This window comes from Crocodylus siamensis, chromosome 3, assembly GCF_052110815.1.
Source record: "Crocodylus siamensis isolate JL-2025a chromosome 3, ASM5211081v1, whole genome shotgun sequence".
In the NCBI taxonomy this organism is placed as follows: domain Eukaryota; kingdom Metazoa; phylum Chordata; order Crocodylia; family Crocodylidae; genus Crocodylus; species Crocodylus siamensis.
This window is the reverse complement of record NC_143397.1, coordinates 58,941,292-59,085,470: the sequence shown is the minus strand read 5'-3', so window position 1 is coordinate 59,085,470 and position 144,179 is coordinate 58,941,292. Positions and strand designations below refer to the sequence as shown.

General features: G+C 42.8%; 1 long non-coding RNA gene across 1 annotated transcript; it reads right to left on the bottom strand.

The window, feature by feature from the left end:
• Window positions 1–26,968: 26,968 nt before the first annotated feature.
• On the bottom strand, window positions 26,969–88,579 carry LOC149868304 (uncharacterized). The gene is made up of 3 exons (XR_016440970.1): window positions 88,310–88,579; window positions 73,396–73,595; window positions 26,969–27,176 (listed from the first exon to the last, which is right to left on the bottom strand). It is a non-coding gene; the product is annotated as an uncharacterized LOC149868304 (long non-coding RNA).
• Window positions 88,580–144,179: the final 55,600 nt, after the last annotated feature.

Sequence of the window (144,179 nt, the reverse complement as noted above, 5' to 3'; positions counted from 1 at the left end):
GTACCCATTAAGCAGATTGGCCTTTTCCTGGGTGTCGGTTATCAGTTGTCCTGTTTGGTTCAGCAGGAGTCCAATGTTACCCTTGCTTTTTTTTCTGACTCCCTACGTATCTGAAAAAGGACATTTTGTTATCCTTGACATGTGAAGCCAGATGGAGTTCAGTTGCAGCCCTGGCTTTCCTGATCTGCTCCCTGCAGGTACGGACCAGCACTGAGTATTCCTGTTTGGTGGTAATTCCAGCCTTCCATCCTTTATAAGTCTCTCTTTTTAGGTGCAGGAGTTCCTTGAGTTCCCTACTGATCCAAGGGGGTTGCTATGCCCTTTTGCTACCCTTCCTTCAAGATGGGATGGCCATCCCTTGTGCTGTCAGGATTGCTCCCTTGAGGAGCAACCACTGCTCTTGGACTCCTCTTTCTGTCGAGTTGTGGTCCCTTAGGGCCTTGACAATGAGCCTCCTGAGCTTGTCAAAGTCAGCTTTCCTGAAGTCAAGGACTTCTGTATTGCTGACTGACTTGCCAACTTTGTGATGATAGTAAAGGTGATCAGCTCATGGTCACTATCACCCAGCTTTCCATCACTTCTTAGGTTACTGACTAGGTCATTCCCTTTGGCCAGTACCAGGTCCAGCAAAGCTTTACCTCTTGTTGGCCCACAGACTTCTTGAGTCAGGTACAGCTCATTCATGCACATGAGGAAGCTTTGTGACAGATTGGATTTGGCCAAGTGCTCTTCCCATGAGATGTCCAGGTAGTTAAAGTCTTCTATGACAACCATGCACCAAGAGCATGCAGCCTCAGCCAGTTCCCTGGCGAATTCCTGGTCCAGCTCTTGTTTCTTGTTAGGAGTTCTGTATTAGACTCCTACTACCTAGATGAGACATCTCAATTCAAGGTAGATTGTTGTCCTCCAGCATCCCAGTGTCCTTTGCAGCCTGATACCCTTCCCTTCCAGGGATGTACACTAGCACTTGGCCCATGCTTGGCTGCTCTGGCCAAGTGCCCAACGGGCCCTGCCCCCAAACTGTCTCAGAGCTGAGCTAGCACATCCACTCTCCTCAGCCTTCCCTCCTGCCTCTAGCCATCTGCAGCCAGAGGCAGGCAATGGGGGAAGGGAGGCACCTGTGTCCCCTGCACAAGCCCCAGGACCTGAGTACCAGAGTCCTCAAGCATTGCCTACATACCCCATGAAGCACCCCATGATGTACACTCACACCTGACACTGAGCCCAGAGGAACCCTCATGCTCAAGCACAGCCCCACAGACCCCAACACTGGCTCCCAGAAGCTACACCGCAGAGGCCAGAGCCAGGCACACTGCCACCTGGACCCCAGTGTGGACCCCCCCACACCAGGAGCCAATGTGAGCAGCTTGCCTCTGGTGGGTCAAGGGCAAGCAGCCAGATACCCCTGGAAACTTCAGGAGCAGGTGAGGCATGGCCAGCTGCCTCCATGTTGTAAGTTACAGGACACTGGAAATTTCCAGGCTGGGTCATAGAGTGTTGCCAGAATCACAGGATGTCTGCTGGAAGCCCCTAGAAAGTTTGAGGTTGTAGGGGTGGCCTGACCAATGGAGCCTCAGTCACCCTGGACCAGGGGCCAACCCAGCTGCACTGAGAGGGAGAGCCACATGCCAGGACATGCACCTATGCACATCCACTACTTCTTCCATCTATCCATCTTTCCATCCAACCTTCCAGCCTTCTTTCCATCCACCCCCTCGCAGCTAGAACCTCACCCACTCATGGATGCTGAGACCCCACAGGCACCACTGTAAAATGTGGATCAACCCATCACATCCTCTTCCACTACCCAAACCCAGTCACACGACTGGGACTATAGGGAGAGGAGGAGACCTAACACCAGCTCCACAAAGGGCACCATAACAGGGGTATCTTAAAGTGCATTGCCCAGTGGGTGCAGGCGTAGGGCCACAACAAGAACTAGGTGCAGTGCTTGCCAAAACTAAATGGATGAAGATCCAGTATAAACACATGCCTGATACTAACAAAAAGTCTGCGGTCAGGAGGCAGACCATGCCCTTCTGTGAGAAGGTGTCTCACTTCCTTGCTGCAGACAGCATTGTCAAGACCCCACACACCTACAGTACCGGCAGGGGGCAGAAGGAGTCACTGGCAGGGACCCCACTGGAAGAGAAGGTACAGGGAGGCTCCAGGACGATGGGGCAATCAAGTACTCAGAAGCAGGTCTTTGGGGGCCATAAAGCAAGAGATCAGCTGATAGTGATAACCCCCAGAAGAGTTCTGCTGATGAGTCAGGCACTGCAGCCTAGGATGGTACAGTTTGCCCCTGCTCCATGTAGCTGTGACAGAACCCATAAACTGAGGGAAACATGAAGCCCCCTGGCGGGGAGGGAAGAGAGGTTTCTGTCTTTCCACACTGGGCAGACTAGTCACCCCCTGCACTCCCCCCTTCCCGCCACCCATCCTGGACTGAAAGGAAGGCATTAGGCCTTCTACCCCCAGCCTTGGGCGGTTAGCAGCTCATCTCCCATTTTATGGAAACATAAATGTGCCTCATTCACACCTCCTTGCCCTATCTCTCAGGGCCATGCTCAGCTACTGGGAGAAGCTGAGGCTCCTCCCAACTGGCCGGAGCATTGGTGCTGAAACAGCAACCCTCCCTCCCCCCCTCTCCATCCCCCTTGCCCTCATGGAAAGGCACTAAAAGAGTTCATTGAGCTCTGAAGACGAAGTGAAAAAAACTGGTACAAGTGTAGGTGCTCAGCAGCCCTCCATGATTGGCAGTGCCATGGTCCCAGGTGGCAGAGAAGACACTGAAGTTAGGGACAGAAGATAACATGCAGCTATCTATGAGAATTACGGGAGTTGCAATACAACAGGAACAAGAAAAATTCCCCTTTGCCAACCATCTACTGTCCCTCCCTCCCTCCCAGTGCAAGAAAGGTAGAGATGGACCACTCACCTCTGGTCCAATCCCTGGGGAAAATCCATGGGTGCCAGTGACTTTGAGTTTCATGAAGCACTGTACTGACCCCTCAATGCAACTCATCAAAGCAATTGCAGATCCACCCCAGTTCTGGACCACCTCCCCACCCCAACCCCTGAAAGTAACGCAACTCCTACCCCTACCCTTCTTGGTGCCTTCAAAATATGAGAATGGTGTTGGGAAGCTATGGGAAGTACACAGCAGGACTCTTCTTAGGCAGCCAGTATCTGGGGAACCTCTCCTAGGGTCAGGTCATGGGTTCAGCATTGGCTCAATAGTGGTGGCGATCACAAACTCATCTTCGAGTGTCAGCTTATAGTGAAACCACAAGTAGTATGCAAGGCAGATTCTCACACTGAGTAGAAATCTGGGCTTCTCTGGTATACACGTCCTGCAGCAGGAGCAGGGCATACTGGCTGGTGTTCCCCTGAGAGTTGTGGTAAAACTCTTCCCTCTGGGCCTGGATGACTCACCAAGGGAAATCTCAGAAGCAAAGTATCATTCCTGCATGGACACAGTGCTGAAATGCCTCCCCTGTAAGAGAAGGATGGAGGGAAGGGGCAGTGTAAGAGCTCCACTGACACTCCCCTCAGTGGTCAGTCCCTGCGGCATTTCTTTTGACCGCAACCCACCCCCTCTTCCCTGTCCTAAGTTCCTCTTCCAGGTTATTTTGCCCTTTCATAAACCTCCCCTGCACACCTCCCCACCCCAAAGGTTTACTGGTTTGATGTTAATTGGGAAAAGGAATCAAGTTCTGCCACAAGCAATGTTGAAAATGTATTAAAAATGAGAAAAGTTTGGTGACTTCAAACCTGTAAACTGAGGCATGTCTCTTCCTTGTGCTACATTTTCCTGCATCCCAGTGTGTGTCCCTGGGTGAAGTGTGAGGGGGTAGACGGGAAGGACAACAGTGTCCAGGCAGCCTGGGTTCTGGGCAGCAGTGCCTGGGATGCAGGGCCAGATGAGTCTAGGCCAAGAGATCCATGGCTCAGTGCCATGGCACAGGCACTTGATGCCCTCCAGGCCCTATTCATTTGAGAAGGGCTCCTGGTCATCAAGGATGACTAGGCAGTTGGCCAGGGATTCATGAATTCAGACTGCCTGCCTCTTTGAGGGGTTGACGTCTCTGACATCGGGGTGGGGGAGGGAAGTTCATGCTCTCCCCCGGCACCATATATGCACAACTTGCCATGCCCAGTCCACATGCTGCGCCTCCTCTGCCCAGGCTTTGCAGAAGACCTCCCCCCTGAACTCACAGTTCTTGTAGAGGACATATGAGGTGATAATGAGTTGCACCAGGTTCTCCTTGTCCACCTTAAGGTGCATGCTGAGAGCCTGCAAGCATGTCTTGAGGCAGCCAAAGGTATACTCCACTGTCATTCAGCACCTGCTAAGGCAGTAGTTGAAGTGCTCCTTCAAGTGATCTAGCTGCCTTGTGAACGTTTTCATAAGCTGAGTCTCTGCTGATATGGGGAGGGATGACTGCAGTATCAGTAATGAAATCAGGGACTCCAGGACTGTAATGTCCATTCTCCATCATCTCAGAGAGCAGGGAGTTGCAGAAGATGCAGGATCATGGATGCTGCTCACCTACCTGGCAAAGATGTAGGAGAACTAGGCCCAGTGGTTGATGACACCCTGAAGAATGAAGAAGTAGCACCTTGTCATTGATGAACACCTGGGCATCCTTGGGCAGGCAGAGGATAGGGATTTGGGTGCTATACATGGCTTCCATGCAATTGGAGAAGCCCAAGTGGGAGAGGCCAGTGATCAAGTTTTGTGGGCTGAGGTGGATGTAGCGGCGTCCAGGATGTTCTGGATGACCAGACCCGCCTCTTGGATGGCCTCCCCAGCTGTGGACTTGCTCAACACTGAAGGTAACATAATGAAGAATGCTGGGGGTGGCTAGTTTCATGATGGTGATGGCCACCGACTTCTCTAGAGTGAGGCATGGCCATATGTTGACATCCTGGTGCACAATGTAGGGGAACAGCTGGGCCACCTTCAGTGTCCATTAAAGTGGCTCAGCACATGTGGAAGGTCTGGACCCACTGTTCACTGGCCCAGGTGTCCAGGATGATCCACTCCTACCAGTTGCTGCTGGTGGCATGGGCCCAAAACCAGCTTTTAATGGTTTAAAGGTTGTGCCAGAGCTCCATGCTGTTCTAGGTGGCCTCATCCTTCTAGGTGGCCGTGATGTCTGTTGGCCTCAACTGTTAATTATCCAATGATAAACGATATATCATTATAGGAATACTCTGACCTACCTGTATTCTTCAAAAGTGACTAATGACTTTGCTTTGGGTAACTAACTTGAGACATATTAATGTGTCAAACACATTTGAAAATCAGGCCCGGTTGCACCTGTCTCAAGCTAGGAACTTGAAAATAGAGACACAAAAATTTACTAATCACTTATGAAAACATAGGTCCTTATCAATCAGTATGAGCACTAACCAAGCTTAAAGTTAAGCCCATGCTAAAATCCTTTGCTGAAATGAGGCTGTTGTACCTATGTTTTACTATGTCTTTTCTGTCTCTGACTTCTGTGAAAATATGAAAAAAGAAAAAAAACGCGGCCAGAAATAGAGCCTATGCTGGGGACAGTTTGGAGTTACACTGCCCAGGTAGAGACCAAAGGAAGCCATGCTCATAACGGCCTAATGCCTTTTATTGTCCCCGAGCTAAGACAACCAATGTGCCCTGCATGAAGACAGTGCAGCAGACTTTACTTTCTTTGATTGGTAAGGCCTGTGGGCTGGTGCAGGGCTCTTCTATGGCACTGACTCCTTTTGTTTCTTTTCAGATGGTTTGCCCCAGAATGTTAACAGCTGCTTTCAGAAAAGTTTGGAGAGCATACGGGCATGTGTATACCACATAGAGCTAGCTTAGGCACGGCTGCGTGGGCTACAGTCACAGTTCCTAAATGGTGTACACACAGATCCTGATGGATTGTTTATGGAGTTGCTGCTCAGCCACTGTCTTTCCTAGGCTACACATTCACAAGGGACAGGATAATAAACACATTTTTCATAAGCTAAGAATGGTTATACACATGGCTTCCTTTGACTTTTCCATTAGTAAGTTATATTACTGTCTCATGAATATAAAAAGGGCCTTATTCCATACGGCATATTACACAGAATATAAATGAGTTAAATTTGCCGTTATGCTAATTGCACAAGAATCTGGCCTTTAAAATAACATCATTAATACCTAAAGTAAAAAGCATGTTGCATGATGGAAGCTTCCTCCGATTAAATGGTTTAAGCCTGGGTTTATTTGAGTTAAGGAAAGACTATGTAGTGTTTGTGTCTTTCACCACTTGACATTTTGCACTACTACTTCACTGAATTAATTCTGATTTCACAGGTTATAAACTGGCTCTCTTTTTACCCAGACCTCTTTTTGGTTTATAGTCTCTATATTATCATATTACCTCTCAAAAACCTGTAGATACATAGATTATAATCTGTTCTCAAAATAATGAATTGTGGTTCTTTGGAAAAGGAATGCAAAATTTGACATTTTCTTTGGCAGTTGAGCCTTTTTAAAATACATTAAGTAGGGGTGGGGGATTTGCCTTTCTTTTGGAGAGAAAGGATCAAGAAAAGAGTTTGAATTCAAACAGGACATTCTGAAACAGGCTGTGAATTTCAACTTGGCCAATTCAAAATGAAGCACACCAGTTTCAGAATTGACTTTTTACATACATCCATGGCACTTCAGTATAGTATAGTATAGTATATTGCCAGCCCCCATTATTTGTCAAGATTTCAAACAAGTACCTTTATGCTTTCTCCCATGCTGCTTCTCAGGACTGGGCAATGTTTCCTATGAATATCTGCAAAACGTACTTATTGCTCTCCTTCAAAACTCTCTTTAACCATGATGCCTACAAAAAAAACCTGAGAATGGTTTTGTTCTTGGTATATTAAGGTTGTTGCCTATCTTGTTGACCAATGTTGTCTCACTGTTTACTTGTACTTTGTGATCAGTCTATCTGATCCATCAGTAATAGCATGGCAAACAGGATGACTGTTCCCACTAATTTGAGAGAGGGAGGCCACAAAAAAAACAGCTGCCACTGGTAGCCAGAAGCAGTCCTGTTACATGTCTGTTATCCATTATCTCTTATCTTGCACTCAGATTGTAAACTATTTGTGACAGTTATTGACTCTGTATCTTTTGCTGTCAGCACCTAGAATAATGGGGTTCTGGTCCATGACCAGCACTTCTCAGTCCTATTGGAATACAAATCATAATCTAGGAAAGACAAATTCTATTATAGATGAATTCTGAAAAAAGTTTCCTAGGGTAGAGGAAATAAAGCACCAGATGAGAAAACAGCCAGAGGGAAAAAAAGCTTGCATATCATTTATGGGATGAATTACCTATTATATGGAGGACAGGTTTTTTTTTGTCGGAAAGTATTTCTTTCTGCATATTATTGCCCTTCAGGTGGCCTTTTTGTGCACAAAAATATACTATTAAAACCAGTATTTCTGCTCAATTGATCCTTCTGGAATGGGGGGAAGAGGGGGACCCAACTAAAATACAGCTAGTATATATGCTTCCTCATCTACATCCTATTCTATTTCCATCATCACAAACAGAGACCAAATAGGAAACAGTCCTCTTTGCGCTATACAGATCTGTGCTTCATACAAGCCCCTTAATATAGAAATGCACATAGGAATGGCAAGGCTAGAGTGATGCTGACATATCTTCCAATGTCTGATCCTTCTTTCTTCTCTTGGTTAGGAGAGAGCTGCAAAAGTACCACAAGTTAATATCTACACAAATCAAGACAGCCACTGTAAAGTTAGTCCTACCCACTTGCTCCAAATCCCCAGAAGTGAGGCAGTAAGAATGCTCCAGGGATGCCCCTGCAGTACTTTCAAGATCTCTACATACATACATTCAAATGATCTGGGAGAATGCTTCGGGTTTGTTTTCTTGGTATAAAAAATTACTTGGAGATGCCCAAACACACATTTGAATGATGAGACCCCAAACAGCAAAGAGCTTTCAGTACTGATGCTGCATAACCACAGGGCCCTTGTACACACATCTCAGCATGCTCTGCAGGCTCCCTTAGTCTGCCTGAAGACAGATGGCAGTAGTGCACAGGGTGGCCCTAATTGGCTGACCCAGACTACTCAGGGTCAGCTTTGGCCGCTCTGCAGCACAGTGTGAGGATTGTGACGACAGCTGGTGTACTAGAGTACAGTGAGTGACACATTGTATCTCTGTGGAGTGGCTCTTATCACAGTGAGAAGATTCTCATGCCTTGCCTTCTCTGACAGCAAGTATCCTTAGAACCTGTTTCAGGCCAGGATGTAATCCTGATTCCACTGAGAGCCATGATGCCATATTCATTTCCATGTGAAATGGGTGGAGTCATACTTGTACTTACCAAAGACCAAATTAGTTGTATTTTACAAGTAAATGTGCATGTACTTTTAATGTAATATTCCATTCAGTATTGTTCAAGCTAAAGGTTTATAAAGTGCTATCTGCTGAGCTATGCCTTTCTGCACTTAGACTAGAACATAGCCAGGCACTGATATGTTTCATTACTGCATGTGCCTGTAACATCCTCCATTTTGACTGAAATTAGTATGAGCATGCATAAAATCATTTGGGTATTCCATAATGGGATACTTGAATGTATGCCAAAAGGCACTGAATGGTTCATTTTCCTAAGTACAATTTGAGAATGCCTATCTGGCCAATTCATGTCTTGACCCTTTTGACCACAATGTTTTCCACAATTTCATTGGTTCTTTTGCCCTCAGGCCTTCACTGAACCTGGTTTGTTGTGCAGTTTGTTTTGCTCCAGCAAACATTACTGCCTGTCTCATGGCAAGTCTCTGTGCTTTGAATCTCTGAGGGTGTCAGAGACTGAATTATTCTAAAGAGAACAGTACTTCATTGCTGCTGTAGCTGAAGGAAACTATGCTGTCTATCTGATAAAAATTGACTCTTTTGGACTAAAAGGTCATATAACCCTTTTCATTTCAAATTATGATGAGGGGATCTTTAAAAGGTGTATAATGTAAATAGCAAGAGGAAAATACATGATTCTCCTACTAAATGAGTAGCAACAAAGGGGCCAATAAAAATATTTTCAATAAGGCTTAGAAGGAGAGAGGAGACAGCTCACAGCTGAAGCTCAACCCTGCTTTAAATAATGGTGGCATGCAAACAATGCAAAAATTATATGGGAGAAGCTGCCTATGCCAAGGTTTAAGCCACTGCATCCTAACCTATCAGCAATTCATAAAGTCAGGACAACAGGGAACAGCATAAATGTTCCCTAACTCTAAGAGAAAAATAGGGTCCCACACAATACCCCTCAAACTAAAACACACTTAGATGTTAGGGCTATGCAGAGCTTTGGTCCGTGATTCAATTCGGCAGAGATTTGGCCTGATTCAGTGGGCAACTCTCTGAATCAAATCAGGAGACTCTTTAATCTCTCCAAATTGAATTGGAACCCTCCAAATTGATTCGGAGATTCAGATATAGACATAGCTTTAAACGTTTTTTCTGCATACCTCAAGGTACCAGGTGGCTCATGAATGCTGCAGTGGTAGGGTGGATGGATTGTCCCACAGGAGCACTGGGGGCTCCTCAGTGTGCTCAGCAGCAGATCTGTAAGTGGACCAGAAACACTTCCGGTCCACTTCTGGGTCTGCTGGGGACTGCGGCTCCCCATAAGGCCCCCCAGCTCAGTGATTGGTGCTTCCTGGGTCTGGTGGGGCACCCAGGGTCTCCCTGCAGCTGATTGCTAAGCTGGGGGGGCACAGCGGGCCCCCTTCACACTCGGCAGCGGACCCAGAAGTGGACTGGAAGTACTTCCAGTCCACTTTTGGGTTTGCTGCTGAGCACACGGTGGGGGGGAAGGTGGCACACTCCTGTGGGATGCTCTAGCTGCCCCAGCATTGCAGCATTCATGAGCCGTTCCTGGTACCTCAAGGTATATAGAAAAAACATTTAAAGCTGTGTCTATGGCTGAATCACTGATTCTCTGAATCAGCATTGAATCTTCAGATTCAGATTCAGCCAAATTGAATCAGGGATAGTGATCTGAATCAATAAATCGAATCATTGCCCCCAAAATGGGCCGAATCTGAATCTGAATTGAATACGGCCTGTTTCATACACCCCTATTAGATGTCTCCATTAAAGGTATGGACACCTGGGAAACAAAACTCTTCCTTTTCAATTCTGTCCAGAGATACACATGGTTAAATTTCTGATCTGGCAAATGCACAAGGTTGCCATAATTCAGAACCTTAAGAATCAGGGCCCAAGTTGACATTTTGGATGCTCTTATGGAATTTCTGTGACAAAAACCTTGCTAAAAAGTATGCTTAGTGTTGTGAACAGCATTGCATATGCAGGAAATGCAAACATAGTTATAGGACTGAACAGTTATTTATTATCCCTGTCCAACAAAGCTGAAAATGAGAAGAATAAGCATTTGCTTCTCACATTGGAGTCTATTAATCAGAATATTACTCAAAATGAAATGTGTCAGCTAATAATGGTTTTCAATGTCTAACCATTATTCACTTTTAAAAGTTCGGGGCTTTTAAAATTCTAGCTAGTCTAAAAACCTGCTTATTCATGAAACTACAAAATTTACTTTGTAATTCACTGTAATGATATTAGTATGATAAAGAGACTTTGGGGTTTACAGAGCCTTTTAGATGCCAACTCACGTTTTGTTTCTTGAAAGCATAGTGCAGCTTTTTACTGCTAAACATATAAGGTTGGCTTATTTGTTGTTAGACAACTGATGTAAAGTAATTACATTTTGGTTGGTTAATGAAGTGAGGCAGGGTGTTTTGCCTATGAATTACTCTGGAAATTGTAGCAGTGTTCATTTAGTTACAGAGTAACTTGTCTGTCTTGTTTGTTTGTACTTTGGTTTCCTGAAGTGTGTAGCACTTCTAAGCACACAATGGTCTGCTTAGCCATTTGGTTTGGGTAAAGTTAACAGAAGAACTAATGAGGTTACAACCCCTATAGGGTTCTTGTGTTATTTTGCATGGAATTATTTCACCAAATATCATTTATCATAATGTGATCTTTAAATACTTTTGAATATTGAGGCACAGAGTCCCAAGCCCTTTGTACACAATAGAATGTCTTAATTATTTTTTAAATCTTTTAAAAAACACAGATAACTAGCTTTCCTCATTTACTTCATTGGATATGTTAAAAAGAAGTAGAAATTTGAGGCATGGTTAGAGATTAAAAACTAAAAATGGGCCAGCTCCTTGACTTTTCAGAAAGAACAAGGTATTAAGGTTATAATAAGGCATACTTTTGTTTTTGTTGTTGTTCTTTTAAATACTTTTTCCAGCAAAGTAAGCAATAGTTTAATTTTCTGTGTGTAGAATAATCCACAGTTTGAGTATTAGTTGTTATTGCTGCTGTAAATTATTATTAGAGTTGATTCAAGGAGGTAGATAACCTCTCTCAGGACTTGTCTGGGCTCAGTTCTTATACTGGTTTAGCTATATCAGTTTAGAGGTTGACTTATCTATCTTGGGCTGTGTAGAAACATTAATTTCTAGTGGTGGAAAATCTCTACTGCTAGAAATTATTTTGGGAGAGGGAGTAGTACAGACATTCAGTGTGTCACCCCCCTCCTTTCCCCACTTCTTTTATCTTCCTGAGACTGAGGTGATCCCAGTCTGGGGGAAAAGTGGGCTTCTCCAGTCTTCCTGTTCCTGAGGGGGATTGAAGAAATGGGTTAAATGCCCTCATCTGATTTTTACTCTGGGGGCTATGCTGTGTGAGGAGCTGGCAGAGAGCAGTTCCTCACCTAGCTACTCTTCTCCTAGTTAGGAGGGAGGGGAACAGCTCCCTTGTGACACCTGGGTGATCCCAGTCTTTGGAAGGCATGGGAGTTTTTTCCCATGGCTCCACTCCTCATCTCTGGGAGGAGTTAAGCTGCAGGAAAGTGTGTAGACTTTAATTCTCCCAAGGGAAACTCTCTCAGGAGTGACTTCTACCTAGTTAAAGTCAGGTTATTTTTCTCCCAGCATGGCCATTTTTGCTGCAGAAGAAAAAGCTGGAATGTCTTTTCTACCAAGAGAGTGGTAAGATTCCTGGTAATCGGATCATCTGTACATGGCCTTGGTTTGAAATTATACCAGTATAAAAATGCTTATATCGGTATAGCTAACTCCAGTAAGTTGGCAAAAATAATCTATAATGAGATATGAACTACACTAGAAAGTCACCCTGCTTTAATGATATAAATTTCTAAGAAAAGTATTGCCAACTGGTATGAAAACTTCTGTGCTTTGCAATAGAATGACATTTCCATACCCAGCTGCCAATGTGAGGTACAAGCAGTTTAATTTGAAAATCAATTATTTATTTAAATGCTAACTACTTTAAACCTATTTGTATAAAAGTCTACACATACAGATATCAGGCTGATTTTTATTAAAGAAAACTGAAAAATACTTGTAACACATTGAACCATTCTTATTTTAGATAAAATGAATATATTTATCTCAATCAGAAAGGGTAATAGCAAAAATCCTGGACTAAGAAATTGTGAGGTACCTAACAAAGAAGAGTAGGCTGAGAAGTATGAGAAATGTAGATGTCAACAGAAAGCTAAAACTGCCAGGGTTTTATGGCAGAAAGGTTAAAAGATTTTTGCAGAAGTTTTGAAAAACTTTCTGATAAATGCTGTTTCCTTCTAAGTAAGTCTGAGACCTCTAGAATTGATCTCCTCCCTGTATCACCATGCGCACTCTGCTGCTTAGGTGAAATATATAGAAGCAGACATTTTCACTTTGTTCACAAGGAAATGAACACATTGTAAAATGCAATTTGAGGAGAGCCAAAGATTTCCGTGGGGATAACATCACTTACACATGTTATACTTGATTTCATTTTTTAAATATTCTGCAATTTGTTAGCCCAAAATAATCTTATGGGGGGGGGGGAACGATTGTATCTGAGTGAAAGACTTTTTTAGACCAATTACAAAATAAGAAAAAGTGCATATAAAAAGTTAGTTTTATAGGAGTGTTTGTTGAGGAACACCACTGACGGGTCTATAACTAAGAGCTAGTATACAGTATTGTTTCTCGTATGAAAATGTTTACTCCCTTCTGTGACAGCAGATTTAAAATCTGAAACAGCTGATGATATAAAACCACTCTAGAGGTCATGGAGATCAACTGATTGGTTTGAATGAAGATGGCACAGCAGTTCAGATAGTGTGCAGACTAATGTTGGATAAGATACAATCTCAAAGTGCTGATCTGCCTAGTAGGGCTGTGTGAAGCTCAGTCCCTGATTTGATTTGGCAGAGATTTGGCCCGATTCAGTGGCTGAATCTCCCAATCCAAATCAAGTCAGAGGACCCTTTAATCTCTCTGAATCGAATCAGAACACTCCAAATTGATCCAGAGAGAGTCAGAAAGATTCAGAGATTCAGACATAGAGACACAGCTTTAAATGTTTTTTTCTACATACCTCTAGGTAGTAGGTGTTCATGAATGCTGCAATGCTGGGATGCATGGAGCATCCCACAGCAGGATGCAGGGCTTGCAGCCAACCTGGAAGTGGACCAAAAGCACTTCTGGTCCACTTCCATGTCTGCCAGGGAGCATGCCAGGAGGACCCCCTGTGTCCACCTGGCTCAGCGACTGGTGCCTCCTGGTCAGGGGGGGCACCCAAGGTCCCCCTGTGGCAGACTGCCAAGCCAGGGGGATGCAGGGGAGTGCAGTGGGCAGATCCTGAAGTAGATCGGAAGTACTTCTGGCCCACTTCTGGGTTCACTGCCGAGCACACAGGGGGCCACCCCCATCACTCCTGTGGGATGCTCCATATGCCCCAGCATCACAGCAATCATGAGCCATGCCTGCTATCTCAAGGTACGTAGAAAAAAATATGTGTCTATGTCCAATAGCTGATTCTCCAAATCAGCACTGAATCTTCAAATTCAGCCAAATAGAATTGGGGCCAGTGATCAAAATCAACAAATCGAATCACTGTCCCTGATTCAGGCCGAATCTGAATCCAAATTGAATAGGGCCTGCTTCACACACTCCTACTGCCTAGTAGCAACCATAACCTTTAGCTTGCTGGTCTGGTTCTCCTTCAAATTTGAAGAGATTTCTGGAAGCTCATGGAAGATCACGAAGTCTGGCAGAACTTGGAATGTTTTGTAACGTAGCATTTTACAAATGATTATTTATTATATCTTGAATGAGTTGTGGGACCACTTCTATGGAGGTACAGCAGTTTTACTCCAGCTGGGAATCTGATCCTATCAGTATATCTGAATATTTTCCTTAATCAAATTTACTTTGTTTGTTAATTTTCAAAGTTTTAATGGTTTACAAGTTTTTAAAATGCAATATTCTTGAGTATACATATTTTTCAACTCTAAGGTTGGCCAGCAAAACTTAAGGAAAACATAAAAGTTTTGTCTATCAATCAGAAAAATCCCCCATAATTAAAATATATCTGGAATTAATGAGATTTTAATAATAGCCACCCCCAGCCAATCTAAAATACGAGAAAAGTGAACTGTCATCAACCTCCACCAAATATTCATAAAGAACAAGATTTGATTAAATAAGGTCATATGACTCTTATTCATCACTTCTCTTTGTGGGCTGTGATTTTCCTTATGAAGACCCCATTTCTCTTTTCTGTATAGTAGCAGCCACAAAATCTTCTATGGTAGAGAAACATATTTTCGTTAGTATATTCGTGTACAACTGCAGGAGAAAAAAGTGATGTTTTGGACCTATTAGTTCAGGTAGTATATTACAGACACATCATGAGTAACTAGATTCAAATAGGAATAAGTTTAAAGAGCAGTCCCTGTGTTATACCCAGAAATTGTTTAGGTGCTAAGAGGTAATTGCACAAGCAAAATATGAAACAGTTGTGTGCACAAAACAGTCATTTTAGGCAGCTGCTTATGAGAAGCTGGATCACTCCAGGCAAAGGATGTACCAAAGAGGATGAGGATTATTTAAAAAAAGATTTTATGAATGTCTTGTGGTGATATTACAACAAATGAATAGCAGGGATGCTGCAATGAAAGAAGCAAAAACTTACTGCAGCATACTGCTATATAAAGGAAATCTCCGACTAACCACAGTCCCATAATAACAAAGCAGAGCCAGGGAATAATTGAACCAACAATTAAGGCCAGCACAGACATGCCAATCCTCAGGTCAGGTAATAAGGCCCCAATAAAATTTCCCAGTAGTTGACTGTGTGAGAAATTGCAAATAAAAATTGGAGATGCCTCAGCCACTTATTACTCATTGCTCTTTTTACCCAGGGCTTATTGGCAATGTTCCATGTCTTGCAGCTATTTACCTGCTTCTTCCCACTTTAAGAAAATACTAAAAAGACCTCCCACAATATACTACTGAAGCACTTTTTATTTGGTTATGTCAGGTTTCATCCTTCCATATAATTTAATGTACATTAGCCTAGTACCATGTGTACATTATTCTATTACAGATTTAAGGAGTTACTATCTAACATTTTCAATATAAATAAAATGATTGCAATTGCCAAAAGAATAGAGAGTTGTTTGAAGATCTTCCTTGAAATTAAAAAATAATAGCTCAGCTCATCCCTAGTTTAAAAAGCAATTTTCATGGACTGAGATCCAGCTACAATAATTTAGCAGAGAAGACTGAGGAAATAATTCATAGGCAAAATTCCAGCTGAAACAAGTGTCCAAAACAAGCATTCAGCAACTGAAAGGAAACCTGGCAGCTTAAAAAAACACTGGTTCACTGAGAAGAAACAAAATATAACTATCTCAATTAGAGAGATCGGCAGATGAAACCAAAACACTTATATTAGAAAAATAAACAAACTAATCTGAAAAAAACTAACGCAGCAGCCAGCCAGGAGTTGTGCAAAAACTGATTTACATGGCAAAATAGAGGTGGCAACTACCCTTGGTATTTAAAATAATACAAAACACAATAGGCATGTTTTCAAGATACCTATTCCATTTATATAGCATATTTCATGCAAAAAAATCCCAACCTGATTTAGAAACTCTGGGCCAGATATTTCACTGTGCCACATGACTCTTACAGCTAAGAGAAGGTGCAATGTCATTGGATCCAACTTCCAGAGAATATCCCAGGAGTAAAGGGAATATCTCCTTGACACTGAGCCAATGTAACGGCTCTGTAAACTCTTGATGCAAAAAGCATGGCTTGGGGAGGGAGGCATAGCTGCTGGTATGTCTCTGAGGTCAGGGGTAACAAGGGTAAGGCAGACAAACTGAAGTTTTCCCTAACTTTTGTAGGTGACTGAGCATATTTTTCTGTTAGAAAAAAAAATCTGACAGCCTGTCAGTGCTCTTTTTAAAAATACATGGGAATTCAGTAAAGGAGAGAGTGCCTCACTTTGGCAGCTGCAAATAGAACAAAAAAAAAGAATCATAAAAAATTTAAATTAAAATATAAACTTAGTGACTCTACAGCTTGATTCAAGGAAAGGGATTTTCATTCTTGGCTGCATGGGAAGAGAGCACTTTAGAAAGGGGTACCAGGAGACACTGGTATGAGATCTGAGGACTACTAAGATACAGGGAAGCATTTGCCATATCCTCTGCGTTCTGGCCTCACCCTATACCAGCCTATGCAATTGTCATTGTGTCTCCTTCACTAATGGAAAATCTTTTTACACAGGGGAAGTCCTGCTGTTGCAAGCAATGGTGGCTTTAAAACCATTTTGCACTGGTGGAACAGAACAAGGAGACTGCAATTTGGCTAACGATACAGGCCAACATTTAAATGGAAGGTAGCAGCAGAAAAATAGCTGTACTAATTGCAGTGGGATTTTTTTAATTCATTCTTTTGTTCAATTCAGTAAACAGAAGGATCTGACACTGGAAGTATAATAAAGTCTGCATTTAAATTTCCATCTGCCACAGAGGGCAGCTAATTTACCTCTGGTATGGACTAAGGAGGTTTTTTGATACTTTAAAGAATCCATCCATTTATGACAGGAGAATATTTAAGAGGCACTATGTAGATAAATATGTCAATTCATTAGCATGGTTAAAAGCTTAAGAATGAGAGCATCAGCAGATAGATTTATAAGGAAAATTAACAACATGTACACTTTTAACACTTATCCTTTATTAGAAATTAAAGATTTTATTATTATAAGTGTAGCATCTATAGATGAAGCATCCACAATATGAAAACTATTAATGATACCTTTTTAAATCTGTAGTTAAATATCACCGTGTTACCCACTATGTTGGCGGCAGCTTCAGTTTTGCTAATAAATTGGCATGGATTTCAATAAGACAGTTCAAGCTTGTTAGCAATGTGAATATCAAATTCACTCAACTTCATTTTTTGGTCTCATGTGTGAAGTTAGAGTGGTTTTACATTAGAGAATACTTGTACAGTTGGTTCATACCACAAACATCTGTCAGGTACCTTGGGGATTCAACACTCCAGTTAGCTGAAAATACTGTGGTTGCAAAAATGCACTCAGGTACTATATAAAGCTGCATTTAGAACTGTACATAACCTGCAGTCTATTTTTCTTCGTCTGTTTAAAATGTATGAATAATGCTAGTACAAAATAAAGCAGAAGAAAACTAGCATATAGATTAGCATAGTGGAAACTGCAAAAACTCATTTTAAAATATCAGCTTTCAACACTCTCAGGTGACTCCACTGCTGCTGTTGCTTTGTGTTAGAGGGCTAGTGAATCACAAAGAATATAGTGAACTGGTGGGAATGGCTGTTTTCTTGAAAGTCATTTTGTAAAATGGAGGGCAGTATTTTTTTCCCCTTTCACTCTCACATTCCTAAGCAAAAGTTTAAGGATTATCAGTTTAGAGCTGTATCCCCACTGCAGCCAGCAAAGGAGGATTTGATCGGTAAGTTGACATCTATTTTCTGCTTCACTAGAAGAAATCATAATTTGTATCCCCCTTTTCTCTAGTGGGTCACTGTGCCCTGAATCGATCCTCACTGACCAGGTTCATCTTAAATCAATTCAGGGTTATTTAGTGTGCACACTGAGCAAACTACCACTTGTACTTCAGATGCTACAAAATCAATTCCAACGAAATTTAAGCAATTCAGATGGCTTCTCCAGGTGAAATTGTATTGTGTTGTACAGCACAAAATTGAGAGGGAGATGATGTGGAACTAAGAAGTTGAAAGAATTTAACCAACCAGCTAGTCAAAAATGGCACAGGTTGGAAAGAGTGCAAAACATATATGATATAGTCAATTGGGTGTCAGCTTTAATAGCACAACCTGTCTATCTGTTAGGTACAATCTTTCATGAAGGCTCAAACAAATGGGATAAAGTGTACATTCTTAGGAAACATTTTATGGCTTTATTTAAATACAGATCATACACCACTCAGTTTCCAGTCAGAGCATTGCTTTTAAAATTAGATACATTTTCAAGAAGCAAGGTAAGATAGAGTTAGAGGTCCTGGGGAACCCTTCTCCTCCCTTTATACTTGAGGAGTCATCATGACAACAGCATGAACATAAGGTAACATTACCAAGAACCTTCTCCTGCACAGAGAGGACCATCCCATTTTACCTATTTCCTGCCCCAAGGCATCTTTTGAATTTTCAGAAACAAAGACAACGGGGACATTTCCACAAATATTTCTTTTTTGTCTCTAATTTTAGAAGGTGGAAGAACAAACATTTCACTCTGCAGGACTGATAAGGCCATCATGTTTGAGTTTCCATCAGAATCTGTGGAAAGACTCCTACTGACTTCAGTGATATTTAGATTAGGACTTCTCTCCCCCCAACAGTTTCTAATTCCCAGGAAGCTATTCTACACCAAAAAAAAAAAAAAATCACTCCTGAGGAAGAGACTAAAGCAACTCAGCAGCACACTCAGAGTATTTTTCATTGCAAAAAAACAAATAGCAATTCAACATTTCTTCAAGAACTACACTGATTGCATGATGAAAAAAATAACTTTGTAACATTGTATAAAGTGCCACCTAGGAATTCCTGCTTGTAACAATGCATACTGACAGTATTTAGAAATTACCATGAATGATGATGCAGATTATCCTGTAGTAGGTACACATTTGAAACAATCATTCTGTAGGTCAGCGAGAGCCTTTAAAATTGTTACAATTTAGCTTTTTGCACAAGAACATTATGACAAAATTTAGGGACTTATGCATAGCACAGAACAGGGGTGCCATGGTGGCATTATTAACTGCAATTGTGAAGATCTTAATACTGACCATGACTCAAAGCAAGCATGGACACCAGTGATAAAAATGCCTGACCTCTGTTTATATTAGTGGTCATGCTGCTGTTTCCATAGATGGGAATGCACTCACTGAAGATTTCCCAAAAAGACTAGCATAGACACAGCCAACACATGTTTGCTGGCATTCCCAATACTATGTTAGCTCACCCAGAAAGTTTTCAGAAAAGAAAATGCTAAGAGGTGCTGATGGGGGGTTTCTTTTTTACTAAAGGGAAGAGCTTCTGCAAGCAGGAATACCCATTTCTCCATATCCAAATATCTTTACTCGAGCAGATATGGAACTACAGAAGATAATTGAGGATCAGGTAGGAACTTTGTTTCTCTGATTTGTTCATAAACAAGCAGCTTGTTCAATATTTTAAACAGTTATTTGAGCAAGAGCAAACAGACCTGAAAAATAAGTTTTCCCAAACATTAAAACCCAGAACACTACAAAGTTCCACCATCACAAAAATGGTACTGCCTTTTAACTCTAGTACAATTGCACTTTATTTTCCTCCTTAGCGCAAGCATCCTGAATTTCCACTGATTTCTTCTGACAGAAACCTGATTTCTCAGTACAGAGCATTGATTTTTTTGTGATGTGTATTCCTAAAAGCCAACCAAAAATCCTTTGGCTCAGTTTTCTGGAAACCATCTTTACCCTTGATAGATCTGAAATAATTTTAATCACTTTGTTGCTGGTAGGATTTAAATGAATTGTAGAGGCAGAATGTATTGCTGTTAAAGCAATACATGAATCCACCATGCTGCATTCAAGCAGCCAATTTTGTAACTAAAAATACACCAATAGAATCTGCTTGCTTGTTTTTCACTTATTTTGAAAGAAATATTCAATTGCACCTTGTTACCTAAACTTAACTTGACACAAACATCAACACTGCAGAAGTAGTTATTCACTATTTGCTGGGGACTTTATGATTGACTCCCTTCAGCAATAGATGGCTGTCCATAGATTCTGGTAACAAAGGAGAAAAGCAGGCGGCTAAATCCAAGCACTGGACTGATACTTTATATAATGATATTCAACATTTTGTAATTTTTAAAGAACTCCTATATATTACACCACATGGTCCTCGGACCTAAGCAGTTTATGTTGGAACAACACTAGAACAGACCAGCAAACCAGCAGGTGCTTCCGAAAGTGATGTAATTCCATAAATGGGTTGGGTCCAAGTAGCTTCTAATATTTTTGTCCTTTTACCATAAAGGAACAACTTCGCAGTTCAGCAACTTTAGTGATAACAGGATCAAGCCTTTGGTTACTACTGTGCCAGTGTTACTTGTGTGATGATAGAGAGGCACTGAGGGGTATGTCTACACTTTGCAGAACCAGAAGCAGCATAGCTGTATTGATGTGCCAGCGCACCTGGGCTAATTAGCTCCTCAGCAGAGTTCATTAGCCCAGGTACAGCATTGTGCAAACACAGCTTGACTGCTTCCTACATATACTAACTTCAGCAGGAGGTACACAAGAGAAGTTATGACTATTTTGGATCAAGTTATATCTATAGTTACATCTAGATTTTGCTGTTACTTGATTGCCTAAAAGTAATTAAGAGTAATATTTGACCTGCAACCACTGACCCAGTGACCTTCACAATTGCTGGGATGCTAATGTTAACATACACAACACATTCAAAACAGAGTTATGATGTAACACCATTCATCATGTTCAGGAGGACGTTTCTGCAAATCTAATCATAAAGCATATATTGTCTTCAAGACAATATGCGATAGTTTCCTAATTCCTCAAAATTTCTAAAAAAAGAGCAGAATTGAAATCTCCTCAGCCATCAGTCATGGTAATAACATTGAGGGAGCACATTTGGAACATTAGGGTCACCATACAAATACTCCATAATTAAGGAATCCATTAATTTCCTTGATTCTTTTTACTTCTGGACTGCTTAGTAAAATATCTCAAGCTATCAAACTGCATTGTCAAAGTCCATCTTTACAAAGATCATGAGTGTTCCACATCTTAATATGACTGTCACATGCCATTTTACTTGTTGCTGAGCACTCACTTGGGATTTGAATCTCCTGCTGGGAGTTTCTATTGTGCGTTTGGAAGAATGCTTTTCTATGTCCCTCTAATGCAGGGCTATCCAACTTCTAATCCCCAAAGGGTTACACACCCTGGGGTTCACATATGGCACAGACCACGCCAGGTGAGCCACAGGCCACCAGGCTAGACATGCCATCCCATCTCCTGCTGTACCATGTGATCATATGTTCAAATGAAAGCTGCATAGAAACCAATTATAGAGTTGTTGTACATTTTTAAGCACTAACTTTGCAGCTGGTTGGCTCTTTTTATAGCTGGGTTGATATTTTTATGGTGTGATAATTACTTTGCACATGTAGCTGGTCTAAATTTGTTGTAAGATTAATCAATTAATTGTGTGACAATTATTTTCCACCTATGGCTGATCTAAATTTATTGTGCAGTTAACTAGTTAATTATGTATTTATATGTAATGTGTCCTACTGTCACCCTCCAGCTGCTTTCTTGCTGCAACGTTGGAGGCAGAGAGGAAGGGGGGAACAAAAATTTAAGATGACCCTCCAGTAAATAGATTCTAGATATGGAAAATTATAACAAATTTATCCTTTTTTATGTCTAGAATCTAAGTATTGGGGAGTCATCTTAAATTCAGGGTCATCTTGGATTCAGGTAATATGATAATTCTATTATTACTGGAATAAGAGATACCAGATAGAGTTGGAACTATAGCTCCTTATAGAAAACAGCTGCTCTGCATGTTTGGTTCTATTAAAAAGTATGCACACAATCCCCAAGCCAGTACTTTCCATAGAGTTCAGACTTCAGTTCCTTAAATGCATGTGCTCCCAGAGGCACATTTATGCTTTCACTTTGCTCAAAGAACCTAGCAAATAAATAACCTTCTTTTTTGATGCTAATGTTTTTGCATTTTGGACTAGCTTTTGCCATCACAATTCTTAAATGAATTTCCTCTAACAAATCATATGATTTCTTTCCTGTTCATATGCTACCATTTATGTCTTAGTTTTTTTGCTAACTTCATTACTGCAGATTGTATAAATCAGAGATGTATACATAGCATAAGCTTTTGTGAGTCCAAGATCACTTCATCAGATGCTATGAAATAATATGAAATGCTTTTTCCCACCATTTAAGACCAAGTGAATATTTCCATGACAATGATCAATCTGCCATAGACCAGGCCCATATACAGCACAAGAAGGACAGCTTCTGGGCTCCACCTAAAGAATGAGGTATCAATCTGGACCTGTATGTAAACTGTTTGTGTCTCCATGCCCTCTCTGAGATCGCCAAAAAAACAACACTTACATTACCACCTCAGTCCTACAAAACAGAGAACCACGCTCAGCTTTAAAAACAACTGTTTTAAAAACAACAATTATTGTACAACAGGCTAATAAAAGGGGTGCCACTGCTTTCAAAGCTGAAACAGCATACATACAGGATACCCTAAGACAGCTTTCCAGCCCAGAGTTTTACAAACTCCTGACCCAGGACCACAAGGCACAATATCAGGAGGTCACAAATACCTCTTCATGATACTTCCTCTGGAAACACAGGAGAGAAGTAATGCTTCCACTTTCTAAGAACCTAGGCCAGGCAGCTTTTACTTACTACACAAGATCCACAATCCTGGCAGGACACCCCAATATCTCTGGCATTGGCACCATCATGGAGGGAGTTTCTGCTTATATCAACTCTATCTTATTCCTATACATCACTGAAGCTGTCATGGATTTCTTAAAGAAACATATTAGCTACCATCAATGTCACATCTCTGTAAACTAACATAACCCATGAGGACAGATTAAAAGATAAAAAGAACATTATTCCCAACAAGGATACTGTCTCTACTTTTTATTGCACTCTCCTGCCTTGTCCTGACACACTACTATTTCAGATGTGGGGACTCCCTATACCTACAAACAAATGACACTGCCATGCGCACATGTATAACCCTCCAATATGCCAATAAATTTATGATGCACCTTGAAGTCTGTTTTCTCCACAGCTGCATTCTTGTCCCCCTGTTATACCTAAGGTACCTATGATACCAGCTTCACTGTATGGACACATGGGGCACATCCAGACAAGTGCACACATCTGTCTTGCAGCATCTCAAGGCCCTTTGAGATACTGCAAGAGGCACATGTGGAAATGAGAAAAGGTTGCCAGCACTGCAGATTTGCAGTGCAGGGGGAAAATTAGACCCGGGGTAAAAAAAAAAATGCAGTGAAAAAAAGTGCGGCAGGCAGGGGAGCTGGAGGCTGCATCCTCCACAGAGATGCTCAAGTAGCAGCCAGAGTGTCTCTATGGTTGGCCCTTGCCCTGGTGCTGAAGCATGCTGCCTGCCTGTGCAGGGCAGGCAGCATGCCAGACACAGGGAGCTGGACCCAGGCTCCAGTGCCAGTATGTAAGGGTTGGAGAAGGGGGAAGGGGACCATGGGGGGCTGCCCCCCACTGCCCTGTGCTGCATGACGTGGGGGGCTCTGCCAGGAGGCCCCACAGTCCCTTCTACTGCAGTGAGTCTTTTTCTTTCTTTCTTTTTTTTTTTTTTTTAAATGCCAGAGGCTGGGGTCGGTGGGGCAGCCACCAGGGACCTAGGGGAGCAAGCGGGGGTGGGGAATGTGGGGAATGTGGGCCCTGCAGGGGGATTGTTAGCCCCTGCGGGGGTCATTTGGCTCCTGTTGGGGGGGCTGTAACCCTTGTGGAGGGGCTGTAGCCCCTGTGGGGTTCTGTGACCCCTGTTGGGGGCTGCAAAACATATATATGAAACATGTATTTAGAATTCACTTTATTATTATGATAGAGACACTGGTAGACTTCCAAATTGCTTTAGCACTGTAGATATATGAATAAAACATTGCCCAACTGATCACTCTCTCTCTCTCTCTCTAGTGGTCTTTTGTTTTAATTGTGGAGGAACGTGAATTTTGTGATATTTTACAGAGTGACTTCGGGATTTTTTTTATCAGGGATTTTTCAGTTTTCAAATTGGGAACACCAGAATTCCTGCTTGGACCCAGCTGGAGGGCAGGAGAACATGCTTTGAAAGTTCAAAGCAGGCCACCATACCCAGAACATCTTTTGGGCAATAGCTGCCCAGATGGTCGGGCAGGGGCAAACATGGTAGTAGTGCTGCACAAAAGCCAACTCTACAGCCACAGCCGACTGGCAGCTGGCCCAGAAGGGAAGATGCCTCTACTAGCTGTGCAGTCCCTATCTGGGTCTGGCAGGTGTGCAGCAGGTCACAGCCAGGCAGCAGCCCCCACTGCCAGACTGCCACAGTGGGTAAAGGGTCCAGGGAACTCTCAGGGCTGCTTCAGCAGTCCAGCTGGCACAAGGGGTAGTGTCCCGAGGTACCAATTGGCTGAGCCTCAGAAGCTCCTGAGAGTGAGTAGCCCTGAGCTACTTGCCAGGGAAGCTTTTTGTACTGATGGGGCCAGGAAGGGCAGCTTTTTATACTGCCAGGGACAGCACAGGTGCTGGCCCCGGGCTCTAGTTCCCCCTGGCTGCAGATCCAGAAGGAGCCAGGCAGGGTTATTTTGCCCCAAATTGCACAATATGCTCCACACCAAAGGGCATGACTGGGCACGTGCGCTTAGGCAAAAAGCCCTGGCTCAAATTTGCACCGCTTCTATTTGAGCTGCTGCCAGTGCACGTGCCTGCATGTGTGGATGTGCCCACAGGAAGAAACCTCTAGAGAAATTTCACTAGCACTTTAACAAAATCCACCCCTCAATTAAAATAACTCTGAAACACTATACCAAGCAAATCCATGTTTTAGACAATACAGTAAAGGTTTGTAATGGCTATATCACTACCATATAATATTGGAAACATACCAACAACTACAGTTACCTTCATATTACCAGCTTGCATCCTAAGCACAACACTAAGTAAATCTATCATCTCCAGCCAAGCTCCAGCTTACAACCATAACTGCTCTGATCCCACTCACCAGGATGCACATCTTAAGGATCTGAAGCAGGGATTTCTACAATTACAATATAATACCAAAACTGTACCCATTCAAATCAACGAAATCAGAGTCAGACTTCACTCTGACCTTCTACAATACCAACCCAAGGACAAGAACAATGGAATCCCTCGTGTTGTCACCTACAGCCTTCAGCTTGAATACCTTGGACACATCATTAATGATATCCAACCTCTCTTGAAAAAGGACAACCACCTCAAAGGTAGCCACACAAGACAAACCTATCCTGGTTTACTCATCTCCTAACAGTAAATGGCTCCTCTCAGGCAACCTAAACTCCTATTCTCACCAAAGCACCAGTCCTTGCAGTGGACCCAGATGCCATATTGGCCGCTGCATTAATACAGACCACATAACTCTGGACCAAATAACATGGATTATTAACACTGGAGGTTCATTCATCTGTACCTGCATTAATTTCATATATAATATCACAAGAGGTCTTAGTTGCCTGTTCACCATGAAAAATCACAACAAAAATAAAAGAGAGCAGTAACAGGTTCACTCACCATGGCATGCTGGCATGCTTTGAGTAGGTCACGAAAAATGTTGATTTTTGTGTTTTTTAAACAAAGTGTTTTTTTGCTTTTTTTCTGTGGAAAACCAGGATTCCTGGTCATCATCTGTTTATAGTGCTCCTCAGCTGTCTACATTAGACAGACGGGGCGATTTCTAAATGTTAGAATGAACGAACACTGATCTGACATCATTTCCAGAAGACACACAAGCCTGTGGAAGAACACTTGAACCTCCCTGGACTTTCCATTTTTGACCTCAGAGTCACTATTCTTGGACAGCCAAACTTTAAAAATGAACTTGAATGTAAAATTGCCAAACAAGAAATCACTGTTAAATACGGTCTGAAACAAGACTACAGATTCCTATCCCATTACCTGGATTAGATTTTGTGACCCCTTTGTCCCAATGGGTTTATTGTTTGCATTTTCCAGCACTGTTTGTTTCCCTGCTTTCCCCTCCCTACTTCCCGCCCTCACCCCCTGTCTTTTGTATTCAAATTGCTCTATTTGCTACACTGATCTGTGCATGTCTTTTCACCGCATCTGATGAAGTGAGCTCAGGCTCATAAAAGCTCATGCTATACATCTCTGATTTAGTTAGTCTATAAGGTGCACTGCAAATCCCCCCTGCCTTCTGCCTGGCTTCGAACAAACACAGCTAAATACCACTCTCTGATGCTGTAAAGCTGGGTTTAGTAACGGAAGAAATATATTTCACAGCTGTATGAAGCAAGCTTTTCCTGTTAATTCTCCACTGAGTTGTCACTGTGTAGACAGCAAAAATACCAGGTGTACTGAAATCTTTTTGATAATTCAGAGCAGTTCTTTCAGCTGACAGTCACTGTAACCACAGAAAACTTGCCCATAAGCTTCTGGATTGTTTGGTATTTTTTTCTTTTTGTTAGAAAAAGATGCTTACTATTTAGGATTGGTAATTCTGCACAATGTCTGTGGGGATAACAGTATTCCAGTCAGCTTTCTGAAGCTTGAGAAAAAATATATTTTAGCTGATAGTTTATAGTACCTACCTCTGTACTGTTAGACCACAGTCTTCCTCATCTTTCTTTAGTTGTCGGAAACCTAAAACTAAAAAACCCTCCAAAAAACCCACAACAAACAAAACAAAATACAAGAGACATTTTTATTACTGTGTTACTCAGACTTGGGTTTTCTGTATTTAAGAGTCTGTACCTGCAGGGCTTCCATTTATGCAGTAATAACATTGTCATTGAGGAACAAAAGAAGAGCATGAACTTCTGCTTGATTGCAGCACTGTAACATTTTTGGTCTTTTACAGCAAAATGTTTTTACTTGGAGCCTTGTCTGTGTTCCCTGTAAAGACTGAAATAAGAAAATAAATGTCTTACTCATTTTTTCCTATTTGTCAGTGTTGAGAATGTCTCATTAAAATCGTAAGGTCAGGTTGGGAATGCAAATACCAATAGTGTTTTCCAACAGACACATGTACCTGCTTCCTTGCAACCTCACACACTTTTAGCATAACTGAGGTAAACTATAATCTATGTCCACAACCACAGACCTTAAACACAGCCATAAATCTCATATGAAAACTCTCTGTCTTTAAATTTATCACTAGTTACTACTATTAGTGGATCCATTTTGCTGAGATTAAGCCTTTTTTTGGCTTTTCATTGTATTTTTTCCCTGAACATAACACCTTCTACCATATAAATTTCTTTTTTGTTTTTTTTTGTTGCTTTTTTTTGGGGGGGGGCGGGGTTGTAACAGTGGCAGAAAGAGCTACAGATCAGACTTAAAGAAGAGGAGGAGACCCTAGAGCAAGACCTTCAGGAAAAACAAAGGAAAGAGGAAGAGCACGTTAGAGAAATCATGAAGAGACGGGAAGAAAAACTACATAAGAAAACCAAACCATATGAACTTCCTTTTAAATGCAAAGATGAAAATTGAATGCAGTAAATGGACAAAAAGCAATGGTCAGTAATTCATCATGCAGCACAAACACAAATTGATTTCTAATTTGCATTTCATACTTAAAATTACATATGTATCTATTAGGAAAAAATAACAGTTCTCCACAATGACTGATTGCCTGTAAAATTAACCGGAAGGCCAGATCACTGGCATCATCAAAGCCCAGCAAGTCCAGTCCCTTGGGAAGTTTAGCAGTGGATGTTGATCTGCACCACCACTTGTATTCCCCCTTTCAGTCCCGAGAACAGGCCATATTCCTGTAACCAGTAACCACAGTACTGCCATGATCTCCTGGTGCAGAAATAGACTTTGAATGTCAGAGGTAGCCAGGCTTAATTTAGAGCAGTCCAGAAGCTACCCTATTTTAACCCATAGCTTTACATGGTCTTAATATAGAGGTAGCCATAGAGCCAGTCAGCTAAAGCTAAGACACTAGCTCATTATTCCTATAAATGTGTAAGAACAACCCTTTCAGGTACCAGGTTGGAGAGAACCTGTTCACTTGTTTTTAGGCTTTTTGACTTTGACTTCTTGACTTTCACCTGGAGTTTCCATTTCCAATATACACAAAGCCACATTGAAACCACCATTTTTACCTGATTTCAGATCAAACCATGCAAAGTCTGAAATCACGATCTCCCCTCAAAATAATCATGTGACTCAGGTCTTTTCAGGCTTCTTTCTCCTCTCCCACAAAAATTAGCCTCAGGACTTATAAGTGTTTATGAACTAGGTCTTAATTTGGCTTTTAAATGAAACTAGACAAGTTTCCCAGTGCTCAGGTTTCATTAAAGAAGATTCACAAAGCACCAATTATTCTCTAAATGCAAAAACTTTTATGCAGTCATCACTTTTTGCTACTCTATTTTGAGATAAGATATATTTCAAAAATGGTCATTATACCTACAGCAACTTTGGATCCCACTTGAGTGCAATTTTTCCAGGTATATTTTTCAGGAGTATAATTAGTGTTTCTTCCAATTAATTCCTGACTTATGATCACACAGTATATTTTATCATTTATAAACACAAGTCATTGGTATTCATTACTAAACAATTAAATATGAATTAGTTGTAAATAATTGATAAGCAGCATTTAAGAATCATCCCCTGAAAAAGAATGAGCATCAGCTGAACATTGCCTGCACAAGAGAATAAAATTTGCTGTAACACCTGTCATATGCTGCAGAAATGAATTTAAACAAAAGTTACTATTGAAAGATTTTTTTTTTTAATTACAGGAGCAGTAGGAGTGGGTTAGAGTAGCAGAGCTGTTGAAATACAATAGATTTCCTACTGATGACAATGGGCCACTTGTGCATGAGGATACCCAGTTTGAATGCCCATTTCACAATTTGTATTCCATAACTTGGCATGGGCACACATGAGTTGTTGGACAATCTGAGCCTTACAGAGTTATCACTAGGCTGCATAGCTGAAACATAGCTGTGATGAATAGGATAGTTAATCTTCTGAGCTGAGATGTTTCAGGTAATCTATACTGGCTTATGCTTGGAGTGTTATTTTTGAAGACCTATGGAACCCATCAATATAACCAACCTGAGGAGAACTGCTATAACTCTCAGTGGGTGCATCTACATGAGACCTTTACTGCAGTTGCTTAATTAGCTCTGTAGTAAATGTCTCAGCCTCTACATGCTCAGTGCTATAAGGGCTGAGTAAACTAATCAACTTAATCACAGTTTAGTACTTGTAAACACAAGTATTATCCTGCAGTGGAGTTTTTTTACTCTGCAACAATACATGTGTAGATGCTGGAGGGGCTGGCTTGGGCATGAGGGTGCTTCAGCACGGGGGCTGCCTGCTGGCTAGCCCTGCACAGAAGCACTCTGGTGCCCCAGCCAACCTCTCTGCAGCACACTGAGCTGGGTTGGAACAGCTCCAGGCTGGCTGCCTGCCCCCTGGGTCCCCTGCTAGTTGGGGATGCTCCAGCTGGGCTCAATGTGCTAAGGTCCTGGGCACATATTCAGAGGTGGTGCCCAGGACCAATAAACTCCAGCAATATGCACTGGAGTTTATTGCTGCGCATTAATTGCACATGTAGATATGCCCAGTGTAATCAAGGAAGATCCAGTGGATCTGAACCATTCACTTAGTTTTCTTTGCCATCTACCTCATTTTAATTACAATGCAGCATTACTCAGGAAGGAGTCATTCTATAGTACACTGAGGGCTAACAGCTACCTTTGACCCCTTCAGGAAATACACACAAAGGAATATTTCTCTGTGCCCAGGATCTTGTGCTGAACCCACAGGAGCTTGCGCTGATGGGTTCATCACTATACCCCCATGAACAAATGAGATGAGGAATGAAATGACATGGAGCACAATCACTGACCTGTGCCCTCCCCACTACCGGCGTTCCATCCATATTACTACCGAATTCCATCCCCACATCAGTGTTGGTGGATTGTGTCACAGAACGTATCGCACTATCAGCTTTGGATCCCGCCCTGATATACTGAAGGGGAGAGCACATGGCCCAAACTGTAGAGCTGTGGTCTTCAACCTTTTTTCATTTGTGGACACCTAAAAAATTTGAATGGAGGTGTGAACCCCTTTGGAAATTTTGAATGGAAGTGCAGACCCCTTTGAATTGTAAGTGTGGATATTCACAAGCTTTAGATTGATCATAATCATCTTTTGCAGACCTCTTAGACATAGTCTGTGGACCTCCTGAGGTCTGCAGACTACAGGTTGAAAGCCACTGCTGTAGAGCATTTTACCATGGTTCATTGTGTTCAATGACATTATTTCTCATTTTCAGTAATGTGAACAGAGAATCCAGGCTAAGCTGATGTAGTTTCCTTTGCTTGGCTGTCAAATGAAATTAAATCAAAACCATAATAAATGTTAAAAACATTACCTATTCATGAGCATGTTTCCACCTCTTAAAAATGGTAGAAGATAAAAAACCTGAGGTTTTATAAAAGTGTAAAAATGATGGAGTAGGAGTACTATAGTTTATCATGTGGCTTTTGGGACAAAGTTGAAAACAGAAACTTTTCTTTGTCAGAGAATGATGTACCTCAAATGCTGGGGAAAATGTTTCCAATGGATTAGCCCATGTTCAACCTAAATGCCAAAAGCATTTGGAAGACTCATTACATTGACTCTAACAGACTTCCCTGGCCTATCAGGTGCATTTGAAACCTTATTTATAAATATGAAAGCTAATTTTGAAATGTCAAATTCTCTAACATAAATTCAAACTATTTACATAGTTTTGCAAATGCCATTGACAATTCTGTTCCTTTGAGCAGCATGTATATTTCATAGTACTACACCAGACTTGAAGAATAATTTAACATTAATATTATTCACATACACTTACTTAGACCTTCCTAAGGACTAATTTCCATATTACCCACTGCCAAATTATTTCTTTATTCCCTAAAAGAAAACAAAACCAAATAACATTCTTTCAAAAAGTAAAACTTTTCTCAGAGGAAGATCATTCTGGGGACTCCTCTTCCCTGCTACATGTATAGCTAGATTGTGGTCATAATCCTACAGCCCTGTAATAAAGGGCTTCAGATGCTTCATGAGACATTGGGCCTGATTTTCATTTGCTCTTAGACAAATCAATTTATTTATTTTACATATTTCTGTTTATGTGTGTATCTTTCATAAGACACAAACTATTCTAACAACTATGGGTTAGGACTAGGGTTAGGATTAGGTTTTCTTTTTTGCATATGGAATTTGAACCCCCCCCTGAAAACACTAAGCTTCCAGAGGAAATGGAGAGCACCTTGAAGTTATTGGAAACATTTGGCACCTTGCAGGATCAGACCATTAAGTAGCCAGAATGCAACTGTACTAGTATGGCTTTTTCTTTCTTCTCAATACCAGTGTGTTCACAATTCTTCTCAATGTGTTACAAACACGTCACAAGACATCACATTCTCACCTGGTACAGAAAATTACACTGTTGTATTCTGATGACAACACACACACACATAAACCCATTGGCAATCCCTCGCAGTTGACAATGATTGTCTTCCATGATTGCTTTATCTCTGGGTCTGAAAATGGATAAGGCTGATCTGGGATCAACAGACCCTGTTACAACTTGGGCACACGCTTCCAAGTGTGGTAGGTGGCTCTGGATTCAGCCTGTGACATGCTGTTTCTGCTGCTCCTGCTTTTTGGCCTCCTATTATTATCACAATATTTCAAAGTATTGAGATCCTTGCAGCAGACTCTTCCTTCTTTTGGGGTGGTCCTAGGTGATAGTCTCCCACCAGTTGATGTCAATGTTACATTTTTTCAAGCTGGCCTTGAGGACAGCCTCAAAATGCTTTCCTTGCTCTCCTCTTGAGCATCTTGACTGAGCTGGAAAAATAAAAAAATGCTTTGGGAGTCTGGAGTCTGACATCTAGATGATGTGTCTGGCCCTGTGAAGTTGATATCAGATGATCATTGCCTCTATGAACAATGCATGTCTCTGGTGGTTGGAGGGGGCATGGCAGTGGCAGGAGCATGGCAGCGGGAGCGTGGTGGCGGTAAGCACAGAGCTCCCACAGATGCTGCCCGTGCTATCGGCGGAGAGGGAGGGATAGTGAGCACTGATCAAGAGTCGATGACCACACACAGATGCCGCCAGCGGGGGAGGGGGAGGGGTGCCGAGTGGCAACTGCCCGCAGGCACTGCCAACACTGTTGGTGGTGCCTTTTCGTAGGGGGGGCACTGCCATGCTAAAGGACTGCACCCCCCTGATTGCCTTGATGCTTGTGTTCGTTGCTTGTGAGAGATCACTGATGTTGGTGCATCTGTCTTCCCACTGGATTTGAAGGATCTTCCACAGGCATCATTAATGGTAGTTTTCCAGCAACTTAAGATGTCTTCTATACATTTTCCAGATCTCATTTCCATACAGTAAAGTAGGGATCATGACTGCTTGATAAACTATGAGCTTGATTTTGAATCTGATGTCACGGTGTTTGAACACCCATTTCCTCAGACATTTCCTCTGTCTGAAGGCTGCACTTGCACCTTTAAGGTGATGTTGGATTTCTTTGCTGATGTCAGCCTTCTGCAAGAAAGGGCTTCTGAACTATGGGAAATTTTCAACATTCCCCAGTCTCACCATGAATCTGAGTTACTGGAGCTGGGCACTGCTCATTAAGAGCTTGTGGATGGACGACCTTAGTCTTCTGAATATTAAGTGTCAGTCCTATTTTCTTGTATGCCTCAGTAAAGGCATCCACACACAAAAATTAATTTGTTCTATGCTGGTGTGTGTATACACACATATTTTGGTGACAAATATATACACAAATATTTAAAACATACTTTGACTTCATATGACAACTAAAGAGACTCCCCCCAGCTCCCTTCCCAATTCATACCAGGGTTTACATGCAGACAAGCATACACTGGGAGCTTGATGCAACTGGGTTTAATCAGTGATAGCTAGGTACTCAACCAGAATGGACTTGCTCAGTGTACTAGATAATCTTATGTAGGAAACAGGACTAGAGGAGGTTTTCCAGGTCATCAATCCCAGCCTCCTTCATTTGTGAATATTGAATTTCCTGAATGGGGCCATAAGATCATGGACTTGTCCTCTCTGGGTAAGCCCAGTTGCAAAGTACTTATACATCAGTCACAAAGCACCCTATTAAGCTTTATAAAGTACCACAGGCAAAGACCAGGAAACAGAAGGGCACTGTGCCTTGCCATTGCAGTGGCAAGACATTAGTTCAAAATATGTGTAGCTGATCCCATTTTATTTGACAACAATCCTATTTTGTTTATGTTATTTTAACATAAATTTAATACATTAATTCCAGAAGTCCTCAATTATCCGAGACACCATAGACACTGTATTAATAGTGCAGAGTTTCTACTGATATGGTTAAGCAATTTGACCTGCATGGTTAGTCAAAATTCAAGTTCTAGTAGTGTATTTCCATAAGGTGGAGAAATGGAGTGAGGTGGTTGTTCCAATGCAGTGCTGTGTCACTGAATACAATAGAAATCAAACAGGTGATAACTTCAACCCTTTTTTTGGCCAATACTTTAACCCAAAAACTTTCTCTTTCTCTCTCTTCCCCTCTCTCTCTCAGGTTTTATTTCCCAGAGTCATGTTACTGGGGCTTATCTAGCAGTGTCTAAGGTTTCTTTGTTCTTTCTCATCATTTTTCTGTGTTCCGCTGTTTCCTATGTGTACAGACCTCAGCAGTGTCACTAATAAATTTCTCACATCCCTGCACCTGTCATATCAGCCTTCAGAAATCCCCCTTGGGCCACATGGTTTAGTATCTACTTAAATCTTGCCACCATAGTGGTAAAATTTTGGGTGGTAGCTCTTGTTGTTTCAGCTCTCTTGTTCCATGAAGGAGCCTGATAGTTTCTTAAATTCATCCTAAAGTACTTCTGTCTAGCTTCAGTGACGTTTCACCCGCCTCCCTGTCATAACATATCATAGACTTTTCTGAGAAGCTAGGACAACGTCAAGTGATAGGGTTTTTTGATTCTGTGATTTGTTTATATTGGCAATATATAATGTCCTGATTAGCAGTGTTTAGAAAAAATACACACTATACATAATGAATCTGTTCCTATGATCACAAAAAGTGATCACACAAAATTCTTACTGGATTTTCTGATTCGCCCCAGTAATCTTTGGAATGAGAGCATGCTAGTGTAAATAAATGCACCCTCTTCTAAAAAGGAAGGTATGTATTAGTTTGTTATAAACAGCATGTTTTTGTCCAGGTTCAATCCCCACTTTACCTAAGACCTCGCAAGTTCCATAATTGTGGGAATAAAACCTCATTATACTGGGATGCAAACGCTCATTTCTCACTGTGCTATACAAATGGATACAGAAGGCAAGCCAAACTATTTTTTGGGAGCATCTACATGTGCACTTTAATGCCCAACAGCTTATTCTACTGCACATTAAAGCATCAAGGCAAAAACTGTGCTAATATGCTAATGGGCAGTAAAATTAGGCTATTGTACATTAAGCAACCCTAAGAAAGCATGCGCTTTCTCTACTCACATTAGGGCAGTCTAATGCACATTTAGTTAGTACCTCACACATTAGAGGGCACCAATACATGAGCCTAAGGCTGCTCCAACGTGCTGGAATTTGCAGTGGGGGTGCTTGAACTAAAGCTCATTGAATGAGTTTTAGTTCAAGCACCCCCATCTCAATTTTTGAGCATGGGGGCACTGATACAGGGGATGTGGCAGTGCTTTAATTAGAGTGGTTCTTGGAGCTGCTCTAATTAAAGCACTACCCTTATGCCCCCTGGAGCTTGTGTAAAAGAGGTACGAAAGTTATTACCAGAGGTACTAAAGTTAATGCTCAGTAGCAAAAGTGCATTAATGAATATATAGATACACCCTTTATGTACTCAACTTGGAAACGGAAAAAGATTTTCCCAATACTTCATCATATCACTGTAGCTACATTTGCCATTTTTGCCTCTGACAGTGATATGAACTTTCATTTCTGTAATACCAGCCCTCCAGGAATGGACTAAAGCTAGATGAGACTTGAAAAAGCCATATTTGTGGCATTTTTTCTGCATAAGGTCAAAGCAGTAGCAATAAAGTGGGAAAAAATTAATCCCTGTTATATATAACTCCACTGAAGACAGTAGAATTAAGTTATGAATGAATTTGGCTGAAATCAGCAAAGACAATATTGTATCATACAATTAAATAGTTATAATGGAACAATCACTGAATTTCTTTTCTTTTTTTTTAAATACTAAGAACAAATTACTCATCCCAATAGTCTGTCACCTCTCTTTATTATGGTCTGAACAAGAACCTGAGATCCATTTCTCCTCTCCTTTCCAGGTTTGGGGAAGCATGGATTTGAATTATAGCCAAGATTTTCTTAACTTGGGTGCCCAAAGATAGGCTCTGAAATCCTTAATCTAAAATAAGTGTTCTGATTTCAAAAATACTTCCCAACCAGCAGCTCCCACTGCTTTCAACCATGAGATTCAATGGGAATCTTCTATGATCTATGGCTTGCTGTAGAAGCCAGACTTCATAAGTGTGCTGTGCCTTTCCTCCAATTTAGAAGACAACATTCTGGATACTCAACAGTCTTGAAAACATAATCACCTTTTTTCCAGTATCTCTAATTCAGACCTCAAGTAAAATAGGGCACAGACAGAAGTTACATGTGTCATGTGATCAGCCCCCTGACAATGATCTACAGCCATGCCATGCCAGATGTGTACAACTGCAGAGTGCTTTATAAGTGGCCAATCATGTGACAAATTAATTCTCATTTAATGAGGGATCAGACGTAGGTACTTCAAAGTGGACCGCCTTAGGTAACTTGTGTTTCCTAGGGTCGATCTGTCAACATGATCAGGGCTGGCCTGGGCTGATGCAGCCCAGCCCTACTTTGCCCCCGGTGCTGTCTGCAGGAAGGGAGGAGGGGGAAAGGGAGCTGCTGGCTTGGGTTTGCCCAGCCTGAGCTGGAGGTGGGGTGGATGGATTACAGGCCCCAAGTCACAGCCTCCCCTTGCCCTCACCCCCTGATCCTCCCCAGCCTGCAGCTCCCCCTCCCCACTCCCTTCCTGCAAACAGCATCAGAGATGGGAGGGGGTGAGGGCAGGGCTGTTTCAGCCCAGCCCTGAGCATGGGACAAGCAGGCAGGCTTGATTCCCCACAGCACCCCCATCCCAACAGGTGAATGTCTATTGGGGTGGGGTGAGGCACTACTTCACAGCATCTTATTTGAAGCGCCATAAGTTAGAGTGGGAACCTACATGTCTGTCAGCATCCATAAAGGCTAGGAAGCCATTTCCTGTGGCATTCTTCCAGCCATACTGATAATGCTATCCAGGGATCTTTTAAGCAGCTGAGGGTCCAATCAATTAGCTTTAGTGCCATCCTAAGGCACTTAGAGTTGCATAATGTTCAAACTGTGTTGAAAAAGTGTAGTAGAAGGTGTACAAGATGTGTATAAACAAGACAGAAAAGAAAATAAAGCAAAGCTTGACTTTTAATACATTGTTTAAAACTGATTTAGTTTGATATATTGTTGTTTATATACTGCATAGGCATTTCAGGGGAATTCAGTACTCCTTACATGAGCAACTTGAGCAAGATGTTTCCATTTTAAGTAATTGATTAAATTCTGCAGCCTATTATATAGGTAAGGCTAATTGACTCTAATGGGAATTTTGCCAGAGTAAAGGTCAGAATTAAAATTGGATAAGGATAGAATTTTCTCTGAATAAAAAGTGTGCCAAACAGGGCCCTAGATGTATCCAAAAGTGTCATGCCCTTGTTAACAATCCATGCAAAGTCCCAGAAGCTGTCTCTTCTAGACTGGAAAACACTGGCCAGGTCTTCATGATAAACTTACTCTGGAAGGCTCCAATACACTGTACTTCCAGTGCGTTGCAGCAGACTCAGTTAATTGAGGCTGCTGGCATGTGGCAATTACTATGCTCCAGCAGCCTTCTGCACCTTGTGTATCTGCAGCCCCGTGCTCCAAAATGGCGGTGGGGATGCTTGATCTAAAGCTCGTTCACCCCCGCTGCCATCTTTGAAGATGCTCTGGGTGCTTTAACTAGAGCGGCTCCGAGAACTGCTCTAATTAAAATGCCCCTCTCCCCCCCGCCCCCGCTGAAACGTGTAGAATTTCCCTTACAGGCTAAGTAAATCAAACATTGATATAGTTTAAGCTTTTGTGAGCCCAAGCTCACTTCAGTACATGCTGTGATTTGCCCAGCAACATCACACTACTCAGCACATTGCCCAGCATCACCACACAGCATCAAAAGCCTGGCTTTTGAATGGGAAGCCATTGTAGCCATGTGCATGCTACGCAGCGGGTGGGCTCATGGGCGCTGTCACTCTGCCATTCTTAATTAGCCCACCTGAGTTGTGCTGCACACAGTTACATGCATGTTTCAGAAAGGAGCCTGTCCAGAGCAGCACAGCGTTCTTGACGTCACCACTGCTGGGCACAATAGTTTTATTGGGCGGGTATGGATTCATTCATCTGTGCCATTGAGCCCATGCAGTCAGGGCCTCACTCCTTCCAGTTCAGGAGACAGCCTGCCTGGACCTGCATGGTAAGCTTGAAGGCACCACCACAAGGCATAGTAAATTGATCATGTAGATGTAAACACCATTTCAAATTCAGTGAGGACCTCTTGCAAAAGAAGAAGCTATTACGGCTGAGGATGATATACTAGCTGCTGGGCACAGACCTTGGTGCAGCAGCTCGCAGGCTCCTGGTTGCCTGCCGCAGCCAGCCTGAGCTCTGAGCAGGCCCCTGCCACAGGGCCTGGGCTGCTTGCAGAAGGTGGCAGGAAGGCTGCAAGCAGCTGCACCAAGGTCTGCTGAGCCCTGGCCTGGCTTGTTGAGGATGGTTGGTGCACATACGCCCCCAGTGGTGGGGGAGTTGCAAAGGGCCTGATCCTTGTTGTGGCAGTGCAGCCCTGGCCCCTTCCCTGCCATCCACCCTGAGGTACATGTGCCAAACAAAATGCCTTTGTGCGCCACACTCTGATGCACACGCCAGGGGTTGCCAATCCACAATGCACAATGGCAATAGCAACTTCAGTGGAAATCCTACCCAGGAAAACATTAAAGTAGGGAAAAACAGCCATACGTGGCCACATCTCTGGCATAAAATAAGAGAGACCTAGCAGGATTTAGATGTAAATTGATAAGAGCTTTTCTTTCCATTGGTTACTAGTTATATCACCATTGGTTACTAGTTATATCATCTCACATTATGGGGAACAAAACATTAATTTGTCCATTTGTTTTTTCAATAGGGCACTGACCTTCTGACATATAGTGATGCATACAATAAAAATACAACAATACCAACTTTCTGTAAACTGGATGTATTATGGAGTGTATGCCCCATTCTACTTCAGACTCAGAGTAATTGAGTGCATATGGGTATAAAATAGAGTACATGTCCCACAGAAAAGGCTGTAAGGAAGGCCACTCTGGTCTGTGATATAGTCATGTTCCCAGGTGGACATTAATGTGGGTGGAGATTAGATCCTTCCAGGAATTTTTTGACACAATGAGTTTTCACCAGAAAATGCCACTTCATCAAAAATCAGTTTTAGCAAATCTAAATCAAGCACCTACATGGAACGCCTTCAAGAGTAAATTGGATGCTTATCTTCCTGGGATCCTATGACCCCAGCTGACTTCCTGCCCTTTGGGCGGGGGCTGGACTCAATGATCTTCCGAGGTCCCTTCCAGCCCTAAGGTCTATGAAATCTACGAAATTTCAGGAAGAGGCTTGGGGCCAGGATGGAATTTCTGGTCAAAATCAGAAAGAGGGAGGAAGAGAGAAACAGATGCATAACAGACTCCAGACCAGCCAATAGCTTGATTGTTAGGTACTTCACTTGTTGGAGGATAAAGTTCAAGTCTTCTCCATGCCCTTGATATGTGCCTTAAGCATTGAGTGACTGATAATTTTGGGATAGGCCTCTCTTGGGTTCTTTTTGAAAAATTTGAAAAGGTATTAGTTCTCTCTTAATGTAGAGCAGTAAAAATTGAAGCATGATTTTTTTTTCTCGTGAGATGACAAAACAAGAAAGTTTGAACTCTCAAATTTTTGCAGAGTAGAAAAACTGTAGAAAAAGAAAACTTTGCAAGCAGCAGGAATTACTGCTAAGATTGCCCAGCATATGCCTAATATAAAATGTTGCTTCACTTGCTTATTTTTTCACTTGCATTATACTTCACTTGCTTATAATTTTGATGAACTTTAATGATTTGTGCTGAAAGCTTCTACACCAGGTGTGTGCCTCAGGCTGAGTACTTTTGGAAAATTTCATCTAAAACTCTGGCTGTTCCAAAAAACAAGATTAAAGAAAGCACACTGAAACAAGATTAAAGAAAGCACACTGTTTTGTTCATGCTACAAAAAACAAAACAAAACAAAATAAAACAAAAAAAGAAAAAACCCAACTTTCCAGCTATTTTATAGGGAAGCTTTAATACCTCCATTCTTTGGAACAGACTCTTAAAATTTGGCAGAAAGGTTGCTACAGTATCAGGGATTTTTTGCCCCTGGAACAATTGCTAAAATTTGACTGAGTTATAACCTCAGTAGCATAACTGCAGTTGGGTGACTGGGACGCTAGCCTTGGGTACTGATTTTGAAGGGGCACAAGAATGGCAGCCACCGTGACAGCCACCACATCTGCTACTGCTACCACTGCCAGCCAGGATGCAGATACTGTTTATTATGCCTCTGTACAAACTTTAAAAATAGTCTGGCATGCGGTGTAGGGAGTTTTTAAGAGTTTGTCAGCTAAATTCTCTGAAGAGTCTTCCATACCCTCATAGCTTATACTGCTCACTACAAAGCACATGCCTCATGCCGAGTTTGTCTTAAGAGTAACTAAGAGGAGACATCACAGTCTATGAATATTTAAAGAATGAAAACAGAAAACTTCCTGCTATTTTCAGAGTGTAATGAAAAATGGATATAACCTGGAATGTGATGGGAGTGAGTTAAGAAACTATGCTGAACAGACAAGTAAGAAAAATATATTTCTAATGAAAACTACTAATTTATACCACTTTCTTTCCAGGAAAATGGTGGAGCTTCATTTTTTTTGGAACATTTAAAAGTAGACTAGAGAAAACAAGAACATATATACAATGGAAAAAAAATCCTTCGCTGGAAAGCGGGGGAACCATATCAACGATTCAAAACCATCTGTAATCCATAGCCCAAGACTTGCCCTGGAATCTGCCATATTAAAGTCAAACCAAATTGGTCCCAAATCAGCAAACATATAGACTCTGTAATCGCCCTTCACATCAGTTATTTAAGAGGCTGATACAATTTGGGATGGGTGGTGCTGATGAACTGAAGTCCTGCTACTGCTATCATTCTTTCTTTCCTTTTTCTGTACCTGCATAGCAACCATCTATGCCAGGGTGTCTCAAAAGCCTTTGGGTTCATCAACATATATTATGTGGCCCTAAGAGCCTTTAGGAATCATCTTCTGTATTGTCTCCTACATGTGAGAAGCCCTGGACTGCAGAACCTAATAGCTGAGTTGGGCAAAACTCTGGTTTTGTTTCTATAGAAAAAAATGTATTTTTGATGAAAAATTACACACTTGTGTTTTCAGGTTCATGATAAAAAGTTGAAAATTTCCATGGAGAGCAAACATTTTCCACAAAATGATTATTTTATTCAAAAATCAATTTTGGACTGAGCAGTTTCACTAAAAAATTTCCAAGCAGCCTGATATTAAATACATCTCATTCAAACTTTGTATTTATGACACCATATTTGTACTTCCAAATATGTACACTAGCAATGTATGCAGACCAGGCATTTTCACATACAGAATTGAGTACAAAATTATCCATAGAATGTGTGCAAATTTGGGTCTGCTTATTCATGAAGCAAGTCTATATTTTAATACTTGAAAATTTGACCCAGCAACATCCAAAGCTGTGCTTGAGTGCCTTTTGAATGCATAATACTTGTCATAACGGTCTATGCAGACCCTCTGCTACCAATAAGTAACTCATCTCTTTTTAAACACTTGGTAATGTCTTGAGCATGAAAGGCTCAATAGAAAACCAAATGCAATTCAATTTAATTTTAATATATCTGTATAATTCTCTATGAGGTTCTGTTCTAATTCTTTCCTCCAGCATAAATACTTCTTCCTTAAAAAGTTTGCAGCTTTGTTACTAAGCCTCAAATTTTAAATATCTTGTGATACAGTTTTAAAGGCTTTGAAGTAACTGATTGTCCCTCTACCCAAATTGCAAAAATAGCATTATAAATGCTGACATTTCATTGATTGATAAACCTTACTGGATCAAAAACACAAATATGCGACATTTCCAGCTAGCTTGGAAAATCCCAATAAAAAGAGATCTTTTTTTTTATCTATCTGGAGGCATAGTTACAGATTAGTGGGGTTTTAGCTGGCAAAGAAGTATTAAAGAAGGAATATTGCGCTACAAAAAACTAACATTTTTCTTAAAACCTAGATCTATTTCCCTTTCATATATTTTAAACAATTTATCTGGCTATAGCATGTTTACTAATTATTTAAGAAATTTGTTGTTTTAACAAATTTCTCCATGGTGGGAACGCTTCCAGGTACAACTTTTCATAGCTAAGAAGAAGCTTTAGTATCTCCATTAAAGGAGGTCAGACTAAATGAAAGTTGGCAGTCTTCATTCTGGGATTGCTGTAAATTCAGCATCTTACATAAATGCAAACATTCACTTAAAAGTGTTCCATGATTTTAGTGTTTCGAATGAAAAAAGTGTCAAGTATTATTATACAATATTAGCAGTATTCTTTCCTTTATTTACTCCACACCAGAACCAAATCTCTCTCTGGTGCAGCTCAAACAAAGAAGCAATGCTGTTTTACATCACCTGAATGCTAGCCCCTGTGTTTAGAAGAAAATAACTAGGGTAATCTAGGATAAGGAAGTGTAAACTGGTTCTGAAATATGCATAACCATCTGCAACTCAGCTAGATTGGAACTAAACCTTTTAAAGGGTTCACAAAAGCCTGCAGGTGAAAACCTGGTTCTGCTAAAGTAAATGGAAAAATGTCTTTGACTTCAGCTGGCCCAGGATTTCACTCTGCATTTTTTCAACTTCTAGTTTCCAGCCAGAACCTGCAGAAAGGAGTGCCAAGATATTAATGGAGCTTGCTTTCATCATGTTTGTCACTAGAAAGTGGAAGTGCTGCAAGTCTCATGAGATTTCACAGCCACTTTTATGAATGCAAGATAGCTCAGATAAACACCCTAACTTTGAACGCTTATCCAAAAATGTCTTGAACTCTGAGCCTTTTGAGATACATTCTGTTTATCTTAGTGTGTCTCAACAGTATTTAGGAGAATCTATGCATTGAAGTGTGTTCCAAATTGAGGTATCTGCTTATGATTTTATCTGTCATATATGAATAAGTAATCCGCATTACCTAGATTAACAAAATCAAATCCTGCATGAGGTTGGAAAAGTCTCTCTAATCCCATTAACTGTAAGCAATTTGGCTTCTCTGAATGTTCACTGCTTTTAAGACTCCCTGCGTTCAATCTAAAGTGCACTATAACTGTTCCAGTGAAAAGGAAAGGTTTCACATATGCAAACCTCATTTACATATTGGGTATACAAGAGTGTATCGTAAATAATGATGTGGAAAAAAAGATGCACCCATAAACTGCAAGGGAGCCAGACTGAGGGCCCTTTTAAAAAATCAGGACCAAATCATTTTCTGGTAGAAATAATCCAATGGGCTCCTTTCTTCCCCCTGGGGAAGATTTGGCCCTTGATTTCAAAGGGTATTTGTTCCATTGAGGTTTCTCCAATAATCATACTGAAAACCTGAAGCAGGGACACTAAAAGCTAATCTGCTTTGTCCGAATTTAGGACAGTATTGTTGTTTGAGTGGAGGTGTCCAGTAGTAATGGATTCTAATGCAAATTTTAATATTACTTTGATGTATTATCACCAACTTGCCCTGAGTACAACTGAAAAGGACATCCCTTATAATAAATGGGGAAAGTGGTCACCGTAACAGGGAAGAATGCCCTTCCGACAGGAATATCAGAGGAAATACTGGCTTCATTTCAAGAACTTGTACATATTCAGCCCAAAATGTTCAAAAATCACATGGCATTCCACAGAGAGGTGGTTAGGCATGTTAGTCTGAAGTCAAACAGAAGGGAGGGCAGGGTGGCACCTTGGAAAATGACAGGTTAGTCTCCCCAATGGTGGCTCAGATCCAAAAATCCAAAGAGGGGTCTTGTTTCTTTTGGGGAGGAGGTGCTGTTCTATAATCCCCTATAATCCAGGTTAGTCTCTAAGGGCATTTATACACATCCAGGAGTAGAGGGTGGGGGCCATTTTAATATGAAAAGCTCTGAGAACCACTCTAATTAAAGCACCTGGAGTGTCTCGTATATCAGCATCCCTGCACTTAAAAATAGTGGCAAGGGAGCTTTAACTAAAACTTGTTGAACAAGCTTTATTTGAAAAGCGCCCCTCCATTATTTTTAAGCATGGGGATGCTGATACATGAGACGCTGGAGTATAGTAACTGCCACGCTCCAGCAGACTCAATTAATTGCGTCTCTTCTGACATACTGTAATTACAGCATGTTGGAGCAGCCTTGCTGCTCATGTATAGGAGCTAGGGCTGTGCGAAGCTTCAGTCGCTGATTGAAGGAGGAGATTTGGCCTGTTTTGGTGGCTAAATCTCTGAATCCGAATCAAAACAGGAAACCCATTAATCTCTCCAAATTGAATTGGAAGCCTCCAATTCAGTTTGGAGAGATTGGGAGAGATTCGATGATTCGACATAGATACAGCTTTATATGCTTTTTTGACATACCTCAAGGTACCAGGTGACTTGTGAACACTGAGATGGTGGGGCAAATGGAGTGTCCCACGGGAGTGCGGAGGGGGGGGCCCAGCACACTTGGTGGTGGACCCGGAAATGGACCAGAAGCACTTCCAGTCCACTTCTGGGTCTCCTGTGTAATGCGCAGGGAACCCCTCCCCCACCCTCTGGCTCGGTGACTGGTGCTGCCTGAGTCTGAGGGGGTGCACCCAGGGTCCCCTTATGGCCAGTTACTGAGCCAGAGGGGTGGGAGGGTCCCCCAGACGCATGGCGGCAGACCCAGACGTGAACCTGAAGTACTTACAGGTCCGCCGCTGAGCATGTGAGTGCCCCCCCCCATGCTTCTGTGGGACGCTCCATCTGCCCCATCATCTCAGCATTCACAAGCCATGCCTGGTACCTCAAGATATGTAGAAAAAACATATGAAGCTGTGTCTATGGCCAAATCGCTAATTCTCCAAATCAGAATCAAATCTCCAGATTTGGATTTAGCCGAATTGAATCGGGATAGTGATCTGAATCAGCAAATTAAATCACTGTACCCCAAATCAGGCCAAATCCAAATCGAATACGGCCCACTTTGCACACCCCTAATAGAAGCCCTAAAAATGCTACCCTTGCCCTACTGTTTACATGGATTCTACAAACGTAATTCGTAGTTAAGGCTTATATCTGAAGCAACATTTCTGTCCTTTTCTACAACTTATAAATCAAATTACTTCACCAAAAGTTTTAAGGACCTTGAGTGATGTTAAAATCTACTGATTTCATTTATGTTAATTTTTTCTAGCATCATTTACTATATAATAAAAGCATAATTTGGTGAAGAAACTACAAGAATTATTTGTTGTTAATTTATTTTGGACAAAGTGCTGCCTGATACGTTGTTAGAGAATATTAATCTTCTTTCCTGAGGCAGGGAAAGCTTAGGAAGCAGTGATTCTTAACCAGGGTGCCTTGAGGTCCTTTCAAGGGTCCCAAAGGGTGTAATGTTAGGTCACTCTTAGGTAGGCAAACATGATTCACAAGAAAAAACCAGAGATTTCAAATGGGAATCTATAGTATTAAAAACATTCTGACCTTCTGTAGTCTGAATTCTTTACAAAAGGAAAACTGCTCTATTATTTTTTCTGTAGTCAAAAAAATGAGTGAAAATTAAGCCCTGGAATTTTCTGAAGGGTGCCTTGGGTGTATTGAGGAGTGTCTTGAGCCTGAAAAGTTTGAGAGGGTCTTCACTTGAACCCAGATCCTCAAAATACTTAGTTGTTAGGACATCAAACACTTGGTATCCAGCCACATAGTGGAATCCTCAGTTTCTTTTACAACACATGGGCAGAAAGCATGTCTGCACAAGATCTTCAGAAACCAGCTGAGTGGGGAGCTGGTGAGCTCAGGAATGAAAAGAAGAGGAAAGGGTTGGGGCTATGATGTGTAACCTGACCAGGAACTTGGCATGGGAACTTGTACCTTGTTTCCTTAACTACTGGGCTATGGAGTCAATCAGTCTCTTCTGTAGGCAAATAAATATTTTATGTTTTACTCAAAGTAGAATAGCTTCAACAAGAGAAACTGAGAGATACACACACCCTAGTATAGCTAATAATATGGCTATTTGGGTGCTTCCCTAAGATATGAAAGACAGATTTAAATCCATTGTACGGAGTAGGAATTTGAACCTGAGTCCCTCACAACTAGGGTGAATTCTTCAAACACTAAGTTCTTTTGAAGTGGGGTGAGAACACAGACAGCTTCGACCACTGGAATCCACATCTCCCAGGTGCCCTAAGCACTAGGATACTTTTTTTTCCCTCTCATTCTCTTTGGCTCAATACAGGGGTGCTAAATTCATGGGGCCTGAGCTGGATCTGGACTGTGTTCTTATGGGCCAGATCTAGCCTAAGACATGGGGCAGCAGCCACCACATTGGTGGGAGAAGTAGTGCTGGTGGTGACCACAGCAGCAATGGGCCAAAACATCTGTGAACCAGGCAGCCACATTCTGTGGTGGAGGTGCAAAAGCAGCAGCAGGTCAGGTGGCTCAAGGGCAACCAAGTGCTGTGTCATGCAGTCTTTTCTCAGCCCCTGCCACCAAGGGCCTGTCCACTGTGGTCACAAGGCCCCAGATTCTGTGGTAGGCATGACCAGTGCTGGCTCCACCTTCAGTTGGAGCAGGGGGTTGGACTAGATGACCTCTGGAGGTCTCTTCCAACTTTAATTTTCTATGATTCTGTGATTCAGTTTTTGGTAGCCTTGCGGTCTGTGTCGAATGGTACTACTGACCATTTATTTGACACCCTGGCCTAATGTATAGTTAAATATTTTATACATATTGGAATAGTTTTCATAGGAGAGACTAAAAAATATCTAACCCCATTGTTAGGGCCCTATCTTGGGAGGTGGGGCATATGGGTTCACATTCTTGCTTCAAACCAGGCAGAGCAGATATCTGAACTGATATTCCACTGGATACTAGGAATAAACTGTGGCATCATAATCTCTTACTCAAGTAAGTGATAACCTGTCTTAGGAACCTAATTCTCTGAAAGAGATAAGGCCTAAGACATGCTTCTCTCTTAGGCATTGCTCACTGTCCAGTGTATATGGCTTTTTGTTCTGTATGATGTCTTCTATAAATTGTACTTTTAGGTGCCTAACTGTCCTCATGAATTATATAGAGAGCATGAATAACCTAATTTGGGCTAAAGATTCTACTGTGTTAGGGTGCCTTAGAGCAGGGTGGGGCAAAATACAGCCTGCAGGCTGGATCCAGCCCACCAGGCCATTTTATCTGGCCTATGGGCTCCCTAAAAATTTTGGAAAATTAATTTTTATCTGCCCCTGGTTTCCTGTCAAAGACAACAGGCAGCCAGTGGCAGCAGGACCCAGGGTGAACTGGTAGCAAGACCCAGCATGTGAACAGCAAGGCATGCCTGGCTCCACCCCACCCCCAGCCCCCTACCCCAGCTCCTAATTGGAAGCCTCTGCAGCTTCTGGCCTCGCAACACTGAGGCTGCTCCCTCCCTCCCTCCATGCATGTGGAAAGTAAGATAAGACCAGATGGAGGAAGGGGAGAAACCACTGCAATCAGCCCAGCAGCCAGGAGCTGCATGGCATGGGTGGGAGCAGGCTAGAAACAGAGCTGGAAGCAGCAGGTGAGGGGGTGGAAGGTAGCAAGGGTGGAGGGGTGCCATGGGAAGTGGCAGGCAGGGGGCCAGAGGGAAGCAAGTGTGGCAGGGGTGGGAGCTGTGGGAAGTGGCAGGAGTTTGGGGAGCAATGAGTGGAACAGCAGCAGGGCTGCAGGAAGTGGTAGCGGCATGGGGAGAAGCAGGGGGAGCAGCCAAGGGGCTGTGGATCATGGTGGGGGCTGCAGAAAGTGGTGGTGGCAGGGAAAGCAGTGTGTGGGGGGCTGCAGAAAGTGGCAGCAGCACAGGGAGTGGTGGGGGAAGCAGCAGGGTCTGCAGGAAGTGGGGGCAGTGGTAGTGGTGATGGCAGCCAGTGACCTGGCCCAGTCTCTCTCTTTCCCTCCTGCCCCAACCATATACCCCACACCCATCACAGTTCCCAACCACATACTCACACCCCTCTACAACCACCCACCATACCCACACCCCACCACACACCTACTCCCCAACCACACCCCTCCACAAACACCCCCTTACCAGCCACACACAATATACAGTAGGACTATATTTTGAGCTATTATACAATCACCTCTAGATACACTTTGCAAACACATAAATTGGTACAAAAATATTTTAAAATAAATTTAAAGTGATAATAGATGTTTTATTTTTTGTATATGATTTGGGTTTTTTTCTGGTTTCAAGAATGCAGCACCCTCCCTTCCAAAAGAAGTGCCTCGGGGCAAAGGGAGGGACTTTCGGTGGCAAAAGTCAGAGGTTGGGGGGGCAGGATACCCAGTCCTAGCATGGTGACCAAGGGCAGGGCAACTGTCAAGGGCCCTCGGCAGCTTACCAAAACTCGGTAAGTGGCCCTCCAGCTGAAATAACTGCCCACCCCTGCCTTAGAGTTAAGGGTTTCAGTGCTAAGCTTAAATATCCTTTCAGGATTTAGCTCCTAGTTACTAGTCAGGGGCAAGAAAGGAGCTAAGATTTTTGCCCACAAGAGACAACTAAAGACTGACATGAAGATAGGATCCCAAAGAGCAACACAGCCTGTCATTAACAGGTACTTTTATAAGTTTAAATTTAGAGTACTGCATTTTTAAACCTGTTTAATCCTTCATCCTATTACTGCATTTGACATTAGCAGCAGTCCGATCTTTAATGCTCTCTTACGAACGGGGACTGAGATAGGCATAAGATAGACATCACTGTTTAGATTCATTAGTCAAGCTACTGTCACTTTGGGCAGGTAGTTACAGAATACATTAGTTGCATTTATACCCAACAGCAACCACAAAAATTAGACAGTTCTTCTGTTGTGGTATATGTTTCTCTAATGTAGTGGTGACTGTAGGTAATGTAGAAACTGTGATTCCACCCACGCTATTCCTACAAATAGGCATTATGAAATGGAAAGTGTTATGACACAATGAATGTCCTGAGTATTAATGTCAATCAGCTTTCTGTCAATATGAATGAAAATCAGGAGTTCTGCAGTATATGACCCATTGCCAAGCCTTAGCTTCCTGCCCTGAAGGACTTTTTGAAAATAGCAATGTTAACACTGTAATTCGATTTCACAACCTAAAAGGTGCTTCTTTACTGCAGATGTTTTCGCTCTTAGAGGGGCAGAGTGTAATGGATAACCAGTATTTGGTATCTGGTTTAATGAGAAAGCCATAGTATCAAGTTTAATGAGTGGTTTTATGTTCATTTGCTAAGCTGCATAAAAAAATAAAATGACCTAAAACAATTTTAAATGTAGAATGTTATATATGAAAAACCCCAAGACATGCATTATCTAATGTAATTGCCATTTTAACTCAGAAAAATCCTGCCGTAAATGGCAAATCCTTATATCTCTGCCAAAATATTGAAGAATCTGAAAGCAGATTAGTATTTTTTAAGTATATAAATGAAGAATAACTCAGTGCCTTTTAGAATTGTTCTCACTTTTCTCCAGAAGAAGACAGGATTTTCTAAATTGATATCTGGGGTAAGAGCCAGACAAATTTAAGTTATCAAATTTCTCCAGGTGCCCAAGAGTTACCTCTCCTGACACTGATTCAAGATCCAGAAATATGAGTATGTCAAGATATGAGGCAGTTTTGATTATATTAAAGGGCTAAGTAGCCTCATTCCAGCCTCTAAATTTGTGCTCAACATTTTGGGAATTTACAAATCTCAATCTTAAATATGTCAAAGCATAGATTTGCATACACACATGAATGGGGATTTTCTCCTGAGTAAGGATCTGACAAGGACTGCTCGCTTCAGTGAATATCCCAGTTTATTTTTCTTCACCATAAATATCGACTTCAGTTTCCCCTTGTTCAGCATTAACCTATTGTGTCAATAAATAATTACATGCACCTCCACAAAAGTCAACAGCTACTTATTACAATAGTTTTTTTCCTGGTGCCATGATAATCAGAAGCCTTTTTGTCAGGATGGAAAACAAGATTATGGCTGTTCATAGGGCAATAAAAGTTCTTTTTATTTCCTACTCTATTTTACAATTACTGCTGATTGGAACTTCCCTGGTATAATGCATGCAATAAAAAAAGGACAAATCTTTATTGCAGTTCTGGTAGTCTTTGTTTAAAAACCCCTCAGAACAGCTTGTTGCCACACTTTGAAAATTAGCTATGCACAGACTGGAAGTACTAGAGTTCAGAACACATGACAGGAAGGAAGCCCAGTCTTAACTCCCCACCTTTAATAACAGCTCACAAACTAGCCCCTTTTTTTTACCCAATATAATACCTAATCTTTACTGTTCAGACCTGCTGTAATTCTTACATTAAGGGAGGAAAATGTTAGAATAAAACAAGATAAAACAATCATGCATACTGGAGGCTGGGGAAGAGTATTGGAGATAGGGAAAGAATAAATTGATGTTTCCAAATACATCAAAAGTAACAATAGATGCACTTCAGTCATGTTTTTTAGATGGTAAATGGCACATGCACCTATAGATATCACTTGATACCTGAAAGATAAGTGGAGGAATTAATTATAACCCAAGACTCCTCACAGATGTTGAGAGAGAAAACATCACCTGTTTAAGCAAATTAGAGCAGGGTTGGTAAAATCCAGAAAATTATTGGGTGAGATTACATTGCTTCATTTTAAGCAGGGTTTAATATAAGAAAGTGTATCTTCAGCAGAATGCACAGGGGAATGGTATCATCACAGAAATATAAATACTCAAAAATGGGCTCCCTGAGATGTCATTACATACAGTATCTTAAAAGATTAACAGTGTCTATTTACATTCAGTGAATATGAAAGAAAGTTTCAGTCTGAAACACCTGGCTTACTGCTGAAAGGCTGGTTGGTAATAGTATTAGAATTTTTGCTTATTTTTCTTTCAGTCTCCAAAAATGGATCCTTTGTTTGCATGCATGGTTCATCTTTGTTTGTGTATGTGGCTACTTATACTACTGCTTTTAGGGCAGGGGTGGGCAATTATTTTGGGTGGAGGGTCACTTACTGAGTTTTGCCAAGCCATTGAGGGCCGCATGACAAGCAGTCAGGGGCAGATAAATGTGAATTTTCTAACTTTTTTAGGGGCCCCGCAGGCTGGATAGAGTGGCCTGGCAGGCCATATCTTGCCTGCCCGTATTTTAGGGCTATGTTCTAAATCCCACTGTAGTCAGTAAGAGACTTCTGCTGAATTCAGCAAGCAACAAAACAGGGGCTAAATTATTAATGCATATGCTATGATTGCATTATATCTTGATTTCTGTTGACCACACAGGTTTTTACCAGATAATTCCTTCAGTGAGCTGTTTCTACTTCAATGGGAATATAAACAAAGAGGTTAGATATACATGCTGTCTAATTGCAGCTGGAGTTTCATCCCTGTGACGTTTGTGTTGTTTTTAAAAACAGTTTCCAGTTACGTACTAAAGGCATAAAAAAATGTACCTTCAAAACTAATGGCCAAGTACAGATATTTGGGGAGGTTAGAAGGGAGGTTAAATTGAGTTTAAAATAGCCACCCAATTGAAGGTAAGTCAGGATGGGTGGGGCTAGCAAGGGGGGGGGTGGATGGATTGGGGGACTGGGAGGGCAGGTGGGGTCTGCAGGAGGGATAAGGGGGGCAGGTGTTCTACTGCAGCAATTAGGGACATCATGGGTCAGGCAGCATCTGGTGGAGGGATCAGGGAGCAAGCAGGATTTGCAGGAAGATCAAGGGAGTGGTGGGTTATACAGGGAGGTGGTGGAGTCCGGGAGGCTTTGGTGGGATATGGGGGGCTTGCAGGGTCCACAGGAAGGCTTGGAAGGGACCAGGGAGTATTTTAAGCCCCCCAACACCTTCTCCAGTGAACTTACTTCCCCATTCCTTCCTGCCTGTGCCCCACCATGACTTACTTCTTTCGCACCAGCATCAGTGAACACGGATAAAACCAACACCAGAAGCGGCTTACCAGATAAGGGGTCAGTGGGGAGGCTGGCTGGTCTGCAGGAGGTGGGGGGCATGAGGGACTGGGGGACTAAAAATAGCCCAATGTGGGGGGGAGGGGTAGAAAAAGTGAAGCCCTGGGACTGGGGCCAGCCCTGGGGTTGCACTGGGAACTGTTCAGAAGTTTGATTCACCTGTCTGACCTAGATTGATCTGAATTGAGTGCACATCGATCCAGGTCTATCTTAAAATGGTTTCACCATTTTAAGTTGGTCTGTGTGTGCTCAAGTTCAGTACAGTTTGCACTTAGATCCACCTAACTAGGGATCTAAGTGTAAGGTCTGCACCTACATGAACTAAGTTAGATCAGATGGCCATTTTTAATGTGATCTAACCTCCCCCTAACCCCTCCAAAGTCTGTACTTAGCCAACATGTGACACTATCACCCCTGTTTCCATAAAAAACAAACAACCCCTCCCCACTAACTATAAATTTTACTTTAACAAAGAGGGAAAAAGGACTTGGAGGGAACAACACATTCATATAAATGGTTGGTTTAACACCCAGTGAACAAATTGATGTATAAATTGGCTATGATAAATGCTTGCATTAAATGTGGTTATTTATTGTGTGTTCCATTACATAAATTGGTTGCAGAATTATAACAAATGCTCTTTATTAATCTTACCTTCCCTGTGGCTGGAGAATGACTTGAGGCAATTATCTTCAGTGTGGAACTCAATTCCATTACTGCTGATAGGCAGAAGAGGCCAGACACCATCCTAATGCTGCACAGACAGCTGAAATTCTAAGTCATCTGCTTTCCTGTGTCCTGGTTCTAACCTTGTCTTTTCCTCCTGACATGGTTTGTCACTGCATTTTTTTCCCCCAACACCATTAGCTCTATTCTTATATATTTTTTGAGAATTCAGTCTGTAGGTATAGGAAATAGGAAATGTATTCATTTGATGCATATGAAGCTTATCCATCTAACTTCATATTTTCATATACACAAATACTTGCTTCCATGCACACCCACACCCACCCACACCGCACACTGTGTGCATATTATATTTGATTTAAGCAATAGGGAGGTTTACTTCACAATGACTAAAATTCAACTTTCTGCAGTCATTGCTCCCATCTTTTTCATTGAAAAAAGCCTTACAAAGTTTACCAGAGAAAGAGATCTGGATTAGAGGGAGCGAGTGTTATGCTTTCCAAAAAGGAAGTTCCACCATCACTTTGTTTAATGCACACAACGTGTATTTCGAAAAAAAATAAAAAATTGCAGTGTGGAAATTATAGGCCAAAGGTTTATTGGGCCAGATTCTCACACACTGCCTTGACACCAGTCTAACTCCATGGACAAGAATTAAGTTGTTCCTGATTTACATCAGCAGGAGAAAGGAATTTAATTACCCTGTGATACTGAGGATGGCATGAAAATACCTCCATCATCTCCACTTCCCAAAAACAAAGATATCAGAGAGCTTCTGGCAGTAGACACTCAGGTTATGCCAATACAGGCTTTGGAGCAAATCTCTGAGTACCACCAAGAGATCAACCATGCCTACAGACCCCTGCCAACAAATGAGGCTATGTTTATCAGGGGTTGGAAACATATGGCCTGCAGGCTGAATCTGGCCCATGGAGCCAGGGGGACTCTGGGTTGGACACTAGAGAGGTCTACCTGTGCTGCCACTGCAGAACAGGGAGAAGTGGCAGTGGTGGCAGCAGCTAGATTGAAACCCTGGCCCACCTCAAACCTGGGGCAGGTTATGCCAGTTCATGACTCCAAAAGATTGCCAGCTACTGAAGCAGATGGTTCAGATATGCCCCTGAATAAGCTTGAGTACGTGCCCCCTAGTTCTCTTTGTGTGAAGTGCATGAATCCAGTGTGGCAAACACCCTCAAGACTACTCAGACACGCACTCCAACTTCTTATCCTAATTAGCACATGCAAGCGAGCAGGATTTTCCTTCCTCAGCAGTGTGCCTGGGCTCACTCCATAAGCTGTACCAATAGTGAGTGAGGGTCACCCAGGGACTAGATAGCATGACAATCCTGTCAACTCTTCTTCTTCTTCGAGAAGCTTTTTGGAGCTGGCCCCTGAACATTTCTGTAAGGTTGCAACAACAAGTATCATTTTTTCCATCCACTGCCTCTTCCTAAAACAATTTTTGTGAGGTGAGCAGGATGAAATGATCACTGGCAAAAACCACCAGTAGTGCATCTTGACAGAGGAAAAGAGTGGGTACATGCTGGGGGAAATGTTTTTAAAAACTACAAGCACAAATGTGCCTTTGACATTTTGGTAAAAGGCTGCTTTTCTATTCTCCTTTTTCCATCGTATCTATTCAGATCACAAGCTTTTCAGTGCCAAAATAAGATCATCCTCCTTGTTATTATAGTGCCAAGTACAATGGATCCTCCATCGTGATTGAGGGCTCTGGGTATTGCCACAGAGCAAATAATTACCACAAATAATAATAAAAGGCCTTGAAGGGAGCTAGGAAAGTCAGAGCTTAAAATACATAGCTAAGGGCTCCACTACTAATTCAGACAGTGAGGGACCCCACAGCTACTAGTAATATAAGCTTTTCTGCATTCCCCTCAGGGAACTGTACTGCAGTATTGAGGGAATTGACAGCAGGCAGCTGTGTTCCCAGAAGGCAAGGTTACAGTAATAATGATAATACTAAGTACTCATAGAAACCCTGCAGGCTGAGGACTAGCTTATTTCTATTGGAATTTTGAGATTGAATGGGATATACTTTCCAGCTGAATGTGAATGCCAAGATTTTTTGTTTTTGATTGGTCCCTGCCATCACAAGTCATCATTTTAAGTTGAAGTGGGCAGATTTCTTCTCATCACAGTGCAGGCAGGTGCTACATCAGATGTCCATCTTGTATCTCAGATGCATAGTCATCGTGCTGAACAGCACTATCACATGTGTCTTATTACTATTATGGTATACAGATCATGTTCCAGATGAACAGCTGGTATGCAGTGGTCACTGTTCGGAGCTGCCTCATAGCTCCTATACATCCTCTACCCCAACCTGCTCATTGTATTTATCTGTCATCTTTTATCTCAAACTTGAGTTGTGAGCATTTTTGGGCAGGGACAATCTTTTTTTTTTTTTAAGTCTGATCAGTATAGTGGGGTCTTAGCCTCTAGGAGTGATGGCTATACAAATAATAAAGAAGAATATAAGTAAAATTATTGGAACCATATATTTAGATATGGTAAGACGTTTTATCTAAATGTCTAAACTCCATCTTTTTCCAGGTAGAAGACACTAAAACACAGGTAAGGGAGCATTTTTCACAGATAAAAATTTTGACCTCACAGTCCTCATGTTCAATGGAAATGTACAAAACTCCTTCAAAAGATGGGACAAGGAACAACAATTCATTAGCTTACTGGACACTAAGCACTAGACTTTTAACCCAGACCTTGACTTAATGGTCCAGTATAATCTACCTAACAACTGCTTATTGACTGTGGAATGCAAAGAGGTAACGATCCCCTTGAATGGTCTTTCATAGAATCATAAAAAATTAGGATTGGACAGGACCTCTGGAGGTAATCTAGTCCAATCCCCTGCTTAAAGCAGGACCATCCTCAACAAGATCACCCCAGCAAAGTTTTGTCTAGCCAGGTCTTAATAACCTCTAAGGATGGAGATTCCACCACCTCTCTGGGTAACCTGTTCTAGTGTTTTACTACCCTCCTAGGGAGAAAATTCTTTCTAATATCTAACCTAAACTTTCCTTGCTGCAACTTGAGACCATTGCTCCTTGTTCTGTCATCTGCCACCACTGACAACAGTCTAGCTCCCTTGTCTCTCATACCTCCCTTCAGGTAGTTGAAAGCTGCTATAAAACCCCCTCACAGTCTTGTCTTTATATTAAATAAGCCAAGTTCCCTCAGCCTCTCCTCAGAAGCCATGTGCCTCAGTTCCCTCACCATTTTCATTGCCCTCCGCCAGGCTCTCTCTAATTTGTCCACATCCTTTTTGTATTGGGGGGCCCAAAACTGAACACAGTACTCTAGATGTGGCCTCACCAGTGCTCGATAGAGGGGAATAATCACTTCCTTTGACCTGCTGGCTACACTTGTACCAATACAAACCAGTATGCCATTAGCCTTCTTTGCAACAAGGGCACACTGTTGGCTCATATTCCGGTTCTTGTCCACTGCAAATCCTGACGACTCGAAAATGGTATTTAGAGGTTTGCTGTTATAGAAATTGGCTTGTAAGTAAAGTAGATATGCCTTAGAATAATGATCCAAGACAATAGCAAGGGTTAACTGATTTCTAGAAACCTATTTCTGAAAGTTTCCTCAAGTCCCACAGTGTCTGACAGGCAAACAGCAACCAGACACACAGGCTGGGAAATTAAAGATATGTACCACACTGTTCCATAACATGAGATAAGGTGGCACCAGGTCACAGTGCCCAGCTGCAGAGCCCTTAGGATTTTCAGTTTTGGGGAACAGGCCAAATTAGGATGTGTGCATTTGATGTGTTTGTGAAACAAAGGAATATGCTGACAGGACAGTGTGGACAGTATGACAACCCCAGAAAGACCAATCAGCAATGCCCAAGATGAAAAGTCATCACAGAGGGGAAAAGATACAAAAGGAGGAATTTCAGAGCAGCAGAGGGTCCCAGAGAGAGGAACCCAAGGCCACCATGGACAGAGGGCATATTACCAAACCATATCACCTGCCTTACTAGCGGGTGTGGGTCTTGCCCTCCAACCTCCAGGCTGATAACATCTGACATTTCAGAGACAACCTCAAAGTGAACCTCACATACTGCCCAGACGTACCTTGACTCCGTGCAGCTCTAGGACTGGTAGATATAGATTGTTTGCGTTGTTCTTATCTGCTATCTAGTGTATTGATAAAATTCACCTATTATTAAATAGAGAGACCGTGGTTGGTCTGAGGGGTCAGAGGACCCCAGCAAAGTGCACACTGATTCCTTTTTTAAAGATCTCCAGGGTAGGTGACTGTAACACCTCTGTGGGGAGTCTGTTCCAGACCCTAGGCACTTGAATCATAAAGAAGTTTCTCCTTATATCTAATCTAAAGCAATCGTCAAGCAGCTTTGGTCCATTGTTTCTTGTCTTCCCCTGGGGTGCCTTGGTGAACAGATGTTCCACCAGGCCCTGATGTATGCCCCTTATATATTTATAGGGTGCCACCAAGTCCCATCTATGTCTTATTTTTTCCAGGATGAACAGTTCTATGTCCTTCAGCTCTCCAGTCCTCTAATCATGCATGTGGCCCTCTTTTGGATGCTCTTGAGCTTCTCCACATCCTTCCTGAAGTGCATCACCCAGAACTGAATACAGTACTCCAGCTGTGGTCTCACCAAGGCTGAGTATAGTGGGAGGATGGCATCCTTAGTCTTGCTTGAGATGCATCAGTAGATGCATGCCAGTGTTTTGTTCACTCCACGATGTATGCCATTGTATTGGTGGCTCATGTTCATTCTGTGGTCTATCATGACCCCCAGGTCTCTTCCAGTTGTGGCACTGGCAAGTGTAGCACCGCCAAGCCAATTATTTCTCCCCAGATGGAGGACTTTACATTTGTCAGTTTTCTATCCACCTTACAATCCATTCCTTAGCTTGCCTGTGAGAATGTTGCAGGAGACTGTATCAACAGCCTTGCTAAAATCAAGGTATACCACATCCACTGGTCTCCCCATATCTACAGAGCCAGCCATCTCATTGTAGAAGGCAATCTGGTTGGTAAGGAGTGACTTGCCCTTGGAATCCATGCTGACTGTTCCTGATCACCTTCTCCTCCACATGCTTAGAAATGGATTCCGTGAGGATCTGCTCCATGATTTTTCCAGGGCCTGAGGTGAGGCCCTGTAGTTCCCTGGATCTTCCTGTTTCCCTTTCTTAAATATGGGTACTACGTTGGCCTTTTGCCAATCATCCCTCTTTCATTTAAGCCTGCTTTCTAAACCGCAGACTTGTTTCAATCCCTCTCTCTCCTTCTCTCTCTGACTCCAGGCACAGCTTTCTAGACCTGACTTTTGCTGATCAAACTTGAGCTAGACTTCCCCAAATACCTAATTGAAACTACATAATATTGTAACTGTTTAGTTTGTTTTTCCTTGTATGGCTATTACCACTACTATCATCATAAGTGTCATATACCTGGCAATAAAATAATTTTTATAGTCAAGCTGGTTACTATATGCTCTCTGAACCTCATTTACTCTTCCTTCTCCTCTACCTCCCCACCTGCTCTGTAGCAATGATTGTTTTACCTAAGCCAAAGATTCCTGTAAAGCCCAAAGAACCTGTGGAATTTGCTCATCAAGGGAGTTACTACTAGGATACTTATATGACAAGAGATTGGGATGTGCTAAGTTTTGAGGTGCATTAGGGTATCAGCTGAAAGTGATGATTGGACCCAACCTGCTCAGATGTACCCTGTTAGTATGTATATATGTGTGTCTAACTGCATTTATTATTGTCCTGCTGAAATAAAGGGTGAGCTGGGGCCCTTGAGGGTGTCAGCTTGGAAGTGCTGAGTAATCCTGCACCCTCAGAGATACCATATTAACCTGCATGCAAGTGTCTATGTTTTAGTGATTGTCCTGCTATGCTGAGCTGTGGCCTGGGAGGGGGTCAGCCTGTAAAGGCGGACTGACCCAGCCAGCTCAGATGTACTCTATTCCTGTGCTGAGGCTGGGGTGCATGAGGGTATCAGCCTGGAAATGCTGAGTAATCTGTCCTGCCTCAGATTTGCTCTGTTAACCTATATGTGTGTATGTGTTTGATAGATTCAGTAGCCAGCACCATTGAAACTAAACCCTGCAAGGTAGCTCCACTGGGAGTGAGGACTTGCAGAAGAGTGATACAGCTCCATATAGAAACACAAGTGACACAAGCAGCACATTAATAGAATTACAGCAACCCCAGAAACATAACTCTTAATAAATGAGCATACCCCAAAGGGATGCTCTGTCACAAGGTTTCCTTTGTAACAAGGTTGCCTCCCCCATTCAGTAAAGGACTCACATTTCCCTGATCCTCCTCTTGCTACTGACATACTTGTAGAAACCCTTCTTGTTACCCTTCACATCCCTTGCTATCTGTAACTCCCATTGCACTTTGGCCTTCCTGATTTCATCCCTGCATGTCTGAGTAATGCTCTTATACTCCTTATTTATGTGTCTAAGTTTCCACTTCTTTCTCTTCTACTTCTCAGGTTACACATTTTATAGCACTTTCTTTTTTATTAACCACCTGATAATATTTCTTATATCCTGTTTTTATGTACATATTGTTTTGCACAAGCTTTTTTTATTTATTTTTTTTTACCTGCTGCTTCTTTTTTCTCTCAGGGACCTTAAAAAGGGTTCAGTGGTACCTAAAAGCTTGTCAGTGTTGTTTTCAATTATAGAGTTGGTCCACCAGAAGATAGCGCCCACAAAAATGCTTGCCTTTACATCTTTGTCCATAAGGTATCAAAGACTTTTCAAAGACTTGTTTCTACAGTTAAATGACTATGGAGATAAATTTCTGCAGTGTATTGAAGGAAAACTGGAAAACAAAAACTAAAAATTTGGAACCTGAAATAAAAGAAAGCTTGCTGACTAGCTAGTAATGCTGTGGCATCCTGTTCTGCTTCATTCCCTAATTGTTTTTGTATTAATTTCATCAAAAATTAATGAACACATTCAGACAGTGCACTCTTTGGAAATTCTTCCCATTTTTCAGGTGGTTACAGCCTGCTGCCTTTGGCCATACACTGGCCTGGAAAATACGTTGTTTAGCTTCAGAGACTGCTACTGTAATTTAATGTTGGGCTCTCAGAATTTTATTGCAAGGAACTAGTGTAAGAACCTGAGTACCAAAGTAGTCATCCACACTCTTTACTACATTAGCACATATGCCTATTCCAGATGTTTGCCTTTAATATCCCGAAACCTGAGTAATTACCAGAACAATTGCTTCCTCACTGCTTCCCCAAATACATACAATGACATTTGTGTTTTATATAGTTACAAACTTACGAGGCTTAGTAAAAGATCAATAGGACATAAATATCACTGACTGGGTGGAGGTGAGAGCAAGGCAGAGTGCATTCACATTTTCAGAGAAATCAGACACTTACAGAATTTCATTTTAAAAAGGAGTGGAGTGTTACCCTGATAGTGGGATGACAGTATCAGTTATCCAGTTTTTACAAAAATCAGTTGTTCTATATCCCACAGCCTCATTTTAGTTACTTTTCTTTGGATTGGATGAGCTCTACAAGAATTTTTGACCATCCATAATCACAAAGACATTCATTTCTGCCTCTTCATTTTACCTAGAGGCAGGGAAAAAAGAATACTAGGAATGTTAAAGAGGTGAAACAACAGGCATGAAATATATAATTTCATATAACTGTACTTCATGATTACAGTATCTTAAAATTCATCACTTGAGAGACTGGCTATCAGAAGAATAACAACACTGTAATACACCTACACAACATCTCTAAAGCATCACATTTGGCCTTAGAAAAGTTTTAAAGGTGAAAAATTCTGTGATGATATGAGGACCACCTGTCCTCAAAGACCCTGCTAAGCTAGGAGTGGAAGTTAAGATGGTGTAGAGCTATTAATTCATTGCTGTGTGAGCAGAGAAGGCCCTTTGGGTAGGCAGTATTCTCAGGGGTGACTTCTATTTTAAGGCCTCTTTATACTACTAAAGCAGCATAGAAGAGCAGCTGCACATCTGACAACCAGTACCAAGTTAAAATGGGGATAGTGAGACTTACCCTGGGTTAAGCTGATCTTTTATAATTGTTTTGTGTGTCCACCTATCCCACAATAAATGAAAATTAAACTACAATAATTTAGCAGGTACTTCAATCAGAAGTTTGAGTTTAGCTTCTACTTGCTGTAGGACAGAGAAGACATATGTGATAGTTAAAACAGATCAGATCATCCCATTAGGATGATTCCCAAAACGATAACGTTTCCCCCACTGCTTCATTGTTAATTTTACATCTGTTCTGTTTTCTAACACTCATGTGCAGAAATAGCATATAACAAGGTATTTATCGGCTCATATTCACTGCCATTCCTTCTGTGTGCTATTCAAAGGATTAGCATTTATCCTTCCCATCCTCTGGAGACGTGTTAGTTCAAAACTTAACCTCACTTTGTCAACATGTTCCTATAGTTTACACCTGCATTTAAATGAAGAACTATATCATGATATTTTACTCAGAGCCAGGGACTTTCAGCGAGATTTGGTAAGCCATATTCTAGGCTTTTATTGGGATCATGTAAAAGGATAAGTCTGCTGTGTAAATTCCTGCCTTGCTGTTCACTGCTATTCAATATTTTAGGGTTTTACTATATTACACATAGGAATGAAAGTCCATTTCCTGCTTTAACGACTCTGGGTTTCAGAAATGATAAATTGAATAAATCCGCCTCCTCCTCCTCTCTCTCTCTTTTACTATCAGTTTCAAGCAACATAGAGAAAAAGTATGATAGATCAATTCTAACACCAGGAGAGCCTTTTTCTATTGACTTTCAATTGTCTCCCATTTGTGCTGGAGATGAATTTGCCCTGATAAATATGACAGCTGATAGACGTGAAAAAACAAACAAACAACACTACTTTCAGCTCATCATACCCCCACACCAAGTGCAGCGCATGCCCAGAAGGGGAACTGCATCTGTTTGTCCCAGCTCGCCCAGTGTCTGTATAGATTTTGCACTTCAGTGGGGCTTGTTGGTGCTTTTATCTAATAACTGATTCAATCGAAAGCACCAAAAAGCCCCACTGAACCACAGGATCTATACAGATGCTGGGGAGCTGGGTCAAACTGATGCAGTTCTTCTTCCAGTAAAATGGCATTTGATTTTTTTCCCCCCACATCTGTCAGTGACCTATATGTCTATTCTGAGAAACTGCTAAACATGATATTAGGGCAGTGATTCTCAACCAAGGTGGTGTGGAATGGGGTTCTGCTCAGTATTAGCACGCTTAGGTATGCAAACACTGACACAGGATTCACAAGATAAAAAAAGAGATTTCAAATAGGAATCTATAACTTTAAAAACATTCTAAACTGTTGTGGTCTTTCTGAGTTCTTTGTAACAGAAGAATTGCGCTGTTATTTTTCTATAGTCAAACAATGAGTGAAAGCTCAGCATTGGACTTTACCAAGGGGTTTCTTGAGTTTAACAAGGGATGCCTTAAGTCTGAAAAGGTTGAGAACCTCTACCTTAGGGTTCCCATGTTAGAGACACCTAGGCTACATGCACAAAGAGGTTTTATTCTACCCAAAAGCCCTATAGTGTAAACTTAAGGCAAATTCTGAGTTAAGCCGTCTTTTTATTTGCATATATCATCACAAGTAATAATGGTTCAGCAAGCCAAATTATATCCTCCTTAATACTTGTGCAAATCAGCTCTCTTCAAATTATGTCCTAGTGACAGCCGTGAAGACCTTTTCCCTTCACTGGTCTTGCTTGCATATCTCCAACAGGAAAAATGTAAATAATTCTGGTGAGTCTCTTCCTTGGCTGCATGGGCTCTGCAAAGCTAACGAGAATTTTAAAAATGCAGTAAAAAAAAAATCATTTTAGTTACTCAAGTCACCAGCTGAGGGTACAGGCAAAGTAAACAATTATACAAGAGTCAGGTTAAAATGGGGATGGTGAGACTTCTCTGCATTAAGCTGCTTCTTTGTAACTGTTTTGTATGTCTTCTCTCTCACTGAGGGACAGCTAAATCACCATAATTCAGCTATTTCAACCAGAAGTTCTAGTTTAGCTTCCACTTACTGTGGACCAGAGCAGACAAGTGAAATAGTTAAAACAGATCAGCAGCAACACAAGTGTCCCTCTTTAACTCTGAATAATAGTTTCATCTCTCCTCACTCTGAATATATACTGGCAACAGAACTGATGAGCAGAAAATCATCATTTTACATAATTATTTTCCTGAGTAGAACATTAATATTAGGTACTACTAATTATTAATTGTATTAATGCTTATAATGCAATTTTATTTCATTTCAGAGGCCGAAATGGAACGTTTCATTATTTCCCAAAATCTTGATGAAGTTTTAAGACATTAAAGTATAAAAAGTAAAAAGAATAAGAGTGGGGGGTAGGAAAAAAAAAATCAGTAATTATTACAGCCAACAACAAAAATAGTAGGAACACCCTCCACCCTCCAAAAAATTGGAATTTAAAAAAAAAAAAAGTCAAAACTCACCATTCTGAACTAAATTTCATTTTTGACAATGCTGCACAATCTGGTATGAAAATGTTTTAATTGAAAATGTTCTCTAATCCTTGTGAGGTTTTCAAATATTACAATTAAGCAGCCATGTACATACTTAAAAGTGAGTGAGTGCCATTTACTTTTAAATATGTACATGGCTCATTAATTTTAGTGTCTGAGAACATAGTTACATTCCCTAAACTCCCCTCCTAGGATACTAGGCATTTCTAACTTAGAAATTTCTAACTCATTTTAGCTTTTTAAAAGTGTCCATGGCTTTGGTGTTCAAGTGCAAATATCTGATTTTTCCTCCTGCTTTAAAATTGATTCTCTGTACCATGTCTGATGCACAATTTTTCCTACTGTGCACTTTAAAACACTGAACAAGTACATTAGAGCTTATAAGCATCACAAGTAACCAAGAACTATTTTATTAATCTTCATTCACTTTGAGTAGGAAGGCAATGAGGAAGCAACATGGACTACTTCCAGGTTGCTCTATAGTCATGGGGCACAATTTAAGTCAAAGTCAAACAATTAAAAATAGTTAAGAGGTATCTGCAATGTTCATAGTGGACCCCAAAACTGCAAAAGGCAGCTTTAATATAGTTGGGTCCCTATTTATCCTTCATGATTTCAGTTGGGTTTTTTGTTTAGGTTATCTTTTATTATATTTTGTTTCAATACAGTTGGGTGCTGAGAAAAGTAATCCTGCAGGCAGCTGGAGTGTGAGTAGTCAGGGTCCCCATTTAAAGGAAACCCTGCCTTACTTGCACTTTTTGGCCAGTCAGCCCATCACACTTGTCAGGACTACATTTAGTAACTTGAAGAAAAAGATGAAAGGAAATGTGAACACCGTCCTCGATGAATGTCTCATTGTTAGTCTTTGGGTCAAGTTTTAGTTGAGTTTATAGTTGTGAAAGGGAATGGGTGATAGCACGGGTAAGAGTCAAGCACAGGGAGACAATGCTGTGGTAGCTGTCCTAGACAGCTAAGCACATGCATTGCACTTCTCACCCACAACAGTCCAGGTATTGCAATCGTATTTCTCTTCTGAATGCAGCCAGCCATTCTTGCTGTTAAGCCATAGCAGCATTTTGGACTAGACTGAAATCAAATTCCAAATACCAAATTTAAACTATGTTAAGTGGTTTTATTACCTAAACCAGGGCTGTCCAACTTCTCAGTGGCTGGGGGCCACAGACCTCCCTGCCATGTGCCATATAGGCTGCTCACCCTCTCCCCGGCCAGATGCTGTGTGGACCACACAGCATCTGGTGCAGGCCCCCCAACCAAACAGCAGGTGTCCCTGCACTGCACAGGGGCCCCAGTCCCCACAAGGCCCCTGGTTGCACGCTACCTCAACCCACTGTCTGCAGACTGCCAGCTGAACAGTCCTGACCTAAATCACCGACTAAAACATAGGGATAAAGCTTCATTGTCAAGGCTGGTTTCTGGTCAGTCTTTTGTGACTGCTAGCCCTAATAACCACCAAATATAAAGGAAAGGGACTATTGCACTCTTTGCATTATTTTGCAGGCTGGTCTTTGATGATATAGCTATTGAAGTCAGTTTTCTTGGTTGTTTACCAAATCAATGGTTAAGAAACAAAGAATTGTTTGTCCCACTTCAGTGAACCGTTTGTCAAATTTGCATTGAAGTTAAGAAGCTGCCAACAAAATTTTACTATGAACAATAACTGTGTTAGCCTGAACACGAGTTTGTTTGCATTTTAGCTGTGCTTAGTCAGTGTTAAGTTGAATGGGTGACACTACCCTCAGTTTGCTTTTTTGCAAGAGAACACTTGGGATACAATCTTTCTCATGCATCTTTTACTAAATCTATTCCAGGACCCCTGTACAGTCAATACATCTTCGTCAGGCACACTGCTTATTTGAAGCAAACCAGTTACTTAGTTTATTTTAGGATTTTTGTTTTCCCTGGGTGTTGGTTCAGGTAGGAGGGCTTTGAAAGCAGAACACTTAGCAATTAGAGGAGAACCACCTCCACTACTGTAAGGTGACCGCTCTGGGTTACTCGGCAGCAACATCAATTATTTCTCATAGTCCAATCTAGTCTTTTGGAAGGATTTTGACATGATGTGGAGCTGCAGATGCTAGGAGAGTCGGGGGGAAATGAAAGGTCCTTGTTTTTCACAAAGGGTCAGATTAAAATGGGCTCAGTATGTTCCTAGATGTTGGGATTGTCTCACCTAACTTGTGAGCACCTGCTCAAGTTTCAGATTCTGCTAGTTAAGCATAAACCATCTCCGAGAATCAATGCAGAGAGTTTGGGTAGTCTGTACAAAGAGTGGAGAGCGAGATATGATTTCAAAGTGTGACTGGAAAGGACTAGAGATGCTTAAAGGTAGCCATTCAATGCATTTCAACTCCCTCCCCTACTTAGAAGCTAACTAGAGTGCTCCATTACTCATCTCTTGTGTACTTACAATTCATAATAACTACTCACAATGCTGAGATACAGCAGACTGGCTTTCTGAAGATAGGCAATTCATAATGCAATATGGTTGCATTCCTACCTGTTGCTGCTTCCTACCTATTGCCGCTTCCTACTTATTGCCCTGAAGGTTAGTGGTTAGGGCACCGACTCAGGGCATAAGAGACCTCAGCTCTAAGCCTCCCCCCATCACTCTAAGGGAATTTAAACTCTAATCTTTCATGAGAGTGCTCTAACCACCAGGCTGTTGAATTGGGTAGGGGCACCATCCCATGTTCTCCTGTTGAAACTGGGCCCTTGGGCAACTATGAGTGAAGAAAGAGAGCAAGCTAGAAGCCTACTTCCACAGCCTGTTTTTCAAGGTAACCCCTGGGAGTGGAGTCCTGAGTTCTGGTTCCTGCTTCTGATAAATACACAACAAAAATACAGTACCTTTCCTCAATCTGCAATCTAATTTTAATCCTATTGATTACATCTGGATTGAAGCTAGATGGTCTGATAACTTGAATCCTGTAGGAAAAAAAAGCACTTGTATGGGTTTCTGTATCTCTCTAGGTATTTGTAACATGTCCATTAGTATGGCTTCCAAGTATAACATGTGAGTTTGGATGTCAAGAAGGTAGCTCTGTATGTGTTTCTGGGTGAAAAAGCAGTATGTGCAGTATGTGGATTTGCACACAGTTATGTGTCTATTTTAAAATGTTTTCCCCAAGGAAGCTTAAAGAAAACTTAACACAAGACAACCAGTAAACACATAGTCATACATAAAATGTGTACCCAACTTTCCTAACTCTTATTTCTCTAAAAGTATAAAAGCTGTACTGAATAAACTAGAATGACATTAAATCCATTTCTTGTTCAGAAGCCTTTTAATATCCTATAAACTATATATTTGATCAGCCTGCAGAACAGCAGATCTCCTGCTTATCTGGATCCATGGGAGAGGTTAGTGAAGGAGGCAGCTTCACATTTTCAACCCTGGAGGAAAGTTCCTAGCTAATTCTGTATTCCTCTTAACATAGGAATAGCTCTTGTATATGGTACTCACAAATTTAAAGAAAAATAGTAATTTTCATATGCAATATTCTATATCAATGTTAATTAAAACTGATCTTTAGTTAAATTATTAAAATCAGGTAGCTCTTCTTAGATCATGAGGTCTCATTTCTAAAGAGTGAAGACTGCACATTACTGCCCTAATTAAAGGTGATAGCCTGAATTAGCATCCAACTACTTACTATTTTTGTCACATCTCTAGCTAAAAATCTCTCTCTCTTTTAAAACAGTTTGGCATTCTCACTAAACTACAAAATAGCATCAGTGATAAGCTATAACTCCTTTTTTCTTTTCTCTCTTTTTTTTAAAAAAAACCATTTGATCTGCTTGGAAAGCAAAGGTAATGCCAATACATGGTTGTAATTTTTTCTTCCAGGAAAACCCTGTATTTTCTCACAATACAAACCTCTTTTCCAAAAAACAGCTGCTAGAAATTTGAGTGTGAATTATATGTAAGGAAATGTGAGCAGTTTTGGAAAAAGAAAAGTAAAGTCTACATGGGATCCACAATGAACAGACTCAGCTACCTAGCTGCTCCATTACTTAATACAAGGAAAGATCTTTTGTTTTTCATTGTGCCTTTTAAATACAAGGTGGTCATCTTATTCTGGTGCACATCATATACAAGAAAATATAGTATTTGCAATTAGATTTGTGGGGAGCTATTCCTTTATAAGGCTTTTACAAAAGCCAATCGGAACAGATTTTAAAGTTGTACAGTGGCTTGGGTTGCTCAATACTGAGCAATCAGAACTCAGGCTGAGGCCTTGGCTCCAGGTGATTACTGAATACCACTTAGTACTAAGAATAAAACAAAAAACAAATATTCTGGGTTAAATATTCACTTAAAACCTCTCTCAGAGAAACACTGCAGAAATGTAGAGGATGACTGAAGACTGCTTAAAGTAGTCCTTCATGCTGTATCTGCAAGCAAGGTATTCAGAAAAGCCAACCTTATTTTGTACAATAACTGGTTCTAAAATACTTCCCATTTAATAGTTTTTCACTTAAAACAGACTCATTATGCAACTGTAATGCAGAGTATGAATGCATATGAATGTGAAACGTCAAAAGTGAAGAATGATTGCTTTTTTAAAACAGACAGAAGGTGGGGTAGAGATGCACCTCATAGATTAACTGAATCAGACATGCATAAGCTGTTGTGAGCTACAGATGACTTAATTCAGTTAGTCTATGAGGTGCACCTCTACCCTGTCTTCTGCCTGACTTCAGACTAACACACCTAACTACCTCCCCTCTTTTTAAAACAGAGAACAAAAAGGTGATGAGAAAAAATTGTAAATAATGAAAGACTGATTAAACACTAAAGAAAGACAATAAAAGTCCTTCCTTAGATATGTAGGAAACCGGGGGGGGGGGAGGGTAAATGTGGACCCCTACTGAATGCAATGGGACAGCTGATAACCAACACTGAGGAGAAAACCGAACTCCTAAATAAATACTTTGCATTGGTATTCCACTAGACCAAAAATATTAACTAGCCTGACAGAAAGCAGGATGGACAATGTGGGGGTGATCACCCACCTATGATCAGTAAAGATCTTGTAGGGAAATACTTAGAGAGGCTGCATATCTACAAGTCAGCAGGACTGGATGAATTACACCCAAGAGTGCTGAAAGAGCTGGCTGACATCATCACACGACTGATGGCAAAGCTATTCGAGAATTCATGGCACTCAGGCGAGGTCCCAGAAGACTGAAAGAGGGCCAATGTGGTGCCTATATTCAAGAAAGGAAGGGAGGAGGACCCACGGAATTATAAGCCAATCAGTCTGAGCTCAGTCCCTGGAAAAATCCTGGAAAAGTGTATCAAAGAATCCATCAGTGACAGGCTAACAGAAGGCGGTATTCTAAAAGACAGTCAACATGACTTCGTTGTGGGCAAGTCATGCCTGACCAACCTCATCTCCTTCTACAATCAGGTAACTTACCAGCTGGATAAAGGAGAGGAGGTTGACGTCATATACTTGGATTTCAAAAAGGCCTTTGACTTGGTCTCCCATGATGTCCTCATGGTTAAACTGAGAAATTGCAGCCCCCAACAACTTAACAGTCTGGTGGCTGGAAAATTGGCTCTGAGATTGGACCCAGAGAATGTTAATAGATGGAATCAAGTTGATGTGGGGAAAGGTGGCAGGTCATATCCCTCAAGGCTCAGCACTTGGACCAGTGCTTTTCAACATTTTCTTTGGATACGGGTGTAGAAAGCATGCTGGCAAAGTTTGAGGAGGACACCAAGTTATGGCAGACTGTGGTCATGCTGGAAGACAGGCTGAGTATACAGGCTGACCTGGACAGGCTTGTAAAGTGGGTGGACCTAAACTTGATTATGTTTAACCCCGAGAAATATAAAGTGCTCCATGTAGGGAAAAATAAACCAATGCATCACAAGCATCTTTAAATTGTTTACATTTGGATTTGGATGCTGCATCACAAGCAAGACTACCTCCTGCTCTACTCAACATTGGTGAGGCCGCAGCTGGAGTACTGCATCCACTTCTGGGTGCCACACTTCAAGGGGAATGTAGAGAAGCTGGAAAGAGTCCAAAGGGGGGCCACATGAATGACTGGAGGTCTGGAGAGCAGACCATATAAGGAAAGGCAGAAAGACATGGGACTGTTCAACCTGGAAAAGAGAAGACTCGGTAGCAGCCTTTAAGTATATAAAGGGTGACCATCAGGGGCTAGGAGAACATCTGTTCACCAAGCCACCACAGGGGAAGACTAGTAATAATGTTCATAAACTGATAGAAGGTCGCTTCAGATTAGACATAAGGAAAAACTTCTTTACAGTTTGCGTGTCCAGAGTCTGAAACAGACTCCTCCCAGAGGTGGTACTGTCACCTTCTCTGGAAATCTTTAAAAGATGACTGCATGCACGCCTCGCTGGGGTCATCTGACCTCAGCAGCCTTTCCCACCTTAGAGCAGGAGGACTGGACCTGATAATCTCATGAGGTCCCTTCCAGCCCCTAAATTCTATGAATCTATGATGAGTCACATTTACTAATTGAGTGCTAATTGAGTCCCACATCATAACTAGCATCTGGGATAAAGCCCTCATGAGAGAAAATACTGGAAGACACAGAATTAACTCTTAATAAAGCAAGTAGAGTTAGCCAAGCAAAACAAATCATCCAATTTAAAATGAAGCATATAGAATGTGGATGGTGCTCTTTCACTATGGAGGTTTTACAGCAGGGATGGCTACCTCATGCCATGAGCGGTATAGACAACCTCTGTCTGTGGTGCACAGGAAATTAGGAAGGGAGCAGAAAGCAAAGTAGTGGATTGGGTAGGAAACAGAGGGAAAGAAGCAGGAAGCAGTGGTAGGTTGAAAAGGGGAAGGGAATGAGAGTAACAGTTAGTGAGGATGCAAAGCTAAACCAGGGGCAAACATACCAAAATGGCATACATACCAAAATGTTGGCCCCCAATTGTTAAAGAACAACTAGCCCAAGTGCATGTGGTTATACTGCTTCCACTTCTGGAGGTAACTCATACAAAACCAGAACAGGTAACTGTATGCAGTAGTGCCTGTGCATAGCACTGATATGCAGAATTACCAAAACTATTTCTGGTCATGGACACACATAATGCTTGGTACAGTTTAAGTGCAGTTTAAACCTAACATGGACATAGATATAAACCTGTTAAACCCAATTAAGGCTACCTAAAATGTTTCAAAAGCAAACCTGGATAATTAAGTCCTATTTTCAATAGGCTCACCATGAACCCGTCCAGTGTTATATGTGGACACCAAGCTTCAGTAGCACAAATGTGGTCACTCCTGCAGGCATCTGATACTGCTTCACTCCTTCACCTCCCTCTAATCAGCCCCTACTGCTACAACTAGCTGCCATGGTATGTGGTCAAACACTACTACATCTGGAGTACTGTGTCCAGTTTTGGGCCCTCTGCTGCAGAAAGGATGTAGAAAAATTGGACAGTCCAGTGGACGGCAACAAAAATGGGGTACATGCCTTCTGAGGACAGGCTGAGGGAACTGGTCTTATTTAGTATGGAGAAGAGAGGACTGAGAGGGGATTTGAAAGAAGCCTTCAAGTACCTGAAGGGAGGTTCCAAACAGGATGGAGCTAGACTGTTGTCACTGGTAGCAAATGACAGAACAAGAAGCAACAGTCTAAAGTTGCAGCAAGATACATTTAGATTATATATTAGGAAGAGTTTTCTCACTAAGAGGGTAGTAAAGCACTGGAGCAGGTTATGCAGAGAGGTTGTAGAAACTCCACTGGAGGTTTTTAAGACCTAGGTAGCCAAAGTCTTGGTTGGGGTGATATAGTTGGGGGTGGTCCTGCTTTGGGAATGGGGTTGACAATGGGGTCCAATCACTCTTCTTGAAGTCAGGCAACCACACTGCTGCTTTAGTGAATTACAAAATGCTAACATTTACTAGACCTTTGTTTAAGACAGAAGGGAAAGCAGAAAAGTGAAAATGCCTCCAAGCCACACGTCACCCACTTCCCAAAGCGTGGGTACAAGCACTTACCCACTGTAAGGCATACTGGGCTGGGAGCTTACTCCCACCTTCTGGTGTCAAAGCCACAGAATTTCAAACAACTGTAAACCAAATCAGTGAGATTTCCTAATCAGTAACATTTGGGAACAGTTGAATTGCTATGTGTCCACACCTTCTGTGAGCCCCACTTCTACAACCAGAAGCAATACAGTTGCATTAGCAAAGCACAGTGTCTGGGATGATTAGCTCTGCTACTCAACTAAAATTCTGCTCTAAGAGACTCATGGAGTGCAGTACAACTTCTCACCAGGACACTGTGGGCACATCCACACAAGTGTGCACATGCATCTTGCAGTGTCTCCAAGCCCTTTGAAAAAACTTTCCTTGTACTGCAAACATGCAGCACGGGGGCAAAATAATACCCCTGGATATCCAGGGGTCAAAAAACAAATACAAGGGAAAAAAAGCGGGGCAGGGGGCCCTGAGGCAACTGGAGACTTGGTCCTCCACTGAAATGCTTTGGTAACCAGCAAGAGTATCTCTACGGCTGACCCTTGCCTCAGTGCTGAAGCAAGCTGCCTGCCTGTGCAGGGAGCTGGACCTGGGATCTGTACTGATAAGTAGGGGATGGGGGACCTGGAGGAGGGGGATGCGAACCATGGGATGACCCCTGCTGGCCCTGCCTGCTTCCTGAGCGTCCCAGATTGCTGCCCCACCCATTCCCCACTCACTCCTCCATCCCCTCCAATCGCTGGCAATTAAAGAAAAAAGAAAAAAAAGAGCCCTGCACTCACTGGTAGTAGCAGCTGCTGTCAGGGTCACTGGAGCCACATGACAGAGCCCCCCTCCCCCCAGCACAGCACAGGGCCTGGGTGATGGGCAGCTGGGGCCACTGCAGCGCCTGTCTCTATGAGGACTGATCCATTGCTGCAGGGCTTTTGGCAGCTGGGACAGGAAAGCATATTGTTTCCTGTGGTTGAAGCCTGCACATGACTTTGTTTAACATGAGGAAACTAGTTCACAGAAACCGCAACCACATTATCTTGACAAGGTAGAGCTCTGAACCCAATGGCAAGGGAGAACCCTAGACGACAGGGGATCTCCATCTTGCTGCAACCTTTTATTGTCTTTATAGACACTGGGATCCTGACATCTTCATCCATCTGATCCACTGTTGAGGACTTGGGGTTGCACTGTGGTTTGTCCTGAACCTTTCCTCAGGCCTGATCACCATGGGTGACCCTGCTCAGAGAGTAAGACTCTGGGTGACATAGCCTTGAAGGTCATGGGGACATACAAGCCTCCCTACCACTACAAGCTCTCTATCCATGGACAGGAGTAACTCCTATTACAAATTTGAAAAAGAGATTTCAGTACTTGCTGGATTTTGTTTAAAAGTGCCGGATGATGATCCCTAAGCTGTTAAGGAAAAACATGCTAAAAAGGATATACACGAGATCATTTGGGAACTGAAAAATGTAAGACAGATTTTATACTGGCCTTATAAGAACCGTGACAATGAGGAAGCCATTAAGGCTGGGCAGATATATGCCAAAAATATAGCTTAAGACAAGTGTTCATCTTGGTAGTAAAGGAAAATTTTCCCCACTGGAGCAAAGAAGATATACATTTGTTCATTGTGGCTGGGGGGAAAAAAGGACTACTCCTAGACTGTTTTTCTCAGTTTCCTGAGATAGGCTTACTGGACGATACTATGGCTAAACAGGTGATCATATATATCAAACACATTTTTAGGTACACCTGACAGTAATGGATGACAATGGGGCACTGTTAGTGGGCATGAGTTTAAGCAATTTCGCAGTGAAGCACAGATTTAGAGTTATTGCTTCTAGTCCCATTTATTCCCACTCTAATGCGTTGGTGGAAAACAGCATCCAAATAATAAAGAGCCTACTGCAAAAGACTGAAAAGTCTGACTGATCTATACTTAGTACTGTTAAATTACAGAGTGACACCGAAGAAGTAGGAGTTGTCATCTGCTGACAATTTGTTCAACAGAAAACTGAAAAAACAAGCAAGCCTGCACTGTTATAAACTGATGACGAAGTAACTGGAGATTTGCAGATCCATAGAGAGACAGACAAGGCAAAGTAAAAATCTCTCTATGATTTGGGCTCCCAGGAACTGCTACCATTTCCTGAAAGTGATGCTATGCATATCTATAACAAATAAAAATGGTTACAAGCATGAACAGTAACACGAGGGACTGCCCCCACTTGTATGAGGTTGTCACCCCAGACAGAGAAATAAGTAATGCTTGTAGAGGGAAGGGGTAAGAGGCACCGGCTTGGATCTTTTGTTCAGGAAGATTTCATGCAGGGAATAATTACAGCAGGACAACCAGAATTAACTGACTTACTGCCACCTCCGTAGTGCAGAGGCCCTAGTGCAAACCAACAGGTCCAGACAACAGCCCAAGGGAACTCAGAGACTAATTGACACTGGGGTGTTCGTGTGTATGGGAAATTCTGAATGATGTCCATGTTCATTGTTGCTTTTGTTTGAGGAAGGGGATGTAGGAAGCTGTCCCAATAAAGGGGTATTTCTCATACGCATAACCTGCAGGGAGAAAAAAAAATAGAAGAATAACCTAATGCATGACCTTGAACCTGTCACTGAGATAATAAGCTAACAAAAAGATCAATCTACATTTTCAGGAGAAATGCTAAAAGGATATTGGCTAGTGGATAGGACAGCAGATATTTCTCAACAGACACTGGGTACTGAAAAAGATGCTGGATAGTTTCCAGTAGTACATATGACAGAATAAAATCCTTAGAAATGGAGTAATATGAGGAGCTATCATAACCAGGAGCAGACAAGTGGGGCACTGGTCCTGGGCACTGATTTAGAGGGGTTTCCAGAATCGTAGTCCCTTGGGGAGCCTGTACCTGAGCAGCCAGAGTGTGGTGAGCCTGCACAGTGGAGGGTGAGACTCCACCTCGCCCTTCCCAGTCACACCCGCTCTGTCTAGAGAGCTGAAATAATTAGGAACATCTCTGTCATGAGACAGTATAACATAGCAACAAGTGCTGTAGAAATCTTGCTTTTATGGTTTTCTATAAACTGGATTGAGGAACTGGCCCTGAAGTGTCCTGTGCTTAATCACACGATTAAAAGGAAAAAAAACATTCTGCAAAATTGAAGAGTCAGTGTTTGCTATATCTTATTTCAAATACAAGCCTCTTAACAAATAACAAACCATCAGCTTTTATTTTAACACCGCCTACCTCTTTAGGAGATCTTTTTGTTTTTTAAGTTTCTTTCAGAGTAATGTCTATAAAGGTTTTAAGTTTTTAGTTTACAAGACTCAGTGTCAATGTTATAGGATTAAAGGTTCACAAAATTACTCATTATCACACAGCTCCTTCAATAGCACTGTGCAAGAAATACAAATAATATTATACCGTAAAGAACAATGTGTTTCTAGAGATGCTGATCTCTATTATATAAGAACCAAACTAATGTGTTGTAAGTTCTATAAAGCTAAGCTGAGTTTCTCATTAACTCAAAATGGACTTTGGAGCAGGAGGACCCAAATTCTGACCAAAATTACAAATGTACAATATAGAAAATCACAAAGTTGCCACTGCTACTTCAGGCAGTGCTGATAGTTTTGGAAATATTTACTAAACGTGACATGGTCCTTTATGAAAAAGAGTCCAGCAAAGAGCTACAAAAATAATTTGAGGTCTGGGAAGAATCATTTGTGAGAAAAGGTAAAAAAAACCCCCTAGGGTTATTTAGTCTGGAGAAGAGAAGTTTGAAGCAGGGGAAGTCCTTGTTAACAGACTTCAAATAGATAAAGGGAAATTACAGAGGGGCTAAAGATGGGTTTTTCTCTGTGGCCATAGGTGCAATTGCCTCAAGATGAAGCAGAGGAAGTTTAGATTAGAGATTAGCAGGAACTTTCTGACTCTGAGGGTGGTCAAGCACTGGAACAGGCTATCTGGAAAAGTTGTGGAATCTCCATCCCTGGAAGCTTTCAAGAGCAGGTTGGACAGATACTTGGTGGGGCTGGTCTAGTCCAGGATGATCCTGCCTTGAGCAGAGGCTGGACTAGATGACCTTATGAGGTCCTCTTCAGCCCTACTTTCCTACAATCTTATGAGAAAATGTCTATAAGAAACTCTTGTGATTGAGAGGCAATAAACAAGGTTTGATAATGTTTGTTAATGTCCCTAAATATTAGGCTAGATTTTGTCCCACATACCTGAGTATCCTTTAATGAAATCAGATAGGCTGCATGGGTTGCAATTTAGCACAGCATTTGACTTAATTCCTTAAGCAGGAAATTATTTGATACCTAGGATGGTAGAAGTGCAGAACTATGAAAACTTTATTGCATCATCTTTTAACAGAACTGATGTGAATGAAAGCAGCACTGGAAAAGGTTGAAAAACTATAGCATGCATTTGTGATTGAAAATCCATTATATCCTACTGACAATATTTCATCACACCATATTAATGTTAATTTTGCTGATCAAATTGTTAATATAACCTAAATCGGCAGTTGTATTAGCAATTATTCATCCTATCTCATTAGCATTATCCAGTGATGCAGCAAGACTTTAAAAATGTATTATAAAAAAGGTAATTCTAACAAGATATTATGAAAGATTGCTAATTTAATGCAGTGGGCTCATCGAGGCGAAGTTTCACATGAACTTCTTGAATTTTCCCTGCCATGTAACATCAATCCTTCTTGCCCTTACAGGAATCCAGATAGCTCAACAGTGCAAATAGATAAAATCTCTGATTAGAAAGTATTACTCAAGGTAGATCTTAAATAAACTGTACATTATGTATGTCATTGGGAACTGAGTCACAATCTAAGGTGGAAGGTAAGGTAGAGATGCACCTTAAAGACTAATTAAAACTGAAATGCATAAGCTTTCATAGCCAGCGCTCACTTCATCAGATGCTATGAAAGAACATACACAGAGTAGACTGTCAAATGGAGAGTTATGAATACAAGATGGGAAGGGAAGAAGGGAGGAGAGAGCAGAGACCATGCTAGGAGAGGGAAACAAATAGTAAACCCACAGGGACAAAGAAGAGCATAAGAACAGCTGCTCCAAGGTCAGTGATGGACTATCCAAGAAGGCTGCAGTTTTTTGTCGCAGGCTTTTGTGTAGTCCAATGATTTGTGGTCTGCATTGATAAGGGAGGCACAGCTTGCATCTGAGTCTGTTGCAAGGCTTGTTACCTTGGGGAAAATAGGAGTTAGCCTGTTGCTTGAGAGTGCCATTTGAGGTTGAGAGGCTGCCTATAAGCCAGGACAGTTTGTCCCTTGTGGCTACCTTGAGAAAGTTATCCTATTCCAGGAAGGGTTGGAGGTCATTATTGATGATTCCAATGTGGCACACAATACAATACAATCCCCAAACTGTAGTCCCTCAAATCAATAAAGCCAGACTCAACCGCCCCTCTGACCTGCTTTAGTACCAAGACAGAGACAAGGACAAGAGAACCCCTCTTCTTCTCACCTACAGTCCCCAGCCTGAACATACTATTAATGACCTGGAGCAAATAACATGGATTATAACATCCAAGATTCATTCACTTTTGCCTCTGTCAGTGTCATATATGCCATCACCTACTTACAGTGCCCTTCTGTTGCCTGCATTGGACCAATGGGGCAATCCCTACGTGAAAGAATGAGGGGACATGGGTCTGACATCAATTTCAGAAAGACACAAAAGCCTGTGGAAGAACACTCCTACTTTCCCAGACTTTCCATCACTGATCTCCGAGCAGGTGATCTTATACTTATAAATTTTAAAAAGGCAACTTGGAACACAAAATTGCAGAACAAGAAATCATGCACACATAGGTTTGCAATAACTATGGTCTAAACAGGGCTATGGAATATTATCTCATTACCTGGATTAGTGACTTCCTTCATCCCAATAAGTTCTTTATTTGTTTGCCTCTCCCAGCTCTGTCCCCCTTCTCCCTTCACCCTCCTTCCCGGTTGTCACGGAGTCACGTAGGTGCCCCGTGACTGTGAGGGTGATTGGCAGAGCTGCCAATCACCCAGGCAGCTCAGGTGCTGGTTACCAGGGCGACCAGGCGGGTCACATGGCCAGAAGGGGGCAGGGCCAGGCCTTTATAAACAGCTTAGGCCAGAGCCTGACTCACAGTTCCCTTCTGGCTGCTGCAGGAGTGGGAGCTCTGTGGCTGAGCTGAGTGGCCTGAGTTAGTGGTTGCAGCCTTACCACACTAACCGGCTGCGATGATGCGGGGAACCAGATCGCCTTGACGGGAGGTAGGACGGAGAGCCCTGGCGGGGCTTGGAGTTATGGTTAGGTGTATGGAGCCTCTGTGTTTATGTTGCAGCCAGATGGCTTGAGGTTATGTTACAGTTTGCACCGGAGGGCCGGGTGAGGCTGTAGGGGAGCGAGGAGGCCTCATGGGGGCTCCCCAACAGCTTGGGGGTTCCCAGTGTCCAGTAGGGGCACAGTGCCAGCTGGGCACTACTGTCGGTGTCAGGGAGGCACTGTATTGCGCCAGGGAGGCGCGGTGTACAAGGTTGCAGACCCCAGCCCATAAGGGTGGGGTGTTGCCCGGTGGGGCAACTTGACCCTGAGAAGGGTCAAGGGGACAGGCACGGCAGTGAGCGCCTGTGCCCCTAGCGCGAGGCGTGGGGTGTCAGCCCTAGAGAGGGCAAGGCCCCAGAGCGGGGCAGAGACAGGGCGCGAGGCGCGGGGTGTCAGCCCTAGAGAGGGCAAGGCCCCAGAGCGGGGCAGAGACAGGGCGCGAGGTGCGCGGTGTCAGGCCCCAGAGGTGGCGAGGCCCCAGGGCGCCGAGACTAGGGCGGCGAGAGCGAGCCGGCCCCAGGGCGCCGAGACTAGGGCGGCGATAACGCTCTAGACCCAGGGGGCGCCAGCGATTAGCTGGATGCCAGTAAGACAGGCCCAGGGCGCAGGGAGCGGGCTGGAGACAGGAGCCCGGCCCAAGGGGGCACCAGGTGAGCGAGGAGCCCAGGGGCCCGAGAGAGAGAACGAGGGCACCCGAGGGGCGAGGGACCATACAAACATCCCCCAGAACAGCTGCGAGGCTTGGGGCGTGCTGAGGGGGAGGTTTGGAGGCACGCATAGCCCTTAAGGTGGGATGCATATAGATACCCCATTCTGGAGTAGGGACAAGAACACCAGTACCGTCCACTAGGGAAACAGGCAGCCTCCCATATTACTTATTGGTCATCAAAGTCATGGCGGGCGAGATTCTGAGGGTGCTACGTTCACCCTAACGTGACGGTAGGGGGCGCTAGGGAGTTCACGGCCGCCCCTAGGCCCTGCTCCCTCACACCGGTCTTTCGTATTTCGCTTTGCCATGTCCTTTTACAGCATCTGATGAAGTAAGCTCTGGCTCTTGAAAGTTTTATTCATCTCTGATTTAGTTAGTCTATAAAGTGCATCTGTGCCCTGCCTTTTGCCAGACTTCAGATTAACACATCTAACTGCCTAATATGAAGTGACTGCATTCTGGACTTGATTTATCTTCCCTGGGATTCACTGGTGCTCAATCTTCTGGCCCCTCAGGCCACATCAGGCCCTGCACTGCCTTTGCCCAGCCCTACACCCATGGATTGGATTGTACGCTGGGGTCAGGCCTTGTGTCTACCCCACACACCTGATCCAATGCACTGGGTGATGGTCTTTGACCTGCAAGGCTCCTGCAATTCCAGAAATTTGGCAGCAAGGGAACAGTACTACCACTCCCCTGCTGCCAAATATTTGGACCTGTGGGGAGTCTCAGGGTTGAGAACTGCTTACTTAGTGGGAATTACTGGGGTTTGAATGACCAACTCCATATTCTGCAACAGAATGGGCATTTGAGGCATATTTTATCACTGTAATTTTACTCCACAGTGACTATCTGGGACCCTGCAACATAGGTTTTAATGGCAGGTGCTGACATAACCCAGAGCTGAATCGGGCACTTTCTGAATTCAAATGATTTTAAGTGTTGCAATCTATTTGTGGTATGTATCCTCAAAGTCACCTCTCTCCCTCTTATGACTCACACGGAAAGTAACTTAGAAACACTGTTTTAGATGTCAGAGTTCATTTCATTTAATCTTATCTTGCTTAAAAACTGACATTGGAGATATTTTGTCTGTCTGAGTCTTTTTCTCTGGGAGCTGGAGGGCTGATGATGTACAACTCCTCCTGAAGGTTTTATGGAAGAGCTTCATGAAACAAACAATTTCTTCCTTATTTTATATGGCCTTGACAAACTGAAATACTGAGGTATTTAATTAGACATTGCCTGTAACAGCTATGGGGCTGAATATTTTGGCTACTGAGATCTGAAAGGCAACAATGAATCTGAATCACAAAATTGTTTGTCAAGAGGATTAAAAGAAGGACTCTAGTACAGCGTTTCCCAACCTTTTGGTTCCGGCGGCACACTTACCAGGTTTCTCCCATCCCATGGCGTACCGGCTGAATGCAGAGCAGGCATGGTGAGGCTGAACACAGCACGTGGATGCAAATCACTGGCTGGAGCCATGCCCCCCGTTTGTCTGTCTGTCCACAGCGGCAGTAGGAAGGGGGCTAACCTGACTAACTCAGTAGTTGATATAACAATTTTGCAGCACCAGTTTAATGTCTCTTTGTGGGAGCCATTAATTCTTCTACATACAAGCAGTATTCATATTGTACACTTATGATGCGCCTCTTAGAGAAGAAAGCCAAGAACAGTAACAGTGTTGAGACTTAGGACTACCACAAACCAAACCACCTTGTGTTCTAAGTACAGGGCATCCTTCATTAACCTTGCTTTCTTCAATATAGAAAGTAGTCTCTACCTTAAGAAAAGTCAACTATTCCAAACCAAAATTCTTCCAACACCAAATATTTCACAGCACATACAAGTCACTCCCTGGGACGAGAAAGAAGAAAAGAACAAACCATACATAGCAGCTATTAATTATATCATTTAATTCACTACTTGAAGGTGTTCAGATACTGGGGTGCTAAGGCTGGCATAAGAACTAAAATGGAATAGAAGCAAAACATTCTACAATAGAATAGATTTGCTTTTATATTTCTCCCTTAAGCCCTCAGAGATGAAGGCAAATGCAATGCAGTATTGCTTTATTTTTCATCATAAGGTATTTTAAAATACCCCTGTATTCTTAAGTATGGCTGTTAATCCTTAAATAATCTTCAGAACCTTCTTTTGATCAGTAATTAAATGAGCATATACAGAGAAAGATGCTCTCACTTTATATTTCTTTTTCCTATTTAGCTGCAGTGCTGCCTCCCAAAGCTATTTTTAGCTGTAAGAGAATGTGCTATGGGATCCATTGTTTAACATGCTAAAACAACAAGTTAATCTATGGCTGATGAAAAATGCTGAAATGATTTTCCCAGAGATTAAAATGTTTTAGCTATAGAGCACTACCAACATCGGTAATTACAAGTTCAATTACAAGTTCCTACAATTTCATTTGCTATTGTCCATTCAATGTTTGATCTCTCTGCCTATAACAAAGAGGATAATTATAGTTAGCTTTATAATTCTGATATGGACAACAGGAGTGAAAGCTTCTAACATTAATTTTAGTATTTTTCTAATGTAACTGAAGTTCTAGCTAGCTATTTTTTCTGGGACAATGGACAAGTTTCCATGGATTGGCTAAAACTATTAAGACAGATGGAAAATTAAATAATAAAAACAGAGGTAGACTTCTGGAGAAATGATGAACTATGTTTAGAGAAAAAGAAGGCAAGAGTAAAAATGGATGGTTGGGATGTCCCTGGCTTTATTGCCAGTGCATGAAGTTGGAGTGGGGAGAAAAGAATATATAAGCTTTCATTTGAAAGGGCCTACGGGAATTGCTCTTCCTGTCAAAAGTCCTCTTAACTTCCCAGGATTACAAAACCCCCAAGCAGGATGGGAAAGGATGGGGAGAATGATGTATTCCTGTACTACATACTTCCTTTTTATCAGTAAGTCAAGATGCCCAGGAGGTGAGAAAGAAAGCAGCATCTTAAGGAAAGATGGTGCATGAGCTCTCCCTATGCTACGGAGAACTCGGAGTAGGATGATTCGGCCTTATGGCTAGGAACAGACATTACACATAAACTGGTTTAAGTGATCAGAAACTGGTTTAAACCTGTAACAAAATATAAGTTCAGTACACATAAACCAGTTTCAAAATGGCTGAAACCGGTTTAAGATAAACCTGGTGGAATGTAGTATCAGACTTAACTGGTTTGGATCAAACTGGTTTATGCGATGTCCGCCTCAAATCCCTTTCTGGTTTAAATTAAACCAGAGTCCCCCAACATCTCAGATGCTTTGTAGCCCTGGGCTGTGCTCTCTGCTCCAGAGAACAGGGCTGTCCCCCACCCCTTTACTCCCTAGCCAGAGCTCCAGTGGAGACTGCAGGCACACCAGGGTCTGCTTGGCTTCCCCCTGCCCCACCCCCTATTGCTGCTTCCTGCTCAAGCAGGGATTTCCCCCCTCCTTCCCTCCCATCTCCCACAGCATGGACCCCAGCACCATGGACCCCCAAGGCATGTGGGGTGCTAGCTAATCCTGAAAGGTGTCTGTGTTTCTGTGTGTGTATGTGTCTCCAATTTCACAGGCAGACAGAACAGTATCCACCTAGGGCTTTTTGGAGCTAATTAACATGTCCGCTGGTAATGTCCCTCCATTCCTTCCCTGGAAAAAGCTGCTTAAGAAGAGCTTGAACTAATGAGAGAGGCTTTTGTTTTGTTGATGAGCTGATAAACTTTTTATTATCAGCTCCCTGCTAGCTTTCCTGCCTGTCAGGTTTGCAAACAGTATGAAGAAGCAGGGAGAGGGAGATTGAAAAGCTCAGTCTCATCAACAGATGCATGCACCGCACACCCCCACCCAAAGGGGGTGCCCTTTGCCTCAGAGTGCTAGCTGGGGCTGGGGGCTGGCAACACTCCCATCCCTTGAGCAGCAAGAGAGGAAAAGCCTGGGATGGTGCAGGCAGTGTGGGGGTTTAAACTCCTCCTTAATCAGAGCATCCTACCAGGGCCTGGCCACATCCTGCCTCAGCTCAGCACTATGGAATGGAAAGGAGGGCTTCTCTAGCATTCCCCAGCTTCTAGCTTGAGCCACTGCAGGCATGTGTCTGCATTTCCTCAGTCCAGAGAGAATGTCTGTGCAGTTGCAAACTGATTTAACCTGGCTCAGGGTTTTGAATGTCTGTCTCTAGCTTAAGTGATCTACATGTCCCTGAAACCCATTACTGAGGTGTCATATTGCTTATTATTATTAAAAAACAGTGTCTGACCCTAAACTTGTTTATTTGGATAACAAAAGGTTACTATTTTCCTGAATGTTTGTAAAAGGAAAATGTGTTTGCATTTTCTATATAGCAAAATCAAATACTATGTGCATTTTGACATCTATGCTAGGACAGAAGTTGCACATGAATTGGCTTAAGAGATCAGAAACTGGTTTAAAACTGTAACAGAACAGAAGTTCAGCACACATAAACTGCTTTCAAAATGACCAAAACTGGTTTAAGATAAATCTGGTTGGATGTAGTATCAGACTTAACTGATTTAGGTCAAACTGGTTTATGGAACTTCTATTCCAGATTCCTTCATAGACATTTTATAGACATTAGGGCTGGAAGGGACCTCGGGAGATCATCGAGTCCAGCCCCCTGCCCAAAGGGCAGGAAGTCAGCTGGGGTCATAGGATCCCAGAAAGATAAGCATCCAATTTACTCTTGAAGGTGTTCAATGTAGGTGCTTGAACCACCTCCACTGGCAGACTGTTCCAGACCTTGGGGGCTCGGACAGTAAAGAAATTCTTCTTTATGTCCAGCCTGAAACGGTCTTGCAGGAGTTTGTGACTGTTCGACCTCGTCATCCCTTGGGGCGCTCTGGTGAACAGACGTTCCCCCAGATCCTGGTGGTCACCCCTGATAAACTTATAGGTGGCCATCAGATCACCCCTGAGCCTGCGCTTTTCCAGGCTAAAGAGTCCCATGGCTCTCAGCCTGTCATCATAAGATCTGTTTTCCTGACCTCTGATCATGCGCATGGCTCTCCTCTGGACTCTCTCAAGCTTCTCCACATCCTTTTTGAATTGTGGAGCCCAAAATTGGACGCAGTACTCCAGCTGCGGCCTCACCAAGGCCGAGTACAAAGGGAGAATGACGTCCCGGGATTTGCTCTAGAAGTATCTATGGATGCACGCCAGCATTTTGGTCGCTTTACTAGCCGCAGCATCGCATTGGAGGCTCATGTTCACCTTGTGGTCAATGATGACCCCCAAGTCTTTTTCTTCTGTAGTGCTAACCAACGTAGCACTGCCGAGCCTATAAAGGTGCTGCAGATTTTTCTTCCCAAGGTGGAGAACCTTGCATTTTTTGGTGTTAAACACCATGAGGTTCTCATCTGCCCATTTGCTGAGCTTGTCCAGGTCAGCCTGGATCACCCACCTATCTTCTGGCGTGGATGCTTTGCCCCAAAGTTTGGTGTCATCGGCGAACTTGGCCAGTCCACTCCTAACTCCAATGTCCACATCGTTAATGAAGATGTTGAACAGTATGGGTCCCAGGACAGAGCCTTGAGGGACCCCACTGGTTACAGGGCACCATGATGAGTGACTGCCATCAATCACAACCCTCTGGGTCTGACCACGAAGCCAATTTCCCAGCCAGCGGATCGTGGTGGAGCCAAGGCCACAACCGGCCAGTTTGGCCAAGAGGTGATCATGGGATACCAGATCAAAAGCTTTTTTGAAGTCAAGATATATGACATCAAGCTCTTCTCCCTTGTCCAGGTGATAGGTCACCTGGTCATAGAAGGAAATGAGATTGGTCAAACAAGACCTACCCGCAACAAACCCGTGCTGGCTATCCCTTAGGATGTTAGCCTGGGCCAGTCCATCAAGGATGGCCTCCTTAATAAACTTTTCTAAGATCTTCCCCAGGATAGAAGTCAGGCTAATGGGCCTGTAGTTAGCCGGATCCACTCTCCTCCCTTTCTTGAAGATCGGCACCACATCGGCCTTCTTCCAGTCTTCAGGCACTACACCAGAGTGCCAGGAATTTTCAAAGATCCGTGCCAGGGGCTGGGCTATGATGCTCGCCAGCTCCTTGAGTACCCTGGGGTGCAGGTTGTCAAGGCCGGCTGACTTGAAGGTATCCAGCTTCTCAAGGTGTTCCTTCACGAGGTCAGCATTTATGGAGGGTAGGGGATTCCCCTCACCCAGATTTCCCTGTCCCATAGCAGGCATGGGCATCCCGTGTGACTGATGAAAGACGATGCAAAGTACCTATTTAATAGGTTGGCTTTTTCCTGGGTGTCAGTTGTCAGTTGCCCCATCTGGTTTAGCAGGGGTCCAACATTGCCCTTGCTTTTCCTCCAGCTCCCCACATATATCTGAAAAAGGACTTTTTGTTGTCCTTGATGCCTGAAGCTAGTTGGAGTTCAGTTGCAGCCTTGGCTTTCCTGGTTTGGTCCCTGCAGGACCGGACCAGCACGGAGTAATCCTCCTTGGAGGTGAATCCCATCCTCCATCCTTTGTAGGCTTTCCTTTTTAGCCACAGTAGGTCCGCTAGGTCTCTGGAGAGCCAGGGGGGCTGCTGTACCTTCTTGCTGCCTTTCCTCCGTGTTGGAATAGATTTAGCTTGTGCACTGAGGATCGCTCCCTTGAGAAGCAACCACTCTTCTTGAACTCCCATCTCCCTGGGGTCAGGGTCCCTGAGGGCCTGACCGACTAGCCTCTTGAGCTTGTCAAAGTCGGCTTTTCTGAAGTCAAGGACTTCTGTGTTGCTGACTGACTTGCCAGCTTTACGGTGGATGGTGAAGGTGATCAGCTCGTGGTTGCTGTCACCCAACTTCCCATCAACCACTAGGTCGCCGATTAGGTCGTCCCCCATAGCCAGTACCAGGTCAAACAGTGCTTGGCCTCTCATTGGCCCATACTCTTCTTGAGTCAGGTAGAGGTCATCCACGCATGAGAGAAAGCTTTGCGCCCGCTCAGATTTAGCTAAGTGATCTTCCCACGAGATGTCCGGGTAATTGAAGTCACCCATGACAACCAAGGTCCTGGAGCAAGCGGCCTCAGTCAGTTCCTGGGCGAACTCCTGGTCAAGCTCAGGACTTTGAGTGGGAGGTCTGTAGTAGACTCCCACCATTGTGTCCCCTGTGCCAAATTCCCCATGAATTTTTACCCAGAGGGTCTCTAGCTGTCCATGCTGGTCGCCAACATCAGCTTGCAGGGACATGTAGCTTTCCTTCACATAGAGAGCTATACCCCTGCCCCTTTTGTCAACACGATCCCTCCTGTACAGGATATAGCCCTCTATACCTGTGGTCCAGTCATGGGCGGAGTCCCACCAGGTCTCCGTTATCCCAATGTCCTCCTGCTCAGTGCAAAGAAATATGATGTCAAGCTCCTCCTGCTTGTTGCCCAGGCTCCTGGCATTAGTGTACAGGCAGGCAAGTGTGCCCTTGGGGGCTCTTGCCTTGCCCAGAGATTATGCCAGGGCTGGGGCAGGGGTGAGCTCCTTTAAGTGCCCCCTTAAGTGCCTTGGTCCGCTGGCTTTGCAAGGGCCGTTCAGCGGGCCAGCAGGGGCAGTAGTCCCCTCATCCCCCAGCGGGCTTAGTTTAAAGCCCGGTGGAGCAGGTCAGCCAGCCTGGCTGAGAAGAGCCTCCTCCCCAGGGGAGAGAGGTGCAGGCCATCTCTTCCCAGCAGCTCGCTGCCTCTCTCCAAAGAGCGGGCTGTGGTCATGGAAGCCAAAGCCTTCCCGATAACACCAGCGCCACAGTCTTTGGTTCACCATGTGGATCCTCCTCTCCCTCCTCAGCCCATAGCCTGAGACTGGGAGGATCGAGGAAAACACCACCTGAGCTCCCAGACCCCTAAGCCCCGCTCCCAACTCCCTGGCTGGGGGTGCTCCGAGGCGTGTCATTGGTGCCCACATGAATAAGGAGCATGGGGTAGTGGTCTGTGGGCCGGAGGAGCTGTGGGATCCTCTCCGCAATGTCTCGGATGCGGGCCCCCAGGAAGCAGCAGACTTCCCGGGCTAAGGGGTCGGGGCGGCAGATTGCCCCTTCAGTGCCCCGCAGGATGGAGTCTCCCACAACAAACACCTTACACTTTGTCTTGGGGAGAGCGGGGCCAGTAGCTGTGGTTGAGCCTGGGTTGCCTGCGGGAGCTGGCAACTGTGTGGGCTCTGCTGGGGCTGCAAGAGGTGCGAACCTGTTGCTAAGCTCCGGCGGGGCAGGGGCCTTGTTGCGGCGGGCCTTGGGGCCCTTGACCACCTTGGTCCATGCCCCTGACTGGGCAGAGCAGGAGGTCCCAGAGTCCTCCTTAGTTGCGGAGGGAGACAGAGCTCTCCCCTGCGGCTGCCGGGGGAGAAGGGCCTGGCAGTAGGAGTCTATCTCCTGCTCACAGTCCCTGAATGCACGCAGTCTCTGGACTGTGGCCTGGAGCTCCTGCAGCTGGTGCGCCAGAGACCCCAGTAGGGAGCAGACCCCGCAAGGGGAGGAGGCCATGCTCCCGGGCCCCAGATCCTGAAAAAGGGACAGCAGCCCCCGCAGCCAAGAGCCAGGGGCTCCGTCTGCGTGGAGCCCGGAACCATGGGCTCCGTCTGGGTGGCCGTCTCTGAGGTGCCCAGTGGAGGGGCCGCAGAGCCCGAGGGGACCCTCGGGGTGCGGCGCGTGCCCATCCGTGTCATGCCTCTGGTAGGCTGGCTACGGCTGGCGGGGGTCGCAGGCAGGGTCTCGTGCCCTCCCACGCCCTCCCCTGCGCGAACTCCACGCTAACTCAAGCGCCTGTTTATGCAACCTGTTCGCGCAGCTCCAGTGGCAGGGCTCCCTGGGGGGCTGGGCCAAGTAGGGGCCTGGGCGGGGGCTTGACCTGGCCCGGCACCAGGCAGTGGCCTCCTCCCAGCAAGCGAGGAGTTAACCCCTTCCCACCATGAGCCCGCTTACCTCCGGCTGTGCTGGGGGTCGGCAGGGGGCTCGGCGGCTGCTGAGGGGGTGTCTGGGGGGCTTCGGGGGAGCGGGGGCGCAGTGGGCTTCACTGCTCCAGAGCCTACCTGAGTGTGGTTTTTTTTTTTTTTTTCCCTGGCTGGCGGGCCCTTTTAAACTACGCGCATGCGCAGTGGGCCTGCCGTCAGGGAACGCTTGGCTTCTCAGGCCAGGGGGGCCCTGCCCGGAATTTGGGGGGCCCTGCCCTACAGGAGGGGGACTGGTGAGTACCCCCTCCTTCACTCCTCTCTCCCTGGGGGCTGGGCCAAGTAGGGGCCTGGGCGGGGGCTTGACCCTGCCCAGCACCAGGCAGCGGACTTCTCCCAGCAAGCGAGGAGTTAACCCCTTCCCACCACGAGCCCGCTTACCTCCTGCTGTTCAAATTAACTCACAACCCCCCAGCATCTCATGATGCTTTGCAGTTCTAGGCTATGCCGTCTGCTCCAGTGAAGCAGGACTGCCTTGTCCCTCTGCTTCTTACTCCTCTTCCTGCCTACATCACTCAATCCATAGGGATGGAGAGGGGGCAGAGGAAAAGACTCCCATGCTCTTTTAGCCAGAGTCTACACAGTATGTGGGGGGAGGGAGAGCCCCTGTGGTGGGGGCTTTTTGACCTTCAGCATCCCTCTCCCCTCCCAGATGCTCGTTGCTTCAGCCACTGCCACATGAAGAAGGGAGAAGGAGTCTTCCTAGTTGGGTGCCTGCCTTTGCAGCCCATCATGGGGGCACTGAGAAGACTTGACCTTGAGGGGCTTCCCCCATCCCAGCCCAGGGCAGCCCCAGGGATCTGAGGAAAATTCTTTCCCTCCCAAACCCCAGAGCTCCTTGCCTTAGCTCCTGCAAGTATCAGGCAGCTTCAGGGAGCAGAGAGAAATTTTCCTGTTCCTCTGTAGCCAGTTTTGCCTCAGCTGTTGTGACGCTAAGGCAAGACTAGTGCACGGGAGTGGAAGAATTTCCCTCCACTCCTTGAGGTTGCCCCAGGATATCCCTGAGACTGGCAGCAGCTCAAGCAAGCAGCTGTGGGGTTTGGGAGGGGGAGATTTCCTCTCAGCTCCCTGGGCCTGTCCTGGGCTGGGGTGAGGGGTAGCCCCACAAGGCAGGTGCTCCCTGGTGTTGTACCCTGCAGGGTCAGGACCTGAGGCACAATGAGGAGAAGGTTCATTTTGCCTTTAAGGGAGGGAGGGGTTTTTCCTCTGTTTGCAGATCACGGAGCCTCCTGATCGCAGAACAGGGCACGAGTTGTAAATTGTAACAAGAAACTTTTTATTTGTTTACTTACACGCCAATGAACGAGGTGCATAGGTACAGTGGCTTGATTAAATATGTTTTGTTTACAAAACAAATTAACGACTCTCTCTTTCTCTTGCGGATCACGGTTCGGTTCGCTAATTGGGTCGGTGCGCAGGGAAGGGGTATGCCGAGAGAATCGGTGGCGGAGAAGCGCTGATGCGGTTGGCCAGACCGTGGCAGAAGGGACTGATCTGCTGGTCCCAAAATGGCTTCTGCGATGGCGTGGACTCAGCGAGGCTTTTAAAGACTTCCCCCTTCTCCTCCCCCCACTCCCCTTGACATCAGAAGGGTAAGCTGTTTTCGCGCCTTTTCTAAGCTTGTGGGAGGGGCTGGGTGCTAAACTTTGTGCTTACGGCACTTTAACTGAAGTGAAGTACAAAACACCTGGTACCCCCATGCTGGGCTGCATGGGCAGGCACCTGGCCAGGAGTTCTTCTCCCTCTCACCTGTGCCAGTGTCTGAAGCAATCAGCAGCTGGGAAGGGGGAGAGGGAGAATTTCCCTGAGCTCCTCTGGCTGCCTGGGCTGGGGAACCCAGGCTGGGGGAAACCTCCAGAGAAGGAGGCTCCCCGTGGGGAGCCAGTACCCAGACAGGGAGCTCCTCAACCCCGAACAGCAGGGGCTTGGGGACACTTGGCTGGGCTGGCAATGGCCATCAGGCTGGGAGACATGCTCTAGCGCCGCCTACCGCCTGGCCTGGGTCAGCGCAGGCCTCCCCTGCCTTTCCCAATTGAAAACTGAATGTCAGTTCTGTTGGTTATTAGCTCATCCTACACAACTTAGTGGAAGGTGCCTCTATTTAATCGATTCTGCCTCAGGCTTTTTGACCATCTATACTTAGCATTACTGTAAGAAAACATACATGTAAGGATTAAAAACTCCTGCCCTATAATTACAGAAATGGATTACTTCAATACACACACTGTTTCAGGAGGGGCATTTTTTTTACAACTCAATGCTGAGAGTAGAGTATCACTCGTTTTTGAGCTGGGGAAGAAGCAAGATTTTCCTGCAATGTGGAAAAAAGGGTAAAAACCAACAAGGCATTATTCTGCGAGTTCAAGGTTAGTGTCAACCCAAAGAAGCTTTTTTCCACAGTATTCTTCCAAGCATGGCATGAATTTTTAAAACCTTCTTGATTTATAGGTTTTTGCTCTATTTTAAAATGTGACAGTAACTCCTTCTTTTTGTTTAAGCTAAACACAATTGGTGACTTGATTCTTAAATCCAAAGTAATTTCTAGCTCACAATTTAAAGCAAATCAAACTTTGACTTTGGAGGGAAGTAGAGTGTTGTGAAGGTCACTGTTTGTGTACTGGAGGCAAGGACCTCTGAAAGATGGCTAATAAAGCATCTAACAGAGACACAGGCTCATTATGAAGAACAAGAACAAAAATATACCCATCCAGGTTTCATGTCTTTTTGCATCATACCAACCACACATACACACATCTGGAGTAGGAAGAGGAAGTGAGCATTCCGTCTCCGTCTCCGTCATGTGAGCAGGTACACAAAAGGGAAAATAATCAGAATAAGAATCAGGTAGATGGGAAGTTCTCAATGTCATAGCTAAATCATCCTATTGTAAATTCAAATACTGGGTAAAAACTTCAAAGAGGGCTGAACTCTCCAATTTACCAAAGGATTTAGGCACCTAAAGGGAGATTCACAAGGAATTTAGGCCCCAGGAACCCTAATACTATAATCCATTAAACCCCCCAAATTCCACAGGCACCTAGAAGTGGTTTTGGGGAGGCGGGGCAGGGAGTATTTTTATTTTTTTTTTATTTTTTATTTTTTACAGTAAAGGTCCCTAGCTGCTTATAGCTGCACTCCTTGGCAGGCCCAGAGTTACTGCTACATTGGCAACAGGCACTGAGCCATGCAGTATCTCATGTTTAAGCCACAATGGAATCCACAAATGAACAGTTACACCATCTGAGTCCTCTAAAGAGCCCAGTCTTATAGGTATGCTCTGAAAATGCCTAACATGGGATAAAAGCAATGAAAACATGAAGTTCAGCATGAAACACAGCAATTACAGCCACTTTCTTTCAAAAATATGGCTGCAGAAGGAAGTAGTGCTGCCCACCTTCTACATAACAGCATAGAGGTAAAGGTACTAACTTATGCAAGGGTGAAATTCAGGCTTAATGTCTTCTTCAGCTTAACAGGTTTAAAACCTACATCCTACAGGAAACAGTTCTAGCCACTAAGCTATAGGCCAGCCTGAGGTGGCATATGCTTCATCTGGGCTGTTGAAGCTATGCTGCCAAGCAGAAAGAAATTCAAGACGTCTATGACTGTTTCTGTGCGTCGTGTGAATCATTCTATAAAATACATCCCTCAGTCCCAATGTCAAATAGCAGTGCAACTTGTTCATTCCTAATTCTGAAGAGAGCAGTTGAACACAGGCAAGCAAGTTCAAGAAGCCTCTGACTGAAAAAAAAATACCTGCTCCTTCTTGAGATGGTATTTATAAATTAATTTGGGAAGGAGCTTGGAAGAACAATTTGCTGCTCACTGGAACCTGTCATGATTGTAGATGGGGTCCTGCCATCCTGCTTAGCTTCCTATGCATTCAGTAATTAAGGACACTTATGAAAGTGCACCTCTGTCCTCCCCTATGGCAGCTTTGCTACACACAAATGTGTAGACACTCTCCATGTTGCCCTGCTGCTATTTACAAGCTTTACTTAATGGAATGTGGTCAGTGTAATTTAGGAAGATGTAAGTACTCCAATCAAATAAATTAGTAGTTGTGGATGATGCATATGAAGCTACATTTGCTTTTATTTTATTTTTTTTTTGCTGGCATCCTAAAAGCAGAACTGATGCTTTCCATGAAAGAAGGAAGAATAAAGGATTACAGGGATGGCTAGAGAGTAACGAAAGATCAGAGCAGAGGAGGAGAGATGAAAATGAATGAATAAAGATCTGTCAGGTATCCAGGTTGTAGCCATATAGGTCTAGAGGCAAAAGGAATCAGAACTCATGGTAGAGGTGATATCTTCTATTAAACCAGCTAGATTTTTGCAAAAAAATTCAACCTTCAACTCCCCTATGAGAGATGAACTTTCATGTCTATCCAGGCGAACTTTTACAATCTTTTCTCCTATGCCTGAAGAAGGTTGCTTGTGCCCACAAGCTTGTAATTAAAGGAATGGGTTTTTTTTGGAAAAATCTAGTTGATCTAATAAAATATATCACTTCTACCATGAATTCTCAATAATGATCTGGCAGTCTGGAAAATGTGTTTTAAAAAGATGAGTACAAAATCAGAGAAGAGTTCAAAGTATAGGAAAAATGTGTCCTCAATTCCTAAAATACAAGAAATTAAATAATTTTGGGCAGTCCATACAAAAGTTTGTGTGAGAGCAACTATTGAATGGAATCTGTGCTGGCAACAGTAGGAAGAGATTAAAAGTAATAGTTATACAGTCAGCGTGGGAGAAAGTGAAGGCATGGAAAAGGCTTTGTTTTAGCAGACAACTGAAATTTCAATAAATACAGGTACTCTAATAGATGGGAATAGACAGAATTAGAACAAAGATGGACATAATTGTATTAATACAAAAAGATCCTGGTTAAATCTGCAACTCCTCTGTATGATCCTGTTGGCTAAGCACAGACAGTCAAAAAGCCTGAGGCTGAATAGAGTCAATCTTCATAAGTTAGTCTAAGCTGCATACATTGAACCAATTAGCAGATGGAACAGACGTTCACTTTTGATTCCAGAAATGCGGCCACATGCCTGCAGTAGCCCATGCCAGAAGCTGGTGGGTGCTAAAGCCTGTCTCCCTGCTCTGCTGGAGCAGACAGTTTGAATTTGGAGGGGATCCAGGATAGCAATTCAATAAACTGATTTAACCTAAATCAGTTAAATCTGATACTACAACCATCCAGGTTTGTCTTCAACCAGTTTAGACCATTCTGAAAGCAATTTATGTATACTAAACTTCTGGGCTAGGGACAGAAGTTACACATACACCAATTTAAGTCATCAGAAACTGGTTTTAACCTGTAACATAACAGAAGTTCAGTGCACATAAACCCATTTCAAAATGGCTGAAACTGGTTTAAGATAAACATGGTTGAATGTAGTATAAGATTTAACCAATTTGGGTCAAAATGGGTTTATGACACTTCTGTCCCAGACCTCTTCTTGATACAAGTTAAATCAGTTCCCCAGCATGCTTTCCAGAGAAGGGGTGGGAGGGGGGGAGAGAGAGAAATGGAGGGACTGCCCACCCCTCCAGGCAAACCCTGGCTGGGGTCTGGGGCCAGGGAAGGGAGTTAAACACCCATTCCCCTGCTCAAACTTACTGCTGGCCTTGACTGTGGACTACAAATCCCAGAGGCACCTGGAAGCAGCCCCTGCCTGTGTCTGGAAGCAGGAAGAGTCCTGCTGCTGTGAGTCTGGACTTCAAAACCCTGAGACCTTGGGGGCAGCAGGAAGAGGAAGTACACACATAGGCCATGCTGACAACGTCAGAGAGCTGTGCTCTGGCACCCCCTGGCTTTTGGCCTGAGCTTCTGCAGGCATGTGGCTGCATTTCCTGATTCAAAAATAAACGTGTATCCAGTTGTTTTTCAGTTTAATTTCTGCAGATTAGACTAACCTCCAAAGGCTGAATCAATTCAGCCTCAGGTTTTTTGACTATCTGTACCTAGGCCTGTGGTGTTATAAATCTGAACTGGTTTCCAATCACTTCCTACCGGTTTATGTGTAATTTCTGTCCCTATCCTCAGCAGTGCAAATGTGGCAAATCCTGTTCAGCTTCATTCAGAGTCAAAGTCAGGCTGACTTAGCTACCTTTTTATTATTTACTAAAGAACTGTGCAGACTACAGTTGGAGCACAACAGCTGCTGCATAGTCCTGAACAGCAATTCTCCCTTCCTGTTTAAAGCACCTAGTTTGTCCATAACCTTGCAAACCAGGGACAGACAGAGCACAGAAATATTTCTGATGAAGGAATGAGATGTTTCTGACATATATGTCTGGAGCCAGTGTATGCAAATTTGCTGTTTTGGTTGCTGCTCTTTCTTAATACTTAGTAGGATACAAGATTTAGATAAACCAAAAAAAGGAAGTTATAGTACAGTCAAAACTTAATGCAGGCTTCCACTAAAAGAATAAGTATAAAAGGTGATCTGAATATGATCTTCCAGAAATGAGAGCAAAACCCTCAGAAACATGAACAAAATATATACCAATTACCACATTTCATAATAGCAATATAGCTTAATATACATTTTATAAGATAATTATTCAACCCCCAAGAGATAGGGGCAATTTAGCTGTAGTTGGAATTTTGTAATATTGAAGAGGTATGATTATCCCATGCTAATCTACACTCATTTATGTATTATAGTCTCATTTTTGTGTAGCCCCAACAAATGGTAATTACAAAATGCCATTAACATGAAAATTGAAAATGTATCATCATAAAACAGAAGCAGATAAAAAAATATATAGAAACACAGGGCGGATAGCAGAGGGTATTGAATTAAAATCCGACAATGCTGGCCAACATTTCTAGAGACTGTAAATTATTCATCTGTAATCTGTGTGGCATGACAAATATAGGGGCTCAAGTGCTTCTTCCCCCTAGCACCTAAAATGTTCTCTTCGAGAGGTCAGTATTTAGAAGAGAAGTGGTTAAATATCCCTGCCCCTTTATTTGATAATGTAGCAGATATGCAGAGTCAGATCCTTTCACTGTTTACCTCTCCAAAGCAACACTTAAAAAACCATCAATGAATCAAACATTATCTAGAATGGCAGGGTAGATTTGCACATTATAGATTAACCAAAGTCTTTGTATATTTTGCTAGAGAAATTTGAATAGAGGCAGAATGGGGTGGGGGGAGGGGGGAGGAAGAAAGCTGCTGTTCCTATGGGTTTATCACTTGCATATTTCTCTCTCCCAGTATTGCTCTCCCTCACCTCTCTGCCCCTCCCTTCTGTTTTTCTATTCAAATTTCTCTATCCTTCTCATACCCACCTTTGTGCACATCTTCTTACAGCAGCTGATGATGTGAACTTCAGCCCACAAAGCCTGCACTATATATAATCTACACTGGTTAGTCGATAAGGTGCAAATCTACTCTGCTTTGTACTAAACTTCAGACTAACAACCTCTCTCAAACATGATCCACAAAGTTTACACTGAGCAGATATTTTAGCTGCTCTTCTCAACCGACAACAGATTTTCTAATCAACTGGGATACAATCCAACATCTAAAGAACTTGCCTAGGAAAAGGGAAATGTCCATTTGAACTAAAACATGAAAGCCATTGCGGAACCATCTCAGCTTCTTCTCTGTGGTTAATTATGAATTCAGATAAAAAGAACTGAGGAAAACTGCCTGACATGAATGCTGTTTCTTTGTCCAGCAAGTCTGTTACGTACCAGTAAGTAACCAGGGCACCAGCCTGGGTCACTCAGAGGATGTGCAAGAATGGCAGTCACTACTGCTGACAGTCCAGCCACCTTAGGTGCCAGCTGGCCCAGCTGCTGCCACCACTGCAACCACAGCCACCCAGGGCACAGACCCTAGTTGTTACACCACTGCAACAAGTTGTAAGAAGGCTAAGCTTCTTTGCCTCTTATGGCATCTGTGGCCTTGCCTGGATTAAATTTAGAGAAAGGTAGTTTGTTCAACCTTAGCATTCAGTGTGATAACATTCATTATCTTTGACTCCTGACCAGAATCCATGTCAACCTTTGCATCAAGTATGCACCTGAGGTGGCAGATTTTATGTTCATGTTCCAATCTAGTCCCTATTCCTCATATTCAGAAAGAAAATTATAACCTTTGAATACGAGACAAACCAAACCTTCATGACATCAAATTCTGCCAGTTTTATTTCTACCTACTAAATAGCCTGATGCATTTGATAGGACTGTTGTTCATGGTCACTGTACCATGGACATAGCCATTCTCCATAATTCACCAGAAGGAACATATACCTGAGGAAATCTCAGCAGATCAAAGATGTATTTCTTGATCCATTCCCACTTAGTGAAGATGTAGGAGAGTCGGCTGAATTAAAAAAAAAAAAATGATCGACTAATATAAAGATAACTGACTGATGACTAGCTCCACTTCTGTCATAAGTATTGCAAAAGAGATGCTACTCAGAGCTGAAATGGACAACCATATATTTTGCATTAATGGTTACTGTCAGTTCCAATTTTTAGACATTTATATATTTGAATTTCAAATCTGAGACATTCAGAATGGCCAGTCAGAATGAATTATATAGGGTTTTTTAAAATAGAAAGTGATAATATACATGTCAAAGAAATGTGGTTTATTTTCTTGTGCAATTCACAGTTTAGGGCTTTAAGAGAAAAAAAAATAATGTAAGGCATAAGAAGTCCAGCAGAGGGCAATACACATGGTGAGGGGGCTGAGGCACACGACTTCTGAGGAGAGGCCAAGGAAATGGCATATTTAGTCTGGAGAAGAGAAGACTGAGGGGGAATTTAATAGCAGCCTTCAACTACCTGAAGGGTGGTTCCAAGGAGGATGGAGCTAGAGTGTTCTTAGTGGTGGCAGATGACAGAACAAGGAACAATGGTTTCAAGTAGTAGCAAGGGAAGTTTAGGTTAGATACTAGGAAACACTCTCTCACGATGAGGGTAGTAAAGCACTGGAACAGGTTACCCAGAGAGGTGGTGGAATCTCCATCCTTGGAGATTTTTAAGACTTGGCTAGACAAAGCCTTGCCTGGGATGATGTAGTTGGGGCTGGTCCTGCTTTGAGCAGGGGGTTGGACTTGATGACCACCTGGACTAGAGACAGAAGTTACACATAAACCAATTTAAGTCATCAGAAACTGGTTTAAACATCTAACAGAACAGATGTTCAATGTATGTAAACCAGTTTCAAAATGGCTGAAACTGGTTTAAGATAAACCTGTTTGAATGCAGTAACAAACTTAATTGATTTAGGTCAAACCGGTGTATGAAACTTCTGTCCCAGATCCCTTCCTGGTTTCAAGTTAAATTAGAGTCTCCCATGCTTTGTAGCCCTGGACTTGGCTGTACTGTCTGCTCTGGAGAGCAGGGCTGGCCCTGCCTCTCTGGTCCCTAGCCAGAGAAATAACAGCTGGCTCACTGACCTCACTGGTTGACTCACTGTCTCCATCCCCCCACCAGCAAACCCCAGCTAGGGTCTGAGGCCAGAGAGGGGAGTTAAACTCACCTTCTCTCGAGTCTAGAGCTGCCCTGCCTTACTGGCTTACTTAGGGCTGGCTGTGACTGGACTACAAATCCCAGAGGCACCTGGAAGCTGGAAAAGGTAGCAATGATGAGCAATCCTGCAGAGTTCTTTTGGTGTGATTGTGGACTGCAAATCCCAGACACCTCTGGGGCAGCATAAAGAGGAAGTGAATACACAGCACATGCTGGCTATGTGCCAGAGAGCCATGCTGTAGCACTCCCCTCCCGACCCCCCCAGCTTCTGACTTGAGCCATTGCAGGCAAGTGGCTGCATTTCCTGATTCAAAAATGAATGTCTGTTCATTTGCTTATTGGTTCGCTCTTTGCATCTTAGACTAACCTGCCAAGACTGAATCAATTCAGCCTTGGACTTTTTGACTGTCTGTACTTAGCCCTGAGGTCTCTTCCAACCCTAATTTTCTATGGTTCTATGATAAGTCCTCCCCATTCTTTAACTGATGCTGTTCATTAGGTGATATAGGGTACATCTACACAAGATGCTTTAAGGCACATTAGCTTAAAATTAAGGTGCATTAGGGTGCATGTCTACACATGTGCACCCTTAATGCTTTTTAAAAATGGTGAATTTAGGCTACTCATACCTAAATTTGATACCTGCAGCACTGTATGTGTGGACTGACTTGGGACTAGCCTTAGTCCCAAGTCTGTCCACACACAGCATTAACACCTGCACATGTAGATGCCTGCCTTAACCAACTTATGCACATTAAGCTAATGTGCATTAAATTTAAGCACGCTTAAATGCATGTGTAGACACACCCATAACCATCTGACAGGGTCAGTGTATTATGAAAGCTATCCCACAAGAAGTGAAAAGATACAGAAGCATTCACAGAAATTTGTCTTAGGCAACTAATACTTATGTCTACATCAGCTGTTTCTCAGTTTACCAGCAGTCATATTTGACAGTCCTTCATGTAACAGAAAACAAGACCTTTTAAAACATCATCTCTGTATCCTAGTGGAAGCCTCCAAATGTGACCTAAGATATAACATTCAAATCCAGATATCACACACTCTACTTCAAGCGTATTTGTAACTCACTATAGAGAGCAGAGACAGTCAAACAGTCTTAGGAAGAAAAAGGGCAGAAACAAGAAGGAAAATTCATTGAGAAAAAACTTATAGAATCTTCCCTAGACTTAAAAAAAAAAAGGACATATTCAATTTAATTATTTTATAATGTGTTCAGCAGTTAAGGACAAGTAGGTATCCACTAGAAGCATTAATCCACAATCATTTGCCATAGCTAAGGCTGGGTATTTTGACTGGGCTCTAGTGATGCACCTGGCCTTTCTTAGAACCCAGTGGTTCCAAACTATTCTGCTCAGGGTCACACCAAGGTCAGGAAGGATTTGAAATGGACTGGGGCAAGGCAGGGCGGGGCACGGGGTTTGCCTTCCTCTGTCCATTTACTAGGATATTCTGAGCATAAATTAATTTCCTCCCTGTTGTTCCCTTTGTACCTTTGGGATGGTATAGGACATTCTTTCTACTGTGGGTGTTATGCCTTGTATAGATATACCAGGGCTTGAAGGGGCAATTTTGAGGAACCCTTTGGTTAACAATTGCCTGAGAATGCAGGAGACTGGACCAATAGCCTTCACTCATATGCTCAATTTACCTGCTATTTTCAATATACTCTTTGTTATACTATATCTTGAAAAATTACTCTCTTGTCTTGAGTAAATTCCCTGCACTTACAGATTGCGTTCCTTCTCTTCTGGTCCCCCAGGAGCCTGCCTGTCCTTTCTTTAACAGTTCATGGCTGAGCAGTTCTCATTTTCTATTGAATAAGCTAAATTAGACTCCTAATTTAGTTTTTCAATAGAAAGTGAGAATTGAAAGTGGTTGTTGAGCCATGAAGTGTTGCAAAAAGGACTCCCCATTCAATGTTCAAGCACAAAAAGAGAGTGAGCAAAGGCAGTCTGAGAAGAATAGAGTATTCAGGCTACATTCTTTCTTCCACATAGGCTGTTCTCTCTCAAACACTTCCTGAATGTAGAAATCTTTAGGTTCCTAGAGCACATATTGAGAAACTATTGATTATAACATCCCTTCTATCGCATTTATTTATGATAACAAAATTCAACATGAATACCATGGCCGGCTTAAATAATTAACATTCTATTATCGTAGATGCAAGTTAAAACACCCGCTCTTTTTTATTTTGTTATCTAATTCTCGCCTCACTAGACAACTCTGGTTGTTTTTTTCCTCTCAGTTTTGGAGTATTGTTCCTTCATGCCTTAGTATCAAACAAATCTTGTCCACACCTCCTGACAGTTTAAAGGCTGGAGAAAGGCTGGTATCTCTTACAATGACAGAAAACAGCATTGCAGCTGGATCTTCTAGCATTGTGGTGTTTTAAGATTCTGGTTTATGAGTCTGTCTACGTTATATGAACAAAGATTAACCTGTTGAATGCATGCAACTTGCTTCCAAATGCACAACTTGACCAGAGGAATTTATTTGATACTGAAATAATCTCCAAGTTCTAATTTAGTTGGTCTTTAGCCTGTTAATGATAATAAGCTTTGGTTTTCACATGAGTCTCTTCCTTTCTGTCTAGTACTCTTCCTACCACTACAAGTTTAATAATGCTGGGACTACAGGTACCAAGCGATGGGTGTGTGTAGACAAAACAGGGGCCCTAAATTGAATTGGTGGGTTTTTAAAAACACTGCTTCAATTTAGGGCCCTTTAAACCCCAGTGTCATGCACAAACCCAAACTCACCTGCCTCTCCAGTGGTGGGGAAGGGAAGGCGAGCTGCTGTCAGGTGGAGTGGTGCCTGGGCTGCAGGGGCAGGGGGTGGCTTCTGCTTCCCTCTGTGGCAATGGTGGGCCCCACCCCAGGTGGCATCAGCCCACAGGCACCCAGCTCGGGCTGTCCTGGGGGGCACCACAGCCGTGGAGGGAAGCATTGGACCCCCACGCAGCTCAGGCAGGCAGGCTCCAGGGGGAAAAAAAAAAAAAAATATCAGGCTCACCACATTTCTTGGGTGGAGCCTCCCTTCCCGGGCTGCTGCCAGGCTGCCTTCAGGGCTTCCTGCAGAACCTCTGAGCTGCACAGAGTCCAGTGCTTTGCTCCACAGCTGTAGGACAGCAAACTAAAACTCTGAGGAGGAAGAGTTTTAGTGTGCTGTGCCCCAAGTCGTTTAAGCCACATTACACTGCCAAATTTGCTACAGTGGCTGGAGTTACTGCACAATACACAGCTGACACGTGCAAACACCAACACTATTAAAGTAGTGCAAAAGCATTTAACCCACTTTAAAGTGTTGTGCACACATGCCCCTCATTTCATCTACACATGGCCTATGGGTGCACCTTAACATTAGGTGTTTTATGAGGCTGCTGTTAGGCCTTCACTGAAAGTTTCTCCATTCAAGAACAGCTAGCTTTACATTTTCTTTGCTTTTTGCAACTTTTTTTTATAATAGAGTCTTAGCAATCTTAACTGCTGACTCAACTTTGCTATTTGGTCTGGTGATGATGTAACACAACTGAACTCCCTTTCCCAGGTAAAATTGCACAAACTCATTGAAAGTAAATTGAAACTACACAGTATGAGATCCCAAGCCTTCTGAAATGTTTCATCGCTTTTTCTAGGTTGGTGACTACAGTAGTGTCTGACACTTCATTTAATTCCTGGAAGTGTGAATAGTAGTCTATAGAACTAAGGTAATGTGAGTAGTTTGCAGAAAAAAGGCCCTTTCTTCCTTTGCTCTAAGGACTTTTGGGAATGCAGTACATTTTCATTGTCTTTTGGTTATTTTTGCTGCTTCTCTTGCATTACACCACATGTAGCCCCAGGCAGGAGGAGATGTACCCAGTCCAGCACCCTCACCCTCCACCCCCACTCCAGCCACTGCTCAGAAGAAGCCGAGCCAGGCAGTGTGAGTGGGGTTGTGTCAATCCGGGACTTTTGTTTCCAGTCGGCCGGGACAGCCTATGAAAGTCAGGATTGTCCCGGCCAAACCAGGATGACATCTCAGTCCCTGCCTTATGTCATAAATGTAAGCTATAGTATACTCCTGAAATGATAATGCTTTAAAGCACATTTTAAAGACCACTTTGAAACCACCATTGTTTTTGCAAAAATGGGCGGTCAGGGGTCAGCAACCTATGGCCTATGACTCTTTGGACCTGGCCACAGAGATGTGGCTTCAGCATCATTCAGTGTTGAGGGGGTCTGCCAGTCAGGAAGCAGGGGCTTTGGCAAAGAGGGAACTCTGTCTGTGCCATAATGCAGATGGCCAGAGAGCTTTTGATGGAGAGAGCCCTAAGCATAGCGTGACGCGGACAGGTAGCAGGGGCTTTAGGGGTGGGGGAGCTCTGCAGTGCAGTCAGGTGCTGAGGGGATAGAGGGAGGGAAGGTTTCTGCCCATGCCATGCCACACCTGGGCAGCAAGGAGAAATCACAGAGGCAGCCAGGTCCTCAGATCTGAGCTGGGTCATTCCAACCTGCTTCCAGAAAAAATATTGCTGGCTCCTGGCCTACTGAAGTGTTTCCCTGCCTTTGAAAAAGCTACTTGAATTTTTTTGTGAACACTACTGTACAACATCCCATTTCAATTGGGGCATGTGCATAAATGCTCCAATAGTGAGTCACCAACTACCAGGTGTCCTTTTTGGTAGAAGTATGTTCCAAATCCCATTTTATAGGCATCATATTGTATGGTTGCTTGCTCATTTATATAGTACCTCAGGGTGCGGTCATTTGCACCAGCTCTTTGGTACAAACAAAGCCTACAACATGTTGAGCTAAGTATGTCCTTACTATATCTTTTGTAGGGTTCTTGCCTCAGGTGTTCATACATATCTGAGAGTATGGAAGCAATGTTGTCAGACAGTTTACAAATATTAATGGTCTAATAAAAGATATTGGATTTCCAAAGAATCTTAGACATTCAGTTTCCAGAGAACTTTGTCTGTCTATGCCCTTAGATCAACACAGCTAGACTTGATGATCTTCCAAGGTCCCTTCCAGCCCTAATGTCTATGAAAGCTACAATTTACACTCTTCAAACATGGAAGATACTGCATTTTCCCATTTGAAATGGAAACTATACAACATGGAAAAAAAAAAGAAACCAGACTCAACAGCCAGATGCTTTACCATGCCATCCAGGAAGAGCATAGACCATCTGCAGATCCTTCCTCAACCTGACAAAGGGTGTTTGTTCCCGAAAGCTTGCTAAGCAGAAATTTTCCAACTACTTGGTCTAATAAAAGATATCAGATTTCCAAAGAACCTTGTCTGCCAATAGTCTCTGAATTTATTTAATCTCTTTAAACGTGAATAGCTGCTGTATTGCTCTTAGCTTTTTAGAGTCAGCCTGTAGCTCTTGAGAAGTCAGCAAATGTCCTGTGTATTGTACTGAGGTCCCATTTTTACTTGAATTTTATTTCAATTTATATTTGCTTCTCTTTTGAGCAGATGTACAAGGCTGTGGAAGTATTCTGCCAGTTTCCACCATTCTGTCTCTGTGTCTATGTACCAGCACATATCACTATCAACTCTGACCTGGAAGCCCAGGAGTCCTGCTAGTACATTTTGCTGGTGGTGTTCAGATTCTTCAGCTCCATGTTTGATCCTAAACAGCACTCTCAATAATCTCTCTCTCTCTGCTGGTAAGGTAGCTGCCTGCCTTATTCAGTAGTGTTTGCCAATGTCTGCCCTTGGCAAAGAGAATATATTTGCCAAGTCAGGTAATAGTTCTTCAACTGTGAACGTTAGAGAGCGAGCACTTTTCAGTGCTTTATTAAGTATGGTGCAAATGAGCAGTTTGTCTGGTATTTCAATGGCTACCATGCTGTTTATCCAACTTTTGGACCTTGTAAATTTAGAAATGTTGCCATCTTTTTCCATATGCTTTACTGATTTCACTTTCCCCCGTTAATGCTATGGGTATTCCGAAAGGCAGGTGCTGAACTGTTTCATCTATTTGCAGGTGTGCCATGCTTGAAAGACATTTCAGTCCTTCGATCTGTCACAGTATTTTTTTTAGCACCTTCACTGCAGGGATTTCACAGCAACTTGTCTCTTCTGGATGTGTTTTTTGTCTTGTTTGTGTATCCATTATATGAATCATTTGTCCCACGGGTAATGTCATGAATTCACTTGTTTTAGCTGAAAGCAATAGCTTTAGGGTCCCTCAGTGCCACCTGAAATGTTAGCATGTATTCTTCTTAGCATGAGTGTTTTCGCTTGTAATTTACATGTCTTAGTAGTGTGATGACACTGTTGCACAATATTAATGTGGCTCTACTTGACTGTAATTTCCAATCTCTTCTCCTACAGAGTGGTGCAGAAGTCTTTACCACCCAGTCACTGATGCCCTACTGTCTATCTTGAGTTTTGTTTTTACATCTGGTACTCATCAGAATTTTACAGATCATTGTTTTCTGTTGTTCTGTGTTGCATTAGTATCACATATATGAAAAGCTCCTCTTTTGAGTTCCTGCTTGCTTCCTCAGCAGGATGCATTTTTGCCTTCCAGTATAATTTTTCCTATTGCCACAAGCATCAAATATAGTTCTGCCCTCCACGTGCAGGACTTCTTCCATTATGTCTTCCTCCTTATTAACCACATGGAATTTTTCGTATTTAGTTTCTCTCTGTGGTGCGATGTGCATATTTGCTTTTGCATGTATTTTGGTGTATTTTTTCTTTGCATTGTCATGTTTTCTTGTTGTACTCGGTAAATTATCTCTGTGTAAACTCTACGTTTAGTCTGCCTTTGGGTTTGAGCTGTTCACTATCCTCACATATGTTCCTAGCTTCAGCTGAAGCTGCTTTGGTTCTCTAAACATTTCCATTTGAGCTTCAGCATCTTTCAGTTTGAGTGTACGGCCAAGAAGAAGGCTCACCAACCTGTGCCCACTGTCACCAAACCAGAAGTGAGGTGATGAAGCTGCCCTCAGGAGTACCCCAGCACTGCCACTTCTCTAGGGACCTTTGTTTGTGCATGCCTGCAAGTAATAACAGAAATGCTCCCACGATGGCTTTATCTTCTCATTTTTGTGTTTGGCATATATGAAACAGAAGCAAGCAGGTTGTGCTCTTCAGAGCCCTGAAGAGGTTGGATAGCTATACCCAGAGTGTCCTATGAAGGCAGTCCTCCACCCATCTTTTATCTACCTAGCTCCCAAGAATTTCCTTAACTTTCAACTTCTCCCCTTTGCTATTGCCTCCTCTTTCAATCTACCTCAGTCTTCTCAAAAGAGCAGCACCACCTCTGCCATTTTGAATTACCCTTTCACTATTAGAAATCCATCCCTGCTTCCCCTGCCCTCTTTATTCTTCCTTCTGGCTTAATTATTTCAGTCTCTTTTCCTCTTGGGACCACTCATTCAAACACTGTCAACTACCTCATTATCATCCACATATATGACCAAAACCACCAATTCTAACATGTTCCCCTCTCCCATCAGCTCTCAAGATGCCTTCAACAGCAACACTTCCCCTCAAGTCCCCTTTTGCCACCAAGAGATTCTAGTTACCAAATCCATCATTTTCATAGTTTGTAGGGTCGGAAGGGACCTGAGCAGATCATCTAGTCCGACCCCCTGCCATGGCAGGAAATAATACTGGGGTCAAACAATCCCAGCAAGGTGTTCATCTAACCTCCTCTTAAACACCCCCAGGGTAGGAGCCTGCACCACTTCTCTTGGAAGTTGGTTCCAGATCCTAGCTGCCCTGACTGTGAAGTAGCGCCTCCTGATATCTAGCCTAACCCTACCCTTTGCCAGCTTGTGACCGTTATTCCTGGTCACTCCTGGCAGTGCTCGGGGAAACAGTGACTTCCCCAATGCCTGCTGATCCCCCCGACTAGTTTGTAACAGGCCACAAGATCCCCCCTCAGCCTTCTCTTTTGGAGGCTGAACAGGTTCAGGTCCCGCAGCCTGTCCTCATAGGGCCTACCCTGCTGTCCCCTGATCATGAGTAGCCCTCCTCTGGACCCTCTCCATGCTGTCGACATCCCTCTTGAAGTGCGGCGCCCAGAATTGGACGCAGTACTCCAGCTGCGGCCTGACCAGTGCCGCATAGAGGGAGAGGATCACCTCCTTGGACCTGTTTGAGATGCATCTGTGGATGCATGCCAAGGTGCGGTTGGCCTTCCTTACTGCCTCTCCACACTGCCGGCCCATGTTCATCTCGGTGTCAATGATGACCCCCAGATCCCTTTCCGCCTCCGTGCTGACAAGAGGGGAGTTCCCCAACCTGTAGGTATGGTGCCGGTTGTTCCTCCCCAGGTGCATCACCTTGCACTTGTCTGTGTTGGAACCCATCCTATTCTCGTCCGCCCACCCTTGTAACCTGTCTCGGTCTGATTGTAGCCTGTTGCCTCCTTCCAATGTGCCCACGTCCCCCCACATCTTAGTGTCATCAGCAAATTTGAACAGGGTGCTTTTTACCCCCTCATCCAAATCGCTGATGAAGATGTTGAACAGTGCGGGCCCAAGGACCGAGCCCTGTGGAACCCCACTGCCCACGTCCTTCCAGGTTTTTGTTCCTTTCCCCCTGCCTCAGACCCTGACCTGCCTCCTCTGCAGCCATGGCATGTGAGGATCCCAGAGGGCAGCTGCTGCTGGCTTCTGTAGAACATAGTAGGGATTCCTGCAGTTACTATTGACCTCCTACCATCTCAGGCTGAAGGGAATCCTTGGGCCTAGATAATCATGCAAGAATGTTGTACAGTTAGGCCTGTCCAAGGGTGGATCTAGGATTTTGAAAAGCGAGGTGCAGAGGTATGGTGCATCATCACATTAACAACACACCATCACATCACATCATCACATTAACAACACACATTTTTATCCTGGTAAAAAGAAACTAGAAGGTGTTCTAATAAGCTAGGGGCCCAGGACTGTATTATTCAGTGTATACTGAAGCCAAAACAAACATAACTTTACTGGAATGTGTATTTATTGCTATGCTATATATTATGTATAAAAAAAACCCTTAACAAGCTAAGCAAAAAAATACTCAAAATGTTGTGTCATTAGTCCTATTTTCATTAGAATTAAATGTGCAGCTCTTTTTTTTCAGATTCATAAAATACAATCCAGCCTTCTTGAGCATCCTTATCGTGCAACCAATGCTTCACTGAAAATTGTTTCCATACCTGCCTTAATGCTTTTAGTTAGAGTTAAAAAACAGTCATCACAGCTGTGAAATAGGAGCTACATTACCTGAAACAGCTAACAGACAGCAGAATTGCAACGGAGATGATAGCTTGATAAGTGAACCATCATGACCATTTTAAAGGAGAGAGAGTTGTTAACACCTATGGAATGAAGAGCCAAGTAAATTATTATGTCATGAATTTAGGGCTGTTGATTTTAGCAGTGTTAGTCTAAGGACATAGGCAGACTAGGTTATTAGGGTAGATATGATATCTTTAATTAGACCAACTAAATAGTTGGACTCTCCCTATGCCCAAAGAAGGTTGTTTGGGCCCAACAGCTTGCAAAGAACATTTTTTTCCAACTTCTTAGTTGGTCCAAAAAAATGATATCACATCTATCCAAAGAACCTTGTCTGTAATAAGTCATGAAATCAATTATCTCCCTCACTGCTGCCTGAATAAAAATGGTGCTGTCACTGCTAGGCATTTTGTTTTTAAACTCTGGGTGGACCAGGAAACAAAACAGGGAGTAGTGTAACTGCACCCCCGTCCCACCCCGCAATCCACTCCTGGGGTTGCCTTCAGGAAGAGTTACTGACAGCTAAAATGAATTAGAAGGACAAGAAGTTAAGGAGGAAATATCCTCAAGCCTTTCAACTATTGCACGTATGAATAGAAGCCTTAATTGTAAAAACCAGGGCCCCTGATATTCTAGGAGGGTATTTTTAAATCAAATACCCATGTATAATAGATATCAACATAAACATTGCACCCTTGTGAAACCTAAAAAAAATTAGTCTTGGTTGTTATGTTCGTCTAATGAGAAAAATACTAAGATGGCAATATTCTTTCAAGGATGACAGGGTCCACTGGCCATAGTTAATTAATAAAAGTGTGCTGACTGAGCAAATAAACCAATAAGCAACTCTGTATGCTATTTAAATGTTAGGTTGGTTGTATCTGCCAACTGAATGCCAGGCACTGTTAAAAAAATTAGTCAGTATTATGGTCTCCTATATTGTGGTTAAATTTGGCAAGTGCCACACTCACACCTTCACAAACTGAGTGCTCCATACGCTGCAGAAGACATGCAATGAGGCAAGATAGATTTCTGACAAATAGCAGAAATGGCAAGTGCTACACTAAGCTAGTGATTCTCAATGTGCAATGACACCCCAGGGTGCCTTGAGATCCTTTTAAGGGCTCCAAGGAATGTTAGCTGTGAAAGGTGTGCAAAACATCATTCACAAAATAAACCCAGAGATTTCAAATAGGAAGCCATAGAGGTAAAAACATTCTCACCTGTTGTGGTCTTTCTGAGTATTTGAAACAGGAGTTGCTCCAATACATTTCTGCAATCAAAAAAAAAAAGTGACAACTAAGACCTGGCATTTTTCAAGGGATGCCTCAAGTCTAACAAGGTTGAGAACCATTGCATTTCTTAGGAAGAAGTCAATTTCATACACAAGAATAACCATGACTGAAGCTTTTAACCTTAAATTGGCTCTAGTCAACTGATCATAAGGGGAATAAAGTCTGTTTTATTGGAAAACATAGGCTCTTTTGCTTCTCTCCTCCCTGCGAAAGTAAAACTGCATATGCAGAGGGGAAATAAAAAATATATCATTGAAAGAATTCCATGGATCTATGGAAGCATAAAGTCCAAGCACTGTTCCTATCCCTTCCCATAACCACTAAAGAGGCAAAGAGAATAGGGAGAGGAATCTGACAAGGCTGGGGAAAACAATTAAATATGATCCTAATAGAATTCTTACAAACTATTTTAACTGAATTGCTGCTTATGCCATAGAAGCCCTTCTTCAATTAAGATATCCCAACGCTGCACATAATGAGATAATCTGAAGTCCTTTACTTGAGTAAATTTTTAAACCACTACATCTTAATTTTGATTGGCTGATCATTCAATGACTTGTAATAGTAACAGGTGTGTAATATGCAGCTCTAGTCATGTGATAAAACCAGAGATGAGAATCTACTGCTTCTCAATTAGAGAGTCTAAATTAGACATGCATTTTCTGGTGTAGTCAGTTGTATATATCAGATAATTTAGCCTATTAAAGTACACAAGAAATGAATAATATGAATCACATTCCTGAAATATAAAAACTCAATTAGCACTTTTCTGGCTGGGTTGCCTGGGAATTTATTTTCCAGAAAAACAGGTTGAACTCCATATGAGTAGATTTTTAGATTTTACTACACAGCAAAACCATCTTCACTCATGCACAAATGGCTAATTCCCTAATGAGTTGTGTGGATAATAGCTAGTTAGATGATTCCCCAGCAGACCTAAATGAAGTGTTAATAGCAAAGAGATTATCTCTTGCAGTCATATACAAAACAAAGGGCAAATCCAACAGCAGGATGTGCAAATGTGCCAAGCAATCAGGGAACAGTGCAATTAAAAACAGGATTATCATTAAGAAGGAGGAGATATATAAATCCAGAGGATTTCCCAACCTGGCATGCAGAAAACCATCCAATGAAAAGATATTAAAGGTGATAATCTGATGTATCCTGAAAGAACTTTTATCTAGCATTGTATAAAAAAGTCACTAGGAATCACCTAATTCTGGAAAAGTTTAGATAAAGAAAAAATAACATTTTAAAAACACAACATATAGTTTTCTCGGTTAATGCAGAATGACAGTGAAAGCAAATAGTGAAATTTGTGAGAAAACTACTAGTAAAATTTTTAGCAGATTTTACAAGCCATTAACAATGATTGCAAATAGTGAGGTCATGTGCCCAATTAATTTTTTTGAGTTCTGAGCTAAAAAGAAAAATGCTTGATTGAATAGTAGGAAATACAGTGTAAGAGCTCTCTCAACCCTAGAATAATGACCAGAAGCCATCATGAGTACTGCTAGCTGTTTCAGAAAAGACACAGTTTATAAGTTAACCAGTCCAGAAAGTGAGTGAGGTGGCTTTGCTGGAATCTTTAAGGTGAAAAGTTTTAGAGACCTGGCATCAATGGAGAGAAGCAGGGAAGATCAGATAGCTGTTTGCTAAAAACTGTGAGGGTGGAAATGGAACACTACTTCCTCCCAGCTAAAGGTAAGTGAGGGCTCCTGGGCCAATAGCAGGAGGCAGGCGGGGAGAAGGGTCTTTTATCTTTAGAGTTCGTGCAAGTATGAATAGCTCTACATAACTTCTAAGTGTGTAATTTCTCTTTCCTATTGTTCATGAACATGTAAATACAACTTTCATATAATTAAACATGTAACAGTGCATGCATGTATGTGTGTATAAAAACATTCTCCCATATTGTTACAAATACACAGAACTTGTATTTCTGAGTTATTCTGCTATCTGCAAATATATGATTATTGAAAGGAATGGTTTTTTTCCTGTACACTAATATTAATTATAGATAGATCCATGGCAGAAAAGAATGCAAGAATGTACACAGACCAATAGTAGTGCAGGTTAAACAGGCTTAATAAATGACATCTGTCTTTGTGTCAACAATACTATTGCCATGAAAAGGATGATAGACCATACGCAATGGTTCACTGATCACATACTTTATGAATCAAGCACAGAAAAATGCAGTGATTAGATATGCTTAGTGTCGATCAGCTAATTTGAAATCAAAATCACCTTGTCTTCTGCTGAAAGGGAAAAGCAGGAGTATTTGTACTTTTGCAAAGCTGACATCTTGGCATGAGTTATGAAGCTGTAAAGGCTTCGGCACATTTAATGTAGGGGAATTAGTGTGCGCTTCTTCTGCCCTTGTTAAATCCCCCACTTCATTTGATTATCTTCACTACCTGCCTTTAGGACATACTGTGCTATTAAAATTATAAACTGAAGTATTCTAAGAGGAGCCAATGCATTGCTATGCATCTTGAAGGAATTGTGTGTTTGCTTATTCTGTAAAATACAATTCAGTTATAAGGAATGTTTCATGCACTTTACTTAATGGTTTTTATGAAACCTAAAATGCCCTTTCTAACTAAGTCTTCCCTGGCTTGTCCTTGTAGTCTCTGGGGAATGCTGCTATGCATTAGGAAAAAAAGCAGTTCAGAAGATTATGCTGCTGCAGCTGACATGTATTAAGTTTCAGAACACATATAAGAGAAGCAGGGCATTTTTCCCCCCAGATCCCATTGACCTTTTTTGTTGACTGGGTAGACTAACACAGTCCTGCTGAAGGAGAAAGTGACTAAAATAAGCAGCATTAACAGACTGCAATGAAAAGACTGAAAAGACAAAACGATGAACTACATACTGCATGGGCTCTGATGGCAATTCCTTTTATTTCCAGGAAGCTGCTTAATGAGATTTTTCATGCATAAAATTAATTTTTGCCCTATTCTATCTGCTTCTAGTGCTAAAGGATTTACTTACAATTTTGTCAGATTTTATTTATATTTGTAATAAAGGGAACCAGGGTCATAAAGAAGGTTTTTATTGGTAATGATGGGAGACAAAAGAACTCAGGCAGCCACTTAGGCTACTCTCAGTTGTGGCAATACTGCAGACATAAGGCATTACCTGAGAAAACACAATGATGCCCATTAAGCCTGAAGAATCCTTCTAAAACATGTATTTTGAATATCATTTGATATGTCATTGCAGTGATGAGAAACATGAGACCTGTTAACAAACAGCATAGCTCTTTGCAAGGCACAATAATTTTCCTCACTCTGTTTGCTGTTTGTATTATTATTACTACATAGCTTATGCCACATGCTAGTTGCTTTACAAATACTCCAGATACCAGCAGCCTTCAGAGAAGCCAGCTGTTCACTTGAGCTGCCCCTGCCATCCTGTCCTGTCCACCCCCCATCAGCCAGTGGCCCTATCAAGGAACCAGTCATGCTGTCCCATCAACCAGAGGTCTTATCAAGGAACCACTCATGCTGCAGGCAGCTGGTCCTTACACTGTTGTCATCAGCAGTCCTTTTCCTCTGAGTGGACTGCAAGGCAAGGGCCAGCAGAAACATACAGGGCAATAATGATTTCCAGTGGCCAGTGCCCTGCCGGCATTTCCTGCCCCGACTTCCAACTGCCCACAAAGTCATTGCCAAGGGCTGCTATCCTGGTTGCTTTGCCTTAGTTATGTTATAAGAAAGGGCACAATAGCCAGATTCACCTGCAGGCCAGCTGCTTGATTAAGCAAGGAAAAAGGGTATCAGAAGAATGACAAAGGTTGTAGCCATTAATGGAGAGACCATAAACAAGGCTGGCCTCAGCTCAGAGCTTATGCTGACAAGTGAAGGTATGACTGTAGCCTTGACTACCATAACTCTTCTAGAACCATCATAGTGATTCTCAGCCAGGGTGCCATGTACCATGTACAATGTTCCCACTGTTAAGTTCACAAACATGGTTCACAAGATAAACTCAAAAAAATTAAATAAAAATCCCTAGGTGCAGTGTTTCTCAGTTCTTTGCAGCAGATCAACTGCTCTATTATATTTCTGTAAGCAGAAAAAGAGTGAAAACAAAGAGCTGGCCCTTTCCAAGGGGTGCTTTAAGTCTAGCCAGGGATGCCTTGAATCTATGAGGGGTGCCTTTAGTCTAGAAAGGTTGAGAACTACTGCACTATCATAATAATTCTGCCTTAATTTAGACAGCACAAGTAACAAAAGCGATGAGGACAAAACAGCACACGTACTAGCAACCAGACACCAACCCCTTTCTGGACCTTGGCTATCTACTCTAGCTGTCAGCAACTACTAAAGCCAGTGCCCCTGTGTCCTTTTTGCCTTTTATCCATGCTAGCTTAATTTAGCTTTCATGCATATGCTGGCTTATGCTACAAACACACCTTCATTTTCCTCCACAGATGTAACCTTGGGTTAAGTAAGGACAGTCAAAAATCCCAAAGCTAAATTGATTCAATCTTCGCACCTAAGTCTAAGCTCTGTAGATTGAACCAATAAGGAAGTGGACAGACATTCTATTTTGTTTCTGGAAATACAGACATATTTTGTGGACTGCAGTGGCTCAGGCCAGAAGCCAGGTGATGCTAAAGTACACCTCCCTGCTTGGCTGGAGCAGACAGCTTGGGCCAAGGCTAGCTTGCCCACCCTGTGAGGGAGGGTTTGCAGGGGAGGTGCAAAGATCCTGGGATGCTGAGGGACTAAATTAACTTGAATCTGGAGGGGATCTGAGACAGAAGTTCAATAAACTGATTTAAACTAAATCAGTTCAGTCTGATACTATATCCATCCAGATTTATCTCAAACCAGTTTTGGCCATTTTGGAAGTAGTTTATGTGCAGTGAACTTCTGTTATGTTACATATTTGAATCAGTTTCAGATCACTTATACCAGTTTATGTGTAACTTCTGTCCCTAGCCTTGGGCACAACTACTTTGGCTAATGTTTCCTTCAGCATGACATTCAGATGTACTATATGGACTTTCCCAATGTTCATGAGGTGAAGACAGGGGAGAGAGTCTATCAAGCTATCTCTTATGTGGCAGCAACATTGCTAGTTAAGCAGTTTTTGGGTGGTAGTGGAACATAAAGGATAATATGAATGAAATGTTCTTTCATCATGTGATGGTGCAAGGACTTTTGACCAAGCAATAAGTCCATTCTAATTTCAGCCATGGGAAAAATACACCCTCTTGTGTACAGCCTTATATGATAACTATGAAGTTCATTTTAAAGTCATGGATATCATCTTTTAATTTAAAGAGGCAGATGGCAGTGTTGCTTTCTTCCTTCCTAGTTGCCATTTCAGCGCAAGTCCTGGTGGCCATTTTATGAAAGAGTAAAAGGGAGAAAGTTCAAGGAACTTTTTTTTCATAAAGATTCATATGGGAAGATGGATTTGAAGGAGTGATTCCAAAACCCAAATCAAACCACCATCTTTCAGGCAGAGAGACATGGCTCTGAAATAGCTCCTTTGTAGCAGCTACCCAAACTCTTGGGGTGGTTATTAGCCCTTTAGCCCTTTAACAATAGACACCCAATTCCTTTATCTTGATCATGGATGTCCCTACTCAACTTTTTCTTCTTATCCACTGTGGAGGCTCCATTGAATTGCTTCAGCTGCATTTCTTCTCTTGCTATGACAAGTTAATTTTATCCATTATGAATACATTTAGTCAGAACTCAGAGAGACTCAGGTACAGAAGACAACAAATAATACTTTGTTTAAAAGTTTCATTTAGAGAAAATTACAGCAATCTACTACTAAAGGTAGGAGATGATTTTAATAGATGGGATTTTTGCCCTTATCTTGGCTATGCAGAATGGAAACAAACAAACAAAAAAAAAGAACACTCTCCCAAGAATCCTATTTCTGTGCAAATACATTCCACAAACAACTCCTCAGAAACAGAATTAATTGATAAACACATATTTAGGTTCACACAAAAAAGTAATGATGATAAAATAAAATACACATTGTTACAGCTCTCAAAGAATCCTGAAAGACTAGCCTTGCTATATTTATAGTCATAGTGCCCCACTGAGCAAACCAATTAAACGTTATGCTAAATCTGGTCAATGACGGTGGGAAGTTCTAATGGCTGAAGATTGAATAAGGTGACACACACTTAATATCAGTAAAGGAAATACTGCTGATTGGTCAGCCAAAGTCAGGAAATATTCCCAAATGCCTAGGGAGCATAATCCTTAAAAACAAAAATATATCCTAATTCACAGCACCAACTTTTCAATATCCTCCTAGGGTGAACCCAAGGTGATTGGCCCAAATAACCAATTCTGCATGTAAAGTAAGACAAGCTGGTTTGTGGATTGGAATCCTCATTCTTAATTCTCAATGAATGACATACTCATGCTGCAGTAGGATTAGAGGGAAAGCAATGAATGCTGTTCCCACCTTTCCTGCTAGCCCCAGAACCAATTTAAGTTTTGTTTGTCAGTAGAGCTGTGCTTTCCCTGGGATTACTAACCTAAACAATCTAAACCAAGCTGCTTCTTACCAACAGATTTACTATTGTACCTGTCTACCATATTCTACAATATGGCTCTAGACTCATGAGGATAATGGTAAAAATCAGGAGAGGATATATAATAAGGCTATGCAGTTCTGCTTTGTGAAATTGTTTTGCCTGCAAAACTGGCTTTGTTAGAGTCAATCAAATAAGACAGTCAAAATGGAGCATTCATTGCAATGCTGTTTGGCTAAAATACTAATATCTAGAAGGCAAAAGACAGGTTATAAGCACTTTGTACAAGAGAGATATTGACTCAAGGCACAATGATCCCAATCTTCCTGTTGAAGCAGTGAAATTGATAACCTGTCACTATCAAGAACCATTCTGCCTCCATAGTTCTCATCAATAATTTCCTTCTCTGATGGGCCGTGTTTTTTTCCCTCTTCCTCTGCAAGAGAGCCCCCTTTCTGAATTATAATTTCTGCATTATTATAAAGAAGGAAGAGGTTGTGACAGGATATCATTGCTAGAATACTTACTTGCTGACACCTCCCCAGCACACACAAAATTGGCAGTGATGATATCTGGAATAATCCTACATGCTTCTATTATGTATGGATACAAAAAATTGCCTAAAGATAGATGAGGAGGACAGCTGCAGCAGTAACAGTAAAACCATATCCTTCTTAATTATGCTATTTGCTGCTACAAATTCAAAAACATTCATCTCCTACCAATCTCATTCTTAGTTCCCACACCTAAAAAAATCAGTGCTATATCTATGAAAGGCATGGGGGTTTCTCTGGTGGGATACACCTAAATACCTGGAAATAATCCCTGACTTTAAAGTTATTAATATAAGCTATTTGGTAAATAGCTGAAAATACATTTCAGGCATAAAGCCAGCAGTATAACCTTTGTCCCTCACTTGTCTCAAGAAATCTCCCTGCTTTAAATATTATGTCCCTAGAGAAGAGAAGAGATTGCTTTCTAAAAAGGTTAATAAAGTATGTTAATAGATTGTTTCAAACTGCTAGTGAGTTTAGGCTGATTAACGTCAATCAATCAGAAATGTGGATAGAAGCCAAGAGATGTAGACTTTTGTTTTGTGTGTTTTAGTGCGCAATTTTTCATATTTTACATGATCTGCTGAGATAAAAATCAATGAAACACAGCGTCCAACCTAGAAATTAGGTGTGTAGCACCCATTAACAATCACAGCAACAACACAAGAAGAGCCAGACATCCAATAAGTCATTATATACACAAAAACTGTGGTTTAAGTTAAGAGACATACAATTATCATTTCTTTGGTAAATGGTAATTGTATAGTGCTAAAAGGTTATTGTTATGAAACTAATTAATTTCCTTAATCTAAACTAACAGCCTGTTATGAAGCGGTCACCAGTATGGGATGATGATGATATGGTTTGCATATGCGTATCCTCCCTCAACATGCCTGCAACACCTTAGTCTTGAGAAGAAAGGAGGGTTCTAGGATGTTATGGGTACCTTCATGGATGCACTTACATTGTGGTGGCTCTTTGGGGCTCTTTCCCTACACCCTGTCCACACATCAACTGCAGTCGTGACAATCATAGCAGGCCTGCTATTGGTTTACCTGGGTTGGAATTCAAAGGCAAACACCTGTGCTCCGACAATGCCTGGTTCTTGATCGGCCTTCCGTGACAGGCTATCAAAGATTGTGCTTACTCAAGCCATTGGACTTTAGCCCAACTTCAAAAAAACATGGATTAATTCCTAGATTTCATAGATATTCGGGCTGGAAGGGACCCTGGAGGATCATTGAGTCCAACCCCCTTCCCCAGGGGCAGGAAGTAAGCAGGGATCATAGGATCCCAGCAAGTGTGTCTTGAAAGCATTCAAAGTGGGTGCTTGAACTGCCTCTGGCGGCAGTCTATTCTGAACCCTGGGGACTCAGACAGTAAAGAAGTTCTTCCTTATGTCCAGCTTGAATTGGTTGTGGTGGAGCTTGTGACCATCCAATCTTGTCATCCCTTGGGATGCTCTGGTAAACAGATGTTCCCCCAAATCCTGATGAGCACCCCATAAACTTGTAGGTGGCCACCAGATCACCCCGAGCCTGTGCTTTTCCAGGATGAAGAGCCCCATGGCTCTCAGCCCATCGTCGTAAGGTCTGTTTTCCTGACCTCTGATCATTCACGTGGCTCTCCTCTGGACTCTCTCAAGCTTCTCCACATCCTTTTTGAATTGTGGAGCCCAAAACTAGATGCAGTACTCCAGTTGCTGCCTCACCAAGGCTGAGTACAATGGGAGAATGACATCCCAGGATTTGCCTGAGAAGCATCTATGGATGCAAGCCAGCGTTTTGCTCACTTTGCTAGCCACAGCATCACATCGAAGGCTCGTGTTCATCTTGTGGTCAGTTATGACCCCCCAAGTCCCTTTCATCTGTAGTGCTAGCCAGCATAGCACTACTGAGCCTATAAGCATGCAGCAGGTTTTTCCTCCCAAGGTGGAGAACCTTACGTTTATCGGTGTTGAACACCGTCAGGTTCTCATCCGCCCATTTCATGAGCCTGTCCAGATCTGCCTGGATCACCCTCCTGTCCTCAGGTGTGGATGCTTTACCCCAGAGTTTGGTGTCGTCGGCAAACTTGACCAGTCCGCTTCTGACACCAATGTCCACATCACTGATGAAGATGTTAAACAGTATAGGCCCTAGAACAGAGCCTTGAGGGACCACACTGGTGACCGCACACCAAGATGACTGGCTTCTGTCAACCACCATCCTCCGGGTCCTACTGCGGAGCCAATTCCCCAGCAAGCGGATTGTGGTGAGGTTGAGGCCGCAGTTAGCCAGTTTTGCCAAGAGGTGATCATGGGATACCAGATTAAAGGCTTTTTTAAAATCAAGATATATGACATCAATCTCTTCCCCCTTGTCCAGGTGATAGGTCACCTAGTCAGAAAAGGAAATGAGATTGGTTAAGCAAGACCTACCCGCAACACACCAATGCTGGGTATCCCTCAGAATATTGCCGTCAGCTAGTCTGTCAAGGATGGCCTCTGATGATCTTTTCCAAGACCTTCCCCAGATTGGTTTAGATCAATAAAGTCCATACCTCCTCAATCCCAGGTCGGTATCAATTAATTGCACCTTCAATTCATTCCATCCTTAATCAATTAAAGGGCAAAAAAATCTAAACAACAATTAACCTTTACTCAATCAATTCTTGAGCCACTGTCAGTTCAGGGTCTTGAAGTCTGTGCCCCCTTCTTCGAGTCTGTTACTCTTAACTCAGCATCAATTAACTTTTAAAGAGAAAGGAAAACTATAAAGCAGCAGAATCTTCATGTGCCCCTGATCTCTGGCAGCTGTCTGACTCATGTGCTTCTCTACTGGGGTCTGGGTGCCATGGTTCATGAGAAGTGTCTCCCTGAGTGGTCCTGGGGGACTGGCTGGGTGGAAACCCCTCCTGGTCTCCAGGCTGTGGAGATGGGTCTGCTCCCTCCTGGCTTCCCTGGATCCCTCTAGAGGCTTTTTGTTCATGATGCTCTGTCCTTCCACTTCCACTTTTTTAGCTGTGCTGGGTTGTGGGGGTGTGATGTCACACTGAGCATGCCTCCCAACCCACAGGAAACAGATGCTAATAAACCACTGCAGCGGTACAGCATCCCCATCAGCTCCACGCATGCAAGCACATGCACCTGCAGCACCTCAAACAGAAGTGGTGCAAATTTGAGCCAGGGCTTCTTGCCTCAGTGCACATGCTCGGACATGCACTTTGTTATGGAGCAAGTTGCGCAACTTGGGGCAAAATAACCCTACCTGGCTCCTCCCAAATCTGCAGCTAGGGGGAGCTAGAGCCCTGCAGTCCCCAGCAGTATAAAAAGCTGCCCTCTCCTGGCCCCATCACTACAAAAAACTGTCTTGGCAAGTAGCTCAGGGCTAGTCACTCTCAAGAGCTTCTGGGCCCAGCTAGTTGGTATGTGGAGACACTACCCCTTGTGCCAGCTGGACTGCTGCAGCAGCCCTGAGAGTTCCCTGCACCCTCTAACAGTCTGGCAGTGGGGGCTGCTGCCTGGCTGTGACCTGCTGCACACCTGCTAGACCTGGATGAGGACTGCACAGTAAAGCTGCCAGTGGACTGTGGCTGCAGGGCTGGCCTCTTTGCAGCACTACTGGCATGTGTGCCCCTGCCAAGCCAGCTGGGCAGCTACCGCCCAGAAGATGTTCTGGGTGTGGTGGCCTGCTTTGAACTGTCAAAGCATGTCCTCCTGGCTCCAACTGGCCAGGAGGTCAGCCACAGTGAGCTGGGTCCAAGGTGCCAGCTCTGAGCAGGCAGGGTCCTGCCACTGGCCTCCCTTGCAGGAATTCTAGTGTTCCCTATTGCAAAACTGAAAAATCCCTGATAAAAAAAAAAAATCTCAAAGTCACTCTGTAAAATACTCCAAAATCCATGTTCCTCCACCATTAAAACAAAAGACCACTATAAAGAGAAAGAGAGAGACAAAGAGACAGCGATCAGTTGGGCAATGTTTTATTGATATATCTACAGGGTTAAAGCAATTTGGAAGACTACCAGTCTCTCTATCATAATAATAAAGTGAACTCTAAATACATGTTTCATGAATTCATGAATATTTATTTTGCTGCCCTCCACAGGAGCCACAGCCCCCCACAAGGGATACAGCCCCCCCATAGGGCCCACATGCCCCGCCCTACCCCTGCTTGCTCCCCCAGCTGCCTGGATTGCTGCCCTGCCTGGTCCCATCCTCCGGCAGCTCCTGCAGTAGCTGCCCCACCCAGCCGCACACCCCCCACCTCGCTCTCCCAGACCTCCCAATGGTTGTCCGCCCAGCTCCATCCCCTACTTGCACTCCCCCACCCCCATGGCTGCCCCCCCCCAACCCCAGCCTCTGGCACTTTAAAAAAAAAAAGAAAAGAAGAAAAAGCCTCTACTTAATGAGCAGGGGTATGGGGACTCCAGGGACTCCTGGCAGAGCCCTCTCCCCCGGGGCAGCACAGGGCAGCAGGTCCCAGGCTGGGGCCACCAGGGCAGGGACCCAGTGACCTCAATGGCAGCTCAAACTGCTGGTAAGTGCTTGGGGGGATTTGTCGGGGGGATTCCTAATGCTGGGGGGGGGGCCAGGGAAGGGATCGGGGGGGGCTCAGGGAGCAGGCAGGAAAGGGGCGGCCAGGGAAGGGAGCGGGGGGCTGAGGGAGCAGGCAGAGCTGGCAGGGGTCCCCCCCATGGTCCCCTTCCTGCTCCGCCCCCCAACCTCTTACTTACTGGCAGCGGAGCCTAAGTCCAGCTCCCTGCTCCTGGCACACTGCCTGCCCAGCATGCTTCAGCACCAGGGCAAGGGCTAACCATAGAAATGCTCTGGCAGAGAAAGCGTCTCTCTGGAGGACCCAGCTCTGGTTGCCCTGCCCTGCTTTTTTTCTGTGAGGGTTGTTTTGATGCCTAGATATCCAGGTGTCTAATTTTGCCCCCACGCTGCAAGTTTGCAGCACAGGAAACGTTTTCTCGTTCCTGCGCGTGCCTCTTGCAGCGTCTCAAAGGGGTTTCAGATGCTGCAAGAAGTACATGCAGGCTCATCTGAACGCACCCTATGAGTTTCCCAAGGCCAACTAAGCCATAGTGTGGTTTCACCAGTCCTAGCAGTGGTGAATTCACTTTTGCTATCCAGCTTTCTCCAAGTTAGTGGCTAAAATAGATTAATGTGCATGCTTCCTAAGCTCTTCCATAGCAGCTGGTAGTTAGTTGGCATATAGCTCACAACCAGGAGAATGGGGGAGCAAGAAACAGTGGCTGGTGACCTTGACTGACAGCACTAGTGTGAGGAATAGACTGTATAGAGTGATATGAAGGCAGGTTGATGAGCCACTGAAGGTAGTTACAAATCCTCTGTCATTTGACAGCAGGTGTGTGGGGATCCTGAGCTGAAACCTCTAGACAATATCAGAGGAGAAACCCCAAAAGTGCAGTCAGGGTATTTAGAGAGCACAGTGGGGAAAATGTTCATCCTCAGAAATGCACAAATCAGTTTCTTCAGTTATAAGCCACATTTATTATGCTGTTGGAGACAAAAGGATAAGAAGGAAGAGTGTTATATAAACAATAGCATTACTGTTGAAGTGGAATTCAAATTCTCTATGCCATGGCAAACATGGGCCTCACTAGCATCTTCACTGCTAAACACCTTGCGGTGGACCACAAGTCTGTTTTTGAAAAGTAGTCTAAAGGTTTTAACATTTTTTTAATGTTGCAAATATAGGTGTATACAAGATATGCCTTGAGCTTTTGTGACATGTACAAGAATGTTAGGTTTCAGTCATGACTTTTGTTTGCAAATATGCTAATTCCAACCATGTCCTTTAACCATTGACAACTGCTTTTTAATGCACATGTAATATAAAGCTGTTGTATAGTCCTTCACATCTCTAGGATCACAGTTAGAATGATGTTACATTTTCAAAGTCAAAGGTTGTAACAGTTTAGAAATATGAGAAGTGGGAATGCATGAATGAATAATAAAGAATGTGTTTAATACCTAAGGCTTCATTGTAATGCCAAAAAAAATGTGTGTCAGAGTTATTGAAATAGAAAGTGATAAGCTTTTAATAGTTAGTTCTATAAAGTAATAGTGCAGCATGTTCTTTTTCTTCAGATGCTGACTCACAGAACAATATAGATTTAAGAAAAATCCCTCTAAGCATATCTACTTCATTATATATTACACCAAAATGTGTTAACTTCTGCTACACATGAAAATTCAATGCCCTTGTTATTACACTGGTTGCTTTGATTTCTTTATAAGATGCAGTCAATAGATTAGAGGGAAGAGTTCAGTTTTATATCACTAAATATATGACTACAATCAAATCTTGCTTTATCAGCTCAAGCAAGGAAGTTGCTAGGGTCACAGGATAATGTGCATGGGGATAGCATGAGCACGGTCAGTATTGCTAAGGTGGGAGAGATAAGAGGCAACTGGAAAGGTCACAAGACCTCAAAATTTAAAGGGACTATGCTATATTTCTCCCATGTCATCACAACATTTAGTTAAAGGGCTAGGGAAGGTAAATAGAGGAGAAATAATAGCTCACATTCTATTATTTACAGCATTTTAAATCAGAAGGGAATTCATTGACTGTAGCAGTGTTACTTCAGATTAATATTAGTGAATATGAAATCAAAATGCAGTTCATAGTTTCTACAGTGGGACTGACAGTACCATGGCAGACAAATCTAAACATTCTTTGGCTCATGTAATGGACCGTTAGAAGCCCAACTCCTCTGATTGATATCATAGCCTTTGATAAAAAGCTCTATAGCGGGATAGGGAACCTTTTCTGGCTGTGAGCTGGAATGACCTACCCTAGGTCAGAGGTGCGTGGGTAGGTGGTTTCTAGGACCCAGCCACTACTACCACTTGTTTCTACAGTAACAAGGGGAGAGCACCTGCAGCTGGCACTTGTCCCCACAGCTGCACAGAGAGTGTGCCTGCAGCCAAAGGCCCCCGCAGTGAAATGCCACCAATGTTCCACATCCCTGGGCCAGATCCAATGGCTCCGTGGGCCAGATCCGGCTCCTAGGTTTGCCAAGTCCTGGTCTATAAAATAAAGATCCAACTGGAAGGAATGCTGGGACATGGATTTGCTGCCTCAGTCTGGTGTAAATCAGGATTCTAAAAGTTTACATCCTCAGACTTTAGGGGACACTTATTCAATGACCCCTGTAGTTCTTGTGCAAATACAGACCCCAGTCAATGTCTCTGATGTCAGTATTAGTGTGGCCATGCTGATCAACATTATTTTGGCATGCTCAAATGAATAAAGTCTCATTTTAGCAAAGCCAAGAAGTTTAATGAGATGGATTAATCTAAATTACACCACTCATTTCTCCGCCAAGCCATACCTTACTTCAAATACAGTACTACTTCAAGTATAGTACCAGTCCACACCCAAAATGTAATGCTCATTCAAATCATGAAGGATCTCTTTCTCAGCATGGCCTTTCTTGCATGCAGAACTACATGGATTTTCCTATTCTTTTCCTTGATCACTCTGGTTTCCATTCTCATCTCTAGCCTACTGGAACTCCTTTCCCTTTCCTGAAACTCCTTCAGTTTGTAGGCAGATCCTCCAATACTCCCACAACTTTTAAGATCAATTATGGAGCTGAGTCTCTGTTTGATTACTGCACCACTTTGTTGCATTTTGTACACATGCAGCACAGTCAGGACACAATAAAACCCTGCGAAATGTCAAGCAATAATCCTGTGGCCTGGTACTGAAGCAAGTGCCCCTCCAGATCTGCATGAAATGAAAGTAAAATCAGTAGCATAACTTAGGGGGAAAAACCAGGATACCCCTGGATACCACCTTTGCGGGGGGGGGGGGGGTGCAAAAACAGCCACTTCCAAAGCAGGGGTTGATCATATCATTGTGATTAACAGAGCAGGAGCCCACACTGATCCTTGCAACTTGGCTGCCCCGGGCACAGAGTTTCCAGGCTACACCCCCTACAGCTGCGGAGGAGAGGAAGGGAATCAGAGTGGGCTGTGTGGCACAGAAGAAAACAGAGGACTAGAGGAGGAAACCAACAGACTAGGGAAAAAGATTTTCCACTACTGATAAGGGTGTTTGTGAAGATTCAGGAATCAGGTTTGAAACAATTTGAAACAATTGGGAATGAGGTTTGAAATAATAAAGAATTTTGCCCAAAGGTAGCTAATTAACTGACCCCCATTTAGCTTTTCTTATCTGTGTTTTTAAGTGAACATATTTTTCCTGTTTTCCTTTTCCACACCATTTTCTTTAGAGTGGTGGTTTACACCATGTAGGCATCCGTATCTTAAGGAAAGAGCAGCTTTACCACCTATAGCCAGGGTCAGCAACCTATGGCTGGTTAAGAGACAGAGGCCAACCTGGGGCAGCTAAAGTAATCAACAGCATGCTGCAACTCTGGCAGCAGAGGATTCATCCCCAGGGTCCTGGTGCCTGCCTGTTTCTATCTATTCCCTTCAGCATCAGCTGATGGCCAGGGAGGTGTGGGGATGTAGCTTGTAGCAGACGGTCACAAGAACTTAGTTTCCATTGACATAACATTGCCAACCTCTGACCTATATTGAACAGGGGGATTTTCTCTCTCAATTAGTTTGAAATAATGACTTTCAGAACATCCTTCTTTTAAGTTTTCTTTCAGTTCTGTGAGTTAGATTCAGACACTTGGAGCCTTCAGATGAACTGGAGCAGAAAGGAAAGGATGATTGCCACCTTGTTAACAAGTCACTTCAGGCATATCAGCTCTGCTGTTCACTTCAGTGGACAGGGTCCTGACCTCTTGAATTCAAAATACACAAGCCCCATAGGGTAGGACTTAAGCAGGTAGAAAAGGAGCTTTCATTTCTCTCCGGTTAGGTGGCATCAACTTCCACTAGTCTAAAGGAAGGCACAAACATGCAGTACTCTGAAACAAACAGACAAAGGTCTAGGTTTTCAAACATGATTTCCAATATCAGGGATGGTATGCAGAAGTGGGTCCATGATTTTGCAAAGGTGGGGGGACTTCAGAGCAATGACTGGCACTCTTGGCTCCACCCCCTTCTCTCAGTCTGCCCCCCGCCAATACAGCAAGCAGACCCTGCCACAGGAGCAGCTGGAGAGGATATTTTAAGTCCCCAAAGCAGGTAAAAGAGTCCCGTCTTCCCTTTTCTCTTCATAGGCACATCCGCTCCCCTTCCCTCTGGCCCTGTCTGTTGATGCCATCATCCGGGCAGGCATGGGTGACTGGTGCCACCTTAGTCAGGGAGGCACATGCCCCCCCTAGCAACCAGCCAGCAGCTGATCTTGCTGACTGGGGACATGGGGGGGGGGGGTTCCCCCCGTGGCAAAACTTACCAACCGGTGGGTGGCTGCACTGCTCCCAAAACTGGCCAAAACACTTCTGGAAGAGGCTGCACCCTATATCTTGCATTCCCTGGCCAGCACTCATAGATTCATAGATGTAGGGTCAGAAAGGACCTTGTAGATCTTCTAGTCCAACCCCCTGCCCTGGGCAGGAGAAAAAGCTGGGCTCAAATGACCCCAGCTAGGTAATTGTCAAGCCTCCTCTTAAAGACCCCCAAGGTAGAAGCTAACACCACTTGCCTTGGAAGTTGGTTCCAGATCCTAGCCACCCTGACTATGAAGTAGTGCCATGGGATGTCTAGTCTAAACCTACTCTCTAACAACTTATGGTTGTTATTCCTTGTTACTCCAGGAGGTGCTCGGGGGAACAAGGTTTCTCCCAAACCCCACTGGTCCCCCCCTAATAAGTTTATAGACAGCCTCCAGGTCCCCCCTCAGCCTTCTCTTGTGAAGACTGAAGAGGTTAAGGTCCCTTAGCCTTTCTTCATAGGGTCTGCCCTGCTGTTCCCAGATCATGCGAGTGGCCCTCCTTTGGAGCCTCTCAATGCTGTCCACATCCTTCCTGAACTGTGGTGCCCAGAACTGGACACAGTACTCCAGCTACAGCCTGACCAGTGTCACATAGAGGGGGAGGATCACCTCCTTGGCCCTGCCTGTGATGCATCTGTGGATGCTTGACAAGGTACGGTTTGTCTTACTGACCGTGTCCTCACATTGTCAGCCCATGTTCATCTTGGAGTCAATAATGACTCCAAGATCCCTTTCTGCCTCTGTGCTCTCGAGAAGGGAGTTCCCCAGCCTATAGGTATGCTGCTGGTTCCTATTGCCAAAGTACAGCACCCTGCACTTGTAAGTATTGAATCCCATACTATTTTCATTTGCCCACCCCTGTAACCAGGTCCCACTGTAATCTGCCCTTCCCTTCTAGCGTGCCCACCTCAACCCAAATCTTGGTGTCGTCTGTGAATTTAAATTGGGTGCTTTTCACCCCGTCATCCAAGTCGCTAATAAAGAAATTGAACAGTGTCAGCCCAAGGACTGAGCCCTGGGGGACTCCACTGCCCACTTCCCTCCAGGTTGAATATGACCCATCCATTCCTGCCTGCTCCCCCTGCCCATCGCTTAAGCAGGGAGAACAGCCAGTCAGGGGGTGCACCAGCACTCTCAGGGGGTGCACATATACCCCTGTGTACCCCTATGTGTCACCACTGGCAACTGGTGGGGGAGGGGAGGGGAGGGGATAGGAAGCAGAGAGAAGGGGACATGTCTCTGAGCACAGAGGAAAAGGGGGGGAGGAATTCTTACCTTCTATAAGGGCTTGAAGTCCTCAACTGATGCTCCTACCACATAGTCAGAAAGGGGGTGAAGCCATACCATTGCACCCTTTCTGGACTTTTCTGTAGTGGTACGCTGTGGAAAGAGGGCAGGCCATTTTATTTTCATTAGATTCCTAGCCTTGGATTCAATACTCACATTGAGAACAAGGCATTGACAGAGGGCAGGTGAAAGAAACATACACTCAGGATGAAGGCATTGTCTCACCATATTCTCTCCTGCTTCATCACCAGTGATCCAGGTTTTCTGTTTGCTGTGGGAAAAAAGCAGATTTTCTCCTTTAAAGAATTAAAATGCAGGAGATCATGGGTTTCCTCTTGCAGGGTGCAAGTTCCAGCCTGCAAGGGACTGCTTGGGGTCACGGGATGCAAGGGGCACCATGTGCGTGTGTACGCATGCACACATGCATGCTGCCAGCAATTCATCCAGGGAGCAGTGAATAGCAACTCCCCCAGCTGCCTGCAGGAAAGTCTATGTTGGGGGGACATAGGCAATGTGGGGGGAGGGAGGGCAGATGGAGGTGGCCACAGAGAGGGAGGGATGGAGTGAGACAGGGTTGGCAGCAGGGGCAATGCGTAGGGGTTATGCATGGGTGCATGTGCTCCCCTTAAGCGTGGCAGTGCACTCCCTGCAAAAAGATGCCACTGACAGTGTTCATGGTGCCTACAGGTGGTTGCCACTTGCCACCCTGCTGCCAACACCGCTGGTGGCATCTGTGAGTGGTCCATGATCCCCACTGGCTGCTGTCAGTGCTGGCAGCAGCTGCAGGTGGTCGCCAACCCTTGGTCGGCACTTGCCACCTCCCCCCTGCTAATGACAGCAGCAGTGGCATCTGCGGGAGCTCCCCCGCTTACCGCACACATCATTCATGGTTGGCAGCTATGACTGAGGGCATTGCCCAGCTGGAGCAGGAATATATGGCCATAGGACCCAGCTGGGGGAGCGGGATGAAGCCACATGCAGCTCAACCAGCGGGGCAGGGAGCTGGCTCCCCATAGCTGCGTGCACTCCTGGACAGCAGGGCATGACAGGGTATGTGCCCCCCCTGCTTCCCTGATTAGGGTATGGAGCAGGGGAGGGTGTGGGCTACCTGCTGTGGATTTGGGGCTCCCTGCCCTGCTGCCCTCCCTCTGGGAGGCTTCTACAGGCCAGTTGGCAGAACCCAACGGGGAGGGAAGACTGGGGTGGGGAGACTTAGTGCCACCACCACTGGCAGCGAGGGGCAACAGCATGGGCAAGGGCAGGGCACCTGCATATCAAGGCTGCTCAGCGCCAGAAACAGCAGGGAGGGCAGCCACAGTTGTACCTGCTTCCTGGTGAGCAAAAGGGGCAGGGGGAACTCTGATTTTCCATGATAAAAAACCCAAATCAATGCCAAAATATATAGGTATTTAGAATTTATTTTCTTATAATGATTGCATCACTGATATGCTTTGAAATTGCTTTAAAGTTGTAATATATCAATAGAACATTATGTTCAACTGATACCTAGATATATAGTGGCATTTCATTTTAATTGTGGAAAGATGTGTATTTTGGAGTTTTTAATCAGATAATTTGGGATTTTTAAACAGAAAAAAACAGGATCCCGGTTCATCAGTGAAAGTAAGCAGAACATAGACCATGGGTATGTACAATGCCTATAAGAGGAAATGAGCAGATGACATGGATGCTGCAAGTAGGATGGGATACCTTTGGCATCCAGCTACAGGGCCATATATCTTTAAGAACTATTATCTGGATATTACCTATACACTTAAATTTTGCAGTGCTGCTGGAAGAGAGGCTTATGACCCATCTGCTATAGTTTATATGCTGGATACATGCCTAGGGAATCCCAGGCACTATGCAGTATATGGCATATCTACTTCACTCTCTCTTATAGTTACATGGATTCAAATGGCTTTAACGTTCACTTACTCTTACATTTTATATTTATGGACTCAAGAAGCCCAACACTATGCATTCATCTGAAAGCTATTAGGTACACCCTTTTGTAGGAATGCCACTTTCCAGATACAGGCGCAGATACTGCTTCAGTGCACTGAAAGTCAGGGAAACTTAACAGCAGAGTAATTTTGCAAAAAAAATACTCTTTTAGGGCAATAGTCAATTAAACCTCTAAATCTACAACTCTGAGCACCACAAAGCTACCAGGAGCACCTTACCATTCCTTCTTTCTATCCACTGTAGGTATCAACCTTGAAATTAATTCATCTTCTATTTTTTATTACAGTCCTTCCTTGATATTGCCCCCTCCTTTCTCTTTAGCCATTTTCGTCCTGCCAATAGGCAGTACTGCTCATATTACTTCCAACTTCAAAAACCAATGCTGACTTGGCTAGTTCTCATGTCTTACCATCTATCCCCATATAGTTCTCATTGGACAAATTCTTCCTACTACTTTTCCTCTCTTTTCACTGCCTCATCTGCCCACCTTAACCACGTCTAATCTAATTTCTCTTTCCCAGCCAGGTGGAAAGGGGATCACAAGACTGAAACAATGCTCACACTTGAAAACATTCACATCCATTTGGACATTTTGAACAGTCAGTGGATACTAATGGCAAAGGATAGCCACTGGTGACAAGAAACTAAATAAAGGCACCATGAAGAATTAAAATGAGCAATAGTGGCAATACGATCAATGTGTTTAATTATGTAGCTGTTCAGCAGTAATAGTTAATTCATCTTAATTCCATGTTTAATGAACAGTATCCCTCCAAACATAAGTAAAAAAGCAAATAATCTATTTTAGGCTTATTTTAACCATTTTCAATTAGCACTATAGCTTTAGACTGTAAGAGGTTGTTGACTGTCAAGCACTGACCTGTCATCACTGATTTAAGCACAGTTTGATATTTTAAGCTAGAAGTTTTTACTTTATAGCTTCAGTGCCTAGTAGGTGACAGGTTAGTTATCACCAGAAAATTGCAATAGTGACTCAGAACAAGTCCATGCTACCTTGCGTCTTGGCTTGAGGGAGATGTAATACTTTCAGTCACTTTTTTCTGTTTGACCACATTTATATTCTCTCTCTGAGGCACAAGCAAAAAATATGCTGTAGGGAAGTACGTACATTTTTGACCTAGTGTTTGGAAGACAGAATTACAGAGACCTTGTAAGAGTACTAGTCAGCAGTCTACCCAGTATAGTCAATGGACTTGTGTACACTAGAAAAACCCTGCTGCTGTAGCTATCTCCTCTAGTAAAATAGCAGCACATGCCCACAGAATGGTTTTTTTTCTACCGGCATAGTTACAATGCCTCTCTGAACAACATTAGCTAAGCCCCTTGTGTGTACACTCTTTGCCTCCACAGCAAATGGTTGACCAGTATAACTATACTGGTAATGTATATGATTTTTTCACACTCTTACCTGATATAGCTGTGCCAGGAAAACTTGGTGGTCAACCTGTCACCCTCAAAAGCCAAATTAAGTTCAGTTTTTTTCTGCTTCTTTTGCAGTTTTAGGGTTCCTGAAGAAACTAAGTCAGTTTGGTGTGAAGTTATGGTAGCCCAGAAATAGTTGCAGCCTTCCTGCTAGTGAAGGAAAAATTGCAATATGCAAATGGGCAGCAGAACTCAATGAACATACAATGTTTGCAATGCAGAGGACACAAGTAAATGAAATCCTAGGGGGTGACCTGATTTAGCATATTCTTTGAAAAGCCCTAGATGGATTTTAAAAGCACTCCTGAATCATGCTCTGAGGAAAGCAGATGGCAGACCACAGAATATTTTCCTAGAATCTTTCCCTGGGGGAAGTTATCTAATTCATGGACATGAAATATACACATTCCTGAGCTTATACGGTTGAATCTGGACATACAGATGGGGTCAGCTTAACTTTCATAGTCTCACAGCATGTAGTTTTGTCTCTCTTTCCCTATAAAGCATAATAAACATCAGAAATAACAAATTCCTCCCTCCCTTTCCCCCTACCTCCTTACATTTGCCAGCCCACCAGAACACCAAAAGCAAGGGGGTGGAGGAGAGGGAGAGAAGTGGTAGTACTCCAATAAATATGTGAGGTTCTGTTCTACACTGTTGTTAAAGTTTACTTATGTCCCAGATTTCATCCCTGTTTGGAACTAAAACAAAATTAAGGCTCAACCTAAGCTTTCTTTCCAAATGTATATGCTCCTCCATTTCTTCACCAAGAAAATCTCCTGTTCTAAATGATTGACTGGCTAATAAGCGACCAACAAGGTCTTCTATTTCTGGGCGAGAGTTAACAAGCCACTTCTGCCACAAAAGCCAGCGAGAAATCAATCAGCATCTCCGTGAAAGATTCTAGGAACTTGCATAGGGACAATAAATGGAAGACCCCTGCCATCCACTTACAGTTTCCCTTCTGAAAAAAAATCAACAGAAAACAACATTAACTTTGCCTGTAAGGCTAGGGACAGAAGTTGCACATAAACAGGTTTAAGTGATCAGAAACGGGTTGAAACTTGTAACAGAACAAAAGTTTGGTGCACAATTTCAAAATGGCTGAAACTAATTTAAGATAAACCTGGTTGAATATAGTGTCAGACTGAACTGATTTGGGTCAAACTAGTTTATGAAACTTCTGGCCCAGAACCCTTCCTGGTCCAAGATAAATCTCAGTCCCCAGCATCCATGTATCCTGCACTGGGCTGTCTGCAGAAAAGGTTTGTGGGTAGAGGGGAGGCAAGGACTGCCCCCTCCAGGCAAACCAATGCCATGGAAGGGGGTTAAACTTCCCTTCCCCCTGAGTACAGAGCTACCCTGCCCTGCTAAAAGCTTACTTCTGGCTGTGAATGTGCACTACAAATCCCAGAGGCACCTGGAAGCAGGAAAAGGAAGTGATGAGCAACCCTGCAGAGTCCTACTGCTGTGATTCTGGACTGCAAATCCCAGTGACCTCAGGGGCACCAGGAAGAGAAAGAGAAGAACACATCCCATGCTGGCTACATGCCAGAGAGCTATGCTCTAGTGCCCCCTGGCTTCTGGCCTGAGCCACAGCAGCTATGTGACTGCATTTCCTGAATCAAAAGTGAAAGTTTTTCTAGCTGTTTCTCAGTGTAATCTCTGTAGTTTAGACTAACCTGCAAAGACAGAATTGATTCAGCCTCGGGCTTCTTGATTGTCCATACTTAGCTTAAAGGAAAAGTCAGTGACTGAAGAAAAGTTGTCCTTACCATGGAAACCTGTGAGTAGGGGCATGTCAAGAATAGAGAAATGCTTCTCTTTTCAGCCACTCTGTTAAACAGATTTATTTTGTATTGTATCCACTGGGACAAACACTATTCTTGCCAGAAAGTTTCATTTGACACTATCATTCTTACTGTCAGAGTTTCCATCAAGTTTGAAATAGCTGAGTTGTCATTGCAACCTGCATTTCCGCCTCAAACATTGTCCCCGCCCCCATTATTTGCTGTGAGATTATCACCCAGAGATGGAATAAGTGATTTAGACAAACAGTATGGTTTTCTCATGCACTTACAGATACATTTCTGGGTCAGAAACTGGCAACCTCAGCTACTTGACTTGCACTGCAGTATGTGTCATTATTCTGAATCTCAGCTGCTGAAATAGCCATCAACCCAGCTTTGAACCACAACTGCAGCTGCAGAATGCAACATAGCTTTTAAGGTCTCATCCTTCTCAGCTTCAAGCATTTGACAAAAGACTTCAGATTCAGCATAAAGCACTTTTGAGGAACAAACCTAGAACATTTTAGAAGTTTGGCTTAAATAAGAACCCCTAAATCTGAACACTTCTCTACCATTTTCATTAATGGCCCAAATAGATCATGAAGTCCACCTGATCTTTAACATTTTGATATAAAAAAACCATTTCTGTGATAAGTAAGGCTGAATTGGAGTCTGAAATAACTGGAGAGAATCCAAAAAGCCAGATAAGCCTATGTCTTATCTTCAACTGATGATTAATAGCTCACAGAATGGAGAAAAAGACTGACTATATATTAGTGATACGGTTGCAGTTGTCTTCAGGAACAGACCCATTTCTACTGACAGAACACACTCAAAGGGGGGAAAAAGGCTCTCTACTAATTTTAGTGCATTCTCCATCATCATCAAGATCCTCCAGAGGTTTATACCTTTTGAAATATCAGCAGTATTATCCACCTCCTTGTAAATGTCTCAGATCAAACCAATCTAGCTATTTCTGTTACACACAGTACCAATCTTTGAGAGGCTGCAGGAGGCTCTAATACTCTTAACAATATGTTTTGAAACATGAGACACATCATCGTGGGTGGTATCAGCTACAGCTCATTAGTGTTTCTATTAATATTTTTTATTTCTTTAGTGCCATATTTATCCTTAGTCTTGTTTTCAGGTTTCAGTTGCTTAGAATCCTTGTGATTTTTGCAGTTTTCCTCCACATCTGGAAACACTCAAAGAAAATGACAAGGAGCTAAAAATTCAGGTGGTGTTTCTGAGCAGTTTAGACTGAGTAACACTACAATCTCATGCTGGCTTCTTTTTAGCACAGAGTGGACATGTCTACACAAGCATCAATGTGCCATAATTATGGCACATTAAGTTTAGTACCTGTAATAACAAGTACTAAACAATGTACGTTATTTGCCACTACCCCACAATAGCGCCAGTGCACGTTTTTTACATGACACCAATGCACAGTATACTAATTCTACTGCGCCATTTTCATAAGGAAATACTAATGTGCAGTAGAATTAATCTATTGCACTTCTAGCATCTTGTATAGAGTCTGTCCTACACTGCAATTGCTTATTATGTGATTTCCTACTACCTGTTTACCAGTATTCTCCTTGGCTGCTTTTTATTCAGTCAGGAATAAAATAAAATAACCATGCCAGCTTTAAAGTAGATTGTTAATGCTAATGAATTTTATACACAAGTTACGTGCTACCTTATCTTTGTGAGACAGTGAATGGTGTCTTGTTTAATATACGTCAACACATTCAAACACATACAAACACACACATACATATATTGTAGGCAGAACAACACTGGTCTTTTTGGGTTGTTATACTGATTTATATCTTTAAGAGCATTCATTCACATATGCAGCCTCTTTATTAAAACTATATATTCTGAATTTGACTATGTTTCTGGCTAAATATGGTACAGTCTCGATTATCCAAATCTACAATTATTTGAAACTTACTATCCAGAAGTTATGTGTCACTCCATCTACATTGCCTACATTGTATATATATGTATAGCTAGAAGAGTTTTCAAAATTTCCCATAACATCCAGATAATTAAATATATACTATATTTAAAATTAGCCTTGCAGTATCAAAAAGGGCAGTTTTCAAAATTTAGGTTAGCATCTCAGAAAAGTTTCCCCTCTCCCTTCACAGAAATGAAAAGCTGAATTGGAAGACTAAGGTCTGCAAGTTAATTCAATAACCCAGAGTGCAACAGTTCAAAAATTCAGTTAACTGATCCAAAAGAAAATGGAAAGCTCATGCTTTAGCCTCTACATGCAAGTCAACTTCATTTAACCAGACCAAATTAAATAAAATGATTTTAACTTCTGTCTTCCTTTGATACAAGAGGTTATTCCTTCATTCCTCTCAATCCTTCTTCATTCAAATATCCTGAATATCCTCAAAGTGTGCTTATCCTCAGTAGTACATACAAGGAATCTGTAAGGTTTCCAGTAAGAGTCTGAATCAAGCATCTCTGTATCTTGTGTCCCCCTCAATGAAGTTTCTCTGTTAAGGCAGCCAGTAGGAGTACCAACAGGGGTCTTAGCTGTGATACAAACCCTGACACCACTAACTTACTTTGCTTGACAGCCACTGCACATCTGACCATGACTAGATTCTAAAATCCAAAATATTTGGCTTTACAATTGTAGTGGCCTGGTCATGTCATGGCTTTTATCCTGAGTTGATCCTCTACCATTTCTATTACTGCTAAAGATGTCAGCAGCAAATTTCATTTACCTGAGTAAATCTGCTGAAATTTGAGCATTAATAGGGCCAAACCAAAAGATCAATCAACAAAGCACAGACCCTAAACATTGACATATTTTCTCTCATTGAACCTATTGAATGAAAAACTTCAGATCAGAAATATGTGAATGCCAATAATGTATTATAGAAAAGGACAGAGAGTATCATAAACTGAAGGCTTACTGCTCTTCCTAGCCACACTCATAGTATGGTAACTCTAACAGATCTGAAACTCACTCAAGAAACTTCTACAATAAAATATGATCTGTCTGAGAAGTCAAATTAAATTTTAGGGGAAAAGCAGGAACAATGTGTAACTAAATCATTTGTCTAGAAGACCACACTCCTCACCACAACCTAATATGTCAGATCCACCTGTCTAAATGTGATCTGTTTATAGGGGTTCTTCATTTATTGTATTTCTTAATTTATTTTTTTTGCTGAAGCCTTTAAAACTAAAGCAACACAGGGCAACTGAAGGCAGCAGCACTACATATCATAAGATAAAAATAGATGCCTTTCTGTATAACAGATAAAATGTACAATGAACTATAACAGTGTTCATTTGAATAGATATTCCATAGAAAATTCCTGTCAGAGCATACACAGATTGTGGTAGCAAGCAAATGTATTACCATACTTAAATATGCATGTGCCCATTTTAAATATTTGAGAAAGTGCATGTAAATGATGGCTGTAAATCCATGAAGTGGGTGCTTGGTGACATCAGAAAGCGTGAGAATTATTAAATGTATTCAATGAGATTCAGTTCCTGATTTTTTCTCCAACCTTAGGAATGATGTTAACAGCTCTGTATCTCACTTCAAATTAGTAAACGGCCATCAGAACATTTCTTTTATCTCATCCGTTAGCTGTGTTCAGTAGTTAGATATGCAGTTCTTTGTGGAAGGGAATGTCCCTTATGTTTTTGTACAGTGCCTGAAACAATGGTGCCTGCTAATTAGCAATGAAAAAAGAGACTGGGTGACTATGGTTTCTCAACTGAAGCCAAGAAATGGAATTTACTTATGTATAAACATGCTTGTTTTGTTTTTCAAATGAATTTTAAAATTTCAGTATCCCTCTTGCTTTAACAAAATATGCTAAAAACCAGGTCTATAGAACTTTAGGGCAAGGTCCTACTGAATATGAGTAAATAGGCAGGGGGACGGGGAATGGCAAAACTCAACCCCTAGTTAATCAATTATGTATGACTGAAACCTGAATAAAAACTGAATAAAAGCCCAGCCCCTGGCCTTCTGACTATGTATCTTGCAACTTGTTTTATGAGTAAAACACGTACGTGTGTTTTCTAATTTAGTAGACTGAGATTTTTTAGTAGGAGTTTCCCAGGTAAAACTGAGGGAGAACTTTAGGTTTTTGCTCACAAACCAGAGAGTTTTCAATTTTACAAACCAGGTTCTGACAAGATGCATGATTGGATCTCCAGTCTCAAAAAAAAAAAAAGCCAAAAAACCCTAATTTATGCACTGGGCCAGGTGTTTTTCATCAATTCCCTTGTCAATGCCTCAGATAATTTTACTATAATGTGTGTGTGTTGAATAGAAGCACTGCTAGTTATTATAATTTTACTCTTTGACTCAGATGTCACCTCTACATGACATTGTCCAGATAAGCATAAGACTCCCATTTTCTGTTGTTGCTTTGCAGCTGCATCCTCCATAAAAGTTCTTTTTTATATGAGATATGTAATTCATCAAGATCAGTAACGCATATACCTACTGTGTAAATGGTTTTCAAGTGACCAGTGATAGCTAATACAGTTTTCCCCTGATATAAGGAATTCCCTGAACTAAGGAATTGTCCAATGATAAAAAGCTAGTAGGGATGGCACCCCTGCCTCCTTTGCCAATGACAGTAGAGATAACCTCTGTAAGAGGAAGAATGTTTTAATAGAGGTTTCATGGAAAGGCAGGGGGAATGGTGAAATGGAGGTCTAATGCCCCTGAAATTGGACAGCTGTAAATTTCCTTCCTAGAGTAGTCCACTGCTGATCTTATGTCCACCAGGCCCAGGCAGTGAAGGATTTTCTATAATCAGTATAGATGCTCCTGAACATAGACACAGCTTAAATATAGTAAAATACTTGGGGGCCTTTTTATGTTGGTGTTTCATCACATAATGATTTTATTAACCAGGCAGAAGGATAACTAAACAGTAGAAATGTTACAAGGAATTCATAAAGGAACCATTCTAAGTCTTTTAATTCTAAAAAGTACTTAACTCAATGGGACCGGTATTTTTAGAAGAACTAGAGCCAGAAGAGCCAGGAGCTGAGCAGTGCCAGGACAAGTCCTCTGCTGGTGTGGCTGACTAGGAGCAAGTGCATCTACACAAGCCCTACTGCACAGTATCTACTGCACAGTTAGATTAGTACCTGCATTTACAGGTACTGGCTAACTGTGCAGTAGACTAATTTATTGTGCAGTATTTTATGAGCATGGTTACGTGGTGACACTTTACTGTGCAGTAAATTAGTGTACTGAACAGTAAAGCATCTTATGTAGATGAACTCAGTAAGATGTAACCCTACGATGAGAAAACCAGAGGTCTTTCCCCTTGCTTTATTTAGAATTGACAAGGAGACTCCAAATCAGTCACATAGGAGGCCTGTGATGCAGAATCTAAAAATAAAACATACACGCACCTCCATCACCAGGACTGCCCCCTGATCCTACCGAAAAAAAATCACTTACACAAACTGAAGAGCCCTAAAAGCTGTCAGGTCCAGAAATGTCCATATGTCTCTTAGGTTGCCAGCAGTCAGTGGAGAGCAACATGCTCATAAATAAATTACTAAAAGTACCTATTAACACCAATGGGAAGAAGCTTGACATGGTCAATGAGAGCAAGGCTAGGCCCCAGGCTGTCCACAGTTTAATTAATTAATAACGTAATTGAATGAAAACCTCTCTTTATTCAAATAACCAAGAATTCACCATAGGAAAATTAAAAGGGAAGCCATTTGGAGAGCAGTACAACGAGAACTTAGTTAGACCTAAGTTGTGATCAATGCTATACATTCCCATGTGTCAATAGATGGTTGTTGTTCTATTAATCATCTACAAATATCTCTATCTTATATCGTGATTCTTAAGCAGTAAAAATACAACAACTAAACCCAATTGCTCATGTCATTTACAAAATTTCAAACATGCAATGTGATCCATTTTTTTAAGCACTTTACTAACAACGCTCAATGGACTCTTGCCACACTTTTAAGTTTTCCCATGCTAGGGGTGGAACAGACATTGCCAGAATCTCATTTGTGCCACCTTAAAATGTGTTATGATAGGAGAAGTGCTGAACAAATAAATGTTGTTACCTTTTGTTGCCCCGGATGAAAGGATAATCAGCAGCGCAGCAAAAGGTGGTAACAGACTCTGCCGCTTTTCTGAGGTGGACTTCTGTTACCTCTATGGTGCTCTCCCCACTCAGACCCATGCCCAGGTTAGGCTGGATGGGGAAAACCCTGTTCTTCCCCCCCACTCGGCTAGACCCACAACCAGACCTTACAGAAGGATTTCCCCTTGCATATCTGCAAGCATGGAGTGGGGGAGTGCCAGTCCTTCTTGCTTACAGATGGGCAGAGGGATTTCTTCATGCTCACCTGCAAACACAGAGGGGGGACCCCTGTTTGAGTCCCCTGCACGTCTGCAAGTGTCGAGGGAGAAGTGCACGTTCCCACCACCCCATACCTCTGGGCACACGCATGTCCTTTTCAGTAGAAACTATGGTAATTAAACTAACAAACACAACTGACATTCATGGTTTAATGGCACTGAAGCACCTGTATAGCTTTGGTAATGGGAACCATGAATTTTCAATATGCAGTAGGACAGAGCCATTAACGTTTAGAAACTCATCATGGAAGTGAAGTAGTAGATGGAAAATCCTCATTCTAAAAGTTCTCCTTCAGGTTAGAAAAGAATCAGTAGTTTCATTTCTTCCTGTCCTTGACATTTTTGCTCTTCCCTTTCCTCACTTCTGTACAAAGGAAATCAGGCAATAGTTTTGGCCTCACTGTAAACAAAGAGGAAAGCTGAGTTTTTGGAAGATGTGACAGAAACCTTTAAATTACTTCTGCCACATCATTACCTCTCAACCTCCAAAAAAATTCATTTCATAGAGTTTAGAGAGACAGAAGACTTGAATGAGATGAGGTATATTTTCATGGCAGGGGATAACAACTACATTTGCAGAGCTTACTGATACAATAAAAAAGTGTTAGCAGTTTTAAAGAAGCTGACCAAAGCCTCTTAATTTGCTTTCAGCTTAGCAGAAAATTAAAGAAACTGGTAGACATGTTCTCATGCCATTATATGCAAAGAGGTCTTTTAATGATAACAAGCAACCGGAAAGCGATAAGTAATCCTTGGCATCCTCTCCCTCCCACCTTTGTTCTCCAAAAGAAGAAAGATGCTCTTTGTAATGAGGTTTTTCCCTCCTACCAGCCCTCAGTGGTGTCCAGGGGAAACAGTAAATTAAAGGTTGTTTCTGTGAATTACTGAGTATTTCCAACCTGGCTGAGGCAAAAAAAAGATTTATGCTATGAAACCAATAGCTCTCTGCAGCTTGTCTTTACTGTATATATTGTCTGGCACTATAAGATATGTCTTTCTAGCTTTCTCTCTCTCTGTTAGATAGCCTATAAAGGTCACAAAAGCTAAATCCAAACATAATGGCATGGAGAAATCTCTATTGCTGAGTGACTACTAGCTGACTATAATAACATCAATTTATTAATACAAAATAACATTACTCAGACCATAACGCCAATCTCCTATGTTCCAACATGAGGCAAATAAATAAATCTAAAATTAGATTTTATTTGCTGTATGTGATAAGCTGTTTCAATTGGCATTGAAGTAAAGAAGTCAGCATAAGCTTTCACTACTGCTTTTTTCAGGCTAGAATGAAAAAATAGCTGACTTAATAATCTCTAAGTCAAAATCCTCTGTATGGACAAATAATGTTTTATTTGGAAGTATATTGTACTATTATGCCATATTATGCAACATAAAGTAAATTCATAACTTAAAATGGGAGATTACACATGGTTTAATCAGAGCTAACTATTCACTCCTTAGAAATCACATCTATGTGGGATACTGCCTCATATATTTTCTTGAAGATTGACCAGCAAACCATTATTTCTTAATGGACTAAACCAAATTATGTTCAACTGATATCACTGAAGTTCATTCCAGTTCTACATTGTTGATATGAGAGCAGCACCCTGGTGCCTGATTCTCTGCTGCCTTGTACCTTGCGTTGTTGTTTACACCTACTATAAAGTAAGAATAAAATCACAGGCTGTGGACAATTTTCAGAGCATCTTATTTTTTTATTCAGAGAGCCCAAGATCTGCAAGATGAAACATTTGGAGTCAAATTACACCTACTTTTTATTTACTTTCCAAACTCTGAAGCTCAACAATGTGGTAATATATTCTCCCCAGATTTTAATACTGTTTCTACCAGCAAGTCAGTCATCGTACAGGTTAAAAACTACCTGTTTGTCTATCTAGCAAGGACTTCAAAACAACACAAACAAACCTTGTCGTCTTTTGTTGCTTGCCAAAGTTCACATACCCACCAGATTTAATAATATTGTTAAGACTGAATAGTAGCACACCTGACAAATAATACATTTAAAATATGATACTAAGTTGGGAATTACCTGTCAGTGAAACTTCTCAACAAAAACAAGAAAAATATTCATCTCAAGCAATTTTTGTGTCCTAAGGTCAATGAAATATCAAATGGGCTAAAAACAGATGTTAGCTGCTCAATTCTTGCACAATATTACATAATACTGTACCATATGAAATGGTGCAGGTTGTACAGTGCATCAGATAAAGGTAACCCAAATTATGAGGTTTCACAGCTGTTGCATCTCAGCTTAGCTGTGTGACTGAACCCCAGGGCTAAGTACAGACAGTTAAGAAGCCCAAGACTGAATGAATTCAGTCTTTGCAGGTTAGTTTAAGCTTCAGAGATTAAACTGACAAACAACTGGACAGACATTTACTTTTGATTCACAAAATGCAGTTACATGCCTGCAGTGGCTCAGGCCAGAAGCTAGGGGGCACTACAGCATGGCTCTCTGGCACATAGCCAGCATGGGCTGTGTGTTCGCTTCCTCTTCCTGCTTCCCCCAAGGTTTCTGGGATTTTCAGTCCAGATTCACAGTAGCAGGACTCTTTATGCTTCCAGGTGCCTCTGGGATTTGTAGTACATAGTTGCAGCCAGCAGTAAGTTTGAATGGGGAAACGGGTGTTTGCCCCCACTCCCTGGCTCCAGACTCTAGTCCCTGCCTCCCCCACCACCAACCCTTCTTTGCTGGAGCAGACAGCCCAGTCCAGCCCAGCCCAGAACTGGAAAGCATGCTGGGATGCTAGGTGACTGTGATTTAACTAGAACCAGGAAAGGGTCTGGGGCAGAAGTTTCATAAACTGATTTGACCCAAATCATTTAAGTCTGATACTACATTCAACTAGTTTATCTTAAACCAGTTTAAGCAATTTTGAAACTGGTTTATGTGCACTGAACTTCTGTTCTGTTTTAGGTTTAAACAAGTTTCTGATTACTTAAACCAGTTTATGTGTAACTTCTGTCCCTAACCCAGGTGTATGTTTGGATGGCAGATTTGGGCCAGGGTGAGACCTTGCACTTTTTGTTGTTGATTCCAACCTACTGTGGTATAGGTCTGGCTGGCCTTTGCTGCCCAGTCCAGGCCCAGCACAGATAGGCTTGACCTCTCCTCTGAGTTCTTTTCCAGTTCTCTGTCCCAGCAGAGCTGGGTTTAGGACTAGGAATTTTAGGGTGCAGTATGATGACAGAAGTTGCAGTTAACTGCTCAAAGCCACCATGTGGAAGTGGACATATGTGCTCTACAACTTCTACAGGAGCAATGGGGCCCCTTGCAATGCAGAAGGACCCACACTCTCAAGCAGCTCCCCATAGAATAGTGAACCCAAGGAGCAGCTCACAGGACTCTCTGGTGTGAACCCCCCTCTCCAACCCATTGCTGAAGGGAAGGTATAGTGGTGCAGACCCCCAGAACTACCCTTTGGGGAGCCTTCAGGTCCCAGACTGTCTGGGCATGGGTGAAGCTTCCCAACCTATAGACTTTGCCTTGTAGTTACTAGTGTTTTAAATTGTATTCGGTGTTTTCCTTTGTTATTCTTGCCTTTATTTTCTGTAATACATCTGGCTTTTTTGTGTTTATACTGCTTGCAAGGAGGGGGAGTTTGTTTATATGGGACACTCTCGTAAATTTAGTGTTCCCAGATTTTGTGGGGGTGAGCTTAAGCCTCTGCTATGACTCATTAGGTACCCGGGAATGTGAACCCAGTCCTTCTCACTGCCAACCTGTCCTTGGCAGAAGGGTTACATAAAAATATAGGGGAGAGGGATGAGAAAGATAGAGTGACAGCAACAGGCTGAACCATATGACTGTGCATATTTGACATGCTTTATAGGGCTCTACAAGTGTTTATTTCACACTTTTCTTCCAGATGTAGGCAACTGTGACTAATATAGAGTGGGCTGTTTAGTCTCCTGTTTACTGTTAAAAATGTGAAGGGGTTTTTTTTGACAATTTGTATGCATTGGAAAGTGGAACCAAACAGACATGGGTACTTAAGATTAATTCCTGAATAAAATGCCAAATGTAGCCAAATTGGAATCAGATGCAAAGACTTTCCAAGTGATGTATATCATCATATACAGTGATGTGGACACATCAGTTTCATGGAGGATAGAAAATAGTGGGGACAAAACAGGTAATTCCATATTTTGGAAGGTTCTGCTTGGGGAAAAACTTTGGGTGCATACGAGCATTCATATGAACCAGTAGAAGTGTAGTGGTTTAGTTTAGCCTTTAGAAACCCTACTGGTAGACCTCTGTACAAGCATTTATGGGGCTGGATGTATGCTCTGCAGATAACTTGTTCTGCTGATAATACTCAGCCAGGAGGCCTCAGAGCATTCATCCCAGCCTGATTTGCAAGCTTCCCTCTGTACCCCTGTGGATCCAGTTCCAGCTCAGGTCAGGTGAATCTGGTCTGGATCAGGTGCTGAAAGGTTGGGTTCTGGTGGGTCTGGGTCCAGAGGGCCAGGTTGGGCTGGTCTGGTTCTATGCAGGGTTGATCTGGGGTCTCCAGTTCAAGCAGGAGCCAGGTCTGGCTGGTCCTTGTCAGTGGCAAGGGAAGGGGACATCAGTGGGCTCCATTTCCAGGGGGGCTGTGCTGTTAGTGTGCATGATCTAGTGTCCTTACTCCCTCCTGTACCCAAACAGCAGAAGGATCAAAACCCTCTGACCATCTGCCTCCCCCACTAGCAGGGACCAGCCATTGAAGTAGGGTCCAGGTGTGCAGGGATGGGTTGGGGGCACCAGGAATAGCGAGGATGGGGGCAGATTCAGCTGTATCCATTGTGGGGGAGGCTTGGGGGGTTCTGGAAATAGTGGGGGCAGCCAGTCTGCGTTAGTGTGCATGTGTGTGTGTGTGTGTGGGGGGTCATTGGACTCCCCCACTCCATGACGACAGGGGGAGGGGTTTTCTCTGTGACTTGGCTGGAGCAGTGAAGTACAGCCAAATCACAGACTGTCTCTCTGGAAGGGGAGACAAGGCACTGCATGCTGGAATGCTGGAAGACGGTAGGAGAGCTTCTTTCAATCAAGTAAATATACAAGCATTAAATGAGGTAGATATTTCTACCACACCAGGCATTTTTCCTCCAGTAAAACCTGCTGAATGCTTGTACACTTAATGTTTCTAGTGGAAGAAAGGTGATTCCACCAATGCAAATACAACACTTGTATGAACCACTAATTTATGCAGTCAAAGATGCATAGAAATTAAAACCAGGAGGTGCCACTAGATCATTTCATCCAACCTCCTGTATACCACAGACCACCAAGTGTCACATCAATTCCCTTAATGAGCCCAAAAACTTTTCCTGTACAAAGTATTTTAGAATCTTTTAAAAAGCAAACTGGGCCACAGGTGGGGAACAGGGGAGGCTAAGGGTGTGTCTGCACTATACCCCTTGCACTCCCAGGGAACTAAGCTCTCAAGTATACACCACCAACCACTCCTGCTTGCACATACCAAACTGAGAAATTAAGCAGCTTAGCAGCTATAGGAGCATTTCTTCAACACTACCTGTAAGAATTGTCTCTCTAACGTGCTTGTCAGCAGCAGCAGGGGGAGACATGGAGCAGACTTACAAAGACACCAGTAAGGTCCAATGAACCTGTATCTGTTCTGATCCAACCCAGGGGGTGCACACCTTCAGGATCTGGAGCAGAGATTCCTACAATTACAATACAATCCCACAGTTGAGTTGTCACCACTCAAATCAACAAAGCCAAACAGACTTTGCTTCAACCTGCTACAACACCAATCTCAGGACAAGGACACAGAGTTCCTCTGGTTCTCACCTACAGCTCCCAGGTTAAACACCTTAGATACACCATTAATGACCTCCAACCCTTCCTGGAAAACAGTGACCATCTCAAAGTAATCACAGGGGAAAAAAAGACTGTCCCATTTTACAGACATCCCCCCCAAACTCAAATGGTGAGTCTCAGGCTACAGGTTACTTAACTCCCAGTCTCACCAAAGCACCAGGTCTTGCAATGAACCCAGATGCCTTCTGTGTGCCAGCATTCATACAGACATCATCATCAATAGACTGAATAACACATGTTATAACCTCTAAGGTTCATTCACTTGCAACTCTACCAATGTCATACAAATCATCACCTGCTTACAGTGACACTCTGTTGTCTACTTTGGACAGAATGGACAACCCCTACATTACAAATTAACTGAACACTGACCTGACATCACACAGGCTTGTCACAGAATGCTTTAACTTCCCTGGGCACTCCATTGCTGACCTGAACATGACTTTTTTATACAGCAAAACTTTAAAACCTGATTTAAATTGGAAACTGCAGAACAAGAAATCATCCACACTGGATTATGTTATGTATGGTTTAAACAGGGATTATGGTTATATTATCTCATTACCTGGATTAGCTTTTGTGACTTGTTTTTTTCCTATATGCTTATTGCTTGCTTGTTTGCTTCTTCCAACACTGCCCCCACACTTTCCCTCTTCTTTCTCCCCTCCCTTCCCCCCACTTCTGCCTTTTCTATTCAAATTTCTTTCTCCTGCTGCTGCTTTGTGTATGTCCTTTCAGAGCATTTGACAAAGTGAACTTTAGCCAATAAAAACCTGTACTATATATAGTTTTTGTTGGCTAATATAATAACTAACTAACTTATATCATCTGTCTCTTAAGTCTATAAGGTGCAAATCTACCCTCCCTTCTACTTAACTCCAGACTAAAATGGCCAACAACATCTCTCAACTGAAGATATGCCCAAGTGATCTCAGAAGGCAAAGAGTATCCTGCTGCAGAAGCAGTCCAGAATAAATCCAAGTAAGAATCTGTTTGACTTAGAGCACATGAGCTGCCTGAAAGGATTCTCAGAGAACTAGCTCACCCTGGTCAGCATCCAAATCTCTGATGCTTTAGAGGAAGGAGGGAAAAACACCCAGAAGCCAAATTATGCAACATAAAAAAAAGCCATAAGCAAGCAGCTGAAGTCCCTGAAATAATATTTGACTACAAACTATTTTACCACAGATGCAAGTTCTATGTAGAAGCTTGGAACCCGGGAAAAAGGGGGATAAGCAAAGGGACTCAAATCTTGAATCTTAAGCCATTATTCCAATCCCTGAGCAATTTTTGACATTCTTCCTTTGAAACCTGTCAAGTATCTGTATATCCCAGTGTAGTCCATATTCTATATCAAGAATTTCTTGGAACAGCAGAAATGGACACGGTAGTATTCTGGTCAATGCTATATACAGAGGCAAAATCACTTCTTTGTTTCTATTTGATACTTCCTTTTCATAGTCCAAGGATGTTATTAGCATTTTTTTCCTTCAGCCTTGGTACTGAGAGTTCATGTTATTATCCATGACAGCCCCTAAATACTTGAGTGACTGCTTTCCAATCCTATAAACATAGCTTGAATACTTCACTCCCAGATTATTTTACCTTTCATTTAGAAACATGGGAAATGCATCCCATTGAACGGTGACCACTCAATCAGAGAATCCACAACTGTCTGTACCAGTAACTTGCCTTCCATATTATTTGCTCCCCTGCTGGAGGGTGTGTGTGTGTGTGTGTGTGTGTGTGTGTGTGTGTGTGTGTGTGTGTGTGTGTGTGTGTGTGTGTGTGTGTGTGTGTGTGTGTGTGTGTGCGTGCGCGCGAGTGAGAGAGAGAGAGAGAGACAATTAGCTTAATCAAAGTAATACATTGATGCAGCTACATTACTTCTGG